The sequence below is a fragment of the Pseudopodoces humilis genome, chromosome 4, assembly GCF_049639895.1.
Source record: "Pseudopodoces humilis isolate 2021_Gansu_Grassland_sample_001 chromosome 4, ASM4963989v1, whole genome shotgun sequence".
Taxonomy (NCBI): Eukaryota; Metazoa; Chordata; class Aves; order Passeriformes; family Paridae; genus Pseudopodoces; species Pseudopodoces humilis.
Window position 1 is genome coordinate 65,515,122 of NC_142203.1, and position 102,744 is coordinate 65,617,865.

A 102,744-nucleotide genomic window follows, 5' to 3' on the forward strand; every position below is an offset into this window, starting at 1 on the left:
ACTGTCCAGCCAGATGAACAATCAAAAAACAATTGCAAAGTTGCACTCAAACCCCTATTCAGATCTGGAGGGTCTCCAATCTGGAGGAGCTTGATGTAAGCTTGGTTTTGGCTTACATCACTGCACACAAAATCACAGAAACACAGGGTTATTAGGGCTGGGACCTCTTGAGGTCAGCTAGTCCAAGCCCCTTGCCAAGGCAGGGTCACCTGGAGCAAGTTACCTGGGAACATATTCAGATGGGGTTTTGTATTGGTTTGAAAGCAGACGCCTGTCTGCTAAGAAAGGTAGGAGCCTCCCTTAGAATGGAAAATGTAAACTTCTTCCCTCCGAATTACTATAACTTGAAATTAAGGGGCTCTCAGGCAAAGATATGAGAATAGGAATAACAGTTCTTTACTAGTATGTACAATAAAGCAAACAAACAACAACAACTCCGGCATTAGCAGCAAACAGAACAGGACACAGTGCCCGCCGGCTCGGCCGCAGGCGCTCTCCGCTCGGTGCAGTTCCGGGCACGGCCGGCAGGGGCGCTGTGGCGCGGGGAGCGGGCGGCAATGGCGGCTCGGCCGGGACGGGAAGGGAGAGAGGCTTCGCTGCACAAACACTCCTGGGGCAGTCAGCAGGACTTCCGGAGGCAGCAAGCTGGGACGGCAGAACGTCTCGGCATGCAGGGGGTGCGGGGCTACAGTGCAGCCAAAGCTCAGAGCAGTGCCAAAGAGGCGGTGGGGGCGGGGCGGGGCAGGGAGAGGCGGGACCAGGAGCCCGGGCACCTGAGCAGATGCAGTCACTGGGGCCCAGCCACAGCTATTGTGTCTGCAGAGCAGGCAGGAAGCTGCCCGGGGCCACCCACAGGCCAGGAGCCGCTTCCCACTGCTCTCCTTGGGGCTGCCCTGTGCCTTTTAGGGGCTGCAGAGCAGATCACGCCTGTAGCTCATGTGGCTTTGAGGACGCCTCAATGCGGCACGCAGCCCCAGCCAGGCTGTTCGAGCAGATCATAAGATGGGTCAGATTAGAAAGACCACTGTGGGTCAGCTGGTCCAGCCTCCCTGCTTCAGCAGGGCCACCCCAAAGCACATGGCACAGGATTGTGTCCAAACGAATGGGATATCTCCAGAGAGAGAGAGAGACCCCACAGCCTCTCTGGACAATCTGTTCCTGTGCTCAGTCGCTGCACATTAACGAAGTTCTTCCTCGTGCTCAGGTAGAACTTCCTGTGCATTCCTTCCTGCCCACTACCTCTTGCTCAACACCACTGAGCAGAGCCTCATCCTCTTGGCACCCCTTCCGCCGCTTTAGATATTTAAGCACATTGATGAGGTTCCCCTCTTAGTCGGCTCTCCCACCCATCCTCTCCTGAGGCTCTGCCCGTCGCTAGTGCCATTCCTTCCCTTCCCCTCCCCCGATTCCCGCCGCCGGAAACGGCCTGGCGCGCGGGGCCTGCCGGGATTGGGCGGGCGGTGTAGCGGCGCGAGAGCGCGGGCCCGCCATCGCCGTGTCGCCGCTGCCCTCCTGTCGCCGGTGTCGCCTCCGTCGCGATGCCAGCCACCATGAGCCCGGCCGCGCCCGCTGCGCAGGAGGCGCTGGAAATCGCCGGCCGCATCATCGACCGGCAGATCCAGGATGACCGCTGCTACCCGGACCTGTCGGAGCTGCTGGCGGTGCCGGCGCCAGGTGAGCGAGGAGCGCCCGCTCGGGGTCCCTGTGGTCCCGGGCCCCGCCGCGGGGCGGCCGAGGCCGGCGCGGCCCGGCCGGACACACGTGCTGACTGTGGGCCCTGCTCGGAGACTGGGGCCGGGTGTGAGGAGGCGTCTCCATCGCGGGGTGGGGTGTGGGCCGTGCGCTGTCCGCTTCACTGCGCGGATGAGAGCTGTGGATGTGAGCACTTCAGGAGGGCTGGGCTTTAGCTGCCTCATGTCCCTCTAAATAGAGACGAAAACGGCCCTAATTTTCTGTTCTTCCTGTTGGGAAGTCCCGTGCAGAATGCTCTTATGGTAGCCATGTGCCCACAACCATGCCTAACTTACAAGTAGCTTGGAAAGCTCTCTTAAGCTTGTTTGACTTTTTTATTGTCTGCAGCTTTGTGTCACACTTTTAAGGTATACTTCCACCAAAAATAAAGAGTTTTGTTCTCCTTAACACATGGAGGCAGCATTTCCTTCTCCATTAGTGCCGACTGACTGGCAAAGTGGGCTCTAAAGAGGCATTCTAGTCGTATATATCCAGAGGTGGCTGGATGCAAACAGAGTATCTGCGTTCTCTTGCGCAGTGGATGTGCATGACCACAGTGTAACTGCTCTGGCAGCTTCGTGGATACACAGCACATAAAATAGTGCATGTTAGTGTTTTAAGTCTGTACTGGAAATACAGCCTTTCTAGGTGAAGGCGTATGCTTCTGGCTTGTTCATGTGAATGTCTGACCATACTGTGAAAAAAAGCACTGCACAATAAAAAGGGAGTAAAGGGTAGGCTGAGATCCTGGTGAGTTATTATAAGAGTGTGTTTGCAAATCTGTTTGCTCTTACCTCATTTGAGACTTAGATTTATTGATTGTGGTTTTGCTCCTGCAGGAGAAACCTTTGTCCAATTACATGTTTAAAGTCTCTGCAGCATCAAGATGTTTGAATTTTTTGTTTGTTTTTTTCTTTGTTCTTGCAGGTAGCCCTACTGTATCTGGTATGTCAGATATGGATTATCCTTTACAAGGACCAGGTTTGCTGTCAATACCCAATCTTCCAGAAATCAGCTCAGTCCGCCGAGTCCCACTTCCACCAGAGCTAGTGGAGCAGTTTGGACGTATCCTTATGTAAACAAATGTCTTAGATTGTGTAAGAGGTAATATTAGAAATGTCTTTCTGCCATATTTTTCTTCTCCAAACTTTTTGTCAGACTCCCAGCAAAAAACTTGAATGTTGTTCAGGTTCTCTTAGAAATACTCAAAGTGGTAACGAGGTACATTTGTGTAGAGTTGTTGGTGGAATTGGTTTCTAAATGAAGAATTTTGAAGTATCCAGATTGTGTAGTACTGTATGTTAATGATTTTTTTTAAAATTATTTTTTTAAAAAGAGGATTTTGCCATTGCTACCCAAAGTGCATTTAATCCTTACATCAGCAGTGCTTCAGATATGCAGTGCAATTGTATGATGGGAGTGTTTCCAGAGATCAGCAGAGCTTGGCTAACCATTGACAGTGACATCTTTATGTGGAACTATGAAGATGGGTATGTAGAGGATGTTGTTCTGTGATATTTTTCTATTGGTATTATACCAGAAATAAGCAGTTGCAGTAGTGGGAGATTGTTTACTGGAAGCATGGAAGCATGCTGTTCAGTTTAAGTGATCTTAATTCCATTTAGGTTTTACTAAGCTTTTGAATAGTAGGTATTTAAGGATCCATAAGAGTTAGTAATATTGCTGCCAAGTCATTATGGGTGAGAGAAAACTAAATGTATTTGCTTTGGGTCAGACATATCTAATATTCGAAAGTTACTGCACTTCTTACAAGGCTTTGCTTGTGCTGAAAAAGTTGATAAAAATTCCTCTATTGCCTAACTTTTATAAGTAGATTAAGTAAGTACTGAGATGCATTGGGTAATGCAGCACAGTGGTAAGGGAATAGGGCATTAGCATTTTGAAGTATTGTAATTGAAGCTCTCCATCCTTGCTTATTTTAAGAAAGTAAGTTGCTTATTAATGAAAAGTTTGTTACATTTTGAAATGGCATTGATAAGTTTATAGTTTGCTTGTTTGCTTCTTTATTTGCTCACACAGTAAGCATTTGTGTAGTATTGCTTTGTACGTATTGCTGCATTTCCTGAAAAAAACAAAGTTCAGATTAGCTACTATCTATATATTTACATTGTGTCAGAGTGTATGAAATACCTTCCCCAAAGAAGACAGCACTGCATGGTGTTAGTGATAGATAGTGGGGAAGAAGTTGGGAATTTTTGCATAATTTTCATGGAGGAAAAAAATCCCATGTGATTTTCTGCTCTTGATGTTAATCAATACTGCAGATGCAGCATTATATAATTCAGAGTAGACTGTATGAAAATCCAAAATATAAAATACTGCAGTTGGGTTTCAGGTTTGAAACTCAACTATAGGAACTTCAACTTAAATGGCCTGCTTTCACTGAAAGCTTCAGAGTGTTGCAAAAGCATTAGTAATTTTTAAATACACATTATTTTATTTACTTTGTTATTATATGATTCTATACGACAAATTTCATGCAGTTTTTTATTTATTGACAGAGGAGATCTGGCTTATTTTGATGGCCTGAGTGAAACTATTCTTGCAGTGGGCCTTGTAAAGCCAAAGGCAGGTAAGGAATATTATGACAGAGATTAGAATTGGACAGTACTGAACCTTCTGTGTATTTGTTTTAGACTTTATATATATATATCTATATATATTTTTGTGTTTTATACAAATGATACAGTATGAAGTAATATAAAAATCAAATTACGTTTTGGGGTTTTATTATATGTGTAGATATTAACATGCATGAGTTTAATGCATGGATGTGGCACTTGGTGCTACAGTTTAGTTGACATGGTGATATTCAGTCTCATGATTGGATTTAGTGGTCCTGGAGGTTTTTTCTAGACTCAATGATTCTATGATACGTGAAAACCTGTAGTTGTATATGTGTATATTTGTACACATAACAGAATGTATGGATTTGTTTTGCTTCTAGAAACATTATAAAATGAATTATGAGCCAAGAATAATGTGTAGTTTAACAATTATTTACTCTGATAAGCTTGCATTTTTTTCCACATCATGCTTTAACATTTATACTGTTTATAAATTTACATATTCAAGTGATAATTTCCATGAGATTCTAGTTTCTAGCTCTCACAGTTATTTCAGTATCTACTGCTAAGATAACAGTAAAGTCAAAGTTGAATTGGCAAGTGAGTTGAGTTTAAAAGAAGCATGTTGGTAAGAGAAATGTCATTTTAAAGATGCTGTGTTTTATGAAGTGGAAGTCAGCCTGCTTTCTGATACTCCTTTCTAATTCAAGAATTCTGCAGATCATTAGGCTTAATGTATGACTGTTCTGTCTAATCAGTTGATGTGGCTTTCCAATGGATTTATTTGCTTACATCATTGTGATCAAAGAAGCAGGCTGCTTCTAAACTAAAATGTTCTTCTTTTTGTTTAGGTATCTTCCAGCCTCATGTACGACACTTACTTGTCCTTGCTACTCCTGTGGATATTGTGATTTTAGGGCTTCATTGTTCTAATATACAGTCAGGTAATTCTCTCTTCTCCCCTTATTTCCAGTTGTGTATTAACACATGGCAGTGTGTTAATTCCCATGTGTATTTACACATGGCAGTTTTATTAGTAGTCATTCAAAAATTTTTGAAAAAACCCATGTGACAAGTGCCTTGCTAGTTTTTAAATCTTCAAATCATGTTACAAACAGGGAAGATAATTTTTATGGTGGGTGCACTTGCTGGATCATGGACTCCATGAGAAGCATTGAGTTTTATTACTCGCCTATTTAATGTAAAAAGAGCTTTTGGAACAGGTGCTCTTATTAATTGAACGGCATGTTGAAGAGGGAGAGAAGACAGGAACATGAGTCTTGAAACTGGTGAAGAGAATTCATTAACTGCGTTGGCATTGGTATGCCAACCATAAAAACTGAGAACCTGATAACATATTTTTATGCCATGTATACTAAGAGGAAAATCTGTTTGGTGAAAGTAAGAGAACATACATCTTGCTTTTTTTTTTTTTTTTTTTAAATAATATGTTGATGTAAAGGAGAAAACAAGTTGAAACGTGTTTTGGTGTGATTTAGAGGAGAGAACAGTCTATAGAAATGAAAAACATAACATTTCCTTCCTTGGAAACCTACATGGAATGGATTTGTTACTCTGTGGTTCACACTGGACAAAAGCTGTTCGTGAATATATTCAGTAACTATGAAACTTACTGTAATTTTTTTCTGGTGTCTGAAATGTTTCACAGACATGTAGATATTAAAACAGCTTAAAAATTAAAGAGGATGTTTGTTTGTTTGTTTACTGAAGGTACTGGATCGCTCAATGACAGCATATCTGGAGGAATGCAGCTGCTACCAGATCCCCTGTATTCTCTCCCTACTGACAACACCTACATCCTGGCAATAACATCCACTGATAATGGGAGGATCTTTCTGGCAGGAAAAGATGGCTGCTTATATGAAGTAGCATACCAGGTGACTGTGGGTTTTACACACAGGCTTTTTTCATTGCTTCACTGTTGTGGGATCACAGCAGTAATGGTTCTAAAATTTGTCAAGTTTGCAGTCTCTTTCCTTCTGTAATTGTGTTGCATGTCTTGGTTGCACAACTTGGAGTAGATGCATTTTTTGAAGAGGAAGTATTTATGTGGGATATAGCAGTGCGCAGTCAGTTTTGATCAAGTTTAAAAATTCAAATTGCGACATCTGCGCGCAGTTTTTTATGCAAAATTTTCCTTTTAATGATGTTTTCTTTCAATTGAATAATACATACGTGTTCAATTAAATCTAGTTTGCTGTTAGATCTTTACTTGTTTTCATACTTGTCCTTTGAATGACTTTTTTAATATTGCTCCTAGTTCAATTTTTGTTTTGCTTTTTCTTTCAATGCTGTATTTGTTTTAAATTGTAGGCTGAAGCAGGCTGGTTTAGCCAGCGCTGTAGAAAAATTAATCATTCAAAGAGTGCACTGTCTTTTCTTATTCCTTCGTTGCTACAGTTCACATTCTCAGAGGATGGTAAGTACTGATGTTAATGTTCTTATTAGCCAATAATTTAATGTAACCTTTTAAAATAATATTACCAAGAAATCAGTCTGAATATATTGCTTACTCAGAGCATTTAGTTACTGTCAATGACACTTGCAGTGTTTTATCATTATAAAAGAATTGCACAATCAAGACAGATTGCATGTTTAGTTCAGGATATAGATAGCAAAGACTGAAAAAGTGATATTTCTGACTAAAGTTAGTGATCCACAAAATTAATTAGTTAGTACCACAAAATTAATACACGCTTAGTGGTATCACCATATACGTGAAAAATGTATAAGTGAATAATCTTGCCCTCTTTTATTGCTTAGTGAAAAGTTATTTTGAAATTAAAGATTTTTGCTCTGGGATTTTTTTTGTTGTTTGTTTACTAGCAGTTGTATTAGTTGATTGCTGTTTTAAATCACTTAGAGCAGCAGTCCTGTATGAAAGTGCAGTTTTTGTGAACTTGCAATTCATTATTTTGTAGAGATTCTGTCTTAAACTTGCTTTCCAAAGTCCGGTGTTGATCTGCTGGTTCTCCATTTTTTCCTCCCTCTCCAGATCCTGTAGTGCAAATTGCCATTGACAACTCTCGAAATATCTTGTACACCCGCTCAGAAAAAGGAGTCCTGCAAGTATGTGACTTCTTACGACTCTTTGGTCTGTTACTAATATGTGCAGTAATGTACAGGTACCTTCGTAAGTTTACCTCAATACCTGAGAATCCTCTGTAGCTGTGTCAGGCCCTTACTTCTGTTTATCTTTCTGTAGCAATGTGTGTGCTGAAGACTTCAGTTACTTCTTTTCTGAGGAAAGAGTAGCCTCAATTCTATGGAAGCATGAGTACAAAATAAAAATACAGCTTGAGTTACTACTTGATACGTGAGACTGAATTTATTAATTTATAAATCACTAAGCTGTGTTATTGAATTGCAGGTTTATGATTTGGGACAAGATGGTCAAGGAATGACCAGGGTTACTTCTCTTTCACAAAATGCTATAGTTTCTGCTGCAGGGAGCATTGCTAGGTATGTTGGTGACATTTACAATGCAAGAGTCTTCCTTTAAGACCCACAGTTTCACAGTACAATTTTGAAGCATTTAGATCAAAAGTGTATTGGGGTTTTTTTGTTTTATTTTTCAGAACAATTGATCGTTCCGTATTTAAGCCTATTATTCAAATAGCAGTGATTGAAAATTCTGAATCCACAGATTGTCAGCTACTAGCAATCACACATGCAGGTAAAAAAGTATGCTAATTCCACTCTACTTAAACTGATAAATGGTATCTGCAAAGTTTTGACCCTTTTTATCTTTTGTTTAGGTGTCCGACTATATTTTAGTACGTCACAGTTTAAACATCCAACAGCTCGTCCTTCCATGTTAACCTTGGTCCATGTCCGATTGCCACCTGGGTTTTCAGCTTCTTCAAATGTAGAGAAGCCTGCAAAGGTTCACAGAGCTCTTTATAGCAAAGGTGAGCAGTGGAACGTGGCTCAGATGAGATTGTTTTGTGTGTGACAGTCACCATTACTTTTATCCCTACAAACATCTGTTCTACGTTTTAGGTGGCAAATGGTGTTAAAAGTGACTTTTTGAAGTACCATACGACATACAAATCCAGGAGATACTGTTTCCTGTATCTTATTATCTTCAGATTGTATGATAATAACTTAAAGATTGAGTTTTATAATTTAGGAATGAATTAATGAGTTTGCATTTAACGCACGATGATTGCTTCTAATATGGACTTATTATTGCTATTCTTGCTAGGGGTCCTGCTGATGGCAGCTTCAGAAAATGAAGATAATGACATCCTGTGGTGTGTCAATCATGATTCTTTCCCTTTTCAAAAGCCAATGATGGAAACACAGGTATAAAGCAAACTTCTGTATGATTTGATGATATCTAGATATTACATTTTCTGTCCTAATAACAGGTGCCTGAATGTTACTGTCTGCAAGAAATAAATAGGTCACAGAAAACTTCATGAGGAGTTTGGTTACTTTCACAAAGCTGTGAGTCTATCTTAGAAGGGATCCTTAGTTCAAACATAGATTTCTAAGTTGATGTGAGCTATATGTCAAAAGCAATTGCCTTGACTTCTACTTAATATATTTGAGAATTCTGTTGCCTGTAGCAATGCTGCATATTGTGCACAAACACAGAAGAACATGGCCCTCAGTCCCTAATAGTGAGGATCAGTATAAAATTTGATAAAGGTTGTAGATAAATGTAGATGATAGAAACTTTGGGACTCCTTATTTAAACTTACATACCATATCTTCATTCAAATCTGCACATAATGTATTCATTATTTCATGTGTTGGGGTGCGGTTTCTGACTTTCATTTTACTGATTGTTATGTAATTGGGTTTGTAAGAAAAGTTTGGAAGGGGCTAATTGCTTTATGTGTCAGTTCACTGAAAACACATATTTAATCTCTGAAAGACATTTCAAGTCTTCAGTGTTAGAGGTGTGGCATGTCAAAAACAGCGTTACTGAAGAAATAGCAGAGTTGGGAGTGAATGGAGGGAATATGTACATTAAAAACTTCATAGTCAAGTTTTGATTAATCTACTGTTTTAATTAATAACTTGCAAAGGAACTTTATAGTTGTTTCAGATCCCTTTCCTGCAAAAAATTAGAGATAAATATCCCAAGTGCCAACTTTTTCCCAAGGCATCAGACAGCAACAGGCAGCTAAGTTTCCCAAACAAAACTGCAGCCTATTCTTGAGCAGCAGTTCTTCCTGGTTAGCATATATAGTCTTATGGAATGTCTTCACTAATATCATCTCTTCTGGAGTTGTATTTGAAGTACTGTTGCCAGCTGAAAAAGTCTCGTAAGCCTTTGTAATTCAGTTGAAGCTTTTTTTATTTTTTTTTTAAGAAATCTTTTAAAGTCATGATGCTTATGGTGCTTAGTTCTGATGTGGTTAGTAGATGGTTGCTGTTTATCTTGTAGCAGCTTTACTTTGCAAATTGTTTTACATTTAAATGTAAAACACTGTCCTTGTCTCTCAAGCAATATATCATTCCCTTACTATTATTATTCCCTCCTAAAAGCAGCAGTGTATATATAACAGTAAATTTGATGGTAACTTTCTGTTAGACAGTACAAAAGCTTATTTTCTTTGGGTTTTCTTGTGTGAGGAGCAGATTCTATTCTGTGTAATTTTAAATGGTAAATAGTACAATATTACTATGGATGTACAAAACCCATGTCTGCTACCAAACTTCGTTAATACCTATCTGTTGTTCAGATGACAACCCGTGTTGATGGACATTCCTGGGCTCTTTCTGCTATTGATGAATTTAAAGTTCAGAAGATTGTGACACCACTAAATAAAGATATTATTCCCATAACTGATTCACCTGTGGTTGTGCAGCAACACATGCTGCCACCAAAGAGGTTTGTCCTGCTTTCAGCCCAAGTGAGTATTGCTTGATATAGGTTACCAGAACAATTAAGTATGAAATTAGACTTCTCGTCTAAACCTGTACATAATTAATTTTAGATATGTTTTAAGGATTATGTTACGAATATGAAAAGCAATCAGGAAGAGGATTACTGGAACTATCTGTACCTATTTTAAATTTACTCACATGTTTTAGATCAACTTCTTTTATATAGTGTAATGATAGCTTTTGTTGCTCTCCAGAAACCCTTGCAGATACAAATTTGGGAAGTTCTTTTAGCCTTGATTATGTGAAATTCAAGTTCAAGTAAATATTGTTGGTAATTGAAATTTGAGTTAATAATTTCTTATTTGTCATAGAAAAAGTCCCAAAAAGTTTTTTTTTGAGAGGGTTTTAGAAAACAAACCCACAAAAAGAAAGAAGTGAAATTTCCTGCTTTTCTGATTACATTTAGCAATATTTTTGCAGCTCAATATCGTAACAAATATCTTTGACTATTTATAATAATGTTTAAATATTAATATCTTGCAAACTCTAGACCTGCACGCAGGTCTAATAGCAGCTGTTTTGTTAAGGGCATTAATTGGGCGCTTTCCAGTATTTAGTTGGAAATGCAGGGAAGGTGATCAATGTGAAGTCTTACCAGGCCTTGAATTCTTCAAGTATTTTTCTTCCAGGCAGTTTTCAGGATTTGCAAGATGAATGAAGCCTTTATTATCTGCATATACTTGCATATGCTTATATTCTATGCTTTGTGTTAGGCTAAGAATAACAATATTAACTCAGTTTATGGAGAGTTTATAGCCATTGCAATACTACCCTGCCTTTCCTTGATTCACTAGTGATATTAAGAATTGGGCTTTGGGCACCAGGTACGTTTTGATCCAGTGGTGCAGTGGAGGAAAACTCAGAATGCCAAATATTAACATCATGGAAATGGGTGTGTTATGATTAAACAGAGTAAAGACAACTTTAGTCTCACTTGCTTTACCTTACTTTTAGGGAAGCTTTATGTTTCATAAACTCAGACCTGTTGATCAGCTGCGGCATCTTCTTGTGAGCAATACAGGTGGAGATGGAGAAGAGATTGAGAGATTTTTCAAGTTGCATCAGGTAAGAGCTTTTGATATGTTATGAAAAATGGAAAACTTGTCATTCTTTTGTTGTTGCTGCAACCTTCTGGTCAATGTTCCATTTACCAGTTAAAGTAGCTGGTAAATTTTTCTTTTTTTTTGTCTACATAAAACTATATTGTATAGAGAAATAATTTCTCATTTTATGAGAAATCTAAAATAAAATGTGTAATTCACTTTCTCTGAAATTCCTGTCTTGCATGCAGAAGTGTAGTGCTCTTCTTGGTTTAGAAAGAAGTTCATCTGAGAGCAGGAGAGGAAAAGTTTCTAAAAAAGTTGAATTCCTATGAAAAAACATCCAAAGGGATTTTTATATTTTGAAGGCCAGTAGAAATGTGTTGGTCTGGGTATTCTTTTTTAATAGCAGCTTAAGGTAAACAAGAAACAAGCAGAAGTTAGGTTATTGTGGTTTACAATTTTAACATGACTGGTGTTGTGTAGTATCTGTAGTGAGTGTTCATTGTAATCTGTTCTCTTGTCCTTGGAGGGGACATGACTGGTATTGTAACAGCTTATTAGAATATGCAAACATTGATTTTTACAAGTATTTTTTCTTCAAACACTATTGTAATTTATGTTTTTGTGTTTGTAGAAATTGCATAAGTCTTAGCCATACTTAAATGTTAGGCATAGAGATTGTTCCCTACCAGTAGTATTACTGAGTTTGCGAAAAATTTATAGCAAAAACTTACCTGATACAGTGGAATAACTTGCTAGAATACACTTCTTGTCTATAATTAGGAAGAGCTTATTTCCCTGGCTTCTAAATAAAATTATGCAGAAAGTATTTTCTGTTTTAGTTATCAAGGAATATAGCTTCTATACATTTCTTATCAACTTAATGTAAGACACCATGCTAACATTGTAATATGCTCTAGGAGGATCAGGCCTGTGCCACTTGCCTTATTTTGGCCTGCTCAAGTGCTGCATATGATAGAGAAGTATCTGCCTGGGCTACTCGAGCATTCTTCAGGTAAGTTTTAATTCTGTCTGTCATTCTGAATATTAGGATCATTATGGTCACTAAACACTTGTACAGGCTTTTTAACCTGCTGCCAGTTCAGGTCCTGGTGACTTTTGTTTATTGGTGTTGATGTTTTTGGTGGTAGTGGTGGTGGTTTTGGTTGGTTGCTTCAGCTATGGTTGTTGTTGTTTAGTTCAGTTTGTTTTTTGCAGTACAATTTGAGTGATGAAGTATTAACTTCCACTCTAGAGGATTAAAGTCTAACGCAGAAAACAAATTTGAGCAGCCCCTCCCCCAATTATTTATGTTTATGTAACAGAAATTGAATAATATTAAACAATAAAACTTTTTGCTGTTCGATGAGATGGCAAATCCAGAAAAAGTCCTTTTCATGGGGTGTAACTCAGCTTGCTCAGGTTCTTATCAGTTCCTCTGGCGCTGGAAAGTGCTGAAGCCCAGGCCCCAGTGGGCCACAGGCATGAGCTCCTGGGGTTTGGTTGGGTTTTTAGTCCAGAGTAGGTTTGAACAGATCCAATAAAAAGAAAACACAGTTTAGGGAACTTCTCTGCCGCAGCTAGCTAAAAACTAACTAAAAGCAAAGGAGAGCTCTATCCCGCTGTCTGTCTGTGGTGCAGACAGCACAGTCCAGGAGCAGGGGGCAGTGAGTGCTCTTTCTGAACACAAACCACACTTCTTTTCCCCTTTCGCTCTCAGAGCCTGTCTTAAAGGTGCAGAACTTAATATGTAACATAAACAAGGTGATTTGGGATACAAACATCATAAAAATCACCCCAGGACACCCATATATCACTGCATATCCTTGGTATGGTGCAAATATGTGTATTTTCATTAGCTGCCTTAAAGAAGTTGGTGTATACATTAAGTCACAAAATTGTTTGGGTTGGAAGGGACCTTAAAGACCATCTAGTTTCAACCCTTCTGCCTTGGGCAGGAATACTACCCACTTGATAATGTTGCTTAAGGCCCCATCTATCCTGGCTTTGAATACTTTAATAAATCAAATAGTCTCACTGTCTTTAGCCAACCTCTTCCAGTGCCTCACCTACCTCACAGTAAAGAATTTTTTCCTAATACCTAACCTAAATCTCTTTGATCTTTTAGTTTAAAACCATTCTCTGTCCTGTCGATATCTGCTCTTGTAAAAAGTTGTTCTCCCTTGATTTTTATAAGACACCCTTTAAGTCCTGGAAGGTGCTATAAAGTCTCCCCAGAGTCTTCTCATCTCCCAGCTGAACAACCCCAGCTCTCACTCTGTCTTGACAGCAAAGCTGCTCCAGCACCCTGATTGTCTTCATGGCTTCATGTGGACCTGCTCCAGTGGGTCCAAAGTCTTTCTTCAAGTGAGGACCCCAGAGCTGGATGCAGTGGGGGTGTGTATTGAGGCATCACAAAGATGGGGTGGAAGGGGAGAATCACCTGACCACTCCTCTGTTGATGCAGCTTAGAATAGTGTTGACTTTTAGGGCACTGTTGGTTTATTTACAGCTCTTCATCCATGAGAGCTCCTAAGTGTTTCTCCATGGAACTGCCCTCAATGAGTTTTTTTCCCAGTCTATGCTCTGTCTGGGATTGCCCTGACCCAAGTGCAGCACCTCGCACTTGGCCTTGTTGGACCTCATGAGGTTCTTGTGACCCTATATTGTGACACCTATATTATGACACCCTTGGCTGTCCTCAAAGGGAGAAAAACCAGGTTTTTTGTAAGATACGGCTGTTGAGAGTGATGATAAAATATGCAGCTTGGAGTGTTGTGTTCCCAAAAACTTACTAGTTCCTTGCCAAAACTTGTGCAGGTGTTGAAGCCAGTCAGCTGTTCTCAGTAGGTTGTGAATGGTTGCTCTTTATTAAATTCAATTTCGTCACAAAATTTGAGACAAAATGTGGATGATAACTCTGGAGTTAGCAAGGGAAGGCTTAGCAAAATGCTCATGTAACACCACAGGATAGAGATGAATAGAAATTACTAGTGGATGATAGAAAGACAGCCATGGGTCATCTCAGCTATCCCCTTCTTTCCACTTCACTGTAGAAGCAAACCTTGAAAAGATGCTAAAGCATTAGCCTGACTTTGGAATTGGTAAATTTGCCTTAAAAACTATACTGGGATTTTTATTCCCCATTTTAAAAGAACCCCAGAATTGCTGTTAATTTTTAAAGGCATAAAAATGGAATGGGCTGTGTATGACATGTTGAGAATATTTGGTTTTGCAAACTTTAGGTATGGTGGAGAAGCACAAATGAGATTTCCATCAGCTCTGCCTCCTCCCAGCAACGTTGGACCTATTTTGGGTTCTCCTGTTTCTGCAGGTGTGTAGCAAGCATTTCATGGTTTTGGACAGCTTTTTTTTTCCTTGAGTACGTTGTGTTTTGTCTTCTCACAAGTACTTGTGTTCTTTTTGTCTGAAATAGACTGTGATTTTCACTTAGTAGCTAGTTAATGACAAGAGCTTTTTCCATTTCTCTTTAGTGATTGTTTGATTTAGTGGGGGGGTTGTTATCTCAGATTGTGTCCATATTGCATGTACTCTGTTAAGACACTGTGAAGAGGGTATACATTGGTGACTTCCAGAGTCATTTCAGCAGCTGAAGAACAACTTATCAATAATAAATTTCAGACTTCATGAGACTTAGTTGGTTGCTGTGTAGTTATAACAGTATCTTCCTACATAGTCATTGTCATGCCTCTATAGATACTGCTTATGAGAAGGAAGAAGAAATTTGATCAAGAAATTAACTAGTCATTTGGAGTGATTTCTCCCTTTGAAAGCTTTGTCTTCAGCATTTGGTTTCTGCTTCAGTCTTCAGTGCCACTTACAAAGGAGAAAAGTGCTTATTTTTTCTCCTCAGAACTTGATGCTTCCTGGAATCAAGGCCTTTTTGTACTCTGGGATTCACTTACATTTCTATAGTTGCTGTCCCTTAGCATGCATTACTCAATTCCAGATTGGAAGTGTTTTTAAAAAAGAAATTCATTATGAAGAGTTTGAAATTCTGACTGAAATACTGAATTAAATTAATTAATGTTTTTTATCAAGAACTCATTAATGTATAAGATCCTTTTCCTTCATCTTATATGTGGCATTCAGTTTTACACAACAGACTTGGGTAACAGACTTGTTTGCCTGGAATTCCAAGAAATTCCATTTCATTGGCATATTTTGACATCTTCCCAAAAGTCGCTAAAGGACATCAAATGATTCATATGAACACGTCTCAGTGGTATGACAGGAAAAGAAGTAACTTTATTTTCTGACTCCAGTGTTTATAGATTCTTGACAATGACCAGGGGTTGGATAACTAAGTTACTACCTTCCCAATTACACTGGTCATGTGAAACATCCATCAAAGATGTTTCTCAGAAGGAATGTGTAAACATTTATGTTTACAGTTACTTTCCTGGGAAAGTAACTAAAACTATGAAAACAAGATCAGAAAGCTTAGTTTTCAGGGTGACACCCAAATACCTAAATATTGGAGAAAAATATGGTGAACTAAGATGAAATTTAGGAAAAACAGTTGGCCCTGTTTTTCAGAATTCTGAACTACCATTAAAACTCTTAAGAAGAGTGGCTACTTTAATGAATCAGTGGCATCACTTTCCAACCGTTTTGGTGTGGAACAGTAACAGTGTGAGCAAGAGCTAAGGCAAGGCATAAAAATGTAATATTAAATCTGAATTAGAGATTCAACTATGGGAAGAACAGATGCTAGGAGCAGACTAAGAATGAAATTAGGCTGTGGGGGTAATGGCAAGGAAGCTCTGTAGTCAACAAGGAGACTCATTTTAGGAGTAAGTGTATTTTTCCCAAGTCTAAATGTTTGCGTATTTTTGTCGTTCTGTCATAAATGGCTCTTTCAAACCTAGTATCAAATCAGATCTTTCCATTTTGCTTCAGTAACAGGTCCAGGTGGAAGATGGCACCATTCTTCTGCTACTTTCTCAGTTTGCTCAAAGGGTAGAAAACTGTCATGTGAAATTAAGGTTCTGATATTGTGGATGTCCCATGTGGTGGGTCAGACACTGCTGACAGAAATTCATTCAACCACCTCATAATTCTGCATGTGAAACTACATAACAGTAATGTTAGCATTGAAAGGCCAGACACTTTTAACTTAGTTCCATCTTTTTCCCACTGTTCAAAGTCTAGTCATACATTTGCATGCTGCTGTTCTGTGAGTTTGTGCTTTGCTTTTTTAGCACACATGACAATGTGTCCTCTGAGAATGCATTGGTACTGTGTTATCCTCTGTGCTGTTGTGTGCTGTCAAGTTGAGAGAACTGAAACAAATTAGGCAAAAACTGTATCCTTTGATAAAAGTCAAATTTTCAGAGTGCCAGTTTTTCTTACCTTTTCTGGATACATCACCTTGCTTGCTAAGGGTATGTGGACTTTTTTGTTGATGACCACACATGTTCCTGGTATTTTGAGGTCTTAAGTTAGTGATTTAGATTTAATTTGCAGGAGGACATGGAATATTCATGGCTGAACTTGAGGCTGTGGACAGTCTCAGTGTTTTGAGTTAGCAGTATTGCTGTAGAGTTTGTACATCTGCCCCATGTAAAAATGCATTATTACCAGTGTTCAGTATTCAGGAGGTGAGGAACAGCAAAAAGTGTGTGAGCAATATAATATCCAATGCAGACAACCGATGGTGTGCAATACATTAACACATGAATGCTGGGGAAAAAATGCTGCTTCAACTGCTTTTGAAGGAAGTGTATCCGTTTGACTTGTGGAGTGTTGGTTGATAAGAAAGCAATTTGATACTTAACTATAAATAAACTACAAATAAAACATTTAAAGTATTTAACAATTTTGTTGTTTTTGTACAGATACTTTATGGCTTAGATTTGGGAGGGGGTGGTTTGGATTGTATTCAACAACTTTACCTTTATTTCTTTTCCCTTCTTAGGTTCCCCTTTGACTGTTGATAGTCCATATTCTAATCCTAGCATTTTGACATCTGTGCAAGGTAACACCTTTTTTTCTCTTTTATTTTTTTTAAATAGGCTTTTTCATTGGCATTCAGATGAGTAATATTTACCTATTTTTACCCTAGGTTTACAACCTCCTGCTATGTCAACTCCCCTCTTTCCTTCTGGAAATTCCATGTCTCACCCTGGCACATCCATTAGTGGAATGATGGGTCCTGAGATAGTATTTTCTGGAAGACACAATGGCATCTGCATATACTTTGCTAGGATTATAGGGTGAGGTCTTTGTAAAAAGAGATTTTGTCACTCAATTTGTTTCACAGTTTTTGCACTAATGCTGGCAGGTGGTGCATTCTATATTAATAGCATTTAAATTGGAAATTAAAAAAATTTAATGTGTTTATGAAATACCTACCTATATAACATGTTGTCTTTGCAACTCTTTTAATAATAATACACTCATTGAATGCCTGGGGCAGGAAAGTTGCTTAGATACTGAGCTTGCAATCAGGCAATCAGGTGTATAAACACAACCCTGAAAACTGCAGGTTTATTTTTCAAACTTATGAGTTGTGCGTTTTAAATTCCTACGGAAGGATTAATCAGAAATGCAGAAGGACTTACAGGATCAAAGTTGTGTCTTTAAGTGATTTCTATGAAGAATCTTTAATCAGAATGCTCAAATCAGAGCAATGAAACAGTACTAAAGATTCTGTTTCCTTGGATGTTGAGCCCTAAACAACCCAAGCAAAAATAGAATTCTGCATGTGTCGGTGATCTCTCTGCATGCTGACTGGGAAAGAAAGTTTTGTTATGAGACTTGTTTGTTTACACTGAGCTTCCAGGGAATCATATTAATCTATTTAATTAATTTAATCAGTTTATTAAAATTTAATTTAAGTTTGAAAATCTGGAATTTTGTTAACTATTTATATCTGTACTATTCATAATTATATAATGGCTAGTTTTTTTAATATTTAGTTTTCATCTGAAATTAATCTTTATTTTAGACTTTTAACTTCAAAGATTTACCATTTATTTTTTAAGAAATTATATGTAGAAGACTTGCAAAAATACTTGGTTAAATGACTTGGCTTTTAACACAAACTGTTTTGTTTTGCAGAAATATTTGGGATGGCAGTATAGTTGTGGAGAGAGTTTTCAAAAGTGGCAATCGAGAAGTTGTTGCAGTATGTAAAAAATTATTCTGTGTTCTTAAAAGTTTCTTTTAAGTCCTTTTAAACTTCTGAAGTCCTTTTAAACTTCCATTCCCAGTGAAAAACTGTTAGGTTTGTCATGTCATTGTTTTTTTAAGTGCTGAGCTCTTAATTGATAATTAGTTTTCTTTTTAAGCTATTATTATAATTATTACTTTCTAAGAAATTGGCAATTTTGAGTTTTTCCCCATGTTTACTGGTGTCACTTCCTTGATTAACCCACTTAGGGTTTCTGCATACTCCCTCCAGGCAAACCCTAAAAATAAAATGCTTTAGTGATTTGGGGTAGTGACTACAGTTATGGAAGGACATTAAAAAAATTTGCATCATTTTCCTAACTAACAGCTTGCTGTTTCATTTTTTGTCCATGATCATAATAAAATCTTTTCTGGCTGTGGCTGTTAATAGAACAGTGTTCAATCGTTGTTCTAGCTCAGAGTTGGAAGTAGCTAAATCAGTTATGTTTTACTATCAGAGGGGCAAAGAAAATAGCATCTTAAATATTGTGTATCTTCAGAGGACTCCTGCCTGTTCACATGTGTGCCACTGCAATGAATGTGGTATAATATGTTGTGTTCTAATGATCTGTTACTTATACACAGTTTATTTGTTGTATCCTCTTATTTGTCTTTTCAGTGATATTAGCTTAAAAATTAATTTTTTGTAAAAAGAAGTGTGGAAACCTTGCTTTCTGTAAAGAAGTTTGCTTTCTTTTGCAGATAGAAAGCAGTGTTCCATCCCGTATGCTGGAATGTGTGCTACAAGAACTAAAAGGTTTACAAGAATTTTTGGATAGAAATTCACAGTTTGCTACAGTAGGAGCTCTTGGAAACCCAAGGTATTATTAATTGTGGTAAATTTACGTGTGGTATTTAATGTCCAGCTTTTGAAAAATTACAGTATGTGTTCTGTTGAGTTGAAGTGTTTGTATGGTCTCCAGCTTCAACATTCAGATGCTAAAAATGTTTGTTAGATTCATCTTTAAGGGATTCAGTATTTGTAATCATATTGGCATTTTTTGGGTTTTTTTAAATTGCAGTTTCAGCACACCAGCGAATCTACAACAGAGGCTCCTGGGTTTTATGCGTCCTGATGGTGGAAGTTCTCAGCAAGTCCAGCAAGAACTCCAAAGGAAATACCATGGTATGTAATTATTTTTGAACAGGAAGTGTCAAGGAATGGTGCATTCAGATGTTGCCTTTCTCACTTTTCTTGTGAAATCCTCTGAATAAAAAGGCTTTTTTTACACACAAATTTTATGTTAAACATCATGCCATTTTTTTGCACACTTCACTTGTCTCCTTTTTTTCCTTCCTAATGTTCTCCATTATGGGTAAGATTGTTTAATCTCCTCACTACAGTACTTATTAGCTGCACTACCATTCATATTTATAAGATAGCATGTATTAATCAGTTATTTTATGAGACAAGGGAGCATGAGCTATTAAAAAACTACTCTAGTACATGTTTCCAAAGGTACAGTCATTGAAATGTCTACAAAACTTCGTTTAGTTTAGAAATACAAAGTCTGTTACACAGCCCATTTGAATTCTTGTCTTACAGTGCAGCTTTTGCCCAGCACTTGCAGGCAAATTGGGAAGTGTTGATGCTGCACATACGGAATTGAGGATGTTTGTGGTCCATGTGGGTATAATCCTGGGCTTTTAATAGTGCAAATATAAAATTTTTCTGTAAGACATTATGTAGGATTTGGTAGACACTTCATAATTTTATTTTTTATTTTTATTCTTTGCTGAGTTCATAAATCCTTTTGGATTGCTGAATGACACAATGTAATTATTGTTAACTTCATTTGAGAAGTGTAAACACTCAAAAGTATGAACATAAACTGTTGCAATTATGTTCTGCCTGTGTTTCAAGTATGAAAACATTATCCTTTCAGTTTGTATAATACATTTTACCAGATTGAAATGTTGCAGTTTTTTAAGTAGTTGTTGCTTCAAAGATAGTGTAGACAGTATTGACCGCAGCTGTAATTGTAATTGTTTACTCTGCAAGTAAATAGAGGTAATCAAACCAAAAGAGAATAGGTATGGGTTTATTTTGATTCCTTTTTTTGTTCATCAAAAATACATTTATAATAGCTATTTTTGGGAGAAAAAAAGGTAAAAATTTAAGACTGATGTGTAAATCTAGTGCATTCACAGGAAACCATACTTGTTTTTCAAAGACTACAATTCCTTTGTTGCATAATTTGAAATAAATGTTAACAGAGGGTTTGTTTGTTTTGGGGCAATTTTAGCATGGCATTTTTCTCCTGAGAGATCTAGACAGCATTAATCAACAATGGAAGAGAAAAAAAGTTTTGAAAGTTGAGGAGATGATTACTGAAAAACCTCAAAAACTTACATGCTTATTTGAAATATGTGAAAGAATTACTTGCTGACAATCTGTGGTTTTTCAGCTGAGGCACAGCTAACTGAGAAGACCTCACTTCAAGGCATCCAGCAGCTTGTTCGCAAAACCTGCCAGGCACTGGCTTTATGGAAGTTGCTATGTGAGCACCAATTCAGTGTTGCTGTAGGTGAGCTTCAGAAGGTAAGGTCTGGATAAAACAATTTTAATTTGTTAGTACTAATCACCTTCATTTCTTTCACTACCGAAGTATTCCCAAAGGAATGTAATTTAAAATAATTGAGAAACATATGAATGTTTCTCATACGAACATATGAAATAAACCACATATAAGTTTTTTATATGTGGTCACAAATGTTTAAGAGACTGACATGTAGTATTGACATAATCACTCAATTCTATGCAATTGGAAGTGTCACTAACAATAAATTGTTCTACTTTTATTGTTAGTTAATACTGAGTCTTGTTTTATAAATTACTGGTTTTTCACTGTAAGCACATTCTGCAAAATGTACTGAATAGACCAGTATTTTCCAACCAAGTGGAATTCACTCTTTGCCTTAGTCTTGGTGAAAGATTGAGAACAATAGGGTGATAAAGTCTTTGCTCTTCTCTGTAAGTAGAAATATACCACAAAACAGCTGAGGCTGGAAGGAACCACTGGAGATCATCTGCCCCTTGTGCCCTGGGGGAATAATCTAATTGGTTTTCAAAGCAGGGGCAGCTAGAGGAGATTGCCCAGGACTGTCAGGATTGCCTTGTCCAGTAAGGATTTTAATATCTATAAAGATGAAAATTGCACAGTGTCTCTAAACGACCCGTTCCAGTGTTGAACCACCTCTAGAGCAATAAAGATTTCTATTCAGATGTGATTTCCTTTGCTTCAGTTTTTACCATTGTGCTGTGTCCTGTTATTGGTTACCACTGAGAAAAAACTGACTGTGCATTCTCTACACTTTGCAAAAATATTAGTAAGATCCCACATACTGCCCTCTAAGCCTTCAGGCTAAATGATCCCAGTTCTTTCAGGCTTCTGGTTTGTGAAGAAGCAAACTTGTAGAAACAAATGGGTGCTACTGCTGTGCACTCTTTGCTAATGTCACATTGGCAGCCAACCCTTGAAAAAAAGCTATTAATTTGAATACTAGGTATTTTGTCCCAAAACTTGATAGGATTATTTGAGAAGTTGTATTTTTTGTTTACAAAAAGAATAATTTTAAAACCTTACACAGGCACAGAAGCTGTTGCTCTTCATACTGTTGCATTAGGGAGCTTTGGGCAACTTTTATTAGTGTTGGACAAGGAGCTAACTAATGTTTTAACAAGTAAAATGTTTTCCTATGTCTTCAGTAGATCTAGAGTTTTTGCAGTCATATTATCATGCTGTTAGTGTCATCTAGAGACACTATATAAACACACTACTGGCAGCTATGTGCAAAAATACTTGTAATAAATTTTAAAAAATTAGAAATCCTTAATGTAATTTAATTTTAAAACACATAAAGAGTTCAGACTTCAAACTTTCCAAATTCCTGTTTTTATTGAATCTGATATTTTTTTCATCTATGACAGTAGTCAGACTGTTCCAATTTTTAAAAACTTTGACAGACTCATAGGGTATGCATTCTGACAGTGCCCTGTGAAGTAAAAGGAAGTGCTGATTTCATTCTTACTGTGAGAGATCTGAAACAGAGGTGACACATAGTTAAGAAGGCAGAGGAAGTCTGTTAAGAGAGTTTTCACTGTCCTTAGGCATCCAGGGATCTAGTGCCTTCAGTAGTAGCTCTTGCTACTACTATGCTATACTACTACTACAAATGCTATAAAGTGTGTATTTTAAATAATGTATTTCTTTGCTGTACATTGTAGTCATTGGAATTTTTTATGTTTTTAATTATTAGAAACTGTTCATTTTGCTGCTGGAACATTCAGACATTTCTAAACAGGGTCAAGTAAAAGATTTGGTAAACTAATAAAATTCTGTCTCATCTTCAGGAGCTTCAAGAACAGCTAAAGATTACTGCTTTTAAAGACTTGGTAATTAGAGATAGAGAGTTGACTGGAGCACTCATTGCATCTCTTATAAACTGTTATATCAGAGATAATGCGGCTGTGGATGGAATCATTGCCCATTTGCAAGATATCTGTCCTCTTCTTTATAGCACTGATGATGCTGTGTGCTCAAAGGTAAGTGCATTTCCAGATTTTACAGCACCAAAACACAACTTGAGAACATGCTCAAATGAGGTACATTGGGCAGCTTGTAAGTCATTATTATGCTCAAGTACTTTCAGAAACTGAAGAAATAATGAAGTTGCAGGCATATTTTTGTCTTTTAGTTGATTAATGCTGAACATTACACAAAAAATATTTGAAGCATTTGCAATCATTTGTAACTTTCATAGTCTCCTAACTCTAATTTGATCTCTAATTTTAACTCTGTCTTCTTTATGTTGATAAAATGTTTTCTTATTCCAATCTTTTCTCAGCATAATATCCTGATTTTAATCTATTCTACAATTTACTGGAATCGGTGACAGACAATTGTGTTTAAGAACTTAGGTCTTTGAAGCTTTTCAAATAAATTTGAAACAAGTAACTGGTGAGGAGAGAATAGGAAACCAGTTGGATAAGTCTTCAGCTCTTCTAAGAAAGACTATTGTAGTCTTTCTGCTGGAAACTTAGTGACCAGAGAGGGCTTTTGAGAGAGTGGTCTTTCTGCTGTTTCAGCTTTGAAATTTGGAATAATAGCTCATTAACAGTATCCATGATCTGTTCATGATGTGCTTATGTTAATAATTTCAATTTTGCATTTGGTTTTAGGCAAATGAGCTTCTTCAGCGGTCTCGACAAGCTCAAAGCAAAATGGAAAAAGAGAAGATGCTGAGGGAGTCACTGAAAGAGTACCAGAAGATCAGCAATCAAGTAGACCTGGCGAATGTTTGTGCACAGTACAGGCAGGGTAAGAGCCAGTCACTGATCATGCTGAATAATTTCGTGGTATCCTTTCATGCTATCTTTTCTTTTTGTTTTGTATACTAACTTTCAACTCAGTTTTATAGTTTTTTACTACAAACAACTGGTTAGTAGCTCTTAAAATTAAAATGTGCCAGCCTTTTCTTTTTTAAAGCCTTGCTAGATTTCACAAACCAGCCAAGAAATCCATTTCTATATTAATATAATAATCCTATGCACTTGCTTCATATTGCAGTGTCCATTTGTTTCATATATGTGGTTAAAATATTTTTAGGAAAATTATTAGGTTCTATGTAAGCAGAGGGTTTCAGGTATCTTTTATAAGAAATACAATGTTTGAAAGATGGTTCTGAATCCTAACTAGTGCAGTAGATGCTAATATATCAGTCACATATACATTTAAGTTATATAACAGGTAAGAAATGAGCCTCTGTGCAGTATTGTATATTGTGTCGGACATTCTATGTAACTTAGTATCTTAACTTCATACTTGCATATAAGTGCCACAGGGTAGGAACAGGTGTAGACTTTATATGATATAGACCAGAATGAAGAGTGTAGCATTTTCGTGCTTGCTAAAATGAGAATGTTGGATGTCACCATTTTGTTGTGAATTTAATAAAATAATGAACAGTGATAACATGCTTTGATTTTTTTTCCTAGTGCGGTTCTATGAGGGAGTAGTAGAGCTGTCTCTTACAGCTGCTGAAAAGAAAGATCCCCAAGGTCTTGGCCTTCATTTCTATAAAAATGGAGAACCAGAAGAAGATGTTGTTGGACTCCAGGCTTTTCAAGAAAGGCAAGTTTTCAGGATAATTTATGATCATTATATGGGGTGCTTAATTTCAAGTGACTGGAAAAGTAGCTCTTTTAGGGAAGGAATGCAGTATAATAATGAACAAGCATTTTATTATAAGGGACACAACATAAATAATTTTTCCAGGCTCCTTGACTGTGATTAATATGGCAGCATTTAAATCTGAAATACTTAAGAAGTTGAATGAGAACAAACTAGATTGTGACAACCAGCTGATAATAATCTGTGACCTTTTTAAATGTTATTAACTGTCTACAAAGGCATACAATAACACACTTGAAAAGACTATTTCATAGACAGTTGCAATAAAATTATGAGGCTTTTCTTTTGCTCTGTTTACAGATTGAACAGCTACAAGTGTATCACTGACACCCTTCAAGAGTTAGTGAATCAAAGTAAAGCTGCTCCTCAGTCTCCCAGTGTACCCAAAAAACCGGGTCCTCCAGTGCTGTCATCTGACCCCAACATGTTAAGCAATGAAGAAGCTGGACACCATGTAAGAAACTCACAAAAAAGTCATGACTGCACTCTAGAGGACAGAGTGATTTGAAGGGGTCTAGAATTTATTATTTTAATAAAATTATGGAGTAGTTCAGTGAAGTGAAGATTAGTCATGAATTTGCCTCAGTATCTACAGCATCCGTAGAAATGATGACATGTAAATAACATGATCCTAAGTATTGTTGTATGACAATTCAGGGCTTAAAGTAATGTAACCACTTCTTTAGTAGCTGCTCTGGCCTTTTCTTCCCTTAGTTTGAACAAATGCTAAAGCTGGCTCAGCGTTCAACAGATGAACTCTTCAGTATTGCACTTTACAATTGGTTGATACAAGCTGACTTGGCGGACAAGCTGTTACAGGTGAGCTTGTTTATACACAGAGAACTTGGAGAGGTAATAATGCTTTAAAAAACAGGGAAGAGCAAGAGTATGTTATCTCTCTGATGTCTGCAGGTTACTGCCCCCTTTTTGGAACCCTACCTGGTGCGGATGACCAAGATTGACCAAAACAAAGTCCGCTATATGGATTTACTCTGGAGATACTTTGAAAAGAACAGAAATTTTAGTAATGCTGCCAGAGTCTTGGCTAAGCTGGCTGACCTACATAGGTATGGATTATGTGTGTTCTGTTGTATATATAGTGAGGTGTTTAGGGAAAAACAAACTAAAATCAAAACCTTTTGTGTATTTTAAGAAAAGTAGGTTTTCTAAAAAATAAAAAATGTGCTGGCTTGAAATCTAGGCAGTTACTGGAAATAAATGATAATGTTTCTTTTTGTATTATACATTACTTTGCAACATATTTCCTGTAATTACAATATATTAAGTGGCCAGTTCTTATTGAAAAGTACACTAGAACTGAGCTTGCAGCAAAGATGGAGTTACGAGGTTAGATCGTATTCTGCATGATTTAGTAAAATCTGGAAATTCCCAAAATCTAGCTGGAATATAACTAACCTGAAATAATATATTAAGTACTCATTTTATTATGAATATTTGTTCTGCAGCACAGAAATCTCTCTTCAGCAGCGTCTTGAATACATTGCACGTGCCATTTTGAGTGCCAAAAGTTCTACTGCCATATCCTCTTTAGCTGCAGATGGTGAATTCCTACATGAACTAGAAGAGAAAATGGAAGTAAGAAAAAGTATTAATCTAAGCTACACTGTAAATGCATTATTTCAGTTTGTCTCATTGGCACATAAGTTTTATTACCAGTTCTGTATAAATGGATTTCTGTGCTTTCTTCCTCACGTGACAAAGTTAGGCATTTGAAAATAGACTTAAAGGTGTAAGGCAGCAACATTTGTACATTTAAATAAATGTATTCTGGGTGTATTCTTAAACTCTGATAAAATTCAGTCTTGAAATACTGTATTTTTCTCTTCAACAAGGTTGCAAGGATCCAGCTTCAAATACAAGAAACATTACAGCGGCAGTATTCCCACCATTCTTCAGTACAAGATGCAATCTCCCAGCTTGATGCTGAGCTGATGGATATAACCAAGGTGATTGAAATTTTCTTGTGTTGAAGTCCAGTTTATCAAATTTGGGGAGAAAAACTGTTTTTCAAAGAATGATTCTATGCTGATTAGGAAGAGTAATAGGCAGTTTATCAGTCCTGGTCTCAGAACGTCTGTTACCCTGGACTGGCATTTTCTGTACTTCAATAGTGTTTCAGTCTTTAGCATTTTAATGTCTTTCACACGTTTCATTATGAAGTCTTTAAGATTTCGTACTTCATGGAAAAAGTTGTTGGAAAAGTAAGTTTTCATTTCAAATTCATATAAAACTTAGTATTGTAGCTAAGAAATTAAACTAAATGTAGCAAAAAGAAATTTTGTGATAGACAACAGTTACTTAAATTGCATCTTTATTAGTCTGGCTATCAGACAAAACAAAGAAGAACTGATTTTTAAAATTTAATTTGATCCTATTTTAATTTGATCCATTTTAATGTAAGGCTTGGTAATTTTTCTTTCAGCTGTATGGAGAATTTGCTGACCCTTTTAAGCTCTCGGAGTGTAAGCTTGCAATTATACATTGTGCAGGTCATTCTGATCCTATCTTAGTGCAAACTCTCTGGCAAGAAGTGATTGAAAAAGGTAGGTCTTTACAAGTAGGAGTTCTGATGATCTCTCATCTTTTACCATGAGTTAGTAATTCACTATATGTTCCTGCTGATTTTATTTTTTTTTCTTCTTTTTTTTTCCCCTTAGTTCTTGGGCTCAAGTTCACCATTTGTGAACACACCAGTGTTGTGCAAACAACATTGATAGAGACCTAGGGGAAAAACTGTGTGGTAGCGTGTTTGTTGTGGGGCTCTGGAATGTGGTTTTGTTGGTTTGTGGTTTTATAAGTAGATTTGCATGGAACTTTGTCCTAGTTTAGGGCAAATTAGGGAGGAAAACCAAATGGGGATTTCCCCAGGGAAATGCCCCCTCCCCACCAACTGGTCCGGGAAAGGAAAAAAAAATTTCTTGGAGAGAAGTGGAAAAAGCTGTTTATTTAACAGAAATAGAATAATATTAAATAATAAAACCTCTTGCTGTTCGATGGGATGACCAGTCTAGGAAGAAAAGTCCTTTTCATGTGGTGTAGCTCGGCTCGCTCAGGTTCTTATCAGTCCTTTCGGCGCTGGAAAGTGCCGAGGCCCAGGCCCCGGTGGGCCACAGGCGTGAGCTCCCGGGGTTTGGCTGGGTGTTCAGTCCAGAGCAGGCTTGCACAGATCCAAGAGAAAAAAAGGAGGGAAAAAAAAGGTCCAGGGAACTCCTCTGCCTCAGCTAGCTAAAACTAACTAAAAGCCAGAGAGAAGCTCTGTCCCGCTGTCTGTCCGTGCTGCAGACACCACAGTCCAGGAGCGGGATGTGTGGGAGCGATGTTTTTCCTTAACACAAACTGCGCGCTTCTTCTACCCCCTCTCTTGCTCTCAAAGCTGGTCTTAAAGGTGCAGAACTTAATATATAACATAAACCAGACGATTGGGGATACCAGTATCATAAAGTCACCCCAAGACAATCTTCAAACTTCATGGAAGCAAAAAAAATTTAAAAGGTACATGCAAACACACTGGAAAAGGTTTTACTTCCATGTGCTGATTTTTTGCTGACAAGAGTGTAAGATTTTCATGTATTATTTATAAATATAGATGCCTTAGTGTCATTCTGTATAAATGTGGAACTTCTCCTGAAGTTCTAAGTGTTTTCTTTTCATTTCCAGAGCTGAGCGACAGTGTGTCTCTAAGCCCTGCAGACAGAATGCAAGCACTTTGTCTGAAGCTGGCATTGCTTGGAAAGATCTATGCTGGCACACCTCGCTACTTTCCTTTAGGCAAGTTGTTAGCCTGCATAGTAAATAAGCATAGATACTTGATAGATGGGTTTCAGGTTTTTTTTAGTTTAAAATTTTAAAAGTTTTAAACTAAGAAACATTGCACATTTTATAATCTCAAAAGAAACGGGAAATAAATAAAGTTTAGGCAGCAGCAGCAGTTACTTTTGGATAGCTGTGCAGATACTGTTTTAGAAAGTACTAAGATTTGTTTGAATCAAAGCACAAAGTACAAAATGTGTATTTATACGTTTAAGATTTGAAGCAAACACATTTATCTGCTGTATCTTGAAATTCTATATAAACCATCTGCCATCAGGGTAGATTCTGAAAACAATTTGGGAGATTTCTGGATCGTTTTTAGAATTTCTACTTTTCTGATGCTCATATGTTTTAACCATGTGCTATTATATAAAAACCTGGCAAATATATTGTTTAGCAGTAAATCTTCTTTTATAATACTAAAATATAGTGCAACAACATTAAATATGAACATTTAGTGCTTACCAATTCACTGTTAATTGTTACAGGCACTTAAACAAACTTCAGTAGTTACGCTGAACATACTAGCAAATGTAGTGATAGTATGTGTTTTGTGTAGAAACAAAAGTTAGTGACTTTTTCTTAACAGCATAGTTGCATGGCAAAACCATAACAAAGTATGAGTAATTCCTGCCATACACTGCTGATAGTAAATGACTTTTAAATGCATTTGTTTCCTAGACCCCCAGTAACAAGTTGGAATCTAAATATTCCCTCGTTTATGTCCTTCAGATTTTCTAGTGCAGTTTCTAGAGCAACAAGTCTGCACTTTGAACTGGGATGTAGGTTTTGTAACATACACCATGCAAGAAATTGGAGTGCCATTGCTAAGGCTTCTTGAAGTATATGACCAGCTGTTCAAAGCACGGGTAAGGAAAATAGCACAAAATAAAAATTCTGTTTTCAACTATTATCAAAGTCTCTCCTTAGTGGGAAAAATGAAATAATATAAGGAAGGATATAACAAAATATACATTCAAATTTTTGCTTTCTTTACTCAAAGGCTTTTTAAAAGCTGCATTTTCTCCCTGTGAATAAAATCTGTGGATTTTATTCATTTCAGTCCCAGAGCATGATGAGGAAATTTGTTAATTCTTTTAGTTCACGTGGTGCTAGTTCAGGATGAAATAGGATTAAAATTCTTATGTTGCAGAAAGAACAGCCTATATTGGATATATTAATTTTATTTATTTCCTGGTAATAATTAAAATTTGTTGTATTACTATGTCTTGTCTGATCCATTAATGCAATAAACAAAGAGATTTGACTTCTGTGGTAATGAAAAATTGAGTTAAATCTATGTATATTCTCATATGTAATTTAAAATAACATTTAAATGTAGGCTTAAATATAGATTAAAGTAGAATTCACATTTATCTAACTTTTTTGATATAGTAAAGAAGTGCTACAGCTGGCAATTCCTGTACACACAACTTGCTTTTTTTTTTTGTCTTGTTTCCTTAATATTTGTGTACTTAATATGTTGTGGGTTTGGGTTTTTTTTTAGGATCCATATTGGAGTAGAATGAAAAAGCCTTTGCACCTCTTAGAGTGTATTCATGTATTATTATCAGGATATGTACAGGATCCAAGCAGAGTACCTATGAGGTAAAAGGATAGCTATATCCTAATGAATAATGAAACATAAAATATTCTAAAATATTTCACTTCAGCAATTACAAAGCTTTTCTTCTTTTCCTTTGCATGAACTTAATATTTTATTCCTAACACTTGTCATTCAAAACCATTTGGTAGAAACTTGTAGGATTCTCCCTTATAAACTACTTCCACAAAGGTAATTTTCTTCACATCACTGAAGATCCATGAGGAACTGAGGAACTTAAAATTTTTGGCAATATACTTTAAGGGCTAGTTCAGACAAATCTGATACAATGTGTGAAAGTAAGGGTAAACAAGAATTGGGCATTTTGTCATTGAAACAGTGAACTGATTCATGTACATATTCTAGAAGCTGTGAGTTACTCCAGAGAGAAGACCAAACTTTGGGATTGGTCTTCTCAATTGTTTATAAGAAGTTGATGATGAATCAGTCTCCAAGACTAAAACACAGCTTAATTCACATCAGGAAGAAATTTAGGTGTAATAATAGGAAAAGTTTCTAGCGAAAAAAGATAGCTATGTACTTGGAAAAGTTGCCTGCATATCATCTCTAGCTTTGACAATTTTTGTTTGAATAGACTATACAAACTTCAGTCAGAGCTATCTTGTCTCAAAAAGCAGAACTAGGCAGTCTTGATGACTCCTCTAAACATAGATGTTTCTGTTTCTTTTGAAAAATATGCACATATATATTCCCTGTTCACATACAGTTTACTTCTGTCTTTTATCTATCTTTATTGGTCTTCATGATTGGCTGATTTAAATACTCTGTTAGAACTTTAGTGAATGTTGTCCAATTTTAATACCTACTTAGATAATACATAAATTGAGATTTGATTATAATTTAAGACATTTAAACTGCTAGCTAAATTAATAACTAACACATTTACCATAATAACATCTAAAGTAGTATCTAAATATTTCACATTGCTATAAACTGTACCACGCTTTTATAGTTTATATTTAATATCAGATAAATAGTAAGGGGTCATTTATTTTCCCATTATGCCTTAGTCACAGGCATTAGGTTTCAAAACTAAATTTCTCTTAATGAATAGTTAAATATTTAAAAGTAGCTGACAGGTGTCTTACTGATATGCTATTCCATTGCAACTCAAAGAATGTCCATCTTCTAGTTCAGATGAATTCTATGATACGGGATTAAAAAGGAGCTTATTGTTATTCTGTGTTCTCTTTGCAGACGGCGATTCACAAATGTTTGCTTGGATGCTGTTAGTTGCTACCTGGTTGAACTTCAGTCTATGAGCCCCACACTAATGGTGCAGACTACTATTGGGAATTTTAAATCTCTCCAGGCCAAGTTAGAACGGCTTCACTGATTGGCTAATACAAGAACAGAATCATTAGTGCAGGTAATACAAACTGAAATAAAAGTTCAGATGTTGGCACTGAATTGTGAACAAACAAATCCTCAGAAAAAAAATCCTGAGAGAGTTTTCTCCTGCCACGGTTATCAAATGTGTGGCCTGTATTCGTGCTATTCTAGAAGTATCTACAAATTGTAGAATGTTAATGTGACAAATGGAATTTCTTTCACTTTTACTACTGCTAGGTTTTTTTAACAACAAAGCTTTTTTTTATACTGTTGAAATAAAATACATTGTGTGATCTTTGCCTTGGGGATATAAAGACTATTTCAAAAATATTTTCTTTTTTCTTTTTCTTTGTTTTAAATAAAGGGGAAAAGCAAATTATTTCCCCTACTCAATATGTTGTATCTGTTAAAATAAAATAAAATAAAGATGTCAAAAAGTATTTTTATTACATGCACACAAACACCAAATTATATACACACTTAGAATCCCCTCCCTCCCTCCCCTGCTGCCCACAGGGCTCTGGATGCAGCCCAGGACATGTTTGGCTCTCTGGGCTGTGAGTGCCATGGCTGGGCCATGTCCAGCCTCTCACCCACAGCACCCCCAGGTCCTTCTGGGCAGGGCTGCTCTGGGTCTGTTCATGCCCAGCCTGTGCTGATACCGGGGGCTGCTCTCACCCAGGTGCAGCACCAGCACTTGGCCTTGTCAAACCTCATGATGTTCCCATGGGCTCACTCCTCATCTGCAGACTTGCTGATGGTGCATTCAATTCTTTTGTCATTAAGATATTAAATAACAGGTACCTGGGATCCCTGAAGGACACCATGTCACTAATGTCTGTCAGTTGACCACTGTCTTCTGGATGTGACCATCAAAGCAATTCCTTACTCACTGAACAGATCATGCATCAAACACATGCATGTCTTTCGAATTTAGAGAGAAGGATGTGCAGGGGACCATCTGAAAGGCTTTGCAGAAGTCCAGACAAATGCCAGCTGTAGCCCTTCATGTGTCCACTGTTGGAGTCATACCGGGTTGATTAGGCATGATTTACCTTTGGTGAAGCTGTGCAGGTTGTCCCAAATAATTTCTCTCTCCCCCAGCTGCCTCAGCACAGTTTCTAGGAGAACCTGTTCCATGATCTTCCCAGGCAAGAGGGGAGGCTGACAGGTCAGTAGCTCCCAGGGTTTTCTTTATTCTCTTTCTAAAGATTGGATACATTTTCTTCAGTTACCTGAGATTACACTTGACTGCCGTGACTTTTCAGTTATGGAGAGTGGCTTGGGAACTACATCAGATAATGCCCACAGGACTCTAAGATGCATCTCACCACATCCTGTAGACTTACATAAATTCAGGTTCCTTAGGTCATTGTGATCCTGATCTTCCCTTGCAGCAGGTAGCACTTTGCTCCCCCAGTGTCCATCCTGCTGTCCATCAACTCAAGAGGTGTAGGAAGAGAGGTTTCCATTGAAGACAGGCAAAAATGTTGAGTATCAGCCTTCTTCTGTTAGCAGTTTTCCATCACTGTTTTTCAGGGGGGTTACACCTTCTCCGACCTTCATTTTCTAGTTCACATACCTGTAGAAGGCCTTCCTGTTATTCCATATGTCCCTTGCCAGGTTCAGTTCCAGCTTCTTGGCCTTCCTCACCCTATCCCTACATAACTAGTCTTTCTCTATTCCCTATACTCTTCCCAGGTTTCCTATCCTAGTTTTCATTATCTTGCATTTCTTTCCCTTTAATCTGACCAGCAGTTCCCTAATCTGCCATGCTGGTCCCTTGTCTCCCTTGCCCAATTTCTTGCTCCTGGGGATTGCTAGGTTTTGTACTCTACAGTAGACAAAAAAATCCATTAGAAGAGAGTTTTCAGCCTCTAGGTTATGGGCCCATCATGGTTCTACTGCTCCACTCTGCTCCTCCCAGTGCTTCTCAAGGACATGAGACCACCATCAAAAGATCTTTGTTCAAACAAGGGGAATGAAAAGTGTTGGAGAATGAGGACATCAATCCTGCTTCTCACATGCTGAGTGCTCTACAGCGCATTTACTATGAAATATTGTAGTGTGTTTATTTTATTCCATTGAGAGTTAAAATGCTTGTATGTTTTTTATTGTACTCTGTTGGTTTTGCCCTATGTTGGTATTTTGGTATTTAAGAAAAAAAGTAAAAAAACACGGAAGTGAAGGCTTTGAGAGAGAGGCTGATGGGAGTTTTTTTTCTCTGCTTGAGACCTGGCCAATAGCTGGCCATTTCTGAGAACTGACTGTTGTTCACCATAGAGAAGTGAGATCAACCCTGTGAATACCACCTTTTAAACCTAAGCCCAGGAGTTTCTGTCTCTGTTTCTGGCTGTGGAAGGTAACAGAACTCTGGCCCCGCTCCCCCCATGGCCTAGTCCAGCCTGGGGCGAGGGGGCTGAGTGGGCAGGAGGATGGAGACTGTGAAGTGGCAGGAACCCTTTCCCAGAAGGGCTGAGCCCCCTCGGGGAGCTCACTGAGCCCTGTACAGCAGCTCTGCCAGGCCAGACCGGTTCCTGGCTCGGCTGGAATTTCTGCTGCTGCTGGGTTTCACCAGAGACTGCCGAGTAGGGGGAGGGAAGCCATTGGCTCGCAGCGTGCTGCCTCCGAGTGCTGGCCTGGCTGCTGAGATGCTGGCCACACTCCCCCAGCACAGCCAGCAAAAATTCTTCCATCACAAACAGCCCCAGCCGCTGCCCTGGCAGAGATCATATCAGCATCCACAAGAGCTGGGCAAGATTTTAACCCTTCCACTACCCAGATGAGACTTGCAAATTAATCCTTTCTCCAGAAAGAATAAAGCAAAAGTGATCAACATGTAGAGAGACAACATAAACCATCAAAGTTAGTGAAGGAAGGAATCAAGCTTCAAATGGGAAGAGAATGAGGAGATGCTTTAATAAGCTGAACTATTATTTTGTTAAGGCTATGGAGATGAACAATCATGTTCTGAAAAACTCCTTTAATTCATGAAAGATTATTTTTGGGAGGAATGAAGTATTTCAAAGTGTAGATCTGAGCAGACAGTGGAGTACTTGTGATTTCATCAGATGCTGGAACACAGAAAGAGATGTGAGAGTTGATGGGGACACTTAGCCCTGAAGAAAAAAGAAAACTTCTGTTCCCAGAGATGATCACAGTGACAGATGAAGAGAACCTTTGCCTTTGAATAACTCATCCTTAAAATGACACCCCTTGAGTTCATGGCCCATGAACACACCCCAGAGTGGTGTGAAATGGGAGGAGGGCCTGATGGCAGAGTTTTCCAGGTGACTGGCATCAGGGGAATGAAAATCCATGAGAAAACTGTTTTCTTGTGGAGAACTCTCCATGGAATAACAAAAGACATCTCCTCCTTTACAAAGACTGATGAAATGACTATTGTATAGTTGGTACTGTTTTAACCACCAGGTTTTGTCCCTGTTGTCAGTTAGGCAAGGGAATGGTTGGATGGTGGGGAAGAAGGGTTTCTGGGGCTTTTATTCTGGTTTCTTATTCTTCTAGTTTTGCTAATAAACTTTATTCCTTTTACGTTTTAAACCTGTTTTGCCCTTTTCCTAATCCATATCTCACAGCAAGAAATAAGTACGTTTTCTGGTGATTTTTTAGCTAGTGCTTTAAAGCCACCATATTTTTTGGGGTGTTGGCTGGGAAATTAAATTGGCAAATGTAAATGACTACATGCCCCTAAGTTGTATCCTCCCCTATGCTGCCCATCACGTAAACCAAACCCTTGTTCCAGTGCCTTCCCTATCCATCATTGTAAACTTTCACCCTTTTTCTGGACCCTTCCCTGTCAATCCCCAGTTGGGCCAATCCATGATTGTACCACCCCTTTGGAAATCCCCTAATCCTCAAGGCCCCCATTGGCCCACTTGACTTGTCCTCTCCTCCCCTTTTCCCTATTGGTTCCTGAATTGTAATCCCCTCCTCTCGCTCCTCCCCTTGCTTTCTCTATTGGTTGATTGTTTATAAAATCAGGTTGGGTACCCCCTGAAACCTCCTGGTATAAAAACCCATGCACAGGGGTGCTTGGGGCTCTTTGATTCCTGAACCCTTCCAGTGTGGAACCTTTCCCCCTCTGCCCTTAAAAAAATCTTCACTGGGAACTTTATATCAAGAGCCTTCCTCTTCCCTTCTACCTCTGCTTGGGCACAGAGCACTGTAGAGCACATGTGGCTGCATGCTGCTCCAAAAGTTCGGCCTTGTGAATCATCAACATCCCAGGCCATACCCTACTCTTGGCACGCTGCTGCAGTCTATACCCGAGCTAGCCAGGACTCTGGTGCTGTGTCAACAGGAGCCCAATATGGGGCCTCTCTGTGGATTTCTGCAGCTCTGAGACCTCACGGAGGAATTGTGTGGCCATTCTGTGGACTGCAGTTAAATTCTTTGGTTGTCAGCTACCCTGGCAGTGGCAGGCTGGATTTTGTCCAGCGGTGCTCCCATGGATGGAGGCAGCAACCCTCAATGCACCAGGGATCACCTCCAAATAGAGGACGTCATCTGCAGCACGCCCTGTCCAGTGGAGCTTTGTGATGAGTCTCCTCAGCGAGGGGACAGGTATGCAGGGAGGGATGTTTTGCCTCTGGGGAGGCACAGGAGCCTAAAAGCCACAGGGGGTTTGAGAGCCCAGTTGGCTGTGGATTAGTGTCTCTTTGCGTGTAAGCTCCTGGACCCTTACCTTTAGTTACTGTGTTTCCCTTTTGCTGTGGGCAGCAGTACCTTAAGCTGAGCTGACTTACATAACATAGGTGGCTTATAAAATGGGTGCACGTTTGTCAGCTCAGCAAAGGGGAATTTACCTCCAAGTTGTGGGAGTCCTTGAGGGTGGGGGGAAGAGGTTTTCGCAGGGGTTGGTTAGACTTTTAGTTCAGTGGTTGTTCCTTCATTACCCTCAGGTGTCCCCAGAAAACATTAGTTTTGTTGCATTTTGGAATGTAGTGGGTGTTAAATTGACTGTGTTGGCAAATCAGGAGGACTAAACAGCTTTTAAGTTGATCCCACTTTTCATTTTAATTTGATCTGCACTAATAGAGAAAAAGGAAGTGGAGGAACAGCCACACAGTTCATCCCCAGTTTTCCTAACCAGTCCACCTCCTCCCTCTGTCCCTATACTGGGAGAGACATGTGGAGCAACCTGTAATATGCAGGGCAGCTGCAAAAGCCTATGTCTCCCTGGCTCCGCACGTCTCCCTCAGCAACCCGACCCTGGTAGCCCTGCGCAAGCTGCCAGGGACCTTACCCACACCCCTTGCACCCCAGCTGAGACCCCCCAAAACAGTTCGTTTTGAAGTGCTCCCCAGTTGTCCCCAGACCCTTTGTTCTCCCTGTGCTCTGTGTGCTCCCCATGTCCCCCAAAATGGCCCCCAGAGGGCACAAGATGGCAGGGACCATATGGCCAGACCCTTACCTTGTGTTTGTCCTTCCCAGAATCCTTTTCTTTCCCTACCCCCCAACCCTTTCCGGTCCCCTGATCCTCCTCTTCCATTTCCCTCAGAGGACGAATCCTCCTCCATGTTGTTTCCCATGAATGCTCCACCTATGGGGTGGACCCCTCCTTGCTGTTCCTCCCATAACTCCTCCCAGTCATGCGGTCCTTGTGAGACACACCCCTTCCTGTCTTCCACTTCCCATGCCCTTCCCACGCCTTGGGAACTGCATGACAGGCATGACAGGCTGAGGGACTGGAACCCAGAATGGGAGGCCCTTCCGCTTGCCGCGCCTGTTGTTTACAAGGGTAGGGGAGGTCAGATCCGTGACTGGGAGCCCTTCTCCTACCAAAATACAAAAGAGTTGTGCAAGGTTCACGAAGGAGTTCGGTAGCAGAAGTGAGTGTTTTAAGGGCCTCTTGAAGGCAGCCTTCTCCAATGACCTGGTCCCTGCTATCTAAAAGATTTATTTGCCTGCCTTCCTTCTCCAGCAGAATTTATGCTGTGTAAACAATCGTGGAAGAGATCATTAAGGACCATGTTTTCTGAGCTCTTGCACTGTGAAGAGACTGCAGCTGACACAGATGAGAACATCTTTATGATAGATCATTTATGCAGTGAGGGTGATTGGGCTCAGCCTGGGGAGCAAACCTGGGGAATACCCAGGCCTGTTCTAGATAAAATCAAAGAGGCCGCTGAGAAAGCTTTTAACTTACTTTTTCTTAAGGATCCCCATGCCAATTATCTGAATATTAAACAAATGCCCAATGATGCCTTCCTAGATTTTGTAGACTGGCTGTGAGCACAAGTGGAAAGGCAGGTAGAAAGCAAATCGCTTCAGGATTAAATACTCCCTGAAGCTGCCAAGAACAACACAAACGAAGCCTGCCACTGAGTAATCCTCGGCCCCTGGACCTGCCTCGAACCCTAGAGGAGGCATGTACCAGGAAGGTGTCCATCAGAGGCCCTGAGATCCATGTTGGCACCACTAAAGAAGACGGTTGCTGCAGTCGCCCAGCATCTGCAGCAGGCACACCAGTGCTGTACCATCCCGTGTTTTCATTGTGGGCAATTTGGCCACATGGCAAGGGAATGTCCAGCTCCCAACCCTTGCCCTGTGGCCCACAGAAACATGGGAGGGAGGACTCCCTCACTGAACACCTTGGTGGGAGATGGTATAAATAAATAAAAACTAGGAGGGCAGCCCAAGCCTGTCCCATGTGTAGACAAAAACGGGACAGGTGTCACAGGCAAGGGAGGAGCTCAGGACCCTCCAAAATCTTGGCGACCTCACTGAACACTGCAGTTACATACAGCCAAGGACACTCTATTCCCAGAACTGGACAGTAGTTGTAGTGGACCCTCTGGATGGACCTTTGACTACTCTAGATTTAAACTGTAAGTATGTTGCTATTGGGGATATTAATCATGCACCCCTAGAGATTGAGATTTCTCCGATTACCTTCCCAGGTGGTCTAGAGAATCTTATTCTTTTGGTGTCCTGCACCCACCCACTCTTCTACCTAGCCAAGGTAGGGAACTGCAGAAAAGGCATTTAAGATCCTGCCAGTGGAGGAAGTAATGGAGAGTTACTTCGATATTAACCAGCTCCCCTCTGAGCCATTCCTAAAGTTTATAGATTGATTGCGAGCAGCCATGGAGAGCCAAATTGAGGACAGAGATCTGCAGGCCAAGGTGATCCTAGAGATGACACAGAGGAACGCCAATGAGACCTGTAAAAGGATCATCTTGGGCCTGCTGGTGCAGCCACCACCAACTCTAGACCTCATCATTGAGACCTGTGCCAAAAAGGCTGTTCTCATGGAAGAACATCATCTACCACCGCATGGGTTCAGAGGGAAAGTCGTGGCTCCATTATGCAATGGCAGCATTACCACCCATGCTTGCAGCGCCAAGGAGACCCACATGTTTCAAATGTCGACAAACCGGGCACATCTGGAGGTTTTATCCACAAAACAAAAAAGGGGGGACCAACCTTAAATAAAGAGGGAGGGGGAGAAAAGGGGATTTCAAGGCGGGTTTCCAGAAACTAAGGGAGGAGCATGACCCTGGCCCATGTGTGTAAACAAATGGGACAAGTCACAGAGGGAAAGAGGCTTTAACAACAGCTATGGAAAGAGACTATGGGGGCCTGTGGAGGCCGGAGAACTGGCCAATTCAGAGATCCTGGCTCTTCCTTGGAGGGATTCTCCCTAGGCGAGGCACTTTGCTCTCAGAGAGAGAAAAGTGTCACTCCCAGAGATATTTGAGTTATGTTCATATGTTGCACCCCATTGGTTTCCCTCCCTATGAATCCACCCTGATACATGTATCCAAGTTTCCCCCTCCCCTCTCATTCCCTATATATACCCTGGGTTTTCCCCAGTTTGAGGAGCTGCTGTCACTGGCTCCCTTCACTGAGAGCCCTGCTTCAATAAAGGCTACTGCTCAGTGGAAAACCATACAGAGCTCGAGTCTCTCTTCCTGCATCGCCTGCTGATCACCGCTGAGCAGAGACCACTTGCCAGGCAGAGGATGTGCCAGTGCTCCTGAGCAGTCCTTTTGGACGGCTTCTTCAGGATAGTCGCAGCACCTCTGCCATTGACCACCGCCGTGGCAGGGGCCCACCGTTGTCATTGGGTCAGGTAGTCACACATAAAGTACATGAACCTTTCAGGCTCAAGCTCCCTGAATCAATCGTCTTTTGTGGATGCTAACTCTGAAATAGGGAGCACAGTGCCTGTGGAAATTGCAGGCCGCATAGCTTTCTCAGTCTTGCCTGGGAAAGTGGCCTGGGAATTCATAGGGAGGAATTAATCCTCAGAGACAGAAAGCTGCCTTGCAGGTGCTGTTTGTCAGTTCCTTGTTTTCTTGCAAAAGAAAGTCAAGAGGCGGTGAACCCCACTGACCAGTGATGGTGATGTGTTAATTTACTAGCCAATAAGAGTTTTACTTTTCTGTACTTTCACGTATCGGTCTATAAAAATGAGCTGAGGTAATAAACCGGGAGAGAAACTTCTCCAGTTCAACTCCATCAGAGAGTCTGTTGTTCTTCTCTCCATTCCAAATAAAGGGACAGTCTTTAGTTCACCAGACTGGCTATTCATCAAACTTGACACTGGTCTGACAGTGTTTACTGACGCGTCCAGAGCATCTCACAAGTCAGTAATAACTTGGAGGGATCCTCAAACTCGGCAGTGGGAGATGGATGTTGAGGAAATTGAGGGCTCCCCTCAAATTGCTGAGTTGGCCACAGTTGCCAGGGCCTTCAAGAGGTTTTCTGAGCCATTCAACCTAGTCATGGATTCGACTTATGTGGCAGGGGTAGGTAGTGTCTAAAGTGGAAAATGCTGTTTTGAAGAAGGTCTCAAATCCCAGCCTCTTTAGGCTGATCTCAAAATTAGTCCATCTTGTCTCCCACCGAGAGCAGCCTTTCTATGTAATGCATGTGAGGTCACACACTGATTTGCCAGGATTCATCGTAGAAGGTAATAAAAGAGCAGATGCCCTGGCTGGCCCGGTCAAGATGGCCAGCCTGCCAAACATCCTCCAGCAGGCCAAGTTGAGCCATCAGCAATTTCATCAAATCATGCTTGGCCTGGTACGCAAATTCCATCTGAGGCGGGACCAGGCCAAGACCATAGTGGCTACATGTCCCAGCTGTCAAAGGCATGCTGTTCCATTGTTAGGTTCAGGGGTAAACCATCGAGGCCTTAACAGCTGTGAGGTGTGACAGACAGACGTGACACACATCCCACAGTTTGGCAGGCTGAAGTAGATCCATGTGTCAGAAGACACTTTCTCTGGAGCAGTCTATGCCTCTGACCATATGGGGGAGAAGGCCATTGATCCACAGAAACACCCGATGCAGGCCTTCTCCCTGCTGGGGATCCCTAAGGAAATTAAAACAGACAATGGTCCTACATATGCCTCCAAGGCCTCCAGGGAATTTCTGCAGCAATGGGGAGTGAATCATAAAACAGGCATCCCTTACTCCCCCACAGGCCAAGCTGTCATTGAGCAAGCCCATCAATTGCTCAAGTGAGTCCTGGGGCAGCAGCAGGGCAATACTACCACAGATACACCTCAAGTAAGGCTCTTCAATGCATTGTTCACCCTAAATTTCCTTACTTGCTCATTTGAGAATTTAATCCACGTGTTGTCAGGCACTTCAGCAAGAACAGTCAGCAAGAGCAAAGAGAATGTCCCCCAGTACTGGTAAAGAATCCGGAAACAGCAAAGGGACATCAAGGGCCCACATGAATTAGTGACATGGAGACATGGGTATGCCTGCGTATCCATGCCCTCCAGGTTAAGGTGGGTCCCCCAGAAGTGGGTTAAGCCCTATATTCCAAAGCCGTTGTTACGATCAGTCGAGTCAATCAAAGACATGGCTGTGGCCAGCGCCCAGGAAAAGGAGAACCCGATCCCCTACTTGACTCTTTTATGTTTCTGTTTCAGTGTTTGGAGTAATAATGTATTTGTTTCCCCCAGAAAAACACCAACCTGTTCCCTGACATGTCATGGAAACTCTTTTGGAGTTTTGTGTTACTGTACCAGTCCTCATGAGCGTGGATTGTCCCTCAACGAAGGACGAATGTCTGGATCACCCTGGCCCAGGCACTGAACCAAGACCATCTGCGCCTGTTGATGGCAGCAGCAGATGACCCCGTGTCAACTTTCCTGGCGAGGATGCCTTTTAAACCGGAAGAATTCCCTGATCATGTGAAAACTTTGCATAGAGACACTAATAATTTGAGACCTCCCCACCACATTACTCATTCATTTGCTGCTTACAAAGTAAAAGTCCCCGTAGCAAGCCCCCTTACTTCATGGCAGGATTGGCAGAAAACCCTATCCTTAGGCAAAGATGAACCTCAAGGATTTGAAATTTTAGGCTCCACCCCTGTGTTTTATTGTGTTCAGTTTGTGTATAACGCCCCCTATGAAAAAGACAGGTTCACTTCAGTTACCCATAACAAAAAAGAATATAATGCCACCAATTGGTGTAAGCATATAAGTCATGTGAAAATGGCATCCACAGAAAATTACACCCCTTAAAATTAGAGAAGGGAATGTTTTTGATCTGTGGTGAACATGTGTGGGCAAGAATCCCCTCTCGCCTTCTTGAAGGCCCATGTACATTGGGCCAGCTGTCACTGTTCTCATCCAACAAGACCCAAATTCTGGTGGTGTGTTTTTTATTGTTAATTGTTTAATTGTTTATATCATTGGTTGTTCCTGAATACCTTTCCCCCCGAAAATGGAATGGTTTCTTCCTAAGCCCTTCCCACCTTTCTCCTGTGTCATACACCCCAAAACCCTTCCCTATTTTCCAGAGTGGTCCATGTCAATCCCTGTCTTGTCCAATCACTCCAAGCTCCTGGTTGCCTGTCACTATATGACCTGCCCCTTATTCCAGACCCTTCCTTGTCCATAATGGTAAACTCTGTCCTTTGTTCTAGACCCTTCCCTGTCCATCTCCTTACCCTTGAGGCCCCATTGGCCTAGGTGACTGGTCCTCTCTGCCCTGTTGGTCCCTGCATTGTAATCCACCCCCCTTGCTCCTCCCTCTTGGATTCCCCATTGGTTAATTTTTTGTACCCTCCCATTGATTTTGAGTTGTACAAAATCCTGAGCACAGCCATGCTCAGGGCTTTTTGGTCCCTGATCCCCCTGGGGGATAAAGCTCTCTGGGATTCACACCAAAGGCTCCTCTCCATCCTTAACCTCTGTCCTCGGCACTTTCTTTACTGCCAAAAGCCGTGGAGCGTGCCAGCCTGACGCACACAACTCATCAGCCATACCCCGGATTGCGCAGCTTTCTGGGGATGGCTCACACATCTGCTGCCATGCTAGGGGCTAGCCTGGGCTAACCAAACTTGGGCACAGCGACAAAAATACACCATCTTTAAGTATCAGAAGTTGTCTTCTGCTAAGCTATGTTTCATACCAGGGATGTCATATATGTTTACCCTTGTCGTCCTAGTGCAGTTCTCTTCACACAAATGTTGTCCAAAGTCTTGCCTGATGTATTTAACTAAATTTCAATATTTGCATAAAAATGTTGTGTTCAGCCACATTCTGTACTCTATGTGATGACTAAACAAATTTCTATTTTCAGATTTGGAGAAATAACTGAAAAGTTTGGAACAGACACAAATCACAGACTTGAAGTTCAGGTCTTCTGGTTTTTTCTCCAGTTAATGGAGTAAGGATCCCCCTGGCAACACTGCAAATTTATCAAAGTAGTAGTATTTCAAAGTGTATCCCAAGTTACCGCTGATATTTTTCAGATGACAGCAGGTAATTCCACACACATAACCTTTTGTTTTTATAACAAAAACATATTGTGTCATACTTCTCACTCCTACACCCGCTTCCATAGGATAGGGGAAATTGGAAAAAAATCCATAGGTTGACATAACTGTTTAATAATTAAAAAAAAGCTAAATAGTAACAAAAAGAGAGGAATAAAACAAAGAGCCACAAGTAAAGCATAATGCAATTGCTCATCATGGGTAGACTGGTGCCTAGCCTGTCCCTGAGCAGTGGAGGGTTCCTTCTGCCCAACCCCCTCATGTTATATGGAGCAACAACTATGGTGCAACAACTGAAGCATCAGTATGTTACAGAACATTGTTCTGCTAAATCAAAAGCAGCACTGTACCAGCTACTTGGAAGAAAGGTAACTATCTCAGCTGAAACCAGGACAATCTAAATTCCAGTAATTCCTGTATTGTTTAGAGAACGCTGATCTCTTACAGCTATGTCTCCAGCTGTTACTCATGCCCTTCATCCCCAAATACTGATGCAGATTATCCCCCATGGAGCCACAGCAGGGTGTGCTGTTGCCTCTGGGCTGGCAATCCATGGTGTCTGCCTTTCCGGACTGAGGGAGTCATGTTGATCATCAAGTCTCCAGTCAGTTTTCTTGATACATGAGACTTCACAGAACCCTAAAATGGTCTGAGTTGGAGGGGATATTAGAATTCAAATAGTTCAACCCTTCTGCCATATGCAGGGACACCTTCATCTCGACCAAGCTGCTCAAAGCCCCATCCAACCTGGCCTTCAGTGTTACCAGGGATGGGGCATCTTCAACTCCTGTGGCCTACCTGTGCCAGTGCCCTCCCCACCCCCAAAGAATTTACTTCTAACCTCTAATGTAAATATTTTATATTTTAGTTTAAACCTAATCCCCTACACACCCTTGCAAAAAGTCCCATATTCCTCTTTTTTTAAGCCCTCGTTAAGTACCAGTTTGCCTCAATGAGGTTTTTGCATTAGTTTCTCCAGGCTGAACAAGTCCAGCTCTCTCAGCCTGTCTTCATAGGACAGGTGTTCCTGCTTTTGATATTGCAGCACTCCTTTGGACCCTTTCCAACTGGTCAAATGCCTTTCCGTGCTGGGGACCCCAGCGCTAGATGCAGCGCTCCAGGTGGGGGTATCACCAGAGCGTAGCAGAGGCCAAGCCCCCTGCATCCTTCTGACCACACTGCTTTGAATACAGCCCAAGATGCATGCGGCTTTCTGGGCGGCGAACGAGACTGCCACCCCGCTCGCGAAGCCCTCATGCTCAGAGACCGCGCGCTGAGCCCGCCGGGGCCCGCACAGGAAGATCCGCCCTGAAGGCCGGGAGCCGTGGGGCGGGGCTGCGGCTGCGCTCTGCGCCGGCCCGGCTGCTGCGGCGGCGCGGGGGGAGCGGTGCCGGGCTCCCTCAGCGCCCCGGCTCCGCCGAGCGAGCAGCGGTCTGGGCGCGCAGCACCTTCCGCTGCTCTTGCCCCGGGGGAGGAGTCCGCCCTGAGCCGGGCGCAGACAGCGCGGGCTGCCGCGGGTGGGGCCGGCGGCGGCGGGGGAAGCCTGTGCCGCCCCTCGCTCCCCGCATTGGGGTGAGCGGCTGGCCCCGCGCCAGGCCGGCGCCCCTGCCCTGGGGTTCCTGGTCTTCCGCCGGACGAGGCTGCAGGACGTTTTCCTGGTCTTGTGCCTTTTTGGAGTTCTCAGCAATGTACTTCCACCTTTCCTCTCTCAGCTCGTTCTGAGCGAGCGTGATCCGCACCGTTCAGCAGCACATCGCCCGTGTGCTGCCCGGAGGAAAATATAGTTTGGAAGTACGGGTAAGCATCAGTCCTCTGTGTGTTTAGCAGGAAGCTGCTGAAGATATTCAGGACTTTGCGTCTGAATTCCTCTCCTCTGCACCTACCCCCAGCTAACAAAAATTTATGGTCTATTTATTTTTTTCTTTCTTCAGTTTCTCTATAAATGTGTGAAAAAGCCACTATTTGCTTTTCTGTATAATGGTTACCTAGAGGCTTAGTAAGAATGGAGATTAAGCTAGATGTGCTCATCTCTACATGTATCAAGCAGAGAAAACCATGGCCTCGCGTATCGTGGGTTGGACAGGTAAGTGTAATAAACTCTGAGTTTTAATTGTATAATACTTTGCACTTCTATTTGTTTTAGGGGGGTGTAAAAACAACTTTAGGATGTACTCTGAGTGACCTTAAGAGTTATAAAATAAATGACTTCTATCTTACTGGTATGAGCTGGAGATTAAAAATTTCTCAGAGAAACATTGCAGAGCTATTTTTTTTTCCTACCGCGAAGGACCCACACCATAGATGGATCGTTGTGTTGATGGTTCTAGTTTTTCATAACCTTTTTTTACAGCACATTGAAATGTGAATGATTCTTTTCCCCCTTTTTCATCGTGCATCTCTTGAAAGACATACTTTCTTACACTTTGATAAAATCGCACTAAATTTTTTTGTTCAATGATTTTAATTTAACTATGTAGCAATTTGGGGCTGATTATTCTTTTTTTTTTTTTTTTCTATTGAAGTCACTGGCAAATATCTCACTAAATTAAACACCACAATAGATAGTTAAAGTCCAAAGTTTGTCAATTTTAGGAGGTAGTTTAACAGAGGTACATTGAATAACTTTTTAATAACGACTGTAATCTCAGCTTGGTATTTTGAAACTTGTGAATCAAATTCATCATAACTGTAAGTCCATGCTACATATAATGTACTGTAAAGCAAATATGCCAAAGAATTAAATTAATATGGCAATTGCTGCCTTACTGTATTTTTTAAAATTACTTTTCCCCTAGCATTTTTTATCTCTGCATTATTCTGTAGGCCTGGGTAGAAAACAATATTTTGAAAAATTAAATGCTCTTTTATTCTTTCAATAGGAAAAAGAAGCTGTTTTTCTTCTAGATGGTAAACATATAAATGAAATTAACCTGGTGTCAGGGAAGACAAAGAAGAAAATCCCTTCGCTGCAGTCATTGTTGAAAAATGTGGTTGTCTTAACAACGTCAGGAAATGGTTAAGTATAATACCTTATGCATTATAAGCTCAGGTTATTTTGTTTGTATTTGTAACAGTCTGGAAAGGCAGGTATCTAAAGGCTCTGCCTATTCACTTAAAACTGTGGCTAAGATGGAAGAGAAGTAATTTTAAGTACTTCACAGTAATACCCTTCGAAACTTCTCTCCCCCAATGAACACAGCTGCTTGGTTGGCAGGAATACTTACAACAGGAGAGCTCTTTCTTTGGAATAAAGATCAGGACTGCTTGAAAATTGTACCAGCAATTGAAGAGTCCAAGAAAGTAGTAGCAGCAGCACAAGGTAGGTTTTTTCAATTCATCCTGTGAAAAAATGGAATAAAGGGAAAGTTGTTTTCCTTTCTTTAAAAGTTATTAAGTGAGTAAAAACTGTATTCTCACATCGTTTTGCATTTGTATCATTTGTATGCTAGGTAAACTTTTGCAAATGTCATTTGAGTGGTACAGGTTTTTCATTTAGTAATCCCGTGCAAATAGTTCAGTTTCAGATCCTTTAAGTATAGTTTTTAATGGTTAATTTTTTACTGTAAAACATTCCTGACTAGGTTATGAATTAGGGCAGACATACATTTGATGTAAACAGTATATGTATAATTTGAAGCTTATTGTCTAAGTGGGCTTTTATGACAAATGCTAGCTGGAAAGAATAAAATACAGTCACGTATTTGGGAACTTAAGTATCAAATATTGTCTTACATTGGATAGCATCATTGATACCAGCTTCTAAACTTAAGTGTTGTGCAAGAAATTCTGTCATTTCAGGGAAGATCAGTAGTATATTTAGGAGCTAAAAGTAATCCATACTAGAGCACTTAGGTAATCTCAGGAAAAACATCTCTAATAGTTTTGTGGGAGAGATAATTCATAGGATGCATAGAGGTGAACATCCATCTGACTTCACTGCTGCCCAAGGTCTGCTGTCAGTGATGAAGCTGGAAATTAAAGATGCTTAACACAGCAGCTTGCATTTCTTGTTATAGATGAGAGATTTCCTTTTTCTATTATTTTTAGTTTTATGTCTAACAAAGGAACAGAAGCTATCCTGGCACATTGTTGTGGTTTTTTTTGGTTTTTGTTTCTCCAGAGTGTTCAATGAGGTTGTCCTTGTATGTATCTGGAGATGGCAGAAAGGTACTGTTAATTACTCCTACAGCATGTGCCTTTTTGTGGGAGAGCTCAGAACATGAAAATACAACCTCTGGGAGAAACTCTCCTGGACACTGGACACAAATTTTACCTGATGAATCAGTCATATTGCCTTCTGCTGAAGAAAAAGAAATTGGAATGGATGCTGCTTTCATACAAAATGAGGTAAAAAGTAAACCTTAAAGCAATCATTTTATTTCTTACTTAAATTAGAGCCACAAAAGCTACAGTGAAGTTTCAAAGCAATGTCTGCCTCTTTGGCATTTTGCATAGGCTTAATAATTCGGTTCATATTGCATTTGATGATAACATAAGAATAGCCATACTGGATCAGATCTGAGTTTCTGCCCCACTTATATTTTTGCCAGCCTTTACATTTCTGAATGACAACATTCTGTTATTTAATCTGAATTGTAATAGCTATTGATCTAAACATACAGGTAATTAAAGAGAAATTTGTGTGGGACAAGCTTTTTGGGGTTGTTTTGATAATTTTCTCTTTTTTTACAGGTACTGGGCGATTGCTGTTTGTGTTCTTTTGTATTTTACTCTGGCGAGTGTTTGATGCTTACATTTTTGATTCTTCGATGGCATGAAAATACCTTTAAAAATGTTAGGTAAGTTCAAAGACACCTGAAGTTACAACAGCATCAGGAATGTTTTAATTATTTTTTAGAGCTGGAATTCAGAGATGCAACAGAACACATTTACATGGATGTTTCATTAACCTATGGTTATAAGCACCTACTTATGTTTACATTTGGATGTTCATAGTATGCTTTCTGTCATTTTAAAGCCGTTCTCCCCTCATTCTCCCCTTTACATGTCCCTTGTAAAATGTGTTTAGTACAACAGCATTTATTTACATATTCCATACTTCATTATTAGTTTACACATAGATACAACTGGGTGTATTTATCATTCTCTGTGGATAGCTATGTATACATGTGCCTGTTACCACACACATGTATTTTAGTTAAATAGTTTTTTTTGCATGATGATGATAGAATGTACTTTTCTTAGTTTTTCTTATGTTGCTTATATGTCTTACATTTTCTTATATTTCTTGTACTGTGCAGCCATGAATGCCCTGGCTACCTCTTCCTCTTCTTTATTATGTGTATTTGCATATTATATTGGTTTTCTGTTGCCCTTTTCATTTGTTTTGATTTATGTGGAAGTGTGTGTATGCATTTCTTTATCTATGTTGGGACCAAGTACTGAAATAGTTACACTAATACAACCACCTAAAAATGCAGTTGAGTAATAATCTGGAGCACATGGATAGTCCATTCCTTTTCCTGGGTGACACACGTCTATGAATTTAAATGGATATGCCCTCTGCAGGTGTTATTTGAATAGGTTGCTAAAATTTTGCCCAGCACATGATGTGGTACAACTGCTTTTGTTATATGTCCTTTTGATAAGTAATGATGTCCTCCTTTACCTAACCTTCAGTTTATCAGTGGCATGGTAATTCCTTTCTGGTACTATGTAAAAAATAAAGTAGAGCATAATATACCCAGTGCAGAAATGCATATGTATGTATGTATCTAGCTGGCTAGCTATCCACACTATAGCAATTGCAGCCTGGAATTGTAGCTATTTCTCAGACATCTTCCTCATATTTTCTTATGCCACATCATGCTTAGTTTCATTGCTTGCTGTTGTTGAATTAATTTTTTCATATTAATGTGGGTTTTTTTCCTGTCAGTTAGATGGCATACTTCAAGACAGAATATTTCTTGTGTTTTCTATCATGTTTTGAATCTTTTTAGGATGACAGTGGTTTGGATTGAAAGGGACATGTGAAGGTCATGTAGCCCAACCTCCCTGCCATGGGCACTAGATCATTCCACTAGATCAGGTTACTGGAATCATAATTGAACATGTCACTGAATGCTTCCAGTTATGGTTATCCACAAACTTTTTGTTCAGGGCCAAATGCTGTTGAAATTCTGAGTATTCCTGTGGTAGACGATGTTACAAGGTCTGAGGAAGCTGTTCCTGGCTAGAATGCAAGTGCCTCAATTAATATGTCATTGATCATTGTATATATTTGTATATGTTTGTATGATCTAAACTTACAAATCCCATAAAAATAATTCTTAGTGCTCAGACATAGTTTTTAAACTTGTTTAAGTACAAAATATTTTTCTTTTTTAAAGCATTTGAAGAAAAACAGGGTTTTTTTTTTAATAGCTTGTGTTTTATGTGCTTTTGTCTTGCATGGTGTTTTACTATATAGGAATAATCTGATTCTGCAAAATGGAGTAACCACTTGGTTTTCTTGTCTTTCGGTTGGTATTCAGTTCTTTGCCATACCAGATCCAGTGGGTACAGCAGACTTGTTCTCTTGTTAATATGGTTCCTCAGTGTGTGTCTGTAAAGTCAAGAGGAGCTCTGCTATGTGCATTTTCAAGAGATGGACTTCTGCTTGCAGTAGCTGTAAATCAAACTGATCCAAAGGTATGTATGACAGTGCATCATTTAAGCTAACAGTTCTGCTTTAATGAAGTGGTAACAAAGATTTAAAAACACAATTTTAAGATGATTTGTCAGCACTCATAAGGGGATATGAAATTATATTTACATGGATAAATGTAAATGGATACATCCATAGCTTTTACTATAACTCATAATTGTTTATGTGTGGTGTTCACCTAGAAGTTGGTGTAAGATCCTCTGTCGTTTCTAAGCTGTAATAAATAATAAATTAATTTCAGTTACTGTATTGTACCTGCAAAAGTTCTGTGTGATTCTTAGTCAAGCCTCAGCCTAACAGATGAAGTTCCCACTTCATGTTTTTCCTATTAATATCTCAGAGGTCAAATTTTAGTGTACTTTTTAATGCTAATGATGACAGGGAATATGGGCCAGTGTTTTTGATGTACTGGGTTTGGATGATGCAGTTCTTCAAAGCTCCAGTTTTTAACTACCAGAAAGACAAAAAAAGAGTGATCTTATATTGAGTGTTTTAGAAACAGTTACATTAAAAAGAATATTGAATTACAGGTGTAGAACAACACGTAGAATTCAGTAAATGTTCAAATAGTAATAAATACTGAAATGCATTGTTACTTCCATGTATAATGTTACCAGTTCACCAGATATAAAGTGTAAGTTGGCAGTAGACTTTCTTTTACAGTAATGACATTTTGATAAAAACATTTATGATGCTTGTGTTTTTTCTTTCTAGGCAACTCAGGTTTTGTTTTTAAACACATTGAATTTTGTAACTGTTTTGGGTAGCCTTAAAGGTTGTAGTAGCAAGAATAACATGACCCCATCCAGGTTCATCAGGTCAGTAATTGAGCTATTTCTGCTGCTATTGTGGATCTTTTGGTTTTGTGTTATGGTTTGTTTGTTTATTTTATAACTATCCTAACCCACTGATGCAGAAGTTTGACAGAGAAAAAATATTTTTTTACCTGCCCAATTTAGATCTTACTGGGTTGGCGATATGAGTTGGACTCCTGATAGCCTTTTCTTGGCTTGCATGTTAAAACGTGGATGTTTGGTTTTATTGACATGTATGGGGGAATTGCTGACCTTAATTGCTTCTGGATGCTCTGTAGAATTTGGACCAGCACAGTTTATTCCATTTCATCCACTAATAACATACAGGTAAAAGGGCTTAAAAAGGTTTATGCATTTCTGTCTTCTGGTCTTACCTTACTTTCTGTCATATTTATTATAATTTTGCATAAATGTTATCTTTCAAATTCACTTGTTTGCTTTTCATGTGTCTTTCCAATATCTGTTTCTCATTCATAGTTCTCTTCTATTTCTTATAATGCGTTTGTTGTGATGAAAATTGACATTCTGACAATGTAAGTATATATAGAGTGATTAGTTTTCCTAATTGTTACATTCCTAAAAGTGTTTGAATTTATAAGTAATTAAAATTAGCATGTTTTTATAATATAAGAACTTAGAAAAGTTCTGAAAGTGCAAGTTTATTTTAATCCAATGCTATTTCTTTGTTCATTGCTTAATATTGTGTATGGAACCTGATGTAAGATACTGTAAATAACATATTTGCATGGACAGAAAGTAATTAGTTTTTAAAATGTTGTTTTGGGATTTTCCAGGTCTAAAGTCTGATACTATGCTGCTGGGTGCATGAGCGAGTAGAAGGATTTTTGATAACAGACTTCACCATAAACTCAAAGTGATACAATCTAAATAGAGAAAACAAAATAGAATCCAAACTTTTTTTCTAAATCTTATTAACTTTGCATGACTTAAACGAGATAGTGTGTAAATATAACAGCTTGTGAAGACATTCAAAGCAATATACTACCTTCTTACCATTATCTGTTTGAAAAATCAGAAGCTAAAATGTATTAGAATACATGAATTATGATGATATATTAATATATGCAACCAATTTTTTTAGAGTAAACACAAACAATGTGTTATGTGGCTAATATTAGAATACATGTATAACACAGTTTTCTGAAACTCAGGAGGGATTTCTGTATAAGAAAGACCCTTTTGGAAGAGAAATATTGTGTGATTATAAAATTTTTCTATTGAATATCTGAACTGATGCTGAAATCGTAAGATACAGATTTTCAAGGGATTTTTGTCTTTTATATATGACTTTCATAGCCTAACCCTTCAAATTTCATCTTCAAGCATTAGTTATACCAAATAAGAGCTAGATAAGAAAGCATGATATAGAAATGTAGTGTCTAATTATGAAAAAATACAATTATTACTAATGAAATAATAAATGGGTACTGAAAGCTAGTTTTAATTTATTTAAATTAAAAGAAGTTGCTGTTGTAGCAAAATGCTTTTGCAAGTATAAATAGTGTTATCCAGGGTGCTCATCCTGCTAAAGTGTAGACACTTCCTTAGGATTTGGGTAGCAGATTGCATGGTATTACATGTTCTGAAATTATTCTTTTCATTATTATTACATATGATAGTTTCTTCTTAATTTTTGATGTATTTCTATTTTAGACAGCACCACTCTTGTTGTCAAGATTCCAGCCAATCTCTTGGTTCTTCAGATTCTGAACGTGACCTCATGAGACAGAGATTCTCTGTTGCTTCACATTCAAGACTACCCTTCCTCATTGTCTCTGATGGATACATGATAACACTGCTAAGATTTCCTAACAACTTTTCACCATCGGGATTTATAAGATCCCTCTTGCTTGATTCAACCCAACAGCTTGAAAACATCCGTCAGAATTTGCTGAACTTCAAGGTAGGGTTATGAACTATTTTGTAGGTTCAAATTTCATGTGCATGAAAAGGTGTAAATTCTAGACCGAGTACCTTTGAATTATGAAGTTGTTTAAGTAACCATATTGATCTGCAAACAATGAATACAGATTTCTTGAAATTTTATTCCTTTGGTGTCTGGGTGATAGTTCAGTAAAGTATAGTAAGTGGGACAGTTTGAACTGTCACTATATTATTTTTCTGGATCTGTAAATAAACAGGGCTTTGTATCTGTAGAGTTGATTGGGGATGTTGACAGGCATTATGCTACTCTCATCAACTCACTCTTTCAGAATGATACACAAAGAATTCTGTAAATCCTCTATGACTTAGTCCCTATGGTACTGCATGCATTTATCCACTAGGTCTTCACTCAAGGGTGGTAATTAAAACATAGTTAAAGCATTTGTTTAATTTTCTGTCAGTTCTGAATGGAGCTAAGTCTGGGAGAAGGAAAGCCATAGAAGGAAGAGGTTGCAGCTGTTGCTGTCTATGTAGGATATTATAGATACTTGCTTAAGAATATTTGCATTTGCTGATAGAATGCAGCTTTTCTTCTAATCCAGTTTCTCTTCTGATTTTTGGAGGAGTGAGTTATCATGGTATTCCTGCATAAGCTAGAATAGTAAGCAGGGATTTGAAGATTTAAAGATATATGTTAATAGTAAAAATGCAGAAAAACCCTACATACTAGAAAATTTCTAGGGCTTTTTCAGGCACCAAGAGAGCAGATTCTTTCAGTATGAAGTAAACTAAAGTTGTCTGGTGTGAAAGAATTCTGTTTCCCTGAAGCATGGTCAAATGGTAGCTTTTTTCTGTGCAACAGATGATTGCTGACCTGTTCTCAATGTCTGTCTGGGACTTTTGAACTGAAGCTTTTTTACATCAGTAACCAATTTCCTTGACTTGTTTAGAAAGTGTCTGTCTTACTAGAAACTGATAATATGTTTTCTGTTACTGTTATTTCTTTTAGTGTAAAGGGAGATCTTGGTACTTCCGATCACTGTTGTCTTTAAAAGCTGGTCTTTTAAAACAAGTTCAAAATCAAAGTTCTATCTTTTCCACTATTCCAAGATTCCTGAAGGATGATACAACAGAATTGAATGAGAAAACCATGGATTTACTGGTACTTAATAACATATTTTCCACTTATTATTGTGAAACTATGTCAATTTAAGGTATTCTAAATGGAAATAACAGTGGGGGTTTTAAAAAAAATAATAATAGATTTATTTATTCTAACCAGTGTTTTAAAAATAATTCAGTACTCCCATTTACTTCATAGGCATGAGGAATATGCTTATTTTCTCAAATTGATTTTTTTTTTTAGCAAGTTATTTCTTTCAGCATTTATTGACTTTTTGAAGACTATCTATCAATATACATATATATCAGTTTATTGTGTTTCAATACATAGAACTGTTTGTGTTGGAAGAGACCTTGAGGATCATCCAGTTCCAACCCCCTGCCAGGGTCAGGGACACCTTTCATTAGACCATATTGCTCAAAACCCCTGGCCTTGGACACTTCATGCATAGATCATATTTCTCTGGACAACCCATTCCAGAGTCTCAGCACTTTGAATGTGAAGAATTTCTGCCTAATATCTTCTAATATCTAATGTCTAAGCCTGCCCTCTCTCAGTTTAAAACCATTGCCTCTTGTCCTATCACTACATGTCCATGTAAAAAAGTCTCTCTCCTGCCCTTTTGTAATCTCCATTATGTAATGAAAGGTGCTCTAAGGTTTGCCTGGAAACCTAATACTTTGTCTTCACTTTGTAAAAAAAATGTAACATTAGCTATTAGATATACTGGGGCTGTAGACTATTTTAGTAACAGTCTTATGCTTAGTAAATAAGATATTTACCTTTATCCTGAGTTTTAGAGGATTCTTTAATCAGTTCCAAAATCTGTATTTGTCATAAGGAAGAGTGGCCCTGTGATCATAGTTATTGAACAGCCTTTCCCAACTTCATTTCATGCTTTTGAGCTTTTGCTGAATACCTTTTATATCTTACAGGTATCTGTCAAAAATCTCTGTATTGTACTCTAGGCTTAATGAAGGACGGGGTTTTATTTTCTGGTATAAAATCTACTGCTGTATTGGCAGTGTAGTTTTGTTGTTAGGTAATTTAATTTCTGTCTGCCCAACTGTTTTGCAAATAATGACATTTAATTTGAGACTGAGATGAAACTGCAGTTCATTAAACATACCAGCATTTAAGAAGCAGAAACTTTTCATTTATGAGACTGACTAAATGGTGATTTTTTGCAGTCTATGAGCTCTCTCTCCCGCTCTCTCTCTCTCCCTCTCTCTCTCTCTCTCTCTCTCTCTCTCTCTCTCTCTCTCTCACCTTCTCCCTCTCTATATAAACTTGAATTAAACCACTGATTTTTTGCTTGTCTGATTTAGGACCACGAAGAAGAATCAGACAATGAAAAGCAGTTTTACAATAGCCCTTCCACCTTCTATAACCAAAGAATCTATTCATTTGTTGGTAAAGCTGATGAAGGCTGCTTAGAATTCGCATCAATGTTTGATACCATCCATGTAGAAGATGATATTGAAGAGAAAGAGAAATCATCATTGGAACTGTATTCCATTCAGAAAAACCTCCTTGGTGCATGGCAGATAGGGATTTCAAAAAATATGGAAGATAAGGATGAATTACTGAATTACACAGTGAACTGCATTATCCATTTTTTCAGCATTGTTCAGTTTGTGAAATGTACTTCGCTAAACCAGGATGCGTCTCTAAACAAGTCTGTGAAGAATACTCAATGGGTGCATTGTGTCCTGAAATATTTTCAGCAGTGTTTGACTGTCTTATACTGGCATTCAAGAGCCAGTGTGACTGGTCATGTGGCAAAACTGACTTTAGAAACTTTAAAACTGATGTTTATACAGCAGCAAGATCAGTTGTTCTCAAAAAACCTTTTGGCATGCTTCTGTCTTTTGAAAATGGTTTCTCACACCCTAAGCAGAGTGTGTGTACTACAGTATGAGAATTTTTTTGCATCTCCTGACAGTAATATTCTTGTGGAACTTGACTCCCTCACTGTGCCTGTTTTCTTAGTTCTTGATGATGATACTACTCAGCAGTTCAGCTCACTGAAATCTCTGCTTAGAGAATGTCCTCAAGTAAACCATGATGCAAAAACAGAAAAAAGGTATGAATAAGCTTTGCATGGGGAAAAAAATGTACAGCAAAACCAGGTGATCAGGCCCAGCCAGCACACGTTTACGAAAGGCAGATCCTGCATGACCAACATGGTCTTCTGTCACAGGTGGTCTACTTGATGGATGAGGGAAAGGCTGTGGAGATTATGGATATTGTCTACCTGCACTTTAGTAAAACCTTCGACATAGTTTCCCACAACTTTCTCTTGGAGAAATTGGCTGCTCATGGCTTGGAAGAAGCACTCTTTTCTGGGTTAAGATGGATGAATAGCTGATGGCTGGGCCTAGGAAGTGGTGGTGAATGGAGTTACATCCTGCTGCAGCCAGTCACTTTGGTGTTCCCTAGTGCTCAATACTGGGGCCAGCCCTGATTAATATCTTTATCAATCATCTGGGTGAGGGGATTGAGAGCACCTTCACTCAAATAACACTAAGTTCACTAATAGCACTAAGCTGGATGGAGGGATGATCTGCTGGAGGGGAGAAAGGCTCTGCAGGGAGATCTGGACTGGCTGCATTGATAGGCTGAAGCCAGCAGTGTGAGGTTCAACAAGTACCAGGTCCTGCACTTAGGTCACAACAACCTCATGCAGCACTGCAGGCTGGGGTAGAGTGGCTAGAAAGCTGCCCTGCAGAAAAGGACCTGGGGAAGATGGTCAACAGCAGCTGTACATGAGCCAGTGTGGGTCCAGGTGGCCAAAAAAAGGCCAATGGAATCCTGGCAGCAGGACTAGGGAAGTGACTGTTCTGTTCCTGGCACTGGTGAGGTAGCACATCAAGTCCTGTGTCCAACTCTGGTCCACACACTATCTGAAAGGGTTGTCAAGCATTGGACCTGGCTGCTTGGGGAAGTGGGCTGAATCTCCATTCCTGTAGGTATTTAAAAGATGTATAGCTGTGGTATTTAGGGACATGGTTTAGAAGCGGGCTTGGCAATGTTAATGGCTGTACACAGTGATCTTACAGGTATTTTCCAATCTAAGTGGTTCTGTATAATGGAACAAAAATTGTAAGAGATAGAAGTGTAATGAAATACCCTTTTGGCTTTTTTTCCTGCCTTTTACTCCATGAAAAGGCATGATAAACAGTTAAAACATACAGACTAAGACTCAGATCTATAGTTGAATATAGTTTGGTTATGGTGACTAAACTGTCACTGTAAATCAGTTTGGAGATAGCTGATGGGTTGACAGCTGACACCAGGCCTGGTAGTGCAGCATCAATCCAGATGTCGAAACTTTAGATGCTTTAACTGTCTCTTGTGCATTTCCTAGTTGCAAACTCTATGGATCAGGAGTCTGCTCATATGCAATATATCAATGGTGTCAATTTAGTCAGCAAAGTTTTTATTCACTATGGTTGTGGTGTCTTAGAGCGATAAGAAAAATCCATTTGTGGAAACTTACTAAACTGTCAGACCTATTTCTTCCATACCCATAAACTTGACTGAAGTGTGCTGTCCAACTTTTGGGAAATTGTGCTGTTATCACTGGAGTATTTCTGTGCTGCAAAACTCCAGTGAATCAAAGTGTGGTTTTCACATGAGCAGGCTTCTTCTTTCCAGACATTTAGAACCTAAGTAGCATTATAATTTATGAATTAATTCCTACTACACTGAAAGGTACTTCTACAATAATCCTTAAATATACTGCCTTCACTGCAAATCTGATATGCAGGTTTCAGTTGTCTCAGAGAAGATAATCCATATTTTTGATTAATTGTGCTCCAGGTGCTGAGCACTGTGCGGATGACTGACTCAATGTATTAATTATGAATGCAGTGCTTCAAGTTACAGATTGTTGCGGTTTTATGTAAGCTTTTTCAAGTCTATAACAACGTGTATTGATTGTTAAGCTTACTGTGTATCTGAGCTGGTACATCTAACAGGACTGTGCTAGGCAACAGGGAGTTGCCTGTCTTAAAACCATACTCTGCAATCTTGTTTTCTTGTCTTTGCTTTTCCGTGTTATGCTTTAATTGTTTTTTAATCAGTCTTGTTTATAAAGATACTAATACCTGTTCTGAGGTTTCTCTGAGATTATTTCATTTCCCCGTAGTTTAGCTAACAAGGGGATTAATTTTGGGGGTGCTGAGGTTCTTAAAGTAGATTGCTATACTTAGGCAAATACAGAAGAATTAATGTTTGTTAGTCATAAATGAGGCAAATTTTTTTCCCCTCACTGAAATCGAGAAAGTAGCTGATACAACTTAATTTTCAGGTGCATAAAGCAAAATAAAAGAATGTAGGAAATTGATGTAAGCAACTCTGTTAATTCTTGCTTAATTTCATAATATTATACTTCTTGAAATACAGGTTGACTGTACTTTGGCAACTATTGTATAAGAAAGTGGTTTGGTATCAGGTGCAGCTGAAAAGGAAAATGAACAAGAATGAAGAAGAGGCTTCTGTTGTCTCATTGCTTTTAAGTCATATTCAAGCAACCATCCAGTCTTCAGGAATGACATTAGAACAACATCTGAAGATTAATTCTGTATCTGGTTAGTAAAAGTGTTAATTGTAAACTGGGAAAATTAGGTCCAACTTAACAATCAGTAACTGACTACTAGATTTTTAAAAAGGGAACATTAGGACTTCTCTTAAAATTCATAATTCTGTCTTAATACTTTATGTCCTGGTATTAGAACAATTCTGTCTGTAGATTGTATTATAATCTTTAGAGCTTATTAAACTAAATAAAAAGGCTGAATTGACTTGAGTTTGCTTTGAGTTGTGTCCTAAGGAATCTGAATGAAAGATTAAAATTCTGATCTCCTGTGTTCTTTCTTTTGAAGTAAATGAGCGTCACAATGTGTCTCTTACTGGATTTCTGTGTAAAAAGCTTGTTCACTCCATATGGTGATTGCAGACAGGAGCTTGTTGTATTCACAATGTAGTTGGCTTCAATGAAACATCTAAATTAGTGTAACCTAAAGTACTTGGTAATCTAGCATATTTATTTTCCAAGTTGTAGCCTAATTTCTCACATTTTACTATCCTATGTTTTACCTTCCTTTTGACTTCTACACTGTTCAGCCCAGCTTCCCATTTATGTCTTCCTTCACAATGCTGTTTCCTTGCCATATTCTTGATCTCTCTCCCTAAAATGACAATTCTAACTCCTCTTTCTACAGCACTCCATATAATACATTAGGTCCTCCTGGAGGAGAGCTCATACATTACCTGTCCTTGAAAGGAGTGTTCAAAGTCATCTTCTCTCAGATGTTCAAAACTTTGACTTAATTGTGAGAATAGAAGTTTACTGGGGGGGTCACATACTTTGTTCTGCTTTCAGTAAAACTTTGATGCTGGAATAAGAGCATATGTATTTGTAAATGTAAAAGTAACTATGTAGAGCTTTTAATTTGTCAATATGTGACTTTTGTAGGTGAGGAGCAGTTCCTTTTAGGCTCATACAGAGAATCTGTGGATATTTGGAAAAGATCTCTTTGTGAACTCAAGACAAAAGGTAAGGAATAAAATCTTTGAGAGTGGAGGGGTAAGTTGTATAATCATTTTGCATTTGTGACTCTGTTTGCCCTTCAGAAAGAGGCGGGGAAAACAGATGAACAAAAATCAACTTCCTTAGTAGCTGTAAAATTAAAATAATTAGTATTTGGAAAGTAACAAAACTTGTGTCAGGAGTTTTTGTAAGAGTTGGTTTGAAACAGATATACTAGAGTCTCTTTCCAGACATCATGTAAAAATGTTCTGCTGATTATTAGAATGAGGAATACTTCATTGAGGAAAAAAAATCAGGATATTAGAGGCTTGGTGGGTGTCTAAGCAACTCCACTGTGGTTCAGGCATTCTTTCTTTGAAGTCTAGTCTTCCTTAAGCTCTCCTGTCTGTCTGTGACTTAACAGTTATGCATAGTATTGTTTTGAAAACTGCCATATCTCTAGAAATAAAGATGTTGTGGATGAACATTAACTTACTAGGGACTTAGAGGCTGTGTAGAGGGATCATATTTTAAAGTAGCTGCTCCTGATTTCTACTCATCAAAGTGTGTTGTTTAAGGAGATGTGTTTCTGGAGAGGAAAGAACTGGTACTTTCACTTGCTGCATCTGTTTTTGTGTTTGTTTCTCTTCCACTTGGACTTCTACCTTTTTTTAATCTTTTAACACAGGAGGGAAAAGAGCGTATTTTCTTCAGCGTAGATACTATCTTGCAATATTGTTTTGTCACCTGTATCAGTATAATCTGTGTGAAGCTCAGGGACTCTGTGATCATCTGGTAAGAGAGATTTTAAGGCGATCACGGCTCTCCACAAGCCAGATGGAAAATTTTTCTGGTATGTTACATTGCCTAAAAGTGTGATAAGGTATGTTGGCACTGTTTGAATAACCTAGTGTCTGTAATTTCTGTGCCTTCACATGCACACCTGACAGCTTTAGACACTTTTCGCTTTATACTGTTTTCAATTACTTTTTCTGATCCTCAGATGATATTTATGCTGCACTTGTTGGAATATATGTTTAGACAACTCTCATTGTCTACTAGTCACTTGCTAAATATTTTTAGACTCAAATGTTCTCCAAGAAAAACTTTGAATAAGAAAAATATGGGGGAAATTATGAGATTTGATTTTATATTAATTAAACTTCTTTTATGAGACAATATGAAAAAATAGCAGATTTTAGTTTGGTCACCAGTCCTTATTTGACAGTGGGATGTTTTTGCAGGTGCTTGTAAATTTTTATTTTTTTTTTACAAAGTCTAAGTCTGAAATCTGAATTTCTTGGTTTCCACAAGAATTTTTTTGACTCAGTGCAGGTCTAAATTTAGATACTAAAGTCCATCTCCAGTGATTAAAAAGCTAGTATAAAAGTATTCTAATATTAGTATAATGTGTAATTATGTAAAAGCTTAGGCTCTGTAAGTTCTGCAAGCTTGTCAAGGAATTATGTAAGTTTGCTTGTTTTAAAAAATGTTTTATAACCTGTGATTAAATAACTTTAGCATTCAAATTTAAAATATTTTTTCTCATAATGTTATAATTTGATTTTCTTTCTCAGATATCAAATATTTTCAGCATGAACTATGGATAGTAACCAGCATTCATACTGACACTGCCATGGCTGTGATTCGATCCATGGCGCGATTCATGGCTGCTTATTTCACAAAGCAGCTGCTCTATATCTTTCCCCCTCACAGTGTTGACATCCTTCATCCACTACACATCAAACAAGGTATTTCCTGTACAAGCAGTTCTAGTTGCTTACATTTTACCATTTTTTTCACATGTATCAATGATGTCTGTTATACTTTAACTTGCTGATCAAGTTAGCTTTTCAGTGGAGTAGGAGACAGGAAAAAAAACCATAAAGATGTCACAAAAAAAGTGTAGCTGATATAATTTTTCTTCCAACAGATAGGCTCATTTAGGTTGGAAAATACCTGTAAGATCACTGTGTCCAACCATTAACATTGCCAAGCCCACCACAAAACCATGTTCCTAAACACCACAGCTATACATCTTTTAAATACCTACAGGAATGGAGATTCAGCCCACTTCCCCAAGCAGCCAGGTCCAATGCTTGACAACCCTTGTAGAGAAGCAGTTTTTCCTGATATCCAGTCTAAACCTCCTCTAGTACAACTTGAAGCTATTTCCTCTTCTATCACTTGGCACTTGGGAGAAAAGATGGATCCCAACCTGGCTACAGCCTGCCTGCCTTCAAGGAGTTGTAGTGATTATAGTCTCCTCCGAGCCTCTTCTCCAGCCTAACATCCCCAGCTCCCTCAGCTGTTCTTCGCAGGACTTGTGCTCCAGACCCTTCCCCAGCCTTGTTGCCCTTCCCTGGACTCACTCCAGCACCTCAATGTCTTTCTTGTACTGAGAGGCCCTGAACTGACCAAAGCATTCTGTACTGCTGAGTACAGAGGGACAATCACTACCCAAGTCCTGCTGGCCACACTATGCCTGATATAAGCCAGGATGCCCTTGGCCACCTGAGCACACACACTGGCTCATGTTCAGCCACTGTCAAGCAGCATGCCCAAATCCTTTTCCACTGGACAGCTTCCCAGGCTCTCTTCCCCCAGCCTGTAGTGTAGCCAGGGGTTGTTGTGACTTAAGTGCAGACCTGACACTTGGCCTTGTTAAATACCATACAATTGTCCTCAGTCTGTCGATCCAGAACCCTTTGCAGAGCCTTCCTGTACCCTGTCATAGAAGGAGATCAGGCTGGTCAAGCAGGACCTGCCTTTTTTGAGTCCCTGCTGGCTGGGACCGATCCTGGTTGTCTTGTGCATGTCTCATGATGACTCTCAAGATGATCCATGACTTTCCCCTGCACCACAGTCAGGCTGACAGGTCTGTGGTTCTCCAAACCATTCTTCCAGCTCTTCCTGTAGATGGGTGTCCCTCCCTGATGAGCCAGGACCATGGGTAATGATGGAAGCTGGCTCAGTACATGGTAGATCCCATGGTAGATCCAGCCCAATTGTGTGTGTCTAAGTGGTGTGTCAGGTTGCTGACCATTTTCCCTTCAACTGGGGTCTTCATTATGTTACCCATTCATGTCTTCCAGCTTAAAGGGCTTGTTATTCAGAAAACTGGCCTTACTATTAAAGACTGAGGAAGGGAAGGCATTAGGTATCTCAGCCTTTTTATCATACTTTGTCACAATTTTGCCTAAAGATCTGCTCTGACTGACTTTAATCCTCCCAAAAGTGAGATACCAGCAGTGCTGAAGAAGTAGTTGAATTGAATCTGTGATTTGGTGTGACCCCAGCTGAAAAGCTAGAGGAAAGCATTATTTGCTTATCTGACAGTCAGGGTCTTGGAATCTAAATCCAAATGCTTCAGATACCATATTGTCAAAGCAGGTGGGAATGCCAAGTTGCTTGGTGTTGAACACAAGTAGTACTTGTTAGTAGTTTAAGTCCTGCTTCTCAGCTTTTTTTCTGAGAATTACTATTTATCACAGTGAGTGGTTTGAGAGATTCTATTTAAAGATTTCCTTTGTTAGGAAATTCTTATTTTCAGAGCTAGTTTTTCAAATGTTTGTGGGAATAAAGATTTGTTTGGAAGAATATTAAGTACTGTACCAGTAAGTTGATGTTATAATGCCACATATTTTTTCACAATATTTACTTACTTTGATGAGGTTTTCTGTAGTGTATTTGAATACATTGAGTATTTTTAATGTTTATGTACTACAGCATGCACTGGTATCTACTTTTTTCTTCGTGGTCTTTTGAATACTTTATTTGGACAGCTTTTAAGATAAAACCTACAAAATAAAACCTTGATTTTAATACTTGATCAGGCAAAGATCAATGTATATGGTGAGACAATTGGGGTAAAATTACATTGGCACGAGCTGGAGTACTGTGAATATCTCCTAAGTAATGCCATTGTCTGAGCAAAACAGAAACTGTGAGAGAAGCAAATAACTCCGTAGAATTCATGTTGATCAGCACCTCTCCAGGAGAACCAGGAAGCAAAACCTAGAAAAACAAATCTAAATCTAGACAAAGAAGGGGATACTAAATTTGTCTGAAGTTTTTCTCTCTGTACTCTCCTAAAATCAAAGAATCACAGAATATTATGTTCTGCTCTTTCTCAAAAATGTATTTTAACATTCTGTCTTCTGCAATAAACCCAGTATGTACAAACAATGTGGGTACACTAGGAAAACTCTAGGAGTTTCCATTTATCTCAGGTATACCCTCTGGTGTATCCTACAGATATTAAAAAAATTTGCAAATGGTCCATCAGTGAGATGAAATATTTAAAGTAAAAAAAGAACAACAAAAAACCACAAGTTTTGCACTTGCTTTCATATTCCGCATTATTAAGCAGGAAATAGCCTTTTTTGAACACACTCTTATATCATTGCATGAGCTGCATGAGCTGCTGCAGATGTACTTCTATAGTGTACGTCTAATAAAAGTAAATTAATAATAAAAGCAATTGCACACTGATACTAATCCACAAGCAGTGTGAACAAATGTATTGTAGATTATTGATCTGATAGCATGAGGATTTGTGTAAACTCTAAAATGTGCTTTTCGTGTCACAGACTTACCTTCTCGTGTCATTCCACTGCAACACTGTTTGGTTACCAGAGCTGTCAGGGACCAGAACCTTTCATCTGTGTGGACAGCTGAATATGCTCTTGATTTGTTCTTTATTGGTGGACTCATTCCAGAAGCTGTGTGGTTAGCACACACACTTGGGGACTGGAAGCTCTCTGTTTCAATTGGTCTGGCCTACCAGCTGTATTATCAGAACTCTGATGAGCTCTCAAGGTAAATTTACAGTTGGAGTTAGTATGCTATATTTTGTTATATAGTTATTACCATAAAGCTTATTGTTACAAGCCCTATATATTGCCTCAGAAATTCATATTCCCATACTCCTAGTAGGTGTAGAACTTAAGGTATTATGATTAGTTATTTTGGCATAGATATTCATTTAACAGACCTTCATCAGATTATGTATGGATATTACTTTGTTATTCATGAGCAGTTTCTTGTTATACTTTCAGAATGAAAGAACCAGAGTGTCACCTGCCATTAAGCTTATTACCAATGCAGACTTTTCAGGAAAAGTTACAGTCTTTGTTAGGACAGCCAGTAACTTCTGAAACTTCGGGACACATTAAACACAAGAAATTCACAGGTACTTCAAAAGAGAAATAATTGTGGTTATTTTTCATGTTATTTGACTACATATTCAGTGTTATACACTGTCTGAGAAAGAAAATTGCCTTCTTCAGTGTCTGTATTACAGTTATAATATATTCAAGCACTTTAATTTCATGAAGGCGTGTGTTTTGGCTTTGATCATTCTAGAAATGGAATATGTTATCAATCTTGTCTTCTCATTTGTATTGTCCAATCTTTATTTGACTATTTGACTTGATATAAACATCTTTGGAAGAAAACTGAATCTTCATTACAATAAACAAACAAAAAATATTACTGTATTAACAGTATGGGAAGTATCATCACACTTGAAATTAGCTACAAGGAGGTGTTTGGTTTTGCCTTTTCCTTTCTGATAAAGTGGCTCCCCAGGTCCAGCAGCTAGCAAGGCTGAGACTATATTCCCAGTAGGCATGTTCACAAGCACATATACACAGCACCTATGTACACGGCCACACATGAACATACCTATAACATAACATATATAATATAACATACAGACCTGCTCACCATACACAAGCAGCACCAACAACCCTATCACCTTTCCCTCTCCTGTTGGTCAGGGTGAAGGTCTGCACATAGATTCCTGCTTGTACAGTGTGTTTCACTCCAGTAGCTGGGCCAGTAGCAGGACCATTAGCTGAGTAGATGGCCAGCAGACCCAGTTGCTGAGTGTCACAGGTTGCTCATGTCTGTGTATGTGAGACCCCAAAGCCCCATCCCCTCTCTGTCTTCTGGTACAAACCCACTCCAAGCACTCTCCTCCCCCCGCCCCCCCACACTGTCCATGCACCATCACAGCAGCAGGCCTGGTGTATAAAGTCCTGTCAATATACAGGATACAGCAGAGAGCTGGTCTGAGCTCCTCAGCCTGTCCCAAGTGCCTGACCTTTAGAGACAGATGCATACTTATATACACACTGTCTTTGTGGCATATGGTCATGGCTTCCTTGGTCTCCCCCCATCTTGCTCATAGAGACATGAAGACACACAAGCAGGTTTGTCAGTTGTGTCTCTTGCTGTTGACCGGGTCTTCACTGGTCCCTGCAGATACTGTGAGCTCCTAATTTACCTGCTGAAATTCACACTGTTAGCTAGATCAACTGTCTTCCTTTATATTCTACAGAAAGTTTACTGGCACAATCTCTATATTTTATTCTCTTTTTGTCTGTAAACATTTCAAGTTCTTATCAGCAGGTGAATGTACTTAATGATGAAAGAGTTGCTTTAGTCATTATTAATAATGTACCTGTTTATGCCTTCTTGGTAATGATTTGCCAGAATGTTATGCCAAGCAAGTTCCTGGTGAAAAAGTTGAGTTCTCTACCTAGAAAGGTAATAGACTTCATGGTAATGGGGTAAAACTTGAAACTGGTAGTTGAATACTAGTTTTTAAATGTATAAGATCTTACTTTACAGCAAGTAGGTAAGACCTATCATTGTAATAGATGAATGCAAATTCAGACAATATAACCTCATGATGTCATAATGAAGATCCATGTATTGATTCAATTAATTTATCAGTTTCTGGGCTTAATATTTTATAGATCCCATTGAAGAGGAAGATGCAGATTTTCTTTACAGTTCAATACAGGAACTATTAAAAGCAGCTGTTATGGCAGATGTTGATATTCTCTCAGAGACATTTCAGCTTTTGATGGATTCTGCCAAGGATCTTTGCAGAAAGTTTTATGGTTTGGTTCCAGTTGGGCTCTGTCTTCCAGCCCCACCATTGTACTGTCCTCAACCCGCTTCTCTCAGTGAAGTAAGTGTGTTTCTTGTGCATTTGAATGTACATATGAATCTTTATGAGCTTTATTCTGGTTCCTTTGAGTGCATTTTTCTGTTTTCTTCCATGTGTGCTCATTTACGTAAGCAGCACAGCAGTGATGAGAAAGGACATGTACCACTGTTTTTTTCCATAAATTATCTATGCTGTAAAGAAAAAGGGATTAGGACCAGTAACAACAGTTATGTCTTTTCTCATTTTGGACTTTGTTTCTCTTTACATTTTCAGGAAGGCAGCGATGACATTCTTTTAAAAACAGAGAAAGAAGTTCGTCAGAAAGTTTCTGGAATTCTTCAGCGAATTATCTTGCTCTTCCGGGCTGCTCATTGTTCTTGCTCTGCAGCACAGTGGTATATTACACAGCTGAAGTGGGCTAGAAAAGTTATGCAGAAAGTAAACGTTTAACTTTATATTTTTAACTAGTTTATCAGTTGTAAATATTACTGATGAGTTGCAGTTGCAGGAGTCTCACCTTGTCTTTGATGTCATGTTTTGTACGTCACCTTCTAGTTTTACACGTCATGTTCATTTTATAGGAAAACAGAACTTAAAGATATAGGGTATCTAATTCATAAAGTGTTTTCTTTTGGGTGTCTTTCTATACTTACTTGGTAACATACAAATTCATTTATTTTCCATTGAAAGAAAAAAGCAGACTTTAATTGGGAGTTATAGCTGTTAGCTGGAAATATGGTCCAAATCACTCAGGACTGAATATGTAACAGAGAAGGTAATGCTCACTTCAGTTGAAGGGATCATCTTAGTGCACAGAACTTGTAAGATCTCATTTTACTTTTGTGCAATTTTTTTGCACAGAAGCAAGTTCGGAATAAATAGATTTAAAGTTTTTGTGTAAAATCAGTCATTTCTTAGGTCATTGTAACAGCTACTTAAAGAAGGTTGAGTTGGTACAGAAGGGAGTGTGCAGCTCTCCCTTCCTGCAGCCCCCCTGAACCAGTATTAATTCAGTGATTGAGATCAGGACCTGGTCTGACTGAAAAGTATTGACTTCTGTTTGCATGGTCACATGCCTAATGTTGGCGTGAGGAGCTGGTCAGGCATAGCAGCTGAAACTGGGGACAAAGCTAGTCAGCCTTGGTGACAGCAACCTGGACTGTGTTGAATCAGTCTGGATTTTTTGATTGTGATCTTAGTTCTTCTTACGCTTTGTGTTACTCTTGTATTTCATGGTAATCATGAGTAGCATTCAAACAAAAGCATTTTTTGTGCCATAGCCCATGTTAAACATATTCCTTCAAATGAATTTTCAGAATAGTGATCTGAAGAAAATGGAAAACAAGCTTCGAGGGAGTTGTACTGATCTTGGCAGTATTCTGGTGACTGAGAGGCTGTGCATTTAGTAGTGATACTGTTTTTTATTTCTATTTTGATCGGTTTTTTACCTATTGTAATAGATTCGGATGAAAGGCTCTCTTCCTCTGCTAAGTCCATTCCCAGAGACTTTGCTTCGTTACTGCAATTTCTGCACTGTTCTCTATGGATCTACATCTTCTGGAGCCCATCAGTTTGATGACATTACCTGTAAAATCTTGGGTCAGTATGCAGTAACATAAAATAATTTAGAGCTGGAAAAAAGAACACTAGTGAAAATCCGCAGGTGGCAAATTAGCTCTTATTAGCTTGAAATAGTACATTGCAATGTGTCATGAACACATTTAATTTCCAGCGTTTGTGTTAGTTATCAAAACTCTTTTCCTAAAATGTGCTCTTCTGGTTTGGGGATGGGGGGGTGGATCATGTTACAGACCTGACAGATATGAAAGAACATGAGCACTAAGTGGGACTAAGGGGCTCTAGCTCCTGAGCAATACTGAAAAATCTCAGGCTGTTACATTTAATTTATTTAAATAGAGTCTCACCACATTGCATGTTTGTATTGTAGGTTGGTTCCGAGAGTTCTGTGCATTATGTTGGATGTTTCATGTTCGTGAAAAATTATCTGACAGCTGTAGGCGGTACCAAACTGCAAGGGAAAATAGTAATGATATCAAGGTAATTGTATTGCTAATATATTGCATATACTAATATAATGTATATACTAATATATTACTAATATATTGTATATACTAAGTGTATATTACTAATACGGTACAGGTACATCTTAATTTCATGAAGCTATCAGAAGAATTCTAAAGGTCTGCTCTATATTTCTGTGAGAACTTCTGTTTGCTTAACAGAACAAAATGAGCACAGTGTTTACAATGTAAATTATGTATTTGATGCTATGGAGTAGTGTTCTGTGCATGTGATCTCCGTTTTCCTGACAGTATTTTTGTTAGGCTTTTGCTTGGTGTTTGAGTCAGAAGAGCTGCCAGGAGAGCCATACCTTCTATACTTGTTGACCTAAGAATTTACTTTCTGGTTTGTTTTCTTCCCCATTACATGAAGATATTTTGAATATTTTCTGAATATATACAAAAAATGGGGTTTATGGTGTGCTAAATATACATGGTTGTCAGAAAAAGTAACAAAAAAAAAAAATTAAAATTTAATCATGTTTTCTCTATTTACACCTTCATCAATTGATGTCAGAGGCCCAGGAAGAAAAAGAGGAAACTACTAGCATATTTGTCATGTATTCTGTAACAAGTCCAAGATTTTTCTTCACCAGGAAAACTCAGTTTCAAGATAAACAGGATGGCTCTGTTTGAAATGGTTTAATATTCTGATCTTTCTCTACTTTCTGTGACAATGACAAATGAGATAGAAAATACTTTTCAAAATAAACCGTCAAAATAAGTCCGTCTTAAAAGCCTCTTGCAAGGCTTAATTATTTTGCTCACAAGAAAGAATTTGTGATCACCTGAAGTCAAAGCAGAATTACTTATTTCACAGCTTAGGCAAACCCTCTAGTTTTAATTGTAACTGCAAACAAACTCTTCAGCAGAGTGCTAATAAAATTATTTCTGAAGCTGGTTTTAAAAAGCTCTTTTTTTCTCTCTTTTTTTTTTTAATGTGCTTTATAGTCCATTACAACGCTGATCTGTTTCCTGCCCTCACACACTACTCTGCATGGCAGATAAGCTAGAGATTTTTATTCTTTGTGGCTAGGAGAGAAGCATTACTACATGCAATGTATGAATAATTTTGCTGAAATACATTGTTCATACAATAATGTTTCTGGTGGTTTTCTTAGGATCCGAATAAGAATGGATATGATGCCTACATCACTGAGCATTGTCTGAATGCAGTAGAGTGGGCTTGTCGAATGCTTCCTTTCTGCAGATTTATGAATATTGAAGAATTAGTTCAAGATGTAATTTTGAGTCTGCTTGGAGAATTGCCACCAGTAAAAAAGGTAAAAGACATTAAAACTAGAATAAAAGCAATAGAGATTATCACAAGTATTTCTCCTCCCTGGAAAACCAAGTTAAATTTTAGTTAGTTAGATTTTCTCATGGTGTAATTTCTGTGTGAAAAGGCACCTACTTGTATAATAGCTACTGGAAAATACACTTTTTTCTGTGTAGGTGGCAGAGATTTTTGTGAAAGCATTTCCTAATCCTGAAGATATAAGAGTTTCACTAAGAGATAAATATCATGGACTTCAGCAGCGACTCAGACACAGTACTGTTAAAGGTAGTGTTCACCGTTCTTCAAGAAGTTTTAAACAAGCTTTGTTTTTTATCCTAGTTACCAGCTTGTGACAATATTTTCTTTCTTACCCCATGTAAAACAATTATTGTAATTTTTAGTTGGACAGCTTTGAGTCTTGAGAGAAATTTTGTGGTTTCTTTCTGATATTTCTATACCAGTCACAGGGTATCGTGGCTTTCAAAATGTTTATGGTTCTTCAATTTATCACAGTTTCTTGTTGAATTTATAAATGGTTCTAATTTATGTTTTTAATTGAAATACAATTCATGTCTCAATTTGAGAGACTAAACTAAACTAAAAATGAGATTGAAAACTTGTTTTTTTTTTCTTTCAGTATGTCCTGAAAGTGAAGAAATGATGTCTGCTGTTATACAGACTGCTGAAGAAGTGAGGAAAAAGGCCTTGAGATATGTAGTAAAGAACATAGGCCTTGTAGAAATTAATATTTGGGAGCCAGTAGAAGAGGGAGCATCAGAGAATGAGGAACACAGTTATGACAGATTCTCACTAGGCACAAGTCTAAGCACAAGCACAGTTACTGATGTTGGGAATCCTCAGGTGTATAGTGATGCAGACACGGCAGACACACATTCTGATGCTTTGCTTACTGAAGGAACAAGAGCTCAAGCACCTTCATTCCCAAGGTATGAAAAAATGTCAGCAGAAAGCTTTTGATTTAAATTGGGGACGGGGGCGGGCAGGGGAGAGAAAATAAGAAAGAGCTGTCTCCTGCTATCAAGTAATCTCTTCACCAAACAGGTTAAAAATTGTCACTATGGGTGATTTATCAAGAGAAGAATTACAGATTTCCCAAATCTTAGAACTGCCAATGTTATATCAGTTAGTATGAGACTAATATATTATTGAAGTGTAAGTTACTATCAGCTATGCCTACATTCATATATATTACTGCCAAGTTTCTGTATATGGGTTTTAAATTTTATTAATTTGCCACATACACTTTGTACTAATATAAATTTGGGTTTGTTGGCTATTTTTAACTTCAGTGGAAGATAAGGAGCTAATGTTGCATGTAATTCTTCTTAAAATGGATTTGGGTATTAATGGTACTTACATTTATTGTCTTTCAGGGAAAATGAACTCCAACAACAAAAGGAAATAGGTAGCAAAAATACCACCCACAAGATAAAAGCTCCTAACTATAAAACAAAACATAAAGACAAAGTGTGTAGGAGAGACATGCTTAATCAATGTAATTTGCCTATAGTTGGGGCATGGGAATTTGAACGTGATGATGATGAATATGTTAGATTTTTAGAACTCTTTTTGAGTTATGTTCTTGAGAGAGACCTGGTAAAGTATAGTGGCCTTGGAATTCCATTTCTCAGTAGCTTTTCTGGGGCACTTCAAAAACATGAATTGAACTCTCTCTTTTTTGATATTCACACAACACTAAAACGCCGAAAAAGCAAAACTAGAAGTCAAAGTGTGTTTAGAGCAGGGTCTTGCTATACTGTCACCCTGGCATCTAGTGGCCTTGAAAAAGTGTCTGGCTGTAATGAAAACAAAAATATTTTGGAAAAACCAACAATTGTATACTCTGTTGGACAGACCACAGAACCTTCTGTGTGTAACCTACCAAAAGGACTTAAAGAAGGCTTATTTGGTCTAAAATACAAGTCAATATACAGAGCTCAGACTGACAGTCAAGGAGTCACTGTTCCACTAACAAGCCAGACCTTGCCTAGCCATAGTTCCTCTACCTTGCAAACTCAGGCAATTTCTAAGTATGTTTACAAAACTCTCGATGTAGCTGATATTGTACCAGCAGAAGAACTGCCTATAGAATTGATGGGCAAATTGAGCAATATTTCAAAATTGCTGGAGTGGATGATCAGATGGTCCGATAAAAGACTGCTCTGTGGTTCCAATAAACGAGATTCCTTAGAAGAGACTCTCCCAATGATACATGTGAAAACATCATCAGCAGCTGTCCTTACATCTTTTTGGTTGTTAGAACAGTTATATGGAGACAGAACTCAAACAAGGAGTGAAAAATGTAAGGTAAGAAAAAGGATGGGACAAGCGTCACTGAAATGTGTGAGTTATGCCAATAAGGAAAAATCACATACATATTTTACCTCATAAAACTATCTCATAGTTCTGTTCTCAGTAAAGCATGGAATATTGATTAATAACCTTTAAGAGCTGATGAGAAAAGAGAAAAAATCCAGAAACACTGAAATTCTCTCAGAAGAAATATTTGAGTTGGAGATGAAAGTTCTCTTTGGAAGTTGAAAATATAGGTCATTTATCCAGATACCACGTTTTTTGCACAAATTCCTTATACATTTGGCTACTATGTCTAGCTTTAGACATCATCTTTGAAAAAACAGACTGCTGGAGATAGAATATGGCAAAGCAAGGCAAAGAATAAAGAAATAGTTCCTCTTGCAAGAGTTTAAGTTCATTTGTCTTTGAGCACAGTACAGATAAATTCTGACTGGAGTATTTTAACTGGTTAAAGATTGGTGAAAAATTACTAGCACTATTACAGAAATTCAGACTATATGTGTCAGGAAGGACGTATAAAATAAGACATTTACCAGAGGAATATGGTACATATTGCTTTAGTTTATACTTTAGGGACAACTGGATCACTTAGCTTCTTTAATTAATAGTACATAGAGTCAGAGAATACATTAAAGGCTTTAGGGGAAGAGGGTTGTGGGACTTTTTTTGAGAAGGCGTTTCTCCAATTTCAAAAGAGTTTTTTTCCTTACTTTTGGGTTGTATTTTCTGTGTTTTGGACAAGTATTTTATTTACAACTTACAGATTTTGTGCATGCATGTAAGTACAAGGTTATGTATGTCTTTTTGCCTTTCATACTGTTTTCAGTGGTAATTTGAGAGTTCTGTATTATCTGGACAAGACCAAATCCTACCCTATGTATTTGTCTTGATTGTATTGTTATATATTGTCTTTGACAATCTAAACTCAGTTGACACTGAGAAATCTTTCTTGTATTTCCTTTGGATAATTCAGAGGACCATTGCTTCACTTAATGCAAAAAGGCAAAAACTCATGTCTTACAGGCAGTTGTAAATCCAGGATTTCTTGGCTCTATAATAAAGAAAAGGATATGAATTAAGTATAATCATTTTATGTGAAAGCATTGTGGTTTTTTTTAAAGTACCTGGTGTCTTTTTTTTTTTAACTAGTGATTTTTGATTTTCTTTATTTCTATTAATAGCGTCCAGATGATCAATATCTGAAAGAAATTGCATCTCTATCAGAAGCCCAGTCTAGAACAGAGGAAGAAAGTAGTATGGCTGAAAGCTCTTCCACAGTGGCCAGTTCTCCTCTTGATATCCAGATTGTACATGTCTATGATAATCTTTGTGAAAGTGATTTGGGGTAATTTTTTTTTTTTTCTTAAGAACTCTAGTTGGTCATTTTTCCTCTCCTGAGTATCATGAAGAAATCTACTGTTATTTTGTGTTATATACATGTTTAATTTTGTGTGAAAAGTCAAACTTGGGCATATTGATTACAGTTGCATGAAGCAAATTTTATATTCTCTATAATCTAATGTATATTAGATAGAAAATAATGTAGCTGTTGCATATTAAGTGAATTGTACATCGTTGTTTATAAACTTAGTGATGTGGAAATAGAACCTAGATTTCCAATACAATGGGTGTCATGGTTTTCTCAAAGAATTCAGATAACTTCCTCTCTCTTCAGTGTCATTTTCTTTGATTTGAGTGGTTCAGAATGTTAGTTTATTTTCCACTGGATCTGTAACCTAGCTATGTTTATATGTCTGTATGTCAGAAAAATAGATGGAAAAAGCAGTAAATATTTTATTTGGTAATATCTTGCACTGTCCTGAAGAATACAGAATCTTTAACCTGAATTCCTCTGTGGCATTTCATCTTACATTGCGATAAAGAAATAAATAAATCTCTAGTATTAGAATATATAGAGAGAGTGACTTATATACATCTCTAGTATTCTGAAAATAATCTTGAGTATTTTGAGACATGATTGTACATCTTGTCTGACAGTTTTCTACTTTTTAATGAATGAAGTTCCTGTGAAGGAGATAAATGTAACCTTAACCAGATGATTTTGAAGACATAGCACAGTTTGTCTGGAAACAGCCCATCTGAAAGAGTGTACCATTAATGACACTAAAATATCACAGCTATGCAAAAAAAAATTAAGCTTGGTTTAAGTCGTAATTGGAGAGAAAACCTAAATGAATATTGATTATATCACAACAGTGTTTATTTTACAGTTAGGCACTAGCCTGTAGTCCGAAAAAAACAGCATACTTTGAATGAACCAGATACTTATGTTGTTAATTGTTGTCTAATCCCTATTAGCAGAGCATCTGCAAAGTCAAAATATTTCTATAAGAAGGAAAGTAGTCATGGAAATAATTCTGTGCCTCATATAACTGAAGACCTGAATGAAGTGAGATCGTTTGTTCAACAGGAGTTGGATGTAACATCAGAACAAGGTTTGTTTTAAATGGTATATCCTTTTAGTGTTGTCTGACATAAAGCAATAGGAGTTTGGCATGAACACAATTTTATATCCCTCCATTTATTTAATCAAAAATTACAAATGTCTTCATAGTTCTATTGGAATTATTTTATCGAATTTGTATTATAACTAAATTATATAAAATGGTTTTATCAAGACTTTACAATGACTTTTTCACTATGTCACTATTTTTCTATAGATATAGAAAAATATGTTAACATTTTAAGAGCTGAGTATGCATAAATTACCATATTCATAACCTTTACATAAGCTGGGGATTTTTCTACCTATCTCTTTGGGTGCATGCATCAACACTAATAAGAACACAAACTGAATTTGCTGAAACAGCTCTGAACTCCTCACTCCTCACTAGAGAAAAAGTGGATTATGTGACCTGCTGTCAGAAATCAGGTAACAGTACTATTATCTATGTAGTTTTCTAATTTAGAGTAATTGTGATTATTTTGTAGAGTTCTTTGAGAAGCCATATGAAACTTCAAAGAGCTCCAGTAGCTCTGTCAAGATAAGACCTGTAGAACATCAAAGAGAACAGGTGAGTTACCACAGAATCATCAGAGATCACAGAAACATTTGGGTTTGGAAGGGACCTTAAAGATCATCTCATTCCAAAACCCCTGCCATGGGGCAGTGACACCTTCCACTTGACCAGATTATCCAGGGCCCCACTCAAATTGGTCTTGAACACTTTCATGGATGGGACTTTGACAGCTTCTCTGGGGAACCTATTCCAGTGCTTCATCTCCTCACAAATCCTTCGTAAAATCTAATCTAAATCCACCCTTTTTTAGAGAGAAGTAATTTCCCCCTCTCCTGTTACTATGTGCTCCTGTAAAAGGTCCATCTCCAGCTTTCCTGTAGGCTCCTTTAGGTACTGGAAGACTGCTCTGAGGTCTCCCTAGAGCTTTCTGTTCTTCATGCTGAACAACCCCAACCCTGTCAGCCTTTCCTCGTGGGAAGGGTGCTCCAGAGCCCTGAACACTCTTTGTTCTGGACTTGCTTTAGCAGGTCTTTGTCCTTCTTATAATGGGGGACACAGAGCTGAACATTCTCAGTGCTCCACTGAGTCTTCTATAGTCTTCTGTAGTGGGGAGACTTGCCTCCCTCTGTATGCTAGCCAAGCTGCTTTGGATGCAGCTCAGTATATGTTTGGCTTGGACAGTCTCTCAGTATTCTTCACCCTGTCCTTGTTTCAACCCTCTGTAAGCTTCATTTTTGTGTTTGACTTTGTTCAGGAGCTCCTTGTTCATCCATGCAAGCCTTCTGGCATTTTTGCCTAACTTCCTCTTTTTTGTGTTGCATCCCTTCTGAGGTTGGGAGGTGATTCTTGAATATTAACCAGCTTTCTTGTGCCCTTCTTCCTTCCAGGGTGCTATCCCATGGGACTCTACCACGCAGATCCCTGAAGAGGCCAAAGTCTGCTCTCCTGAAGTGAAGGTCAGTGAGCTTTCTGTGTGCTCTCCTCACTGCCCTGAGGAACTCAAACTCCACCATTCATGGTTTCTTCACCTAAGGCTGCCCTTGAGCTTCACATTCCCCATCAGTAGCTCCTTCTTGTTGGTCAGAATGAGGTCCACCGTAGTACCTCTCCTCACTGGCTGATCTGTCACATGTGGAAGGAAGTTATCATCAGTGCCTTCCAGAACCTCCAGGATTGCCTGTGCCCTGCTGTGTTGCCCCTCCAACATCTACTGGGGTTGTTGAAGTTCCCTGTGAGGACCAGGGCTTGTAAACATGAGGTTGTTCCTATCTGCATATAGGGGACCTCATCTGCTTCATCTTCCTAGCTGGGCTGTCTTTTATCAGACCCCCACTGTAATGTCACTTGTCCCTGCTCTCCCTGTAAACCTGAGACATAAACTCTTGGTCAGCTCCTCATCCATCTCCAGGCAGAGCTCATTGCACTCCAGCACTGATACAGAGCGTGACAGCCCACTCCTTGTCTCTCCTGCCCGTGCTTCCTAAAGAGTCTGCATCCACCCATTGCAACACTCCAGTCATCAGAGCTGTCACACCACATGTCTGTAATGCCAGTAAGATTGTACCTGGCAGATGTGCATGTCTCCAACTCTTTTATTCCCTGTGCTATATGTGCTTGCATGGAGGCCTCCAATGAGGCTGAGTTACTAGCAAGAGTAATTGTAATTCCTTTGTGCAGCTCTTCAGGTGCTCTGCTGACATGCAGTTCCTCTCAAGATACCTCTTTCTGACCCTGGCAAAAAATTGCACCTCACCTGGCAACTTCAGTTTAAAGCCCTCTTCCCCCTTGCCGAGACTATGACTGAAGGTGCTCTTCCCCTTCTCTGGTAGATGAAGCCCATCAGCTGTTAGCTGACCTGATTCTCAAAGCAAGTCCCATGCCTGAAGAAGCCATGCCCCTGGGTGTGGCACCAGTCCTGTAACCATTTGTTGATTCGCCAGATTCAAACCCTTTCAAACCCCTTCCTTTTGCCTGGAAGGACTGACTGTGCACTCCAGAGCTGTCACTGCCATTCCCTTCTCAGCCTGCTAGTAGATGTGTCACTGGCACCTGTGTGAAACAACAGTAACAGTTAGTAGTGCGCTGTACAGGACTTGGTTTTCTCTCAGAGACATCACTGACAGGAAACCCAGGGAAGCAGCATCTCTCTAGAGGGTGTGTCTGGTCTGCCAATGGATGCCTTGTTACCTCTCAGAAGAGAGTTGTCTCCTACTACCACCCATCAGCTTTCCATAGTTGTGCTGGTTGTAACACAGGGAGCAGGTCTGGCTGCCTTGCTCAGCTCCATCATTTCTCCTGACGCAACAGGATCTTACATGGAAGCATTGAATTGTTATGAATACTGTGTTCAAAGTACCCTGAATTCATCAAATATTTGATGAACTTGAGGACTGAATTGCTTAGGGTTGGTGAATCTTCTTCCTTGCTTAATAATAAAAGTGACAATTAAAAGGTAGTAAAGTGAGATCTGCTCTGAGCACTTTTGAAAATGTGTGTATGCTTTCATATATGTATATATAGTAGATGTAATTATATATACATAAAATGGAATTTATTTTAAAAAAATCAAATATATCAAGATATTTATTTTGCTTTTGTCTGAAAACTCACTCTGGATTTATAAATGAGCCTCCATTTTTCATGCATAATTTTTGATTATAGGAATCTTTTCTTTGAAAGTGGCTAAGGGCAGGGCTATTATACTATGTATTTTGGTCTTCAGTTTTTTGAAATACATTTTACTATACTGAATCTATGGCATGTGTAAAATCCTACATTTGTTTCATTCTTCTTTGTTTGTAGATAGATTGTGTATAATGGGATTGTTTCCACATTTTCATCTTTACCTAGGGGGTGTGAGATTAGCAGAATATATATCCAGGGTACTACACGAATATGAATTTGGAACTAAAATCTCATCATAATGAGACTTTTTTAAGAAAAAGAAAGATGCTCAGGTGCATTGTTGCATGTCTTTGTTGCTGATCTGTAACTGTCTTCTGATAAGTACGTAAATTTGATTATTTTTAGTCAGATTGTTTTAATTGGATGATTAATCAAAAGTACATTTGCCACAGGCTAAAAAACTTGTATTTTATTGAAGCAGGAGGGATAGAAAAATTTGCAAGTTCAGATACATCTTCTTATATTCAGCAGGTTGCCATTTCAGCTATAGATAGTGCTCAAGAAGATCAAAATGTGGATGAAACAAAGGAAGAAAAGGCTGAACAGAATATGTAAGTGACTTGGTTTTTTTAAAATTCCTCTTTTAACTTCGTGTAAAAATCTGAAGTAGTCTTGTTAATGATTGTACCCAGTGACGTCTCAGGGGTTCCTGTTGTTGCTTATAGCAACAAAGTCATAGTTTCAAACAGTTTCAGTCATCTCCTTTTTCACATAGAGGCATTTCACATATATGAAGGGCTGGCTTGAAGAGTCATTATTTTAGTAATCATATAATAAAATAAGCATGGTTTGTGGGAAGGTGTATTTTATCTAGGAGAAAGACAATAACTGGAAAAATGGAAAATCTTATTACGATAGCATATAAATAAATGTCCCTATGTATGCATAATGTTTATGAAAAACTTCAAAATTACTTTTAGAAAAACTTGAAATCCTCTACTTTTTAGAATTACATATTTTTGTTTTAACTGAGTGTAAAATTTAAGAATTTATTCCCCCTCAAGAATTTATTATGGCATTGTTTTTTCTCTTCCAGAGATGCAGACTATAGTGATATTAACAGTATTAGTTGAAATTGGATTTTCTCTTCCTTTGTCTACCAGAATCAACCTCTTTTTTTGCCTGCTATCTGTCTTGAGTAGCCAGAACTTTTTCTGTGCTTTTGTTTGAGTCAGTTTCTGATTGCTAGGGGAGACGAAACATGAATGTCAATATTTACCAGCTCAGATTGCAGTGTAATGCAGTAATCGAAGCAATGCAGATCACTGTAGCTTTGATCAGGTCGGTTTCAGGTATTTTATCACATACTAATTAAAATACTTTTTCAAGTGGTTATGTGTATATTTATACACATGCATGTATATAAAATGGAAACAGTTACCATAACAAATTTTTGTAGTATTTACAATGCTAGTTTTTTCTCTCTTTATAGTATGACTGAGGTTGTTACTAGCACCCTTTCCCACTCATTCTCTTTAAAACAAGATGCAGAAGTTCCTAGGTAAGATAAACCTATTCTGTTTCATGTAATAAAATAGTATTTTGGTTTGAAGTAATATGATGTGTAGATTTGACTGCAGAATATTTGCAGGTAGAGTGTATTGTACCTGCAAACTAAGTAGCTTTTCCTATATGTTTTTGTACTATAATCCTTCTGGATCATACACTCTCAAGTGTTGTCTGGAATATCACATGACTCAAATGTTAATTCAGAGCTACCAGATTTCAAAGAGATGTGACAGTTTTGTTTTCTGGTTCTGGACAGAATTCATTATATAATATTCCTATGGAAGATATTTGATTATATAGAACACCTGAACAATAATATTTTAAACTTATATATGCATTTTAATTATTAAAATGCATCTATCCTGTGTCAACTGATAGATTTACAAAAATATATACAAAATAAAGGGAACATTGGAAGTTCCCTTTAGGAGTCAGTCTCAGGCTTTCGGTTCTAAAAGAGTCCTCTATGAGGCTTTTTTCACTTTAGAGGAAAATATGAACTACATATACCTTTGGGTTCCATATTCATGTGTCTCTAATCTCTTTCCCTTCTTGAACTTCTCCTGCCAACTATTTTCAAAACAAATTATACTCAAACTTTTGGCATTTCAGTCCATGCTTGGACATTCTAATTGCCTTCATATGCCCCTTCACACCTATTATGTATCTAAAACTATTACTCATTAGGCATTGCTTTATGCTTCTGCTTGTTCACATGCTTGGAGGCCATCCTGTAAAATTTTAAAAAGTTCTCCAAGGGTTGTCTGTATCCATAGGAAAGTCAGCATTTTTGTTAAACAGAGAAATGTCTTTTGGGTCAATTTCTGTTGGTATAAGTAAAATCCTTCAGTTTCTTGATAGCTGAATGTAAATCCTAACCCTATCTTCTTTGTGTAAGGAATTAATGTACTTAATATTCTTTACCTACTGAAAGACCTTGTTATCACTGGGAAGATGTAATGTTTTGTACATATTACTCCAATTTAAAATTATTTTCCTTAATCTGAAATCTTTTTACTTTTTAAGCCCAAATATCTAAAGGCCCATTACTTTAAGTCAAGGTGAATCTACCTTCTGCCTTATTTCAACTAAGAATGTTCCTCTTCATTTTCCATCAGCTGTTTGACTTTATGACTAACCAGGCCTTCTTTCTGTCCTTTTTGTCAAATCATTTACTACCTGTATCTCTGGTGAAAATATTATTTTAGATACACTTGTGGCTACAAAATCAGATAGAACTTACATCTTTACTACTGTTTTTCGTTTGGTATTTTAAGAAGTGTCAGGAAATATGTCCTACAAGTTCTCTGGTCAAGATTGTGCAGTGTTAATTATTAAGTTGTTCCTACAAATTAATTACATTTTTAAAATAGACAAGTATCTTTAAAATTTTTCTGGATTAATTTAAGACAGTCTTTTATAGGTGTTTTGAATTCTGAATATTTTTCATAGTTCTTTTCTTTCTTTAGTGCAGACATGTCTGTAAGTGATTCTCAGCCTTCCCAGACTGCTGTGTCAACTATGTCGAGTCTTGCCTCCCGTACTTCTGTTTGTGCAAAGAAGCAAGAAGTTAAGGAAGAAGTCCCTAGAGAAGAGAAACCAAACACATCAGAAACTGTCAAGCAGATGCTGCAAGATGAAATGTTTAAATTAGTTCAGGTGAGAGCATCTAATTAATTTTAGTTTTCATGGTACCAACTATGTTGTTAAAAAAATTGAAATAATTACTCTTTTAAAGACCTTCTGTGTGAGGTTGTCCTTGAAAGAGATTTCCAGTTCCACTGTGAAACTTATTTTAGGCTTAACTCTTGCTTTTATTTCAAGAAAATGAGTGATATAATAGTAGAAGTTTGAGTGTGTTTTAGCTCACTTAAGTGGATGCCCTTTAATAGTTCACACTTGGAAAAAATCTGATGCTGTAATAACTTCTCAGCTGTAGTAGGATTTAACTGGTGGTAGTACATTGAGCCAGTTTTAGGTAACCTTATATTTATTGAAATGTCACAAAAAAGTGAAGACATTTGTCTTGCTTTTGCATAACCTGTCTGTGGCAGGTATTTATTTTATCTTACAAGAAAGTACAGTACAGTAAACAATTATACAAATGAATTGAATAAATTGAATAATTGAATCATCCCATGATTGGGATGTTGTTTGTTTTGCCACCTGATAGGGAACAGCTGTAAGATAGCCTAGACATTTTTGCTGAGATTTCTGTTGAAAGTTTCTGGCATTGTTAACTTTGTTCTTGTGTGTATTCAGCTACAGCAGATCAACTTCATGAGTTTAATGCAAATGGTGCAGTCATCCTTTACCAATGTGCCAAATATACAACAAATGTTACAACAGCATCAATCCGTTCACCTGGCAGGGAGCCAGCCTGCACACACTGCTAAAAACAATACTCCTCCGAAAACACAAGTGCCTACTCAAGAAAAAGGAAAAACTGGTCAAGAGAGCTCTGTTGTTCAGCCAAGGAAGAGCGTAGAAGATGAAGGCAACGATCGCCAAATAGAAGTAGGTACATCAAAGTGTGGTTTATGAAGACTGCTCAGTATATCTGGTATGTTATCTATCCTGATGAGTTAGGGAATGTGTTCATTGTGATTGGTATAGACAGAACTATTTTTGTGCATGTTTAGTGCATGGTTGATATGTAAACGCTGGTTTGTTTGCTTTTCTCATTTAGAATCATCTGGATACGAGTACCTCTTTGACATTATTTGAAATCAGCTGCAAAGAAATGGGATTAATGTCACCATCCCAAGATTTGCACTCTTCAGTGCCTACGAAACCACTTCATCTCCTCACTCCTTCCTCAGGCATCCAGAAAAAAATGAGGCTTATCCCTATTGAAAAAAAAATTAGTTACTCAAATGGATTTCCTTTGCTTAAGCTTGAATCAAGTTATCATGTCAAACCAGCATTTTTACATCCAACAGAAATGTCATCAGCATTTTCCAGACCATCCCCAGTACCACAAGTAGCTTGGAGTTCGTCAGATACCGTATGGAACCATCAGTCATCATACACACCAAGAAAGAGTAGGGCAGAAGATTTCCACAGAAGTAGATACAACCCTGAGATTCCAAGACGAATGCATGAGGAAAAGGAGAGATGGGCAGAAATAGTGCATAAGGGGCCTCCCAAACATCTGCATTCAGATCAGTGTGAAGGACAGCAAGAAGATTCACCTCAGGCACCACTCCCTGCAAATGTGAGTGTGTTCAAAGCACCAACAACTCAGAACCTGGCCACTTTTCCACTGTTGCACTTGCAGCTTGATCCAATACCTAGAGTTCCACCAGCTGTAAGGCAGCCAGTCACTACTACTTTAATACCTATTAAACCTCCAAAAAAGGATGGTGACTCCAGAGAAACACTACGGGATGCAGGAATATCACTCCTTCAGATTAATTTACCTCAGAAAAAGAAGGTACTGAATTTTAATAATATATTTTTTTCAGTTGTAGTGTTTTTGTCAGTTTCATGGTTTCTTACTCATCACAAGTTAATGTTTACAGACTGTGGAATTTGGAATTGTTCAGCACAGGTGCCAGGAGGCATCTAGAACTAAGGGTACCTGCTTTTTGACATGTCAGTATGAGGCTGACTGCAAGCCTGAAAGTGTTTTAACTACATTAGATTGATTATACATTCCATAGTTCATCAACGTTCAGCCCACTGGCAATGAGTGTAAAGAATTTACTATCTAAAATACTGGACAATATTTGTATGGTAAAAAAATAGGATTTTTTCCCAGAGATTATAATAGAATTATTTAGAGAAATAGAATGTGGTGAAAAATCCTTTTTTGCAGGGCAGAAATGGAATGGTAAAAGGCTTGGTATGAAAATCTTATGGATGCTGAATATCTGATGTTTTGAAAAATGTTATTTCTTAAAGACTTACAAGCTTGCATATCCCAGTTGAGAAGAATGGAAATGCTTTTCCTTGAAAGGTGCTTCTTCAGTTGTTGTCTACATTAAATGATTCGTAACTTAACCCTGACCTACATACATAAGAAATGCAGATGTTATAATGTGAAATAAGCTCTGTGGAGAAAATTCATACCTTTTAATTAATTTTTAGAAAATAGTTTACACGTGTACAGATTGTCCTCGTCCAATGCTATTAAAATTCCATTTCCGTATTCTGTACAAAATGCTACGGGAGCTTTGTTTGTGTAACTGAAATCCAAACTGGACTTACTTTTTTCATCCAATCTGACTGGGATCCCCCTTCCTGTTTTCTGTGTTCTTTCTCTTTCTCTGAACTCTCTTAGGCACCAAAACTCATCCCATTTCAAGATCTCCTTGCATTTGAGCAACGCCACAAGCATCATTCTGTGCCCAGTACTTCCTTTGGACAAGGCCAAACCAAAGCTATCCATCTACTAAGAACTGATCTTGAACCATTTGAACTTAGAGATGCGCAGAACAATAGAAAAAGGCAAGCTAAATTTTTAAAGTGGAACTTCATTTTGACAGATTCACTGGTAACCTGTACCTTCTAGCTTTGACATCAGAAGGAGTGTATTCTCACAGCAGGGAACAAAATAGGAAATGTTAGTAAGGACACAACAGAGGTGTATCACTAGGGCATGAGGAGCTCTTGCTTTTAGGAGACTGATAGGAAGATGATTCAAGAGGATATTTTTCATTCCACTGTCTGTGTTTTAAAGTCTTATTGTCTTCTGACTGTTTGCTATACACTCTTTAGGAAATGCTTTGCTCCTTACACAGTGAATATTTGACTGCTGTCTGGGTTGCATATTGTCATTGATCTTCAAGAAGGAAAGGATTATATGCTCTTTAAGTATAATTTATGTAGGCTGTTTTTAATACAGACAGTGTTTAATAGAATTCCTACTGAAGCTGGGGTTTAATAGAATTCCTACTGAAGCTGGGGTTTTTGCTAGGTATGTGATTTATAACTTACAGAGTTTAATCTATTTGATGTTAACTGCAGAGACAGTTAAAACTGTTTAAGCTGCTTACATATCTTTGTTCAGTTCTCATAGAATGGTAATAGAATGTTCTGGAATAGAATACTTGGTTTCTTTCAGTTAGAATGCTTTTAATTCTGTCATTTTGGAGCAGAGGCTCAAGAATAGTTTTTCACTCTTAAAGTGAGAATTTGCCACACAAGTAACTGTAGCTAGAGTTTAGAATACATTTTAATAGTAGCTGTTAACTTCAGTGCTTAAAGCTAAAGTTGCTGTCACACAATCTACTTGTCATGTATTAAGAAGAAGCTACAGGTGCTCTTGTGGAATATATTTGTCATCTAGTAATTTGAAAACTGCTATGAAATTGAAGTTTGCTTCTTACAGATTCTTTATAGGCATTTTGTGTAGTAATTATTAATTATACACAAGATATAGATGTGAAATATTATGTGGTTTGTAATATTTAATATAAATAGCTTATTAGACAATTAATTGATTTTAGTGTGATTGTTAGTATTTTTATGGGTTCCTATAACATTTTCATGTAGATTTCAAGCAGGCAGAAATTGTGGTTTGAACAGATCTTTGTGCAGCACCTGTTTATCTTTTCCAGTCTTTCCTTCAGTGTTTATTTCTTAATAGTAATCCTTCATAGAAAACAATGATGATAGGTATTGTTATTATTTCAGAGCACTTCTTACTCTTTACCTGTAATTAATATGTTGACAGTAAAAAGAGGCGTAGTAAGAAACAACTGAGAGAGAAGGAGGATAAGAAGAAACTGAGTGTGTCCTTCCGTCCAGATGACTCCATCATCAATATTAGTGACACAGCTGTGGTTACTGAATCAGAGACTGGGGTATAAAATTTTTTTTTATTTAGTCCTTTTCCATTCAAGTATTATTAGCAGAAAAGAAAGAAGCAGGAAACTATAAACCAAACAGTAATAGCTCTTCCAGCCTTTCTAGCCTAGAAACAGTATGCATATTTTTATTTCATATACTTGCATTTCCTGTTAACAGGAGATTGATTTTTTTGAAGGATTCCAAGATCGGTTTTTTTTGTCCTGGAACATGAACTTGTCTGTTTCAATAGTATATAAGTCTGTATGTAGATTTGTAAATACAAACAAAAATGTTAAAAATGAAAAAAATAACATATTTTTCCTAGTAGTAATGATAGGACAAGTGACCCAGGCATTACTCTTTCCATGCAAGGCTGGATTGATGACAGTATAAGAGTAAGGATGTGGAGCATTGGGATCTCAGTTCCATCTCAGCCCAGACACTGAAAAAAGAAAGCCTTCATCAGGCTGTGTTTTGATTAGGCATTTTTAATATCTTTTTGGGGTTATCCTTCAAGTACCAAATTTCAAGCTACAACACTATCAATTTCATGCTGGATCACTACCCAGAGCTCTGTTTCTGGTCCATACCATACTTCCTCTGAGACCTCACTGTATCACAGCAGCTAGAGACCCTCACCAGACCTGGAGATTTTAGTCAGAGTATGGCAGGGGTAGGATAGACTCAAAGAGGAATAAGAAATTTGTGTTACTGCATGTCACTCCAAAATACACGAGAGAATGTTATATAGTCAGTAAATTCAACTAAGTTGGAATGGATCAGAGGAATTAAAAAAGGGATTGAGAAAAGCAAGTGACAATTACTTCTTTTTTTTCCCGAAATGTTTACTCATATGAGGTATATTGGATAGTTAACATCACCAAGAAAGACTTTAATCTTCACTGGAACTGTTTTTAAAGATGATTCTTTTTTTACTTTATATTAGGATCACAGACCGAAATCGACATCTTATGTTCAAGATGATTTTTTCATCTCAATGGGCAAGTGCAAGTCTTTTTAAAGCTTTGAGTGCTCAACTAAAAAAAAAAACAAAACAAGGAGCATTAGTCTATTAGGATTCACAGCAAAACTCTGCAATCATCAGCATGTTAAAAACTAGGATAATATGCTCTGTGGACAATAGAGCTTGCTGACTTATGTGATCTTTCCCCAGGCCTTTCAGGATGTACAACAGGTGTCCAGAATTTTTGGGAGATACTTGTATTTTTAGGGGATTGATATGGAGAGAGATGCAAAAAAATTTAAGATCTTGTATGAATTATCTGAAGATTCAGAATAGTTTTCCCAAAAGTTTTAGAAGTATTTTAATTTTTCTTCAAAGTGAGTGATAGTCTTGTATTGATGTTTATAAACAATTGAGTAAATGAAATAGTAACAGTATGTCATGTTAAGTTAATTAGCTGAGGTTAACAGTGATTTCTGTTCATGTGATTAATCAAAATAATTCTGTGAGCATTTCAAATCCTAAATTTTTTATTTATTTTAAAAAGATATTTTTCGAATATTTTTTGCCTGCATATTTTAATTACACAAACATTTAGAGTTCTTGTAAAAGAAACTCAATGCATGCAATGTTTCTAGCTTGCAATGTGAAAACCATGCCTATGGAAATATTTCCTTATAATATATTAATTCATGAAAATATTCAGTTCTGTCACGGGACAAAATGCAATTCATTCTATGAAATTTGGCCTTAAAGAAATACAAACTCTGTGGAAAGAATAAAGAAATGAAGACATACATGTCATAATTATTCCTCTTCTCCTGTTAGAATGTGAAGCAGACTGTTACTGCTCAGCATACTAAAATATTTAATTTAAAATCACATATCTAAACTGAATCTTGATTTAATTCAGTGTAACATTGTAAGTGAGAGTTGTATATTCACATAAAGTTGGTAGCATGAACTTTTCTTGGAATCATTTATGAGGCATGCTTAGAGAAGAATTAAAATTACCTGTTAGAAATACAAATAAGAAAATGCTGAAGCTCATAGTTGTGAGTTAGTATCATTGCTTTCAAAGATGTCTGATTTTTATATCATTAATAGACACCTGTTTTATATTATCACATTTTAGATGCAATGGAGAAAGCAAGTTCTGTCTCAGCAGATCTACATTATTTGGCTTCTGTAGGAAAAAAAACAGCAGAAACTCAAGATGCAAGTACAAATACTAACCCAGGTAAGTGCTACACAGGTGATCTACAGAAATCAACCTTTTCTGGTGTTGCTTCTTGATTAGTTGTGATATTTGGACAGTTTTCAAAATGCAGAAAGTTTGTAAAGGGAAAGCAGTTTTTTGTGCTCTCATTTCTTATTTCAGAAAGAATTAAACCAGGACACATTGGAATATAAATTACAAAGCAGTAGTTAAAATAATTAGAACTAAAAATATTACTGACACAATTATGTAAGAGTCTTCTCATTCTTTGTGTCAGTTCTGCTGTGACTTTTTCTGAAAGTTTGTTTTAACGTGATTTTATCTAAATGCTTTTTATACAATGTTTCATACTTGACTGAAATAGTTTCCTTTCCTCTTCCCACGATTTTGATTGTTAACTGGCAAATGAAAAACCTACATTCAGATAATGACATCGGTGTCTTTACTTTCCTTAAACTCATGCATTTTGATCTTTTTTTTTTTTTTTCCAATCAAGTGCTTACATCATATCAGGATCCTGGGATCAGTGGTGGAAATGAGGTTTCCAAAGTTCAAAACAATGCGCTCGTCACATCTGTTCCTGCATCAGGTACGGCTGCAGTCTTTCTACACTTCATTTGTTGTTGGGAAAGTCTATAAAAGTGTTACTGTTCTAACATGGGTTTTGTGCCTGAGACAGATTAATGCAGCATGCAGATAACATGCTAATTTATTTGACTTGAAGTGAATCTGACTGAACTGAAACCCAATCCTTATTTTGTGGGTTTTGCTTGATTTTAGTGCACACTTAATCTTTGGGATTTAGCGTCATGTAGACTAAATGAATTGATCAGTCGGATGTTAAAACAGATCACATGAAATTGAGTTGCAGTAGCATTGTTCCATAAATACATTACATAGATTTCAGTACCCAAGTTTTTTCCCTATGGTACCAAGGTATGGTAATTTTTCCATAGTTGTAAAATTCAACAGTGTTTTTCCATTTGAAGATAATTTTACTACATGGCATGACTCATTTGCAGATAGTTTTATTAGAGGCTTCTATCTAAAGTAATCTAATTTCTTTGGATTAAGTAAAGATGCAGATTATTTTTTTACCTAAGTAGGAGGGACTTGGATATTAATAGTAATCTAGATGGCAGCTTAGTCAAAGCTTTTCTTATCTTCTAGAGAATGCAGAGCTGTTTCCTAATAGTCTGAAGGATTTGTGGCTTTTACAGTAAATATAATACTGACTAATATTATTTCCTTGTAGAATCACCTAGTTCCTCTGTGATACTACTGCCAGACATGTATTTAAACCTGAGTTTCCCCACTGAAGTGAATGAGAAACCTTTACCATCCTTTCTGTCAGATGCACCTGATTTGGTTAGTGTTCTAATGTACTGAAATGCATTTTAAGTATACTGTTTATCTTCATGAATTTGGGTTCTTTGGATCTGCATGAGTTACTTGTGTAATATGGTAGGGAAGATTGTATTTACTTTGTTCCCAAAACGAAAAGCCTTTCACCTACAAGTGTAAGGAGGTAAGCACAGGAAATGGTGAACAGTGCACTTAAAAACAGCTCATTCAAAACACATATTGAAGATAATTATTGAAGATAATTCTTCATTATCTTGTTGTTTAGCACAAAAGGGAATATATCAGTGTGACTGACATTGAAGACGGTGACATCCTTAGAAATTTGCCCGTGATACCTGAGTCTGCAGAAGAGATAGCTGCTGCACAGCAGAATGAGAAGCTTCAAATTCCATCTACTGCAAAACTTCATCACACAGCAGCTTCTGTTACTAATGCAGCTCTGCCTGGGGCACTTCAGAAGCAAGGTAAACCATTTTAGTTTTAAATCCAAGAAAAAGTAATACTCTTTTGTTGTAATGCTCCCATAGAAAATCTGCAGTTTCCCCTATTAACCTTGTGGTTTTTTAGTCTTAAACATCAACATAGATACATTTGGCCTCTTTTGTAATGATTCTTGCCTTCTAAAATACCCTATTTGGTATGGCTTAATTGTGCCTAATTACTTGCAATATTTAATTTTTATAATAATTAGTGCTTGTGGCTTATTCAGTGATATTGGTGCATTCCTATTTTTTTTTTTAACTTTAAGATGATCATCAGAAAAATGTGTCAAACAGATTGCAGAAGAAAGATAACTCAGATTCTGCTACAGATATTGTAACTTGGAACATAGCGCATGAAGATGAAGGAACCCTTCCTTCTTCAGGGCTTCCATCCAAAGTAATTGAAAAAGAATACTTTTCCACAAAGCAGAAAGAAATGGATATGCAATTACAGACACTACAGAACATAGTAGAAAGTATGGAGCAGGATTTCAGAAATAGCAAAATGGTGAGTGCTAACTATTGGTTTTTAAACAGTTTATTTTTTTCAGCTAAAGACGAGCTACATTTTGGAACAATGTGTTCTCAAATCTGCTTAGTATCTGTTGAGAGATACTGAGAATGATATTACATATAATATAGTATGTTTATTATATATTTGTAATATTATATATATTTTATATATCTATATATATCAATATTATCTATATTATAATACAAATATTGCATATATGTATATACATATATATATATGTGTATACATATATACAATGTTTTTATTTAGTGGTGAACCTGTTGGCTGACGTGGTTGCTTACAATGGACCAAATGTTCACCAGAATGGTGATGTTACTAGTGAATGGGCAGAACATATTTCATTTTTGTAGCAGGAGACCTTTTTGGCAAAGACTTCAGTGGTTGTGCCTCTGCAAAATATTGTGTGACTGTTTCTGGAACCTGATCCAGTTTGTTTCATAAAATATTTGCATTTTTGCCATCTTTATAAATCCTAATATGGAAGTAAAATAAAATTGAGCTTTGATGGATCTTATCTCTTCTAATCTAAGGGTCTTCTAATCTGAGGTTTCTTCTTACTCAGGGTAATCTGTGATTCACAGAAATGTAAAGACCTCATTGTGTCACTTAAACACAGTTATTACACTCATAATATTATTTATGGATTATTTAATCATTTACATTCTTCATCAAGGTTGTTATTTAAGTCAGATTTTTTAAAAGCCTGGAGGGAAAAAAAGTCTTGACATATCCTGTACTTGTTTCAGCATTTCATAGTACTGGGGTTTTAAAACTTCTGGGTATCTAGCCAAATCATGAAGAAAAAGGCTTTTTTTATTTTTTTTTCCCTTTTTTTTTGAGTTCATACTAGTTGGTCATTCCTTTTATAACAATTTCTCATATACTACATATCAGTTAGGAGATTCGTTCTTTTTGAGACTAAGACTCAGTAAAATTATGTAAAACACAAAAAAAAAATCTGACTAAAGCTGGGTTACTCAGTTTTAGTTTTCATTTTCCACTTTGAATCTTCAGACTTATGAAAGTGATGGAAGTATTTTAATATGTGTGGGTTTTAAATAAAATACATATAGGAAAAACTTCAGCTACTTTAAATATAATGTTATCAGTAGTTCAAACAAATAATAGAGTTTATATGTATTTTTCTTAAAGTAAATATCCAGAAGATTGAAATTCTTCTACTTGAGAAATTAATCTACTTGAGCTACTTCGATTTCTGAACCTTTTTGTTTGTTTTCAGTCAGAAAACTGCGTTAAAATGTTTGTAAGATTCTGACAAGAAAAATACATTTAAAGTGGACTTTGCATAAATATGTGTGATGTAAGTCTCAGAAATATCTCGAAGAAAGTATCATTACCTAGTTCTTGGGTTTCACTTACAGTTAGTGAAGCTGATAGAAGATTTTGAAATGGCTGCTGATTCAGACCTTGGTACTCATCCTGCAGTCTTGGAAGCTGCTGGAGTCATTGGTGCTGGTATGTGTCCAGTTAACAGAAGGATAATAAATTTGCCATGGAATATGCTTCTTAAATAACTTTTACTTACCACTGACAATTTAATGCAATCCCTAAAGGTGTTACTGAAATATGAACCAAAAATAACAGAGAAACAAATAAAATGAAAGGTATCCAATCTGAATATTGAGTTGTAATATCTACTGGTTTTATTAAAATCTTTCATCAGTTTAACAGCTTACCAGAGCAGATGTATTGAATGATTTATTGTGTATTTAACAAATAGCCACGTAGTACCTACTTATAGCTGCTGTACTGTGCCAAGAACATAGTCTAATCCACTTATGGAGTTAATAGAAAGCCAGGTGGTGGAACCAAGTCATGGCTATATCTGTATCCATCCGTAAGACGATATTTAGGATGTCCTTTAGGCTCACATGGAGCAGTTCCTGGTCCAGTCATTTTCTTTGTGTGTGCAGGACTGGTTCAAACAGCGCAGCCCTGGAAGTGCCCTTCTGTAGGGAGGCACAGCTGATCCAGGTCCAGGCTGTTGTAGGTGACAGATAAATTAAAGATGCAGCTAACCAAGATGTATGAGTGATAGTTTATGGATTGTGAGGGTTCTCCGTTGGTCTACACTAACCACACAATATTTTTATTTTTTTCACAGAATCAGAACATCATTTGACACACATGATTTTTGAAGATGTTATAGATGATCAAAAGGAGAGCCTAAACTTGGAATATCCTATGCCCAGATCTGCTACAGTGGATGCACACTCTCCTGCCTCTGCAGCCTTGGCTTCTACACATTCTGGTATAATGTTTGTTATATATTTTTTCCCTTTGCATCTTTTAAAAATAAGTAAACCTTTTCTTCATGCTGTAATACGTTGTCATGGCTGTTACACAGAATGTTATGTAATGCCAATGAGCTCATTAAAGTCAGGCATGAGTCTTTATAGATTGCATTATTTAGAATGGCTTCATTGATAAGCTCTGATAAGTTTGTTACATGACATAACAGTATCACTAAGCTTTGAAAACAGTTTAGCAGTGAATTATACTTGGACTCAAATTCACTGTTACTGAAAGAAAATAGTCAACATTGGGTCTGTTTCATCAGTGTGCTGATTTGTATTTACTTACTTAAGTGAATATAAATGGCTATGGTATCACAGAACACTCAAAGCTTCCTCCGAAAGCTGTCTTCATCATCTCTGTAATCCATCTCTGTCTAGAGAGGTGACATTTCTGTTAAATCCAGCCTACATCAGCAAAATCAGTTGGTTTATTTCTCTGTACAGAAACTGCTGTTCGTGTCCTAAAAGATTATTTTATGAGGTGTAATCATTTTAAAGACTGAGGGTAAATGGATTTTTGCAATTATGAAGACTGCAGTGACATTGAAAGGAGGAGGAAAAACCATTCTGCAAACAACCTGTAGCCTGAGGTTAAAAATGCATTGCATGCAGTCAGGCTCCCAAAAATGTTACATACTTTATACATGTGAATGTGCACTTGATGGTCACATTTACAGCAATCCATTTTTCTAAAACTGTTCCTGTGTCTGCATACAGCATAAATAAATCTCAAATAGTACACACACCCAGTTAAATTTTGAAAACAGTAATAGAGTTTTCTAAGTATAAATTTGTTATTTGCAAGCTAAGAAAACTATAGGTGATACTAAGTTACAACTATAATTTTTTGAGTTGGAGAGATTAGTTTAGGAGAGGAAGCAGTGCTCTTCCTTCCAGGACAACCATACTGCTCTTCAGTTGCATCTGAGTTCCAAGCTTCTTCTGAGTACCTGGATTCCTCAAGTAAGTGTCAGTCATTAATTTTCCATGAAACACTGTATAATTAATTGAAACAGATAATTTCCATTTAGTTGCTTATGGCAGAAAACTGTCGACAGCAACGATACCTTCCTAGAAAAACTACCCACAAAAGCCAAGAACAGTTAATTAATCCTCTCTGGAGCCTCTGTGCTCACCTGGCAGTCAATGACATATTGTCTCACAGGCTGTTAGGCTTATGTACAATATTAATTTATTTTTAATGTCAACATTTATTTTAATGTCAGCATATTGAAGTTGAAGTGTTTCTGTATTTTACCCCACAGACTGTTTAACATATGTATGATTAGTGTGTGTACAAGTGCAAAGATATTATTAACAAGGATCGTTTCTATTTCAGGTTCTCACATATGCAGAGATCTACGTCCTAGGTATGTATTTTGAGACTGGTTTTATTGACAGTTTACCAAAAAGGTGACTGTAAGGGTGGAATAAAAAAGGAGGCATTTTTTTTCAAACTGAATAAAAGCCCTTTTGTTAGCTAATTTCAGGCATTTGTTCTGACTTTGGTGGTGCCTGTTAGATTTACTTCGTGTAAAATCTGCAGAAGCTTTCAAAGTTCTTTTCTAGTTACAAGTATTGGAGCTGTTTATGTAGATGGTGCTCTGTGTGCATTTATTTCTCCTATTTGCAAGCCACTTTTTCAGCAAAGTACATGCTGCAGGTAGTTTTCTATGAAGGCCACCTATCACCAGAAGGTTTTTAAAGTCTTACTGTATGAAAAGTGTAAAGCAACAGACTGAAGATTTCAAAACTGGAAAGAGCCTATGCATTAAAGAGAATGGTCTAACATAGATATTTTTAGTTTTAGCTACTGGTAGTCTTCTGGATCCTGTAGAAAAGAGTAGCTGGTTTCCTTTCCTCCTGGCCATTCTGTTCCAATATCCATCTTTATTGCTTTGCTTGAAATATAGCAGTAAACTGAATGGTTTGTCCTATTGTTCTAGTATTTTATGTGGAACTGGTTGTGACTGAAGTATGTTAGGGTGTGATTACATAAGGTGGGTTATGGGTGTGAGGCATTAAACTTCAGCAGACACTGATAGCTTGTAGTCCTAAACTATGAGATTTGTTTTTTACTGGGAGCAACTGATGAGAAGAGGGGGAAGAAGTGGGGAGAATTTAGGTGAAGCTGTGCTGTCACTGACACTGATTCTTGCTCAGAAGGTCATTGAGATCTGGATACCATTGAAACTGGTAGCACCCCATAACCTTATCTCCTCAGGGCTGCAATACAAACCCTGTGGGTGCCCCTGGCTGCCAGGCTCAGCCTCGTGTGGGCCAGCCATGTCCACACACTGCAGCAGAGCTCAAGCATTTGAGTTCTGGATCATCCCTCTGATGTTAATCAGGTCTTGCTCCTTCTGTCCTCATCAAAGCTGACTCAAGTGTACTGACCCAGTGGAGATGTGGAGAAAGAATATTCAGTTCAAAGGATTTATGTAAAACAGCCTGGATATTGTTGTTTTAAGTATAAAAGAAAGGGGTTGTTCTTACAGGAATATTCTACATTAATTTAGTAACAGCTTTTTTTCCCTACCTAACATCAAGCTCTTTAGAAGATCCCCTGCAAATAACCGGTCCGAGTGATGTTACTGACATTGTGAATGGTCGTGTGGGAGAAAGTGACGCCTCTCTGTTGGAGTTGGGCTTTGCAAGAGCACGGGCTAAGAAAATATCTAGGTAATACCATGGCTGTTTTTTGTTGTGTGTTGCTTAAATCATTAATAACCCTGGTTATTCTCATAGTTCACACCCTGTAAACAACGTAAGTAAGTACGTGGTTTGATGTTAATGGGACTAGTATTAGAGCTTTTAATCGCCACAAATCTACTGGTCATTATTGTCAAATGCTCTAATTGTTTTCTAGTATTCTGGTTTTGAAATTCTTTTCTTCCCATTTGCTTGCTCCATCTTCTGCTAGGTATAGGCTGGAGCACAACTGCTGTTACACAGCAGATTCTGTTCAGACCTTCAAGTCTTCTAAAACAGTTCTGAAAGAACAGAAATTTCCTGCCAGTGGCACAGCACAGATCAGAAACTTCCAGCCCCAGATTCCAGCTTGTCATGCTCTCCTTGCTGGAGATTTCTGCACCTTCCTGACTGTCTGTTACAAAATCAGCTGTGTTCTTTCCTGAGAGATGTCAAAGTGACAGTTGTTTCCTACTCCATTTTGTGATACCAGCTGTTCAGGTCTGCTGCATTGGTGATGCAGTTCCCACCAGTTTAAGCTCTAGTTCTATTACCTGAATGTAGCTGACAAATAAAAGAAAAATTTTAGATGTCTTTGGAATTACTTGTTTACCAGGATTTTATGTAGTAAAATTTTGCAAAATTTTGGAGAATTTTAAAGGGTTAGTAACATTTTTGTTATATCATGTAGTTGCTATTGTTTGAAATTTACAGGATGTGCTAGATTATTTCATGTTTACATCTGCCCTCAGGGTTCTTGAGTCTGCTTCTGGGCATTCTCAAAGAACAGAAAAGGAGAGGAAGGAGATACAAACATGGATGAAAAGAAAGCAGAAGGAAAGAATGAGAGAATATTTGAAGAAACTGGATGAACAAAGACAGAAAGAACGTCATCCATTCAACCTGAGAAAGAATACGGTAAGAATAACAGGTCTCTTGAATGTAACTGTTACTTATTATACAAGTGTTAATTATTCAGGTTAGATAATGTAGAGGCTGGGAGTAGTTGGGTTTTTTTCCTGTTGTAATGTTGTGTTCCTACATGTGTGATTTTTTTTTTACTGGAACTGGCCATAGTTGTGTCAGGTAAGTAAATCAACCGGTGTTCTTCGCAGGCTGCAGTGGGGACCATTGGCTGCAGGTGGCCATTACAAAGTGTAATGCAGGTGGTCCTCGACTGTAATGGATACAGCTGCAACATTCACTGATGTGTTTTTCAGGGTGTGATACCTACAGCAGTTGTTAAGATATGTTTATGCCTTGTTTCATCTTCCCAGATGCCTCCCAAAAACCCCCAGAGAATTGAAAAAGCAGAGTTCAGATGCCAGCATCCTTCACAAACATGGCAGGATACTGGGGGCAGCTGTCACTATCATTCACCCACACAGAGGTGCATGCAAAAATCAGAAGGGGTCAGCAGACATGCTAAAATAGGCCATATATGTCAAGTATCTTACAAAATTTTTTGTTGAAGGCTGATCTCAGTGAACAGTCTACTCCCAGAATTTTTTACATTTTAAATTTAATTAGTAAAAACACATTTATGACCTGAACTGGAATTTTTTCTGTTGGAAATACTAGAAAATTTTAAAAAACCCATTCAAAAGCAGTTCAGAAAGAACTTTCCAATTAGTATTAAGTCTTAAAATGCACATTTTCCATCTGGATGCATTCAGGACCTGGAAAGACCCTGCCAAGTCACAGGAAGCTCTGGAGTTACAGAAGATGAGACCTAACAATACCAAATATATCCCTGTACTTTCTCCATGTTGAATTCAACATATATTGTAAATATATGCTGTAAATACTTCCAGGTTGAACCGCTATTTAACTACCAAGCAGAAAATCTGTAACGTATACAATCTCCCTGTTACTAAATAATTCAACTGTATTCACTTTCAGAAGGAGTAACAGATCTATGGGAAATAAAGTATTTCCCCCAGTTTTAAACAAACTTTGCAAACTGGACTGGGTTGCTCTTCTGCACTTGTGTGAAGAGAAGTAAGTGATTTAAGAAAAATGTGTCTTGCTTCTCCCCTTTCCTGGTTGTCAGCCCATATACACTTGGTGCTTTCACTATGGGCTTTTCTCCTGAAATCATTAGAGGAGAGATTCTCAGATTTCAGTGGATGGTTTGGGTTTAGTTTGGACTGGTTTAGATATTTTTTTAAGAAAAATTAAAGACTTCAAATTATACTCTAGCAAACACAGGTCAAAGTGCAACCTTGCTCTGTTTTTTAAATTACTTATTAAGAAGATCACTGATTTTTAGGAAACTGGAGGCAAGGCCATTTGAAACTTTGAGCTTGACTATGAGGTCATCTCCTTAGGAATATTAATATTTTAAGCATATGAGGTATGGAAGATGTGACTACAGGATTTCAGTATATTTTTGAGACTGAAAAGTTATAGAGGCAATCTTACTTGAATTTCCTGGTAGGCCATATGCTTTCAGATTGTTTTTTTCTAATGAGTTTCTTAAGCAGTAGCTTTCAAGTCAAGTAAGCACATTTTGAGAGTGAGAGACTGGAATGAGACCACAGTACATAATTAATTAATGATTTTTACACTTTCTTAAACAGCATCATAATCCTACTTCAAAGGATATTAGAGTCTTCCAGAAGAAGAAAGAAGAAAAAGACAAGTAAGTTGCTATAAAATCCTTATTTGTAAAATAGTTTTCCAGTCCTGAGAAACAGGTAGAGATAGTTTTAACTATATTGCTTTTGAAACTTCAGATATTGATGAAATTTCAAGCAAAAGCATAAATAATTCATGTATGCTTTACCATGTAGGAAAACCCTGAACATTTTTTCTTCCTTTGACTGTATTTGTTGCTTTCCAAATGTCATTTGTTTTCTTTCCCCAGCATTTACTCATTCATTCTGTCAAACCCTTTGGTAAGAAATGTTCTAACATTCTGCTGATGATCTCTTAAAAGGCTGAGTATGTTTTCTGTGAAATCTTGTAAAAAAATGTTCTTCATGTAGCCATACAGGACTCACAAGCCAGCTGTGGTGAAATGAGTGACAGCATGAAGTGTAATGTGTAATATTATTTCTCCACAGAGCCCTGTTGTCTGAGCATCACAGAATCAGAATATCACAGGCACTTTCCCTGATGAATGAAATGTTGTCTGAAACAGTGGCAGGTGATCACAGGACACTGTCCAGCACAAGATCACCTCAAGCTTACAGGAGGAATGCGGCCTCTAGTACAGGGTAACACTATAAGCATTAAACCTGCTCTGTTCTACTCATGTCTTTACCACACTCCAAATCTCATAGCAAGTTTAGACAGGATTAGCTTGAGAGAAAAGTCATATGCTGGCAGAATCAAAGATACAATTTTTTGGGATCAGAGGACTCTTGGGTCCCTGTTCCAGGCTTGTTAAAACCAGTACTGCAAATCTTGGAGGGAGCCTTTAACATCAGTTGCTTTACAGAAAGGGTGGTTAAACACTGGAACAGGCTGCCTAGGGAGGTGGTGGAGTCACCATCTCTGGAGGTGTGACTGGACATGGCACTCAGTGCCAGGATCTAGTTGACAGGGTTGTGATCCCATCAAAGGTTGTACTTGATGATACTGGAGACTCTCTGCAACCTTAATGATTCCATGAGTTTCACTGGACTATAACCAGCAATACAGACCTGAAGAACATCTAACAACAAGCAATAAGCTTGTTCTTATTCTGCTGTGCAAACTCTAGACTTGTTCTCTTTCTTGCTAATTTTTTCATTACTTAGGATTTTACTTGTTTTTTCTTTAGCACTTTGCTTACTGCCCTTGAGGAGGTGAGAGTATCTGAGTATTATAAATTGATACATTTACTCAGTTTGATGGCATTAATGTTATGTGTGTGTATATGTGTAATCCAGGTGTATATTGCATTGTAGTTTTTCTTCTTACATATATTTTATGCTTTTCAGAAGTATAGAGAGAACTTTATACTTCAGGTAATCCTGTAATTCAATATTTCTGCTTCTCTTTTTCATTACAGTACCTTTTTAGGTACAGTTGCAGGATACAGCATTAAACTGAATGTAGTCAGTGCTTGACTGCTTGCAGATCTTGCTGGTGGTGTCCAAGGGAAGTTTAAGTGCATCAGCCCAGCCAGAATCAGACATGCTGAAGAACATCAGGCAGGATTCCATTTAGGAGTGGCAAGAACTGCTAACTAATGAGTTTTGTTGGACCTGAAGTGTCTCTCTGTAAAGCCTGTTTGATGTATCTTCATTGTGATTGAAACAGTTCTGATTCTGGTGAGGCTTATTGGCCCCACAAGCAGTGTGTGATGCTGATCCTCAGCTAAGTGATTGAACGGTTCAGTCAAGCTAAGGGTTCAATGTGATTTCTCTGGCTTTTATGTCTCTTCTGAATATGCCATGTGAGGTCTGACTTGTGTGGAGAAATGGTACACTATAGCAAATATTTAAGCTTTGTTGTGTTTTTTTTTTTTGTCTCATTATAGAGGGCATCTGAACAGTCCTGTTTTGGCAGAAAGGAGCAGAATTGCTGCCAAACCTGGCTTTGGTCAAAAAGTACAACGTTTCACTCCAGCTCTTGGTTTAACACAGTCCAGGGGTAAGAAGAGAATGTATTTAATAAAGCCACACACTGAAGAGGATCTTCGACTGACTGCTGGATTTCTGGGGGGAAGGAGCTTTGATATCTCTAAAATCAGATTTATAATCCTAGGTTCTTTCCTGTCCTGAGGCTTTTGCAGTTCTGCTGCCACTGACCTGCTAAATGATGAAAGTTACCTTTTCTTACCACTTTGCTTTACATCCAAAGTAGCTTAAATTGCCATAGCAAGAGTACTGTGCAATCCAGGCAGCAAACCTGTAGATTTCTAAGCATCTTTGAGTATATTTGGTCTGCAGTTGAAAATGGAAATGCTTATTTTGTCTTTCCAGGAAATGCCTGTATGCTCCTTCAGAAAAGTACCTCCAGAAGAAGGCCGAGAAATGCTACAAACTGTCCTGTTATTTCTAAACACTGTAAGTTACACAGAACAATAGCACAGTGCTACATAATACAGGGCAGGAAATTAGATGCAGAAGCAACACTTGTTCAGAAGAATAAAACTCGTAATTTCTTCCGCACGTAAAAATCCTTTTAATTAGAAACTTGTGAAATATTTTAATCATCTCTGTTTACCTTCTAAACAGTTTCAGGTGACAGTTTCAAGATTACTGAAAAAAGTGTGCTGGATTTTAGTGAATTCCTGAAACACATGCTATGAAATCATGAGGGACAGAGGCTTTGAGTCTTATCTTTCAATTCAAACTCACAGAGAGAAAGTTAATTTGCAGACTAGGACATGAGAATTATGCCCCTCCCTTACCTTTCTGTACTGCTTACTCTCCAAGCTCCTTAAAATAGGAGTTATCTTTGTTATCCCTCTGTACAATATCCATTTAAGATATCATTTTGTCATAGTATTAGCATGGAACAATTTGACTAATCTTAACAAATAAACCCCTTTTAGATTTTATTGGTACATTTTTCCATGCCTGTCTCTGGACATGTCCATGTCCATGGTCTGGATACACAAAAGATTGCTCCTAATCAAATTCTTTAACAGATACAGTAGTTGTTAACTACTAACTGATCAAAGAATGAGGAGTGAATCAGTCTGAGACTTAGGAAATACTGTGGCCTGATTCTAATCTGCCTTACACAAGAGTTATACTGTTGGCATAATTTGGACAGTCAAAGGTCAATATATTTGACTTGGCAGTGTAGGAAATTGAGAGAAGCAATAATAAACAGAAAGGCACTTTTCTTGACTCTCCTCTATTCATGTGGAAAAGTAATTTTTCTCCATTCCATATATTTGCTTTTTTAAAGTCTATATTCAAATTGATCTTCCTCTGATTTTCTGGCACTTTTTGGTATCTGTTTTCCCAGTATATCACATCATTACTAAGGGTTTCATCAAAGTTCTGTGTCTTCTAAAGAGGCACAAACTCAGAATTTATTTAGTTTAGTCCTCTGCCAAATAATGAAGCAGTGTGCTCTTTGTGGGGGCCCGCATCCCAGAACCTGGATGCTGTAGGCACCATGCATAAAGTCCTGTTGCAGTTTGTGTTCTGCCCTGGGAAGGCTGTTCAGAGCATGAGTCTGGAAGGAACCAGAAGTCTTTCCTCACCATAACCCCACATCAGTTACAGATAACAAAGCTTGCTGTTTTCACATGGATTTGCACACAGCTTCAGTTTGTAGAACCTGGAGCTTCTGTTCTTGAAGGAATTTCAGTAGATTGAGATGAAAAGTGCAAGAAGTATTACAGTGCTGTGGTTGGCCTGTTTTCTCCTCAGCTGCTGAATGCAGAGTCAGCAGAAGCTCAACACAGAAGCCTCCTCAAGTTGCCACTGCAGTTCAGACAGAAGGTGTTGACCTTGACACTGATCGAGACGTGGTGAGTCCTTGGACTGTGCCTGATGACATCCAAAGAATACTTCAAGATACTGATGACTCCATGTTTCAGGTAGAGTACCTACTTACTCTATAAACTATTTGATACTTGCCACTTAACACTTTGCTTACTTCTGCTTTATTTGAAATGTGATTCTCTATTCAAAACATGTGGGTGAGATAGATCCAGAGGGACATAAATGGCAGCAGAACTTTTTTTTAAGCAAAGTCATTCTTGTGAGCCTTGAAATTGAATGTTCTTTTTAACAACTATATAGGCACATGGCCTGCCCAGGCAACAGACACCAGAAGGAAGGCCTAAACAGGAAAATAGATTGCATTTGTTGCAGAATAATCAGGCACATAACTTGATTTGGACATGTTTTAAAGGAATGGGATCATTTCTGCTGTCCACAAATGAAGCACAATGATCAGTCCATCTTCTCTTCCCCCAACAGGCCTCTGCAGTGCACGGCATGAGTTTCTCTCCTCTCAGCAGCATCATCACTGACAATGCTTCTGAAAGCACAGGGAGCATCCTCAGCAAGCTGGACTGGAATGCAGTTGAAGCTATGATAGCAGATGTGGAAGACAAGTGAATAGTTCTCAGCCACTGTGCTCTTTCAAACAGTTGCTGGTTGGGTTTTGTTTTTTAAAAATAATAATTGTTATACTTAAAATGGATTTAGGCCTGCATTGGTTTCCTTCTTAAGCAGCATGGAAACTCTTAACTGTTTCCAGCCTTGCATACATGAAGCTGAATTCCTTAAAATGTAGTTTTTCTTCCATATGTCTTCAGGTCAAGAACTAAATATCATTGGTAAAGGCAGACCCACAGTCTTAAACAGGTCTGGGTCAGCTGCTTTACATAAAAACAGATCTAAACACAAAAAATGTTACTTTATTTTAAGAGCAATGTACAACTGTTTTACTTTTGTATTGAATATTTAACACTACTATGAAGTTATTTTTGTAAAGTAAGTGTTGTGATAAACTGGTTTAATAAAAGTGATTTTATTAGTTTCTGCTATAAATTATTTACATATGTAGCACTATTAATTATTGCTGTATACCGCTAGGACTATATGTGTACATGTGCACTACTCTCATATTTTAAACCCTTCCTACTTGTGGAAAAATCTTAGAAGAGTTTGAGTAATTGATAGAAAGGTACAAACAGTCAGAAATGAAAATGAAAAATAGACTTTTGTTAGGAAAGTGAGGCAACAGTGTGAGAAACAAAGGCAATATTGCTGTTCATCTGTCTGCAGGATGCTGCTGTTTAGATCTCCAGCAACTCCCAGAGGTTTGCAGAAAAATCTTCCATGTGCTCAGTGACCATCATGTAGTTGTTATGTCTGAACAGATGCAGCTGTGGTGACTTTTTCCCAAAAGCTGTAGTTTTTATTTTGTAGTGAAGAAATCTGAATTTTTCATGGAAGTCAAAGGTGTACTAATTTCCAGTGGTTAATTACTCCCACCTCAAATTGTAATAGTTAAAAACCCTAAAAATTTTATGTTTCCAAGTGAAGATGCATCTTGGCAAACATCAAAAAATAAGCTTCAGAGGGAGACTGTTACAGGATTATACACATGCTGGGATAGCACTGGCAGTTCTTGTAGGCTCAGAGGTCCAGACTTGCCATGGTTTTTTTTTTAGCAGTCCTCAGAATCTGCATCAGCTTTTCTCACAGGATTCATCAGAGTGCAAAACTCAGGACTGGATTTGATCATCTTCAAATGAAAGGGGCCAGTGAGGAGCTAGTCCTAGCATTAAACTGTGATTTTACCCAAAGTGTAAACTGTGTTTCTTCTGAGTTGCAGCAAACAAATA

At 38.1% G+C, this 102,744-nt stretch overlaps 2 protein-coding genes across 8 annotated transcripts; both read left to right on the forward strand.

Moving 5' to 3' along the window:
- Positions 1-1,459: 1,459 nt before the first annotated feature.
- On the forward strand, positions 1,460-31,795 carry NUP155 (nucleoporin 155). The gene is made up of 35 exons (XM_014257015.2): positions 1,460-1,674; positions 2,659-2,796; positions 3,125-3,221; positions 4,254-4,324; positions 5,171-5,263; positions 6,051-6,217; positions 6,654-6,759; positions 7,336-7,409; positions 7,711-7,802; positions 7,919-8,016; positions 8,099-8,251; positions 8,548-8,648; positions 10,040-10,210; positions 11,199-11,309; positions 12,208-12,302; positions 14,533-14,621; positions 17,229-17,288; positions 17,376-17,526; positions 18,374-18,440; positions 19,187-19,305; positions 19,507-19,610; positions 20,893-21,026; positions 22,839-23,030; positions 23,667-23,805; positions 24,483-24,618; positions 24,979-25,132; positions 25,393-25,497; positions 25,591-25,745; positions 26,145-26,274; positions 26,532-26,645; positions 27,122-27,242; positions 28,357-28,467; positions 29,242-29,378; positions 30,017-30,117; positions 31,331-31,795. The coding sequence occupies exons 1-35, from the start codon at positions 1,539-1,541 to the stop codon at positions 31,467-31,469; spliced, it is 4,161 nt and encodes a 1,386-aa protein (XP_014112490.1). The 5' UTR covers positions 1,460-1,538; the 3' UTR covers positions 31,470-31,795.
- A 13,037-nt stretch (positions 31,796-44,832) lies between these two features.
- Positions 44,833-101,902, forward strand: CPLANE1 (ciliogenesis and planar polarity effector complex subunit 1). Of its 7 annotated transcripts, none has more exons than XM_088054404.1 (55): positions 44,833-45,035; positions 45,170-45,321; positions 46,118-46,253; positions 46,438-46,557; positions 47,359-47,585; positions 47,931-48,037; positions 49,733-49,889; positions 50,620-50,723; positions 50,865-51,047; positions 52,395-52,644; positions 53,635-53,787; positions 55,077-55,834; positions 58,159-58,343; positions 59,231-59,311; positions 59,973-60,137; positions 60,862-61,035; positions 63,877-64,105; positions 64,345-64,478; positions 66,052-66,269; positions 66,522-66,686; positions 67,709-67,847; positions 68,197-68,306; positions 69,451-69,612; positions 69,785-69,893; positions 70,246-70,555; positions 71,003-71,936; positions 73,127-73,290; positions 74,265-74,401; positions 74,898-74,980; positions 75,814-75,882; positions 78,080-78,162; positions 79,044-79,112; positions 80,590-80,779; positions 81,383-81,637; positions 81,810-82,556; positions 83,406-83,572; positions 84,801-84,930; positions 85,863-85,917; positions 87,016-87,120; positions 87,596-87,688; positions 88,355-88,467; positions 88,730-88,928; positions 89,213-89,454; positions 90,864-90,957; positions 91,607-91,753; positions 92,652-92,762; positions 93,139-93,169; positions 94,350-94,481; positions 95,243-95,408; positions 97,073-97,134; positions 97,559-97,711; positions 98,962-99,074; positions 99,407-99,490; positions 100,814-100,983; positions 101,369-101,902. In XM_088054404.1, the coding sequence occupies exons 2-55, from the start codon at positions 45,241-45,243 to the stop codon at positions 101,507-101,509; spliced, it is 9,696 nt and encodes a 3,231-aa protein (XP_087910530.1). In that variant the 5' UTR covers positions 44,833-45,035; positions 45,170-45,240; the 3' UTR covers positions 101,510-101,902. The 7 variants fall into 7 exon arrangements, with proteins under 7 accessions (XP_087910530.1, XP_087910535.1, XP_087910532.1 ...); XM_088054409.1 differs by having other exon boundaries at positions 81,810-82,337; XM_088054406.1 differs by having other exon boundaries at positions 78,083-78,162.
- The last annotated feature ends 842 nt before the right edge of the window (positions 101,903-102,744 follow it).

Bases quoted from the DNA above. Each gene is read 5' to 3' on its own strand.
- NUP155 (XM_014257015.2), top strand. From the start codon at position 1,539: ATGCCAGCCACCATGAGCCCGGCCGCGCCCGCTGCGCAGGAGGCGCTG. The intron at 27,243-28,356 runs GTAGGTCTTTAC...TTTCATTTCCAG, and splicing joins GCAAGAAGTGATTGAAAAAG to AGCTGAGCGACAGTGTGTCT. The intron at 29,379-30,016 runs GTAAGGAAAATA...GTTTTTTTTTAG, and splicing joins ACCAGCTGTTCAAAGCACGG to GATCCATATTGGAGTAGAAT.
- CPLANE1 (XM_088054404.1), top strand. From the start codon at position 45,241: ATGGAGATTAAGCTAGATGTGCTCATCTCTACATGTATCAAGCAGAGA. The intron at 97,135-97,558 runs GTAAGTTGCTAT...ATTTCTCCACAG, and splicing joins AAGAAAGAAGAAAAAGACAA to AGCCCTGTTGTCTGAGCATC. The intron at 99,075-99,406 runs GTAAGAAGAGAA...TTGTCTTTCCAG, and splicing joins TGGTTTAACACAGTCCAGGG to GAAATGCCTGTATGCTCCTT.